General features: G+C 37.9%; 3 protein-coding genes across 9 annotated transcripts; 1 reads left to right on the forward strand and 2 right to left on the reverse strand.

The window, feature by feature from the left end:
* Positions 1-21,312: 21,312 nt before the first annotated feature.
* C14H11orf74 (chromosome 14 C11orf74 homolog) lies at positions 21,313-83,042 on the reverse strand. Of its 4 annotated transcripts, none has more exons than XM_025358181.1 (6): positions 82,882-83,042; positions 66,993-67,151; positions 45,703-45,857; positions 42,963-43,029; positions 30,273-30,412; positions 21,313-21,585 (listed from the first exon to the last, which is right to left on the reverse strand). In XM_025358181.1, exons 2-6 carry the CDS (start codon positions 67,096-67,098, stop codon positions 21,421-21,423), a joined length of 633 nt encoding a protein of 210 aa, XP_025213966.1. In that variant the 5' UTR covers positions 67,099-67,151; positions 82,882-83,042; the 3' UTR covers positions 21,313-21,420. The 4 variants fall into 4 exon arrangements, with proteins under 4 accessions (XP_025213966.1, XP_025213967.1, XP_025213969.1 ...); XM_025358182.1 differs by having other exon boundaries at positions 82,833-82,981; XM_025358184.1 differs by having other exon boundaries at positions 82,714-82,981.
* Positions 79,086-85,535, forward strand: RAG2 (recombination activating 2). Of its 4 annotated transcripts, XM_025358180.1 has the most exons (3): positions 79,086-79,263; positions 82,473-82,668; positions 83,279-85,535. In XM_025358180.1, the coding sequence occupies exon 3, from the start codon at positions 83,291-83,293 to the stop codon at positions 84,887-84,889; it is 1,599 nt and encodes a 532-aa protein (XP_025213965.1). In that variant the 5' UTR covers positions 79,086-79,263; positions 82,473-82,668; positions 83,279-83,290; the 3' UTR covers positions 84,890-85,535. The 4 variants fall into 4 exon arrangements, 3 of the variants coding, with proteins under 3 accessions (XP_025213965.1, XP_025213963.1, XP_025213964.1); XR_003115740.1 differs by lacking the exons at positions 82,473-82,668; positions 83,279-85,535 and adding an exon at positions 82,306-82,403; XM_025358178.1 differs by lacking the exon at positions 82,473-82,668.
* Positions 85,536-97,168: 11,633 nt separating this feature from the next.
* On the reverse strand, positions 97,169-108,871 carry RAG1 (recombination activating 1). The gene is made up of 2 exons (XM_025357173.1): positions 108,758-108,871; positions 97,169-103,637 (listed from the first exon to the last, which is right to left on the reverse strand). The coding sequence occupies exon 2, from the start codon at positions 103,621-103,623 to the stop codon at positions 100,492-100,494; it is 3,132 nt and encodes a 1,043-aa protein (XP_025212958.1). The 5' UTR covers positions 103,624-103,637; positions 108,758-108,871; the 3' UTR covers positions 97,169-100,491.
* Positions 108,872-136,440: the final 27,569 nt, after the last annotated feature.

Consider the following 136,440-nt stretch of genomic DNA (forward strand, 5'->3'; position numbering starts at 1 on the left):
GTTGCTGTTGCTTTTGGTGTTTTAGTCATGAAGCCTTTGCCCATGCCTATGTCCTGAATGATATTGCCTAAGTTTTCTTCTAGGGTTTTTATGGTTTTAGGTCTAATATTTAAGTCTTTAATCCATCTTGAATTAATTTTTGTATAAGGTGTAAGGAAGGGATCCAGTTTCAGCTTTCTACATATGACTAGCCAGTTTTCCCAGCACTATTTATTAAATAGGGAATCCTTTCCCCATTTCTTGTTTTTATCAGGTTTGTCAAAAACCTGGTGGTAGATGTGTGGTACCATTTCTGAGGGCTCTGTTCTGTTCCATTGGTCTATATCTCTATTTGGGTACCAGTATCATGCTGTTTTGGTTACTGTAGCCTTGTAGTATAGTTTGAAGTCAGGTAGCATGATGCCTCCAGGTTTGTTCTTTTGGCTTAGGATTGTCTTGGCAATGCGGGCTCTTTTTCAGTTCAATATGAACTTTAAAGTAGTTTTTTTCCAATTCTGTGAAGAAAGTCATTGGTAGCTTAATGGGGATGGCATAGGATCTATAAATTACCTTGGGCAGTGTGGCCATTTTCATATTGATTCTTCCTATCCATGTGCATGGTATGTTCTTCCATTTGTTTGTGTCCTCTTTTATTTCGTTGAGCAGTAGTTTGTAGTTCTCCTTAAAGAGGTCCTTCACATCCCTTGTAAGTTGGATTCCTAGGTATTTTATTCTCTTTGAAGCAATTGTGAATGGGAGTTCACTTGTGATTTGGCTCTCTGTCTGTTATTGGTGTATAGGAATGTTTGTAATTTTGCACATTGATTTTGTATCCCGAAACTTTGCTGAAGTTGCTTATCAGCTTAAAGAGATTTTGAGCTGAGATGATGGGGTTTTCTAAATATATAATCATGTCATCTGCAAACAGGGACAATTTGACTTCCTCTATTCCTAATTGAATACCCTTGAAAAGACATAAACTTAACTGCTGTTGGGGGTGTTGGATGACGATTCTTTCTGGCTACTTCCTGTTAAAAAGAGACATCTTGTTGGGGGACAGCATTTGGGCCTCCTCTTGAGGTCAATCTAAGTGTTCTCAGAAGAATGGTTTGTCCATGTATGGCTCTGTCTGCGGCACCATTTGGGGTTTGATTGCTTCTAGGTGGAAAGGGATAAATTTTACAAGAAGGTTTAAAATATAGCGTTAGAATATGAGTATTGAGATTACCTCTATTAATGGAGGTCCCATAGATCATAACTATGACAGTAGAGTTTGATACCTGTTAGTTACACCAATGGATTGTAATACCAGTTTGCCTCCACTAGACGTCGCTGTACATTATCAGAAACATTCATATAAAAGTAACATTCCTTTTAGGAAAAGTGGCATTGGATTGTGTGGCTAGAATAACTTTAGTGTTAACCTTGGCTACATTTTTCCTTCAATTATCAATCCTTTCATGACTTCCACAGAAAATCTCTCTCCTTTATAACCTTCTTTGCATAACCAGGATGTGACAGATTACCAAACCCAATAAGAAGTTCTAGCAAACTCAGTGAAAGTAAAACTTTCATGCTTCCCTTTTGTTGGTAGCTATCATCCCTGCTATAAGGATGATAATTAAGCAAAATATTACACCAGTGGAAACTCTCTGTCCAATATTTCAATTAAAAAGTGCTACTGGCCGGGTGCAGTGTCTCATGCCTGTAATCCCAGCACTGTGGGAGACTGAGGTGGGTGGATCACCTGAGATTGGGAGTTCAAGACCAGCCTGACCAACATAGAGAAGCCCCATCTCTACTAAAAATAAAAAATTAGCCAGGTGTGGTGAAGCATGCCTGTAATCCCAGCTACCAGGGAGGCTGTGGCAGGAGAATCGCTTCAACCCAGGAGATGGATGCTGTGGTGAGCTGAGATCGTGCCATTGCACTCCAGCCTGGGTAACAAAAGTGAAACTGCACCTCAAAAAAAAAAGTGCTACTGTGTATAGCTCTACTACAAATAGTAGAGTGAGTAGAGCAATTCCTGCAAGTGTGGTGTAAGTAGATCATTTCCATCTAAAATTTTACTTGCTAAGATATAGAAATTCCTTTTGGGGATCTATGAAGCTCCTTGGTTCTATTTTCCTAAACAAAGAAACCTCTGGGTTATGGGCACCCTATTCACTCTCATTACCTGGCAGAATTTACAGGATAATTGCCCAGAACTAGCATATTGATCTAGATTTTCACATTACCCATCCCTTTTTGTTTCTTCCAAACTGCAGGAGATCTCCACTTGATTCGCAGGAATAAGCAGGGTTAGTCAAAAATGTAGGCAAAAAGCTGAAAAACAATTAATGAAACTAGGATTTAATGACAAATGTATGATAAGCTTTGGAGCATAATGATAAGCTTTAGAGCATGGTTTCTCTCTGTAGTCCTCATTTTTGGTAAAAACAAATTATGATAGTATCGTGTTGTTTGTAGAATAACCTTTAATCTTATATTTGGCCTGATTATTTGCATAAAGTGCAGTAAGAATAATTATTTCTATATAAGCCTTTTGGATTGGCTTTGATGGCACTCTGTTTCAAAGGAAATCTCAGATAAAACATCTTAAAGTCAAGCCCAGCCATGAGTTTGTATCCTGTGAGTTGGGTGATCCTTTTCTCTTGAGGTCCCAAGATAAACTTGGAGCTCCTGGACCTGTTAGAAAGTGACATTCTTTACTGACCACAGGTTAGGAATCCTGTGCGGGGTCCATGTAGACAAGGGACAAGGTCAGTTCTCCCCAAGAGGCTTTTATTGACATTGCAAGTAAAGATTGGCTCTTTAAGGGAAGCATACCCTTCCAGTCAAAGTCTTGGTAAAATAACTAGCTTTTTGAATTGTGTCCTGTTGAAAAATAAAAATGGATTCTTATTGCACAGATGCAAACAACTATATTTCCACAAATTAAGAGTATTCACAGGCAGTTTTCAACTTCTTGAGGAACCAGGCAGACAGAAACAAACATGCTCCAAATTTTGTTTGCTGGAGTATACCTTACTCAATTATTAAAGGCCATAAATAGTTCAAAATAAGTTTACTTAACTCTGAAAAACAAAACAAGGATCAGCAATATTCCAAGTAAAAGTCAAAAAGATTGCTTTAACTTTCCCAGTGTAGTCCATTTAGTTAACTCTTGTATTGCTTGACATTCATGAACATTTCAGTTCTTCATGAGTCCCACACATTCTTTCTCTATTCCAATGTTACAATCTTCAAAGCTATTAAAAACTCACATTTGAGAACACCTGCTAAAGTTTTTTGGCTTGATTATAACCCACCCTTTAAAAAAGAAGGAACGAAGCAAAACAAAATGATCTTTGAATGGCAAATTTTCCAGGATAGTTACAGTTAAAAATATGACTGACAGGATGGGCGCGGTGGCTTACGCCTGTAATCCCAGCACTTTGGGAGGCCAAGGTGGGTGGGATCATGAGGTCAGGAGATTGAACCATCCTGGCTAACATGGTGAAACCCTGTCTCTACTAAAAATATAAAAAATTAGCCAGGCATGGTGGTGGGTGCCAGTAGTCCCAGCTACTCAGGAGGCTGAGGCAGGAGAATGGCATGAACATGGGAGGTGGAGTTTGCAGTGAGCCAGGATTGTGCCACTGCACTCCAGCCTGGGCAACAGTGCAAGACTCAGTCTCAAAAAAAAAAAAAAAAGACAAAGAAATTTAGTTATCTCCATGGCTTATGTCTTAAGATAACTTTACCCTTAATTATGATTGATAGCATATATTTAGACATTAAAATTTTAGAAATCCCATACAATTTTGGAACATATATTAGTATTATTTATCAAAATATAACTTAAAGAAGATTGGACATTGTTTTGGCAATCTCATGTGACAAAACATGTCAAATAATCCTGTTCACCTCTTTTCTGAATGTTTCAGGGGCCCTCTGAACCATCTAGAAAGCCAGACATCAGGAAAGACAATTTTAAAACTTAAAGTTTGATTTTGGGGTGCCTGTTAAATGTTAGAGGTTTAAAACACTTGATGTTATGAAATAGAATTCCAAATTGCCATAAATTATTTATTTTGCCAAAATGATGATTCAAAAAGCAAAAATTTTTATTAGTCTTTATTATTTTACATGAAAATCCTGTTTAAAGCCAAATTTTACCCTTGCATTAATTTATTAATATCAACCCCAATTTGTTTATATGAAAGTTTATAGACAATTCCACCTAATCTTAACCAATTTCACCATGAGGTGAAATGTTTATAAGCCCTTTATAACCTCTTTTACTAAAGGGCAGATTAGTGTCTTAAGAGACTTGTTGTGCTTTTATTTCAAGGCTCAATTTCTGAAAAGACTATGTAATATGCTTTTGAATTTAGTTATGTTTACACATTTTTGCAAGATTAATTTTTATAATTTTTCCACAACTTACTTAAACATTTAGCTTTATCTTATTAAATGTAAGATAATCCCTTATCCCTGGGCAAAATTTACATTTCCATGCTTTCTTATAATCTCTTACTAAAAAATACATTTCACTGTTTTTATATGCCTTGAATGTAAAACTGTTTAATGATCTCAAATACACGTTGTACTCTTAACTCTTAGCAACTTTTATTTTTGATGAAAAACCTGGTTAGTGTTTTTTGTTGTTGTTGTTGTTGTTTTTGTTTTTGAGACAAGGGTCTTGCTCTGTTGCCTAGGCTGGAGTTCAGTGGCACAATCTCAACTCGCTGCAACCTCCGCCTCCTAGGTTTAAGCAATTCTCCTGCCTCAGCCTCCCTAGTAGCTGGGATCACAAGCACCCACCACCATGCCCAGCTAATTTTTGTATTTTAGTAGAGATGGGGTTTCACCATGTTGGCCAGGCTGGTCTTGAACTCCTGACCTCAAGCAATCCACCCACCTAGGCCTCCCAAAGTGCTGGAATTACAGGAATGTGCCACCACACCCAGCCAGTAAATGATTTTAGTTATGTACCAGCTTAAATATTAAAGTCACATGAACTAAAAAATATTTAAGTGTTTATTTTTTCTTTAAGTCAATCTGAGCTCTTTTTATAGACATCACACACAACACATACACAGCAACACAGACAGAAGATTCAGCACTTGTAAGATTTTTTACACTTTCATAACTGGATTACTGGCTTCAGGGTGGAGCTCTTGGAGGAATAGGGCCAGGATGGCACACATTTTTAGGGCCTAATAAGCAAGCACAGCTAAAGGCAAAGACAGATCTGGAAAATTAAGGGTGCCTTTTTATGCCGGATTTTGGATCCCCAAAAGGAGGGAGAGCCATCTCTTAAAATGTATTTCTTACCTAATTATTACACACCAGAGTTCTCGCCTAATGTGAAGTAATTTGATACCCCCAAAACTCAAAATGGCCAGATAACACAATACGAAACAGAACAGAGCCTTTGATTTTGAGAGGGAACTATCTGCTTTTAATTCCTGGGGTTTCATGAGGAAAACAGGGGGGATTTTTTCCAAAACAATGTCTGTGGCACCTTATCTGTTTTCCCACGGAGTTCCATGCTACCAGAAGTTATCTTAGGGCCTCTCATGTGTGCTTTAAGAGTGGCAAGACAAAAAATGGAGAAAAATAATTCAGTAGACTGAGAATAAAAAAACCTTTTTCCAGAAAAACAAGATCCGAGAAAAACATAAAGGCCTTTTAAATATACATATAACTTGAATATCCACTTTTAATTAAGCTGAGTTCTCTTTAAGGAAATCCTTTTAAATCCCTTGTTACTCTACTTTAGCCATGCCAAGCAGTTAAGATTTTTCAGCTTTTGAACTTTGCAAAAAGTAACCTCACAGGTGAAACCTTAATTAGGTTATGATTAACCATAGGTGTACAAGATATTTTCAAAGTGGGTGATAGGCAATATTTGAAACCATCATTGCAAAATTGTCACTGAGACAGTGAGAGATTCAACCCAACCAACTCCATTTTGTTTCCAGCCCCTAAGCTATCCTTGCCCATCCCTGGGTGGAGGCCAAACCAACTGCAGGAGGAGCCTGATTTACAGTTTATACTCTAAAACAAAGATGATAACAGCCACTTCTTAAGATATACTTCCTTCCTGCCTGGGGACCAGACCAAGAAACTAGACACAAGATTAAAAACCAGGGCCCAGGAACCAAGCAGCTGGAGGCTACAAAACTCTGATCCTCCCTCAGCTGCTCTCAAGATCACTGCTTAAGGTATTTTGTAAGCCCTACCCTTGATGGATTAGCTGGCACCACCCAACTCGATAAACTGTCTTATCAGATTTTGTGGCCTTCACCCAGGAACTGACTTAGCACAAGAAGACAGCTACCATTTAAAATGGCAGAGGCTAAAACAAAGAATTCCCACGTGGTTACAGGTCATGTTCCTAAGGACTTGAAGCAAGATGGAGGCCTGTAGCCAAGTCTGTTACTATTTTGTTGAGCTGGCTTGAACAGCAGCCTTATGGGGTGCTGGCCCTGCGTCATAACCTACAATACCCTTTCTTTTGACAGAGCTATACAGAAAGACACACAAAGCACACCAGATTGGCTACAGCTTAAGACCAACTTCACAAATCCTTTTTCTTTATTTGTATGATCTTTTTTTACCAGTTTGCACAAGGAGAGGGAAGCCAAAAGCTTGACTGGTAATTTTTTTTTCTTTTTTTTTTGAGACAGAGTCTTGCTCTGTCACCAAGGCTGGAGTGCAATGGCACGATCTCGGCTCACTGCAACCTCCACCTCCCAAGTTCAAGCGATACTCCTGCCTCAGCCTCCTGAGCAGCTGGGATTACAAGAGCCTGCCACCATACCCAGCTAATTTTTGTATTTTTAGTAGAGGCAGGGTTTCACCATGTTAGTGAGGTTGGTCTCAAACTCCTGACCTCGTGATCCACCCGATTCAGCCTCCCAAAGTGCTAGATAATGGGCATGAGCCACCACACTCAGCCTCCACTGGTACATTTTTACTCTTTTTCCAGCATGTCAGGCTTCTGGAATCCCTTCCCGTCAGCTCAACTCTAAGTTGGAAGAACATTATAAAAGGTCCATTTTAAACCGTGAAAGAAGGAAAAACACCATAGACCTGAGTTAAATTGTGGAAAGTTTCTGTATACTTAACAGGGTCGTCAGTAAACTGGCCAAAGTTTCCTTTTATTTGCTTAAGATCCTGTAATGAGAAGGGAACTTGAAGGGGTCCCAAATAAGGGGGATCCTCAGATGGTTTCCCTGGAAGTTGCTTCTCTAATTTTGGGGAATTATTCTCTTTGGGTCTGCCTAATACAATTGCTTAAAGAGCTGGGTTGATTTTGCAACGCTTGCAAAGGTCTAGTAAAAAGGCCATGCCCTTGTGCAAAAGAAAATGAGCTGCTTTTTCTTTAAAGTCACAGGGTGAAAGGTGCCCCCAGCACTTCAGAATGCACTCCAGGGGAGTGCAGGCTGAAGATAGTACCCATCTAGAAAGAGAAGCAAGAATAAAAGCATCCTTTTAGTCCTCTTCCTTTCTTTGTGACCCAGGATGGAGGGGAAGACAGTGGAGCATCCCCACGACTGTTTTCTCTTTTTGATTCCCAAGTCCTGGCACCATGTTAAATGTGCTGCCCATGATTGTAGGTGTGACCCTCCAAGCCATGGCACCAGAGGAACTAAGCTTTCGGGCCTAGTTGCACTCCTCCAAACAGCTGTAGTTCTCTGCCTATGATTTCCCTTTGACTTCCTAGACCTGTGTGACCTGTGTGCCTCCCTAAAAAAAAATGAATATCAAGAAAAACTAAGTAATTGGGCAAGGCCCCTTTAATGGGGGAGTGGGCTAGACTGAACTGTATATTCTGCTATTATGGCCCATGCTAAAGCATTTACCCTTAGAAAAACGGTTCCCATTAACCCGTGAACCTAAAATCTTCTTATTAATTAAGTACTGTTCTAATTGGAAACAAACTAGGTTTCTCAAAAGAATGTAGGGACTGAATGGTTGTTTTCCTGCTGTTGGGACAGCATCAGAACTAAAATTTGGTGATAGAGGACATTTTAGTCATAACTACTGAAGGCAGAACTTTCCTGTTCACAGACGGGGCTTAGAGCCTGATTTCTAGAGGCGCAAAAGTAAGGTGCACTGTATGGCAAAGGAAGGACCGGCAACATGCCTCATGAAGAGGATTTCTATTTCCACTAGGTGACGCTTTTGACTTAGAAATACCATGTGCTCCATCTCCCCCTCCAAAGGAATGCAGCTTATCGCCAGCAACGTAACAAATCTGGACAGAGAATGACTTTGACAAGTTGAGAGAAGAAGGTTTCAGTCGATCAAACTTCTCAGAGCTAAAGGAGGAACTATGTACCCAGTGCAAAGAAACTAAAAACCTTGAAAAAAGAATGGAAGGATAGATAACTAAAATAACCAATGTAGAGAAGTCCATAAATGAACTGATAAAGATGAAAACCATGACACGAGCACTACGTGACAAATGCACAGCTTCAGTAACCGATTCGATCAACTGGAAGAAAGAGTGTCAGTGATTGAAGATCAAATGAATGAAATGAAGCAAGAAGAGAAGGTTAGAGAAAAAAGAGTAAAAAGAAATGGACAAAGCCTCTAAGAAATATGGGATTATGTGAAAAGACCAAATCTACATCTGATTGGTGTGCCTGAAAGTGATGGGAAGAATGGAATCAAGTTGGAAAACACTCTGCAAGATATTATCCAGGAGAACTTCCCCAACCTAGCAAAGCAGGCCAACATTCAAATTCCGGAAATACAGAGAATGCCACAAAGATACTCCTCGAGAAGAGCAACTCCAAGACACATAATGGTCAGATAAACCAACGTTGAAATGAAGGAAAAAATGTTAAGGGCAGCCAGAGAGAAAGCTCGGGTTACACACAAAGGGAAGCCCATCAGACTAACAGCAGATCTCTTGGCAGAAACTCTACAAGCAAGAAGAGAGAGGGAGCCAATATTCAACATTCTTAAAGAAAAGAATTTTAGACCCAGAATTTCATATCCAGCCAAACTAAGTTTCATAAGAGAAGGAGAAATTAAATCCTTTACAGACAAGGAAATGCTTACAGATTTTGTCACCACCAGGACTGCCCTACAAGAGATCCTGAAGGAAGTACTAAACATGGAAAGGAACAACCGGTACCAGCCAATGCAAAAACATGCCAAAATGTAAAGACTATTGATGCTAGGAAGAAACTGCATCAACTAATGAGCAAAATCACCAGCTAATAATGACAGGATTAAGTTCACACATAACAATATTAACCTTAAATGTAAATGGACTAAATGCCCCAATTAAAAGACACAGACTGGCAAAGTGGATAAAGAGTCAAGACCCATCAGTGTGCTGTATTCAGGAGACCCATCTCATGTGCAGGACACACACAGGCTCAAAATTAAGGGAGGGAGGAAGATCTACCAAGCAAATGGAAAAAAAAAAGGCAGGGGTTGCAATCCTAGTCTCTGATAAAACAGACTTTAAACCAACAAAGATCAATAGAGACAAAGAAGGCCATTACATAATGGTAAAGGCATCAGTTCAACAAGAAGAGCTAACTATCCTAAATATATATGCACCCAATACAGGAGCACCCAGATTCATAAAGCAAGTCCTTAGAGACTTACAAAGAGACTTAAACTGCCACACAATAATAATGGGAGACTTTAACACCCCCACTGTCAACATTAGATGGATAAATGAGAAAGTTAACAAGGATATCCGGGAATTGAACTCAACTCTGCACCAAACGAACCTAATAGACATCTACACAACTCTCCACCCCAAATCAACACAATATACATTCTTCTCAGCACCACATTGCACTTATTCCAAAACTGACCACATAGTTGGAAGTAAAGCACTCCTCAGCAAATGTAAAAGAACAGAAATTATAACAAACTGTCTCTCAGACCACAGTGCAATCAAACTAGAACTCAGGACTAAGAAACTCAATCAAAACCGCTCAACTACATGGAAACTGAACAACCTGCTCCTAAATGACTACTGGGTACATAACAAAATGAAGGCAGAAATAAAGACGTTCTTTGAAACCAATGAGAACAAAGATACAACATACCAGAATCTCTGGGACACATTGAAAGCAGTGTGTAGAGGGAAATTTATAGCACTAAATGCCCACAAGAGAAAGCAGGAAAGATCTAAAATTGACACCCTAACATCACAATTAAAAGAACTAGAGAAGCAAGAGCAAACACATTCAAAAGCTAGCAGAAGGCAAGAAATAACTAAGATCAGAGCAGAACTGAAGGAGAGAGACACACAAAAACACCCTCCAAAAAATCAGTGAATCCAGGAAGATCCACAAAATTGATAGATCGCTAGCAAGACTAATAAAGAAGAGAGAAGAGTCAAATAGATGCAATAAAAAATGATAAAGGGGATATCACCACAGATCCCACAGAAATACAAACTACCATCAGAGAATACTATAAACACCTCTATGCAAATAAACTCTAAAACCTAGAAGAAATAGATAAATTCCTGGACACATACACCCTCCCAAGACTAAACCAAGAAGAAGTTGAATCCCTGAATAGACCAATAACAGGCTCTAAAATTAAGGCAATAATTAATAGCCTATCAACCAAAAAAAGTCCAGGACCAGACAGATTCACAGCTGAATTCTACCAGAGATACAAAGAGGAGCTGGTACCATTCCTTCTGAAACTATTCCAACCAATAGAAAAAGAGGGAATCCTCCCTAACTCATTTTATGAGGCCAAAATCATCCTGATACCAAAGCCTTGCAAAGACACAAGAAAAAAAGACAATTTTAGACCAATATCTCTGATGAATATCGATGCAAAAATCCTCAATAAAATACTGGCAAACCGAATCCAGCAGCACATCAAAAAGCTTATCCACCATAATCAACTTGGCTTCATCCCTGGGATGCAAGGCTGGTTCAACATACGCAAATCAATAAATGTAATCCAGCATGTAAACCACATGATTATCTCAATAGATGCGGAAAAGGCCTTTGACAAAATTCAACAGCCCTTCATGCTAAAAACTCTCAATAAATTCGGTATTGATGGAACGTATCTCAAAATAATAAGAGCTATTTATGACAAACCCACAGCCAATATCACACTGAATAGGCAAAAACTGGAAGCATTCCCTTTGAAAACTGGCACAAGACAGGGATGCCCTCTCTCACCACTCCTCTTCAACATAGTGTTGAAAGTTCTGGCTAGTGCAATCAGGCAAGAGAACGAAATAAAGGTATTCAGTTAGGAAAAGAAGAAGTCAAATTGTCCCTGTTTGCAGATGACATGACTGTATATTTAGAAAACCCCATCGTCTCAGCCCAAAATACCTTGAGCTGATAAGCAACTTCAGCAAAGTTTCAGGATACAAAATCAATGTGCAAAAATCACAAGCATTCTTATACACCAATAACAGACAAACAGAGAGCCAAATCATGAGTGAACTCCCATTCACAATTGTTTCAAAGAGAATAAAATACCTAGGAATCCAACTTACAAGGGATGTGAAGGACCTCTTCCGGGAGAACTACAAACCACTGCTCAGTGAAATAAAAGAGGACACAAACAAATGGAAGAACATACCATGCTCATGGATAGGAAGAATCAATATTGTGAAAATGGCCATACTGCCCAAGGTCATTTATAGATCCTATGCCATCCCCATTAAGCTACCAATGACTTTCTTCACAGAATTGGAAAAAAACTGCTTTAAAGTTCATATGGAACCAAAAAAGAGCCCTCATTGCCAAGACAATCCTAAGCCAAAAGAACAAAGCTGGATGCATCACGCTACCTGACTTCAAACTATACTACAAGGCTACAGTAACCAAAACAGCATGGTACTGGTACCAAAACAGAGATATAGACCAACGGAACAGAACGGAGCCCTCAGAAATAATACCACACATATATAGCCATCTGATCTTTGACAAACCTGACAAAAACAAGAAATGGGGAAAGGATTCACTATTTAATAATGATGCTGGGAAAATTGGCTAGCCATAAGTAGAAAGTTGAAACTGGATCCTTTCTTTACTCTTTATACGAAAATTAATTCGAGATGGATTAGAGACCTAAATGTTAGACCTAAAAGCATAAAAACCCTAGAAGAAAACTTAGGCAATATCATTCAAGACATAGGCATGGGCAAGGACTTCATGACTAAAACACCAAAAGCAATAGCAACAAAAGCCAAAATTGACAAATGGGATCTAATTAAACTAAAGAGCTTCTGCACAGCAAAAGAAACTACCATCAGAGTGAACAGGCAACCTACAGAATGGGAGAAAATTTTTACAATCTACTTATCTGACAAAGGGCTAATATCCAGAACCTACAAAGAACTCAAACAAATGTACAAGAAAAAAACAAACAACCCCATCAAAAAGTGGGCAAAGGATATGAACAGACACTTCTCAAAAGAAGACATTTATACAGCCAACAGACACATGAAAAAATGCTCATCATCACTTGCCATCAGAGAAATGCAAATCAAAGTCACAATAAGATACCATCTCACACCAGTTAGAATGGCAATCATTAAAAAGTCAGGAAACAACAAGTGCTGGAGAGGATGTGGAGAAATAGGAACACTTTTACACTGTTGGTGGGACTGTAAACTAGTTCAACCATTGTAGAAAACAGTGTGGCGAATCCTCAAGGATCTAGAACTAGAAATATCATTTGACCCAGCCATCCCATTACTGGGTATATATCCAAAGGATTATAAATCATGCTTCTATAAAGACACATGCACACATATGTTTATTGTGGCACTATTCACAATAGCAAAGACTTGGAATCAACCTAAGTGTCCATCAGTGGCAGACTGGATTAAGAAAATGTGGCACATATACACCATGGAATACTATGCAGCCATAAAAAAGGATGAGTTCGTGTCATTTGTAGGGACATGGATGAAGCTGGAAACCATCATTCTCAGCAAACTATCGCAAGAACAGAAAACCAAACACCACATGTTCTCACTCATAGGTGGGAATTGAAAAATGAGATCCCTTGGACACAGGAAGGGGAACATCACACACAGGGGCCTATTGTGGGGAGCAGGGAGCGGGGAGGGATAGCATTAGGAGATATACCTAATTAAATGATGAGTTAATGGGTGCAGCACACCAACATGGCACATGTATACATATGTAACAAACCTGCACGTTGTGCACATGTACCCTAGAACTTAAAGTATAGTTAAAAAAGAAAAAAAAAAGTTTACATATGACCTTCCCATGCCACATTTTGGATGAATATAATTTATGCTGATTAAATGTTATGTAACTGATCCTTAGGGTGATTGTGATGGCACAACATTCATTTTCCCAAGTAAAAAAAAAAAAAAGAAAGAAAGAAAGACATATCATGGGCTCACCAGAGAAATGGAAGAGAGATGCTTATTGAGTTACTGCCTGCCACGTTTGCTCATCTTTTCTAACAGACCTGTTTCCCTGAACTGTAAAAATTTCCACACATCACATACACAGAGAATAGTTGTAGCAACTGTGGATAGAAAAGAAAGGAAAATTTAGCAACAGGATAGCTGGAAGAGAGCCGTGAGATTAAAGGACGGATTTGAGATTTGCTCCATACTCACCAGTCCAATGTGTCTATCTTCTGTTCTGATCCAGATCCTGGGCGAGAACCCAAAATGAAATGACTTCATTGTCTGGGGTATATATCCTGGCTCTTGGTCTCGGTCAAGAAAGAGTTCAGGACACAGACACACGTGAGGATCGGGTTCAGGAGCGGAAAGTTTAATAGAAGAAGAAAAGAGAGAGAAAATGCTTCCTCGTGTTGAGAAAGCAGGTAGAAGAGGGCCTTATTTGTGGCGGAACGCAATTGGTTCGTACAGAAGGTTGAGGGGGTGGTGACTGATTTACATAGGCCTCAGGGGATTGGGTTGACCAGGTGACATTTACATAGTCCCTGAAAACACTGGCCCTCCCACCCGAGTCTTTTGTTATGCAAATGTGGTCTCATTCTGGTGGCGGCCATGATGCTAGTACACATGGTTTTATCTGGAGGCTGCCATGAAACCTGGCACACATGGTGACAAGGAAAAGAGGGCAGAAGATGCCCTATTGGGTGGACCTGGCTTTTAGCTGCTGGCATTGGCATATCAATGCTTGTAGGTCTGGGTTTTCAAGCCACTTTTTGTTAGAAAAGAAATGTTTTGGGAGTAGCTTTTTATTAAAAAAAAATTCCACTGAGAACTTTCACCCTTTCTAGCTGCCTAAAAATAATTAATTGATAATGCCTGTATTAATATCAGTATTACATCACATGAATTGCTCCTGAATAGGATTTTCAATTTAAGACATCATAACAAGGTTTCAAAAGAGCAATTGAGGAGTGGGTAAAGTTCCCATGAGAACCAACTTTCTCTCAATTCTCTATGGGATTCTGATGAATAAAAGAAAGAAACTTGTTGAACATGGAACGGTTCTGTACAACAGGCCATGCTTTCCAAATTTGCGTTGGTCATCAGATTTTCATCAGTCTAGGAAGTGAAAAACTTATGTATGCCTTGAATACAAAAAATGCTTAATATACATCTAACCAAATTGAATTGATGAAATGGACCTCCAAATTCTTCAAGCTACTAAGCTTATATTTTTAGGTTTGATTCATTTAGTAAATATTTATTGAACCCCTACTTTACTGCAGGATCTTTTCAGGGGTTGGGTCAGCTGCAATGTAAAGGCAGACTGGGTTCATGCCTTCTTGTAGCTCTTGTTCTAAAGGGAGAGTCAAATAAACAAAATAAGAGTGCACAGTGATAGGGATGGAGGCTTGTGGGGAAAAGATTAAACAGGGCTGTCAGAGAGAGACTCTGGGAAGATATATTTCACCTACGGTCTGAATAATAACAAGGATCCAGCCAAATGAAGACCAGGGAAGACCAGGGAAGGAAAAACAAGAGTGAAAGCCCTAAGGTGGAAAGAAGGCAGAGTGTTTGAAAAACAAACAAAAATATACAGACTGGCCAGAACACAGTAAAAACTGAGGAAGATGGTGCTAGATGAGATTGGAGAGTCACGTAAGGGCCATATTACATAAAGCTGGGTAAGCCATGGTGAGGAGCATGGATTGCTTTTTTACATATGGAGCAATATTTTTTCTAGAAAATTCTCAGTAAGGTTGTCTCTGTCACATTATTTCACATGTTACTGTGTTCACTTACCATCAACTTCCAAGAAGCAAGTAAATGAAATGAAAATGTGTTTTTCCTTAACTTTTTCATATGTTTATTCAACCACAGTAACTTAACACATAGGGAAAAGTTCTTTTTTAAAAGAACTTTTAAAGAAAGAGGATACTGTCCAGGAGGAGTACCTCACACCTGTAATCCCAGTGCTCTGGGGGGCCAAGGTGGGAGGATCACTTGAGCCCAGGAGTTCAAGACCAGTCTGGGCAACATAGTGAGACCCCGTCTCTACAAAAAAATTAAAAATTAGCTCAATATGGTGGCATGCACCTGTGGTACCACCTACTCAGGAGCCTGAAGTGGGAGGATCGCTTGAGGCCAGAAGTTCGAGGCTGCAGTGAGTTATAATCATGCCACTGCACTCTAGTCTGGGTGACGGAGGGAGATTTGTGTCTAAATAAATAAATAAACAAAATGAGAATACAGCTGTATGTGTTTGGAGGAAAATAAAAGATAATTATTGACAAAGGAAATTGAGGAAATTCAATATTGGAGTAGAATTGTTCTTCTTCTTCTTGTGCTATGCCACACAAGATGGATCCTGAAAGTAGAAAGATCCCTCAGTGTGTCACCATGCTGAACAAGCCAGGACTAGTGCTATAGGCTTGAAGTGATATTTTCCACTTCTGTTTAGTTCGTGTTGCACTGGTCACATTATTTAAAGGTACTTTTAAAATTTTTGTGTTCTTCCCTCCCATTTTGGTGTATACACCCAGATGCTTCTCCTTATCTTCTACTCTTTATTAATCTTATTTTCGTTGCCACAACCTAATCCATGTGAGCATTTTCCATCCTTACAAGTGCAGGATTACTTGGTTAGGGTTTGCCAACCAGTGTAAAACAAACCATTTCCATCAATTTAAGGGATTGCTAAGACTGAAAGGCAGTCATGAAGAAGTATTTGCTAGTTAGGGCAAGGGTAATGGTACAATGGAGACAAAACAATTTCATTCAAATGCTTTAAGGGGCTCATTTTCCACTGTCACTTTTGCCATAATACACAATTTCCCCTCAAATAATTCAGGGATCAAAAATTGTCAAGAGGAATGAAGCCAAGACATAGTATACCAACCCTACAGATAGAAATGTTCCACCTGCCGTCTTCTCTGCCTAGTTAAGTAATTAACTACTTCACTGAAATGTAGTTCTTTGTAAACACTTAAAAAGGTGGTTTTGTTTCTTCGATTATAAAACTATTTAAGTCCATAAAATGGAGATGTTGTAAAAAATGTTGAAGTCTTGGCCAGGTGCAGTGGTTCACACTTGTAATCCCAGCACTTTGGGAGGCCAAAACAGGAGGATCACTTGAGGCCAGGAGTTAGAGACCAGCCTGGGAAACATAGGGAGACCCTGTCTCTATGATTTAAAAAAAAAAAAAAAACAGTTTTAAAAAATCACCAGACATGGCAGCTCACACCTGTAGTCCTAGCTATTCAGCAGGCTGAGGTGGGAAGATTGCTTGAGGTCAGGAGTTCGAGGCTGCTATGATTGTGCCACTGAACAACAGCCTGAGTGACAGAACTTTTGTCTCTTAAAAAAAAATAAAGTCTTTTTTATTGAAACTACCAAAATGCTATATATAGAGAACCAAAAGAGTATCCAATCCTGTTAACAATTATATAACAAGGTTATCTCAAGTCAGAGAGTACATAGATTGCACACTAAGATCTTGTCTTAACCTCACAATTCCTCTCTCATTTCCACATTGCACTAGTCAAAAATCCTCGCTACTTCTGCTCCCAGATCTCATCAAATCTATGCCCCCCGCTTTTACCCACACAAACTATCCTTTGAACTTGTCTCCCTATTGACCTATATTCATTTTACCTCTCACATTCACGCTGAAGTTATCTTTCTGAAATACATTTTTGATTGTGTTATTCCTCTCATGAAAACATTAAATAGCTCCATATCAACTAGAGAATAAAGTCCACAGTACACAAGGCTTGCAGAATCTGCCTCCAATCTACATTTCTAACTTCCTCTCCTGCAGTTATCCTGTTTATCCCATAAACTAGAAAACTATGGTTTTACTTTAACCAAGCAATAGTTTGTCACACTCCATTACACCTCTGTGCACTATTCCCTTGGACTGGAATGCTTTTCCCCCTCTACTGCCTCAAAAAATCCTACTAATTCTTTACAACCAAGCTTAAACATCAGCTTCTCTGTAAGGAGTCCCTAGTTCTCCAAAACATAATTTTAAAACTCCAACATGCTTTGTCCCAGTAGCTCTTGGTATACACCAGTCTCACAACAAAGATTACCCTCGACTACGGTGTTGTCAAATACAAATATGCATGCCACATGTGTAATTTCAGATTTCCTAGCGGTCTCATGATAAAGGAAAAAAGAAATTGGTGAATTTTAATAATATATTTTATTTAACTATTTAATCAAAAATTGTACCATTTCAACATATACTAATACAAAAAATATAACAAGAAATTCACAGTTTTTTCACTACTAATTCTTTGAAATCCAACACATATTTTGTACTTGCAGCATATTTTAAATTCAGACACTAAGCTGTGATAGTTAATACTGAGTGTCAACTTGATTGAAGGATGCAAAGTATCGTTCCTGGGTGTGTCCATGAGGGTGTTGCCAAAGGAGATTAACATTTGAGTCAGTGAACTGGGAGAGACAGACCCACCCTCAATCTAGATGGGCACCATCTAATCAGCTGCCAGCGTGGCTAGAATAAAGCAGGCAGGAGATGGAAGAGCAGACTTGCTGAGTCATCTGGCCTTCATCTTTCTCCTGTGCTGGATGCTTCCTGCCCTCAAACAATGGACTCCAAGTTCTTCTGCTTTTGGACTCCTGGACTTACACTAGTGATTTGCCAGGGGCTTTCAGGCCTTCGGCCACAGACTGAAGGGTGTACTGCCAGCTTCCCTACTTTTGAGATATCGGGACTCTGACTGGCTTCCTCGCTCCTCAGCTTGCAGATGGCCTATTGTGGGACTTCACCTTGTGATCGTATGAGTCAATTCTCCTAATAAGCTTCTATATTTATATATATATACATCTTATTAGTTCTGTCCCTCTAGAGGACCCTAATACACTAAGCTGTTTTCCAAAATAACTGATCTGCATTTACATTTCATAAAATTTATAATTGAAAAAGTAGATTCACATACCTAAATTGTTCTAAATGTACTTGAAAGTTTTCTAATAACTGAATCAAATATCATTTATTTTGAATTAAAATAAAAATTAAATAGCTGAAAATCAGTTTCTCAGTCATAATATTGCAAGTACTCTAGTGTACTAAAATGCAGCTAGTGGCTATTACATTGAACAACATAGCTCTATTATATTTGTGTATACATCTCTCTTCCCTACTTAATTGGACCATGTCTAACTTGCCTGTATCCTCCCCACTGCCTAAAGCTTGAACACACAAATGGAGCTTTATGAAAGCTTGTTGAATAAGTAAAAATAAATGTGGAAGTCACTTGACCCTAGGGCAACATGAAATCAAGAGCGTTCTTTTGTAAATAACATAAATGGAATTTTTATGAATACTTACACACATTGACACACACACACACACACACACACACACACATAAGCACAAGTACATGCATACAAGCACAGGCCTGCAGCATTATCCACAATAGCCAAGATATGGAAACAACCTAAATGTTCATTGATGGATGGATAAAGAAAATGTAGTATATACATAAAATGGAATACTACTCAGCCTAAAAAAAGGAAATCCTGCTATATGCGACAACATGGGCAAACCTGAAGGGCATTATGCTAAGTGAAATAAGCCAATCACAGAAGGACAAATGCTCCATGTCCACTTACATGAGTTATCTATAGAAGTCAAACTCATAGAAGCAGAAAGGAGGACGGAGGTTGCCATGGTTTAGGGGAAGGGGGAAATGAAGAGTTGCTGTTCAGTGGGTATAGTTTCAATTATACATGAATACATTCCAGAGATCTGCTGTACAATACTGTGCATATAGGTAACAAGATTATATTGTACACTTAAACATTTAAGAGAGCAGAGCTCATGTTAAATATTCTTACCACAAAAAAAAAAAAAGAAAAAGAAAACTAATAGTGAAAAACAAAACAAAAAAAATGACTCTGGTGTGGGATACTGATAGCAAGGGAGTCTACGTCAGGGAGACGCAGTGGGTGTATGAAAACAGTGCTGTCCTCCTCAATTTTTCTGTGAATATAAAACTGCTCTGAAAAACAAAGTGCACTTAAAGAAGAAAAGAAAATCAGTTAAGTTTAAGTACATTCAATTTGTTACTAATTCCTATAATAATAAAAATTACTTGAAACATATTACTCCCCCTTCCTCTGGGCCTTCATCTCTCTTTTCTCCTTCCCTTAATGCATTTATGGGTATGTTACATAATTAGCATTTCATAATGCATTTTTATATTCTCTAGTTGTTTTGCCTTCTCAAGTTGTATTTTAAGCTTCTGGAGATAGAGCTCATTCCTTGTATTGTGGGAAGTCAGGGACCCCGAACAGAGGGACCAGCTGGAGCCGTGGCAGAATAACAATTGTGAAGATTTCATGGACATTTATCATTTCCCTAATAATACTCTTATAATTTCTTATGCTGTCTTTACTTCAATCTCTGAACATAAATTGTGAAGATTTCATGGACATTTATCAGTTCCCAAATAATACTCTCATAATTTCTTATGCCTGTCTTACATCTCTTAATCCTGTTATCTTCGTAAGCTGAGGATGTACATCACCTCAGGACCACTATTGTACAAATTGATTGTAAAACATGTGTGTTTGAACAATATGAAATCAGTGCACCTTGAAAAAAAAACAGAATAACAGCGATTTTAGGGAACAAGGGAAGACAACCATAAGGTCTGACTGCCTGCGGGGTCGGGCAGAATAGAGCCATATTTTTCTGCTTGCAGAGAGCCTATAAACAAACATGCAAGTAGGGAAGATATAGCTGAATTATTTTCCTAGCAAGGAATATTAATAATTAAGATCTTGGGAAAGGAATGCATTCCTTGGGGGAGGTCTATAAACGGCAGCTCTGGGAGTGTCTGTCTTATGTGGTTAAGATAAGGACTGAAATATGCCCTGGTCTCCTGCAGTACCCTCACGCTTATTAGGGTGGAGAAAAAATCCCGCCCTGGTAAATTTGAGGTCAGACCGGTTCTCTGCTCTCGAACCCTGTTTTCTGTTGTTTAAGATGTTTATCAAGACAATATGTGCACAGCTGAACACAGACCCTTATCAGGAGTTTTTGACTTTGCCCTTTGCCTTGTGATCTTGCTTTGCCCTTTGCCTTGTGATCTTTATTGGCCTCAGAAGCATGTGATCTTTGTTCTCCTTTTGCCCTTTGAAGCATGTGATCTTCATGACCTACTCCCTGTTCGTACGCCCCCTCCCCTTTTGAAATCCTTAATAAAACTTGCTGGTTTTGCGGCTCAGGGGGGCATCATGGTCCTACCGACATGTGATGTCACCCCCAGAGGCCCAGCTGTAAAATTCCTCTCACTATACTCTTTCTCTTTGTTTCTCAGCTGACACTTAGGGAAAATACAAAGAACCTATGTTGAAATATTGGCAGCAGGTTCCCCCAATATCCTTGTACTTTGTAACTGTTGTCACACATGGTTTAATGGTAATAAAGAAATGCAATAATTTAATGTATGACATATCATCAATTCTCAATGCCTTTTTTCAGTAAAGCCTTTCCCAATCAATTCCAGAAGCCAAATCTCTCAACAACACTCACATTGATAGCACTATCTCTGGACCTAGCTAGGACCCAGACCTACTTCATATTAGCAATTTTTCTCTAATGTGCTACAATGTGTTTTCATGTGCAATTGTCCTTGACTCTCAAGGAAGTAGGATCATGTTTCTGACCTTTGGTACAGCACCTCACATCACCTAGTGCAATGCTTTCATCAAAATGGATCCCTCCATAGATGCTGCTTCCTGTTCCCATTTCCCACTCCCATCTCCTCCAACCAGCCACAAGATGCAGCAACAACATGGCAAGAGAGAATTCTGTAAGGGCTGCAATCTCCTTGGCCTTATTGCTCTATATCCCTAATAATAGGTAACTCTGATAAATGAGTGCACATATGTAAATTTCCACAAAGGGAATTATAGTAGGTTTATCTTTTATTCTAATGTTGCTTGAATAAGAACAAAATTAAAATAAGCACACACGCACAAAAAAATGCCTCTGTGAATCAGTCACAGGGTTCCTCTAAGTCTGGGCTGGTGTCCTTTCTCTTCTGCTTGCATAACTCTTTGATGGTCTCTATCTCTGCAGGACTAAACTTGGAGGTTAGTGTCACATTGTCATAGTCAAATTCTTCATCAAGTGAGAAGGGTTGAACTTCATCTCCAAGTATCTATAAAAGGTAACAAAGGAGGAAAAAACAAACACAATCATTGTAAATGAAGATAAAATTGAGAAAATTAACTCCCTAGTAATATTTAATTAAACCTTTTTTCAGACTTCAGCACTCTCAGCTGATTAAGCTGTTTTTAAGTAAAGGAATAAATTCAATTATTCAGTTTGACCTAATTTAAGCCTCTTAATATGCCCCATTTATACCATGCTGTATCTGAATGAATATCATTAACTAATGCTGCCCAAGGCAAGAATCAGAAAGTCTCCCTTGCATACACTCATTATACATTTTACCACTTGTAGTGTTAGGACTAGAGAAGCATACAGAAAAACCAACAGTTATATTAAAATGTGAGAAAAATATACACTAAGATTTTTTATCAACCTTAAATAGATTTTCACCATTTGCCAAAAAAGATCTATATTAATAAAACATATTTTTTTAAAGATAAAAGTACACTACATTGAATATACTTCTTCAGATAATACCTATAAATCTTGGCTAATAACAGTAAAACTTGAAACATAGTTTAAATTTAAAAGTCCAGGATCTCTTTTTTCCTGCCAAGAATTTAAAAATATCAGTTTATCTATAAGTAAAGTGTTACAAAGAAATGTAATAATTTTGAATCTATTCATAATTTGTGAGTTTTAAAGACTTCCTAAAGGAAGGCAGATAAAAAATCTTATTTTCCAACAAACCAAGAGTATGCCTTAAATCTCTTGTATCACACCCTAAAAAGCCTCTCCAAAAACAAATGGTGTGTGATACAATGAAATCATCCAGTGCTTCTATGTAGCTCTACAATATGTATAGTGATGCTGAAATAATTGAAAACTATGGTTTATGCAAGAATGAAAAAATGTCCCAAAGCTATAATCAGCTTTAAATATTCTTACATGGAAGATGATCTCATTGAGTGGCTTATGCAATGTTGGTAAAAATGTAGCATGTAGCTCAGAAACTATCTGCTGTTACTAAAGGTGAAAGAAAAAATAATAAGTAGTTATCTCCTACCTGTTCTCCAAGTTATGTTTTGAAGTTAGGTGTGCAGTGCTAATAGCAAACGCTCAGCCATTTATCATCCTTTCTTAGTAAAATCAGCAGGAGAACAACTTCTGGAGATGTGCTCATTTCCTCTTTATTAGAAAGGACCTTAGTGCTTTTCTGACAAAACTGCCACTGAGTTTCCATGGTGAGTTTCCACCATGTGCCAGCCCTGATACTAGGAACCACATGGCATCAGCAGTGATATTCAAACAACCCTACCGGTAGTCACTGTTACCCCTACTTTATAAAGCTCTGAAAGGTTAAGTAACTTGCCCAAAATACAGAGTTAGTAAGGGAGAGAAGCAATATTTGAATCCAGGGTAATCTGCTTCAAATAAAGCCTCACCTGCTCAACAGAAACATCAACAAGAATCAACCTTGAAGTTTTCACTAAGCCAAGTCATAGCTCTTTGGAGAGAAGACCTTTTCTAAATAAGATGATCAATTCTCACAGCCTACCATTAGAAAACTATACTCAAGGCTACGTGTAATACCAGGACTAGCTTTTAAAACCCAGCTGTATACAAAAAGCAAATCAGCCCGCAAGGCTGATGTTGATCACTTTCTGAGATCAAATTTATCATCAACACAGCCAAAGTGACAGTGGGACAGTCTTGCTTAGATGGCTCAAATGCAGAAACACACACACACAATGACACAAGATGTTCATTTCCTGAATGTTAAGTGTTCTTGCTGTCTCCAGCTCTACTCAGCAGTAAGTACTGAGGCCTGCAGGCTTGGTTGGCCACAACCCCTTCTGGAGCTGATTCTAGCTGATCCTGGCAAAGCATAAGGAGGAAAACCTGTTTCCACCAATATATTCAGTCTGATGGGAATTTTGCTGCCTTTTCATGCCTGGGTAAAGGCCTTTCATCACATGTCTATTAAGCTTCAAGCTGCCTATACCTGCATATGTCCCCTATACTAGGTCTTTAAATTCTACCTTGAAACCTCTAAAACTTGCCTACACCTTACTAGCCATCCCCACTAGATGCAGTCACTTTGTCTTCACCCACTTCTCACTTAGGGGTTAGGAATACAATTTCAAATTAGACAAATCCCTTTGCCATGTTAAAATCTCAGTGACACCATACCATGCCCCCAACTCCCTCTACAGAACACAAATAACCTCAATTCCCACCTCCCTCCCCTTACCTCTTCACTCAATAAACATTTATTATATAGCAGATTCTGAGAACATAAAGTGATTATAGCAAAATCTATGTCTACAAGGTTTCATAACTTCAAGGAGAAGACAGAAGTGTAGGAATGATTTCAGTATCACGTGCTGTGCTCTCCAATACAGGAATGCAAAAAAGGGAAACAGAAGCACAGAGAGGAAAGTGCAGAAGCTTCATTTACTCTTCTATTTTTCTTTTTTCTTTTCTTTTTTTTTTTTTTTTTTTGAGACAGAGACTCCCTCTGTCACCCAGGCTGGAGTGCAGTGGTGCAATCTCAGCTCACTGCAACCTCCGGCCCCCAGGTTCAAGCAATTCTCCTGCCTCAGCCTCCTGAGTTACTGGGACAACTGGCGCGTATCACCAGGCCTGGCTAATTTTTGTATTTTTAGTAGAGACAGGGTTTCACCATGTTGGCCAGGTTGGTTTCAAACTCCTGGCCTCAAGTAATCCACCCACTGCAGCCTCCCGCAGTGCTGGGATTACAGGCATGAGCACCGCACCTGGCCTCTTACTCTTGATTGAGTTTTGCCACTCTCCAGAAAATCTTACTAGCCTCCCCACACATCACTTCACTTATTATCTACCTCATCCTAGCAACCCAGCTAAAGTAAGTCCTGTATTTCAGACTTACTTCTAAACTTTGATCAGGGTTCCCACGGCCGAGTTAGTTCTAGATACGGCCCAACCCATTGCCTTCTTAAGATTCTCCCTTCCCTGAGGTCTCAAACTACCCTGTGGCTAAAATATCCAAACTTATGGGACTAGACATGTAGAAATGTATTCTTAAATGGAAATATCTTATTTTCCTTTAAGTTTTAATACATTTACATCTTCTCTGTTATGGATGATGATTTTCTTCATCAGTCACTTGGTACTAACCATAACAATAACACGAAATAAAGTTTTCAGCAAGTCAGTAAAGATAATGTCAACACAAAGATTATTCATTTATAATATCCTTCAATGTATAAAAATATACTTAAAATATAAATTTCTTCACTAAGAAATGAAGGATTATTAACAGCAGCTATTGTTAGATTTTCTAGGCGATCAGTTAGATACTGAGATATTAAAGCAAGAAATAAAGAATAGTAATAATGTCACATTTGCAATGCCAAAACATGACATTCAGGACACTCTAAACCATTTTGGGGATATACTGTAATGTGGCCAGTACATCCCTGAGTCAAAATGTCAGAGGAATAGCCTCCTGCAATCATTCAGATATTTTACATTCTTTCTACAAACTCTACATTCCTATTAAATTCTAGTCACTGTGTTAGGTGCTGGGGATACAAAGATGAAGACCTATGTGAAATCACAAACAAATCATTAGAGTAAAATGTGGTAAGAACAGGATGATAGGAACACAGAAGGAATACCTGACCCAGACTAAGTTGGAGGGGATTGGGAAGGAATCAGAGAAGGCTTCTTGGAAGAGGTGATATCTAAGCCGACTCTTAAAGGGTAAACATTAGTTTACAAGTTGACAGAGAAGAGCTTTGCTGACAGGGGGAGTTTCCGTGAGCAGTCCATGGAAATAAGATGCAGAATTTCGCATTTGTGAGTCTGAAAGTAGGTCAACATTGTCAGAGCACAAAGTGTAACTTGGAGAGTGGCAAGAGACAAATATGGTGCCAAATCATCCTAGAGATGATTAAAAGTCACTGAAGAATTTTTTGAAGGCAGGGAAGACACTTGGTCATCTATGCATTTCAGATAAATTCCTTCATCCATTTAATTTTTATTAAGCACCTACAATGAGACAGGTGCTGGAGTAAAAAAAAAAAAAAAAAAAAAAAAAAATTGCCCTGCCCTGTTGGAAATTATATGAGACAGATCACTATGAAGGTTAAACAGAAGGTAGATTTGAGCGGGATAAGCCTGGAGCCAGAAGAGTACTCAAGAACCTGCTAGAGCAGTTCAATAAGACATCATGAGAACAGGGGACTGGTAGCAGAGACTTGAAAAATCCATAGAAAGTGAAATTGGCAGCACTCAGTAAGTGACTGAATATGGAAATGTAAGAAAAGGAAGAATGCAGAAAGGGAAGCAGGTAAAGCACAGTTTAATTTGAATGTACCTGAAGGAATCTAGATGAATTGAATATACAAACTTGAAACTGAAAAAAAAAAAAAAAAAAAGGTCTGAAGCTAGAGATGTCAATTTGAAGATGAAGATGGATTCAAGTATGTAGGCTGTGAGGAACTGTATGTTAAGCACCGAACCCTAAGGCACACCAACTCATAAGTGATGGATGGAGAGAAAACCCAAAGGAGTCAGGGAAAACACAATTTGAGAAATACGTAAAGAATCACAGAAGAAAAGTGAAGTGAGAACCAATGAAGCAAGAGTGCCAGAGGAAGGTCAATAGTGTCAAACATGGTAGAGAGATCCATTAAAAGGAAGACTGGAAAGTGTCCCCTGGATTTGGCAATCATAAAGCAATTGGTGCCTTCATTCTGAAAACATCCAGGCAGGTGACTGGAGCCAAGGATATTTTACAGTATACTGAAGAGTCTAATAGCTTTTCAATTCTGGATTAAAAGAGAGACAAAAGAACAGACAGTAGCCAAAGAGGGGTCCAAGATGAAGGGAAGCTTGTTTTCCTTGTTTTGTTTAATTTTGTTAAGGATAGGAAAGACTTAAACCTGTTTACAGGTTGATGTGAATGAACAAATAGAAAAGAGAGAATGACCCCAACCATGTTATTACTGTATACCAGAAAATCACTCCCATTTAGTGGTGAGGTTTGTTTATTTATTTGTTCATTTAATAAATGTTTACTGTATGTCTACTATATGCATGGCACTGAGCTTGGCACTAGTTCTGACTTTGCATGTTAATTACGTAAGCTTATGATGACATGCATGAGTGAATTTAGTCTTCCAAGACCGGAGACACATAAGTGATTCAAAGTGAGCCTAGGTAGGTGCACACTGCAATTCACAAGATATCACTGTGATCTTCTAAATGACAGCTTTGTTTGTTTGTTTGTTTGTTTGTTTTCTTGAGATGGAGTCTCGCTCTGTCGCCCAGGCTGCAGTGCAGTGGCGCGATTTCGGCTCACTGCAAGCTCCGCCTCCCGGGTTCACGCCATTCTCCTGCCTCAGCCTCCTGAGTAGCTGGGACTACAGGCGCCCACCACCACGCCTGACTGATTTTTTTGTATTTTTTTTAGTAGAGACGGGGTTTCACTGTGTTAGCCAGGATGGGACAGCTTTTCAAATACAGAAAGGTTGCATTTCTATGTATATATTTCAGTTATTGGCTGTTGTGGCATACTTTGGAAATTCTCTTCTTTCCAATTCAGTTCGTGTTAGGGTTCAAAGCCAAGGTTTTTAGATTACAAACTGAAATTATGATTTACTTCAGTGAAGACTTTGTGCAATGGAACACCAAGTCCCCTGCTGCCAAACAAAAAACAACTATGAATTAAGTTATTAACTTGTTATTTTTGCCTAAGGAGCTGAAAGAAATATGTGGATTTCAGGTGTCTAATTTCAAATCTAATTGAAATCTTTTTGTAGCCTCTCAGGGAATAAAATTTGTGGAGTATTGGAAAACTTTCAGTCCCCTTAAAATTGCTCATGTGACTTATTCTAATAGAGGCACTATTGATGGAGAGATTGTTTTCATTCATAGTACCACATAGGCAAATTAAAGAAAATGAAACTAATGCTTAAATCAATAATGGCAGCATTTAGCTGTAGGCTACCATACAAAGTAATATGGTAAATAAACTGTCTTTATAGGAGAAAATTTTTAGAGTACCATTATGAATTGGACAAACAGGAGAGCTCCTATTAAAATACTACACAAGTTTCTTCTATGACCTCTTCTACAGTTTTCAGGGGGAGGGGGTGGGTATCACAATTTTTTATCCTCCTAATAACAACTCTATTTGTTCTGTAGAGCAGCTTCAAACTTCCAAAGTTCATCAAAATGGAGTAACTAAGGCAAGATAATTCCATACACATAATTCTATACATAATTATGCATGTGGTAAAATTAGGGAAAAAATCTGAACCAAAAAAATGTTAAATGTTTGAAGTGATGGATATGCTAATTACCCTGATTTGATCATACACATATATATGTACTAAAATATCACACTATACCCCATAAATATATACAATTATTATATGTTAATTTAAAAATAAAAAAACTAAATTAGGTAAAACATTGAGTTGGTCCAATTCATATCAGAAAGTTGATGGATTCTTAATAGGCGATTAAGAGAAAGGTAGGAAGGACATCCAGAATATATTTTCAGCTTTTCAGATTGAAATCACAGAAAGAAACTATCATCTCTAATCCCAAAATGGCCTTTCAGTAAGCCCTTCAGGACCCATTTGCTATAAACTAATGATTACATTCTTTTACTAGCTCTGGGTGCTTTAAAACAAGATGAATGCTATCAAACCAAAGCAGAGTTGGTACAGTACAGGTTGAGTATCTCTTATCCAAAATGCTTGGGATGAAGTATTTTGGGTTTCAGATTTTAGAATATTTGCAGAACATATACCAGTTGAGCATCCCTAATCCCAAAATCTGAAATCCAAAATGCTCCAATGAGCATTGCCTTTCAGCATCAGGTCAGCACTCAAAAAGTTTCAAATTTTGGAGCATTTCGGATTTTCCCATTTGGAATGTTCAACCTATACTGTGATTCTAGATGGCTGTGAAAAGTTACTCTAAAAAATAGGAATTAGAAATAAAAATTCCCAACCAAGATATTACTTCAGATATTCAAAAAACAGCAAAAGTTATTCATCTGTGGCTTGTATCATTTTGATTCCAACATTTTTAAATGTCCACATTTCTGGTAAGAAATTTATATTCCTCTTAAACACACCATCATATATGGGGTCTCAACTTGAATTATACTGCTATTTGACAGATTCTGTTTTCATTCATAGTACCACATAGGCAAATTAAAGAAAATAGAAGTAATGCTTAATCATTCAGTTTTTTTAACCCATTAACTAAAATCACTTTGTAACAATTTCTATAATGGTACTAGATTATATATATTCTCTAATTGTACTGAAATAAAATTGTATTTCTATAAAAGTACTAGGTGCCATGTCTACTGGCTGGTCCAATAACTTGTATGGCCACAAGTGAAGTCAACAGCATGAACAAATCTTAAAAAAAAAAAAAAAAAAAAAAAAACTTATTCCTTCTAGAAATAGCCTTATAATTTTAGCTTTTTACAACTCAGAGAGAGCAATCTATAATTCAAAAAGCATATTGAAAAGTGACTGTCCCTAACAGTTTAGCCGGTAATCAATTTGGGAGTTTATTATAAGCCTGCATGCATCCTGGATATACTTTCATGATGTCAGTGAACAAAAGTACTTATTAGAAAGTGGTAATTTAAAAGTGAAATGTGTGGATTATTTCTGACTGAATGGCTAATTCTATAACAGAATATCTTCTAGTAACAAGACTAGTACCTCCTGATTAAATAATCCAAAAAGACCCTAAGGATTTTATTAGAAAGCAATAATAAAGAGCCCTTAACAACTTCTTGTGCCTGATCCTGATTTTGTGTTCCAGTAAGGAGGGTGAGAAAGGTCACTACCAGCGCTAGCAATAGCCTCTATTGATGCAAGTTTATTAAGCATATGTAGAAGAGCTGCAAAATGATAGCAAAAGATGACTTTCAAGTTGCACATTTGCGAAAGATATGCCATAGATTCCATTTTCATAGCTAGGTGACATTTCTCAGCCTCCCCTGTGGCCAGTAGGAACATGTGACTAAGTGGTCACCAATGGAATGTGAGCAGAAGAAATTAAGGACCTTGAGTCCTAAGCCTTGGGGAAACATGCTGTCCTCATGCTCCTCTATTCTGCCCTCCAGGTATGATGATGACCTGACCTGGAATACGCAGGTGAGGATGATGTCCTAAAATATAATGGACATCCAGAAAGAAGGAACCTGGGTCCCTAATGACCCCCTAAAAAGGAGCCACCTGCTCATTTTAAGGGCTCTATATAGGCTGTTAAATAAGAGAAATAAAGATCTATCTCTTTTCAGCCATTGAATTATTATTGGGATTCTCTGTTACAGAAGCCTGGCCTTACCTTAACTAATTCAAAAGTTTATAGAACCTTATCCATAATAATAAAAACGGCCTGTTCAGACTAAAAAGGGCAAGAAAACTGTCCATCCTTTCTATGTGTAGTCCTTGGGTAGCACAGATCTGTAGCACAGCATACATTGTAAAACAAAAATGGTTTCCACGTAAAAACATAATTGTGCTATGTGTTTAAAAAGAAATGTATGCATTTGAGATAGATGGCTGTGAGAGGGACCAATTAAGCAACTTGAATTTTATATTTTCCCAAATCTTAGACAAATACAAAAGTATACAGCATTTCTTTGAAGGGATGAATTACAAAATCAAGGCAGTGTAGAGAATGACTGAATTCCCTGTAGAGTACCTCTTCCGTCTGTTTGTCCATTCTTTTCACAGCGGGCTTTGGCTTCACCTCACAGGTAGGAGGCTGGGCCACAGAAGGGATACAGGGAGGAATGCTGGTGCTTGCAGCCTGCTCCACTTCTCCTGGAAGTAGCAGCAAATCTGTTGGATACAAAATATTTCAATTGAGCCTTTCACCAAGTTCACAATTTACCTAGATCATTTAAATGCCCAGAAGTCAAAGAAAATGAAGCAAATATGCTCATGTAAAATAGGTCCATTTCACAATGCCTGTTCCCCTTTGGGAACTGGACTCAAGGGTTTGCCCTTTCCTCATAATAGAAGCCATTAGTGCATTTACTTTTATTTTATCGTTACAAACTTAAGAGTCCCCCAAAAATATCTGGAGGAGTACTGTTTTTGGAGTAACCTGACTGTCCCTTTTACTCTCAACTCAATTTCTACTTTTATAGGAAAATAAGGTGGTAAGATGTTACTTTTGCTTCATTTTCCCATATTTTCTTGAAGGGATAAACAGAAAGAAAATGGAGTGCTGATTTCATCCTGTAACAATATGGCAATATTTCAAAAATATATATTAAAAAACAGTAATGCCAGAAGGAAAATACTTTAACTTTCAGCAGAAAAATGAAATACTCTGTCATATTCAGAATGCATGGTCTAATTTTCAACACTTGCAAAGAACAACAGCAATGTGTTTCCTGCTTGTTAAGCACAATCTCAAGAATTCAATAACCAATCTTGGAGTTCTGATTGACCTATTATAAGCGGATATGTCTCCTGATTTTTGCATGTGTGACAGTACATGGATGCATCACAGACAACTGATGATCTTCCACAGCTTTCTTCAAGGAGGACAAAAAAACAAATAGAAGCACAACAGGTTTCCTCCTCAGTCTGTTTTCATAGGACCAGAAGGGCTTGCTAGAACTAGCCAATAACTTGGAGGCGACTCTGGATGATGCTGCCCACTTCTCAAGGATGATCCTAATTAAGGCACTAATTAAGTTCTCAATGGAAGTGATTAATTAATAACAGGCATGACTTGACTGCTGCAAATGGCAGCATGCATAGGGAGATAATTGAGCAGGTATTGCTGTTCAAAAACTGAAACTTATTTGAAATGAATCCCTCAACACTATAGATATCCCCTTCACACACACAAAAATATAATTACAAAATTCTTATGACTCCAGCAACAGAGAAAACAGACAGCCTGGAAATAGAATTGTGGAGGGGAAATGACAAAGAAGGTAATTCTGCTATGGCTAATTATTGAAATTTTAGACTATGATTTCATTAATTAGCAGAAATAAAAACAATAATAATAGCCAACACTTACATACTCATCATTTTGTATGCTTTAGCTCTGCTAATACTCCCAAAGCTCTATTATTTCCTGTTCTACAAGCAATGAGCTCTAAACACTGACAGTAGCCTCACTCAAGATCCCACAGCTAAAAAAGGCAGAGCTGGGCAGTCTATCTACAGAGCCCATGCTCTTATCCTACAATGCCACATTACGAACTTCTTTTAAACAAGCATTTTCATTACATATTTTATTTTACTGGATCAAATTAAACACTCAAACTCAGAACCAAGAAATGTCATTACTATAACACATTAGCATGGTTAGGCAACATTAAGTACATTTCCCAAACATTTCATACCCAGAGAAACAACATTTTAAAATTCAATGAGGTTGGTGGGAAGACTGGTTTTCTAATGCACCTATTTATGAGTTCAAAGCCAAATCCTCACTGAGCATCCTCGTGTAATAGCCCAGGACTGCTACAAATCTGGTGAGGGACCCACCAACAAGGAAAGCAACAAGAGAAAGGCTTGGGCCTCTCAACATGAAAACCATTATCTACCTGACCACTGGCTGACAGAGCAAACATCAGTTCAAATGTGAAATCAAAATCAATTCTGCTTTCAGGGCTATTTAAAATCATTGTTCTGGCTGACAGTATTGTGCAGCGAGGAGGATAACTCTGCAGTTTCTTTACTGAAACTTCACTTCTCTAACCTATTTGCCAAGAAAGTAGGATTTTCAACAAAAATGGTTTCTTTCATAATAATTCTACTGCCATGGGAACAATTCTTTCAAAATGACAAGACTCAGTATTCTCCATGGCTTAAATTCTTGTCATTTGTTTCTTCAGAGTAAAAGCGAAATGCACCAATGCATATCTATTAGTGCCTAACACAGCACCTCATACATAGCGAATTCTCAACAAATACTTGGAGATAGAAAATGAATTGTTTAAGAAAATGTGGCACATATACACCATGGAATACTATGCAGCCATAAAAAAGGATGAGTTTGCGTCCTTTGTAGGGACATGGATGCAGCTGGAAACCATCATTCTTAGCAAACTATCACAAGAACAGAAAACCAAACACCGCATGTTCTCACTCATAGGTGGGAACTGAACAATGAGATCACTTGGACTCAGGAAGGGGAACATCACACACCGGGGCCTATCATGGGGAGGGGGGAGGGGGGAGGGATTGCATTGGGAGTTATACCTGACGTAAATGACGAGTTGATGGGTGCAGCAGACCAACATGGCACAAGTATACATATGTAACAAACCTGCACGTTATGCACATGTACCCTACAACTTAAAGTATAATAATAATAAATAAATTAAAAAAAAAAAAAAGAAAATGAATTGTGTACACCTCAACTTTTAAACTGAACAGCAAGTATCAAGAGTCTGCCTGCCAATAAGATGTTGTGGATGATGTAAAATGAGTATAGCCCTTACCCTCAAAAACTAAACATTACAGTAATAAGACTTTCATATATAAAATCAATCAAAGAATAATCAAGAAAAAATTGAATGGCTCTAACTCTAAAGATGACAGATTTATAAAAGGGCAAAAACAATATGAATGAGAAGAGCTTGGCAAGGCATATGTTATAAAGAAAACTACTGCAATCATTTAGCCATTTTACAATCGTGGGTGGGTTATATATATACTCATATTCTCTCAGGAGAAAAAAATACTGTATTCACTCATGGTAGGAAATGAAATTTCTGAAGTTCTCTGTATAACCTTCTAAAACAGAAATGCTTTAAGAGACTTAATCTGATCATATTAGTTGTTTCTAAAACAACCAAAGGCTTTGTTTTCACCTTAATGAAATGCCACCATCTTGGCATTATAGAGTCAGGGACACTTTCAAAAATGAATCTTGAGGTTGGACGGCAAGACTGGTTGAAGTATTTTAATCTCTTCTTTCTCAACCATATGTTTAGAAATTCTACTATTTAAAAAGTAGCTATTCATGCCATTTGTCTCTGTATTTTGTCAATGATCAGAAAGTCAAAGACTATAGCCATGTAATCTAATACAGTGTTACAAAGTGAGCAATCTACTTGACATCTGAAATTTTATATACAATAATATTTAATCTGCCTGGCATATTTATAAAATTAACCAGTGTGTTCATTTGTTACCACATAAAACGGCCAAAATTTCCTGAAAGTTTGGGCATCCTAATACAAAAAGGATATAGATAAAAAATACTTTAGCCATCCAGGCCACTTCTAAATAGAGCTTCCAACTATGATAGTCTCGTTCAGTAGTTCTTATTCTTAAAAATGATTGAAGATCCCAAAGAGCTTTTGTTTATATGGGTTATGTCTATCAACACTCACCATATTAGAAATTAAAACTGACAAGTGTTCTAATATTTGTATATTAGAATCATTACAAATAATCAAGTTATATATTAAAATAAGTATTTTTATTAAAAGTCTATTTTCTAGAAACAGAAAATATTGAGAAGAGAAGCATTATTTTACATTTTTTCAAATCTGTTATAATATCTGGCTGAACAGAAGAAAGTTGGATTCCCTATTTGTTTCTGCATTCAAGTTTTGAAATATGCTGTTTTTTAGTTGAAGCAAAGAAAATCGAGACTCACACAGATAGGCAGTTGGAAAGGGGAGGAGTATTTTAATAGTCTTTTTATATAGTTGTGGATATTTTTCTTTGATACTACACCACCATCTGAAAAATGATAAAGTTTTTCAAAAGTTATTTTCAATGAGCATTCTGAAAACATGTCAGTGAACTTTTTGTGCTGCTACATTAAAATCCATTGGTCTATCTTGCACACTGAATGGATCTTTCTCCTATGTATAATTTTGTAAACATTATTAATTGGTCATTTGGAAAATACTGGTTCACTGTTATGTAGATCTTCCAAATTTTGACATATTTCATTATACAGTATAAAAATCACATTAGTTAATATCACCAATTTTGCCAGAGAAGCCTTTAAATATTGAGAAGCTGTCAAGCTCACAGTACTAGATACAAGTTCTCTAAAAATCTAATTTTCACTTGATGCATTGCCAATTTTATCATTGGCAACGAATACCATTAGTTATTAGCCTTGAAGAGACAGGTTCATTTTATTCATTTTTGAGAAATATAGTTTGTCAGTCATTCTTTCAAATAAAAATGGTGATTCATGAAAGAGAAAAATAAACTAGTTCAGCACACCACTCAATCACCCAAGTGTTTTTCCACAACCACTGTATTTCAGTATGTAACAGAAGTGCCATATGAACACTTACTATTTTGGCACAAAAATCATTAAAAAGAGGTACACTTAAGAATCAAGATTTAATAAAATTAATAATTTTTACATCAAGAAATTTTCAATGAAAACTGGCATTTGTTTTTTATTATAAATTTATGACAGTGAAGATGACAACTGCTAGTATAACTTGGTGCCACAAACTTGATTCAGACTAAGGTGCCAGCATCTTCACCCATCACTGCTTTTCCAACTTCAATGCAAACATCAACACATGACCTGCCAACCTCAGGGTTTCTGAGGGATTCCCAGACCACACCCTCAGGAGTCTGCTGGTCTAGCTAATGTCAGTCCAACCCTCCCACTATCAACAACTAGAAAAGCTAGATAAATTACAAAAATCAACTATTTAAAGGCATTGGAGAAGGATGAGGAACCAAGATTTCAGCCACAGTTCTTAAATATTTGTTGAATAAGAGTCCCTAGTCATTTGGGGGTAGCCTAAAGCTGCTTAAAGTTGCAAATTAAGAAATACCTCTTTTTTAAAAAAAAAAAAGAAAAAGAAAAAAAAGAGGTAACCAATGTCATCACTTGTATGCACTTGCTCATTAATGGCAATTAATCCCTTTAATGGACTAAAAATGACTGGACGTTGCTATGGTTAGGATATGGTTTGTTTGGCCTTAGCAAGTCTCATGTTGAAATTTGATCCCCAATGTTGGAGGGTAGGGACTGGAGGGAGGTGCTTGGTTTGAGAGTAGATCCCTCAGGAATGGCTTGGTGCCATTCTCTCCTGAGTGAGTGAGTTTTCGCTGAGTTCTCACTCTTAGTTCCCAAGAGAACTGACTGTTGAAAAGAGCCTGGCACCTCTTTCCCTCTCTCTCAGTTCCTCTCTCATCATGCAGTTTCTGCACATGTGACTACCCTTTGGCTTCCCCAGAAGCACATGCTGGCTCCATGCTTCTTGCACAGCCTGAAGAACCACGAGCCAAATAAATCTATTTTCTTTACCCAGCCTCAGGTATTCTTTTACAGCAACATAAATGGACTAAGGCAGAAGTACAATACTGGAGAACCTGAAAATAAAAATCAAACAAGGCTGCCAACCTTTGGGCAGGAATCAGTGCCCATTCTCAAACAATACAATCAGTCACAGCATAAGTACACCCACTGGCCAAGAGATGTGTGTAAGACAGCATGAATCTCAGAAGTAGATTAAAAAAAAAAAAAGTCTCTTGAGCTGCTTGGGCTGGGCCCACTGAAGAAGCATAAAAATAAAGATGAACAGAAAATCTTCCTATTCTAATGGTCTCAGCACAATAACTAATAACTGATCCAAACAATAATCGTGCTGGGTAAAAGTTTGGGCCAGTTTGTCTGAGGCCTGACAGTCACCAGGTTAACTACCTTATCTCAAATTCAAAAAAGGAAGAATAGGTTAACTTGATATCAAATAAACACAGTGCACAAAACTCTGTGGCAGACGCTAACCTCAGAAAACTGCTTAATACCATTGCTTAACAGAACTGGCTCCACTGAAAAACCGTCTCCAATCTTTCCACCTGGGCTGCCAAATGATAAAACAAATATCAGAAAAGAATCATGCTCCTAAATCTTGGAGAATATTTATGAGAGTGAATGGGGTGAACAAATAAAGTCAGTGGTAGAAAAACAATATGCAAACCACTTCCTTGTTGCCCCAGACAAATCTGTTGCTTAAACAATAACAACAGAATCTAATCAGTAAACCTCCCAGCTGCCAAAATTATACAAGCAACTTGACTATTTAAAATGTCACATTTCCCATCTGATATAAATATTTGCCTTCTGCTCACATTCCTGAAGTGTAATACAAATTAGGCCCAAAATAAAATTCACCTTGGCACAAACTATTTAATTTCTTTTTCCTTTAAATGACCCAGATTGTGCATTATGAAAATTGTAAAGCCCTGGTGGCCTTTTCAGTAATTAGAATAAATTGCTGAAGCCTAGTTTGATTTTCAGCATAGGCTTCGCACATCATTCTATGTGTGGGAAGGTCTTGACTAGTTCATTCAAGTCTTGGTTCAGCCTCAGTAATCTTTTATACACAAATATAAGAAGGCTTGTTATCTGATTTCTGGAAAAAACATACTAGTAAGATGTTTTTATCAATATTTTAAAATAAATCTGTTAATTGAAAAATGTAACTTGAAAAAACTAAAGAAAGCAATGTGAAAATACTGGAGAAGGTAAAAAGGCTAATTTAAAAGACTGACGGGCTGGGCACAGGGGCTCACGCCTGTAATCCTAGCACTCGGGGAGGCTGAGGTAGGTGGATTGCCTGAGACCGGCCTGGGCAACACAGTGAAATCTTGTCCCTACTAAAATACAAAAAAATTAGCCGGGTGTGGCAGCATGCACCTGTAATCCCAGCTACTTGGGAGGCTGAGGCAGGAGAATTGCTTGAACCTGAGAGGCAGAGGTTGCAGTGAGCTGAGATCCTGCCATTGCACTCCAGCCTGGGTGACAGAGTAAGACTCCATCTCAAAAAACAAAGATTGACATAAGAAAAATCAGATCTGTTGGCTATGTTGGTTTATGTCAATATACAGACTTCTCATATTGGCAAGAAGTGAAAAATTTAAACCATTCACAAAAGCACCCAAAACATGTACTTTTGTGCCCTCTTATGAAATTTATTTTATATTGCATATGTATTACATGCAGACTAGAACCATTTGTCTCCACGTGTTATCCTCAAATTAATTATATTAACATATATTTTACATATAATATAGATTATATGTTTTATATATGTTTATATATGTTAACATAATATATTAACACATTATATAATTATTACATTTTATTATTATGTATTATTATATTATTATATATAATATAGGAATTCAGGAATTGAACTCAGCTCTGCACCAAGCAGACCTAATAGACATCTACAGAACTCTCCACCTCAAATCAACAGAATATACATTCTTCTCAGCACCACATTGCACTTATTCCAAAACTGACCACATAGTTGGAAGTAAAGAACTCCTCAGCAAATGTAAAAGAATGGAAATTATAACAAACTTCTCTCAGACCACAGTGCAATCAAACTAGAACTCAGGACTAAGAAATTCAATCAAAACCGCTCAACTACATGGAAACTGAACAACCTGCTCCTGAATGACTACTGGGTACATAACAAAATGAAAGCAGAAATAAAGATGTTCTTTGAAACCAATGAGAACAAAGATACAACATACCAGAATCTCTGGGACACATTTAAAGCGGTGTGTAGAGGGAAATTTATAGCACTAAATGCCCACAAGAGAAAGCAGGAAAGATCTAAAATTGACACCCTAACATCACAATTAAAAGAACTAGAGAAGCAAGAGCAAACACATTCAAAAGCTAGCAGAAGGCAAGAAATAGCTAAGAGCAGAGCAGAACTGAAGGAGAGAGAGACACAAAACACCCTCCAAAAAACCAATGAATCCAGGAGCTGGTTTTTTGAAAAGATCAACAAAATTGATAGACCGCTAGCAAGACTAATAAAGAAGAAAAGAGAGAAGAATCAAACAGATGCAATAAAAAATGAAAAAGGGGATATCATCACTGACCCCACAGAAATACAAACTACCATCAGAGAATGCTATAAACACCTCTATGCAAATAAATTAGAAAACCTAGAAAATAGATAATTTCCTGGACACTTACACTCTCCCAAGACTAAACCAGGAAGAAGTTGAATCCCTGAAAGGACCAATAGCAGGCTCTGAAATTGAGGCAATAATTAATAGCCTACCAACCAAAAAAAGTCCAGGACCAGACAGATTCACAGCCGAATTCTACCAGAGGAACAAGGAGGAGTTGGTACCATTCCTTCTCAAACTATTCCAATCAATAGAAAAAGAGGGAATCCTCCCTAACTCATTTTACGAGGCCAACATCATCCTCATACCAAAGCCTGGCAGAGATACAACAAAAAAAGAGAATTTTAGACCAATATCTCTGATGAACATCGATGCAAAAATCCTCAATAAAATACTGGCAAACCGAATCCAGCAGCACATCAAAAAGCTTATCCACCATGAGCAAGTGGGCTTCATCCCTGGGATGCAAGGCTGGTTCAACATATGCAAATCAATAAACATAATCCAGCATATAAACAGAACCAAAGACAAAAACCACATGATTATCTCAATAGATGCAGAAAAGGCCTTTGACAAAATTCAACAGCCCTTCATGCTAAAAACTCTCAATAAATTCGGTATTGATGGGATGTATCTCAAAATAATAAGATCTGTTTATGACAAACCCACAGCCAATATCATACTGAATAGGCAAAAACTGGAAGGACGCCCATTGACAACTGGCACAAGACAGGGATGCCCTCTCTCACCACTCCTATTCAACATAGTGTTGGAAGTTCTGGCCAGGGCAATCAGGCAGGAGAAAGAAATAAAGGGTATTCAATCAGGAAAAGAGGAGGTCAAATTGTCCCTGTTTTGCAGATGACATGATTATATATTCAGAAAACCCCAACGTCTCAGCCCAAAATCTCCTTAAGCTGATAAGAAACTTCAGCAAAGTTTCAGGATACAAAATCAATGTGCAAAAATCACAAGCATTCTTATGCACCAATAACAGACAAACAGAGAGCCAAATCATGAGTGAACTCCCATTCACAATTGTTTCAAAGAGAATAAAATACCTAGGAATCCAACTTACAAGGGATGTGAAGGACCTCTTCAAGGAGAACTACAAACCACTGCTCAGTGAAATAAAAGAGAACACAAACAAATGGAAGAAGAATCCGTGCTCATGGATAGGAAGAATCAGTATCGTGAAAATGGCCATACTGCCCAAGGTAATTTATAGATTCAATGCCATCCCCATTAAGCTACCAATGACTTTCTTCACAGAATTGGAAAAAACTACTTTAAAGTTCATATAGAACGAAAAAGAGCCCACATTGCCAGGACAATCCTAAGCCAGAAGAACAAAGCTGGAGGCATCACGTTACCTGACTTCAAACTATACTACAAGGCTACAGTAACCAAAGCAGCATGGTACTGGTACCAAAACAGAGATACAGACCAATAGAACAGAACAGAGCTTTCAGAAATAGTGCCACACATCTACAAACTTCTGATGTTTGACAAACCTGACAAAAACAAGAAATGGGGAAAGGATTCCCTATTTAATAAATGGTGCTGGGAAAACTGGCTAGCCATATGTAGAAAGCTGAAACTGGATCCCTTCCTTACACTTTATACAAAAATTAATTCAAGATGGATTAGACTTAAATGTTAGACCTAAAACCATAAAAACCCTAGAAGAAAACCTACACAATACCATTCAGGACATAGGCATGGGCAAGGACTTCATGACTAAAACACCAAAAGCAATGGCAACAAAAGCCAAAATAGACAAATGAGGTCTAATTAAACTAAAGAGCTTCTGCACAGCAAAAGAAACTACCATCAGAGTGCACAGTCAACCTATAGAATGGGAGAAAATTTTTACAATTTATCCATCTGACAAAGGGCTAATATCCAGAAACTACAAAGAACTTAAACAAATTTACAAGAAAAAAACAAACAACCCTATCAAAAAGTGGGTGAAGGATATGAACAGACACTTCTCAAAAGAAGACATTTATGCAGCCAACAGACACATGTGGTGATTCCTCAGGGATCTAGAACTACAAATACCGTTTGACCCAACCATCCCATTACTGAGTATATACCCAAAGGATTATAAATCATGCTGCTATAAAGACACATGCACACGTATGTTTACTGCAGCACTATTCACAATAGCAAAGACTTGGAACCAACCCAAATGTCCATCAATGATAGACTGGATTAAGAAAATGTGGCACATATACACCATGGAATACTATGTAGCCATAAAAAAGGATGAGTTCATGTTCTTTGTAGGGACGTGGATGAAGCCAGAAACCATCATTCTGAGCAAACTATCACAAGGATAGAAAACCAAACACCACATGTTCTCACTCATAGGTGAGAATTGAACAATGAGATCACTTGGACACAGGAAGGGGAACATCACACACAGGGTCCTATTGTGGAGAGGGGGGAGGGGGGAGGGATAGCATTAGGAGATATACCTAATGTAAATGACGAGCTGATGGGTGCAGCACACCAACATGGCACATGTATACATATATAACAAACCTGCACGTTGTGCACATGTACCCTAGAACTTAAAGAATAATAATAAATAATATTATTTATTATTATGCATTATTATATATTAGTATATATTATTATATGCAACATATTAATATATCAAAATTAATATTAATATATTGATATTGATGTTGATTAATATTAATAGTGTATTAATATCAATATTAATTAATATAAATATAATATCAATATTGTGTATTATAATAATATTAATATTATTTATATATTATATAATATAATATTAATATTATTATATTAATTATATATACACTAGTATATATAGTATATAGATATACCAGTATATATATAATTATATTAATTAATATTATTATATTATAATATAAAATGTTAATTATATTAATAATATAGAATATTAACTGGCAATCTGGGGTGTTGGTTAAAATGCAGATCACCAGATGCCATCAAAGACCTTCTGAATTAGATTCTCTATTGGGAGGGAGATCCAGAAATCTGCATTTTTAACAAGGTTCCCTCTCCCAAATCACCCAAAACCCAAAACAGTGTGCTTCCTCTACAAATGTAGCTTCCTGACAAGTCCTTAGCTCTCCCTTCTAATCCAACTGGAGTCCCTATGCTGCTCTTATAGAAATTCAGAGCCACTCAGCATATTAAAGTTAGAGAACCTCTCCCTAGAGGATGTGATCCCTCTAGACCTCTGATTTCACTTAAACCAAGTAAGTAATTAAAGAATCTGCAACATCTACTGGTTAATAGTGTGCTTGAGAAGCAATCCCTTCACGGAGTAGTGTGATGTTTGAAAACAATAAAAATATTCATTGCTTCCAGTTACCAAAGCCTCTCAAATTCAAGCAGCTGAAGAAGCTAGAGTAGAGGTTTATACAACCAACGTATAGATAGTCACCATCCCCAAACCAACTTTACCCAGTCACTTTAACTTCTGTCTGATTATAAATAAGCCATCCCTCCAACACTAATGACCATAAATCATGTTTATGACTACCTAAAGACAGTAAACAATAGTTAAACATCGACAACCAAACCTCCATGGAAACTGCTCCTTCCGTAAAATTAGGCATTAATTTGATATATTCTTGTATATTAAATCAGGAATGAGTGTTTTCAAAAAAAAAAAAAAAAAACCTCCTGATTTTGAACATATTTCAAACGTCCTTTGAGAAACAAAGAATATCTATGCCTATCCAGAAATGTTAACTAGAAAGAAAAAAGTTTTCCTCTAAATAAACATCAACAGACTAGCATGAAGTCTTTTTCAATCCAGCCCATGTGGAAAAATGCCTCAGAAGAAACATTTACAATATATCTTTAGTATTAAGAGTTTAATTTACATAATAAATATTTTTAAAAGCAAAAAAATGGATTTTCTTTTATTTTCTTTCGACTAGCTCACTGAAGCATGTGTAGATTTTCTGTCTAGGCTTTGCATGTTATTCTACATGTGGGACGGTCTTGACATTAGTTCATTCAAGTCCACTGAAACTTGGTTCAACCTCAGTAACCTTTAATACCAGGCAAAACAGCCTTATTTTTGTGACCAATTCTGATATTTTTATGATTTTTATGATCAATAGGTATTTCATACGTCCCTCAAAAATAATCTGTTTACAAGACTGTACTTCTAAGAAATAAAGAGTTGACTTACAATGGCTCCACTTGAGACAATTACCTAAGAATCAATCCTGTGATGAATTGTTAGCGGGAGGGCACACCTTTATTTCATTTAAGACCAAAGGTTTCACAATCTTCAAAAAGCTTTGACCTTTCAGCTGAAATTTTTGTTATTGAAAAAAATAGCTCACAACTTTAGTTTTTCCTATCTTAGGAGAGGTGGAGGTAAGAATTGCCAAAAACAGGAAAGCTGTCTAAAGCCTTATTTGTAGTTTCTAGAAAGAGGTCAGGTAGTATAGAAAGGAAATAGAAAGCATACCCTCACTCATTTGGGGTTTAATCTCTTCATCCATGTCCAAATCTTCTAAATCTAGGAAATTGTTTACCTAGAAAAAAAAGAATTAACATCATTTTTAAGCAGAATAGACCTAAAGAAAAACTGCAATGAAAAGTCAATGAATTCACTTCCACAACACCTAACTGAGCAGCTGAATCCACTTTTCTCATTAACTCTTGAGTCCCAGCTCAAGGCTTTTGTGTTAACTGTGCTTGCCCAAGAGACATCTGAAAGAAGTAGTAAATTTGAAAGCTGACCTGGATTTTGGCAGGCCAAAATGGCACCATAGTCAGACCTCTGCATTGAAAGGGAAAAAAGTAGTCTGAGACTTTTTAAAAAGGGACTTTGTTCCAGATTCTATCCCAGAATATATACCACCACCATGACAATCAAAAACAGTGTTTCTGGGTTTTGTTTTCATTTTATTGCTTTTGCCTCTCAAGCAAATGGTGGTGATGGCTCTGGCTACTGTCATAACAGCAGGCTTTCTTACAGCACTCTGAAGAGCCAGAGAGAAGAAACTAAAGAAAATAGGAGAGAAAAGTTCATGCAAAACAAAATCACAAGAGAGGTGAGCAGGGCAAAAACTCAAGTGTTTTCTCTTTCGAGCAAATAAAACTGAAAATTACTTCAAAGGTAAAAAGCAGGGCAAATGACCTTTACAGACACAATAGCAGCATTTCAATGAAAAACTATTCCACATGGAATACTGCTTTCCACTGCAAGCTGACAATGAGACATTTTAGATTAACAAAATGGTAAGATTTAGACAGGAACTAATTCATCTCAAGTGAATATATCAAAGAGTGTAAATAAGAAAATGATCTCACCACTGGCACGAATGAGACCGAGTAAAGGAATAAGGTGGCAATGCCTTTTATGCTCATGACCTAAACATGTGCATAACAAAATACCATAAAATTACAAATTTACATTTCATAATTGTAATTCAAAAGACAGGCTGGGTCTTTCTTCCCTCAGCTCTACCTGTGAGACCAGAGCTATTACATAGGAATTTTAAATGGTACTTCCATTGCTTTTAAGTACATACCTGCAGTTATTATCTGGCATCCAAGAGAAGGCAAAAATTTATCTTCCATATAATGGTTTCACTACTAAATTTTGAAATTCTCTTATATTATATTGTTATTTACTTAGTGGTGTGTGCTAAGGGGGACTAGAGTCGTGTTGCTATATCAAAGCACCCCTTTCATTTATTAAGCTCTAAGGAAAAAAGATCCAGAACCCAGCTGACCAAGAATAGTTTAAGATATTCAAACACCAATGAATAAAAACAAACAAAAAAAAAACTTGCAGGGACAAAATCTGCTGAATTCTTCAACTTTGTATAAGGGACAGTAAATGAGTCCTGTGTTTTTAGTTTGTTTGTTATGTTTTTGGTTTTTGCCAAGAAAATTGAATCATGCCTTACCTTCACCTTTTCTGCCCAATTCAGATCACCTTGAAAAGAACTGCCAACTTTTTGGCCTTCATCCATCACTATCTGAAAAAATACTTTTTGGCCTTCATCTGTCACATTGATGGAAAAATGAAACAACTGAAAATAAAGAAGCTGATCTTGTAGCCCTTCAGATGACAAAATTCCCCTTCCTATTTTTGTTAATTAGCTAAGCATAACAGACCAAATTCAGTAAGCCATAGCAGAGGTCAGGGAATAGGTTTCAGGAGCTCTGATTCTACTTCTGTCCTATAGACTCATCCACAGTGTAACCTACAATAGACTACTTAACCTCAGTCTTCTCATGAGTAAAACAGGAATACTTCCCACTCCTATCCCATCCCAATGAACCTCTGATGAACAAATCGGAGAATGCTAACACAACATTTTCAAGTTATTAGAAAACAATGTCATTCAACCATTTTTTTTCTCACATGCTGGTTAAAGACTCTCTATATAATATAATCCCAATGGTCAGTCATTGCCAGTAAAGAGTGAAAAAAGTTCATATCCCACAATTATCTCTCTGGAAGCAAGTTCTGGAAATAAAGAATTATAGGCATCTGCTGTATAAAAACATATTTCTAGCACAGAGATTTTTGTTCCCTTGTAAAAAAAAAAAAAAAAAAAAAAAAAGAACACAATATACAATTCTGTCTACAATATTGCAAGGAAGCCATGACGAAGCAGATATTAGAAACTTAAATGGCTTAAAAAGCAGAACAGTTTCCACTATAATTCCTTGATAATTAAAAACTATAGCTGAGGAGAATGTGAAGAGTCTATAAAGTCTTCAAGATTAGAAAAAGAGTATCTAACATTTATTGACCAAATCTTAGAGAAAAACAAAATAACCGATTCCACCTTGAGTTTGAAAGAGATGAATCTAGGAGAGGTGAAAGAAAGCCCCATTTTACACAGGTAATTATAGAAAGGAACTCCTTTGTCTCAACTAGAAGAAGATAAGCTAAAAGAAATAATTTCAATAATTTATAGATGGCAGATCCTTAAGAACTTTTTAATAAAACTTGGGGATAACCGATTATCATCATAAACAATAGCTGTCAAAATCATGAAATACATGTAATGATGACCTTCAATAAAGTGCCCCAATGGTACTCCTTCTAGAATTAGGAGTTACAGATCTAACAACTATCTAGTGTTTAGTAGGGTCTCTCTCTTTTTTTTTTTTTTTTTTTTTTGATTCATGAAGAATTCTTTTCTTCTCAGATTGTTTCTATAAATGTACTATGTTGGCATTACCTGTTCTTCCAAACACTGTGATGAAGTACGAAGAAAGATGGTTTTATTTCTAAGATGGCAGTTATTTGCTTCATTTTTATGAGTAACTTTTGCTGAGGTAAAAATGTTTTCTGAAGAATCAGTTCCAAACACTCCCCTTTCGGACACAAGATCCTCTGAAATAAGAAGTTATGCACTATTAGAAAACATCCACAACACCCAGTCTGGTTTATTTTGTGTATATTGAGAAAGTTCCTTGCAACAAAAAAGAATACTTTTCAAAGAATTCTACAAACTGAACCCTTAAGGCATTAAGCACTCTGAACTGTTAAAACTGATTTCTAAAATTGGATAGAAAGATAACATTATGTCACTCAACATATATTTACTGAGTGCCTATTACATATCTAGCACTGTTCTTGGGCAATGTTAAAAAGTTAGTAAAATACAGTATTTGCAAGACTCTTAGACATGACCTATCCCATCTATTTCTAAATTTGAGGGATTTTTTCTTTATATGAAAGCAATTTATGGATGATTTTAGAAACCTTGTGAGGGAAAAAAGTAAAATATGAAAATCACTCATAATCCTACAAGCCAGAAAGGCCATAACAAAGTTTTTTCAGTGGCTATCTAAAATTTTTTATGTATCCATGCACTTCTAAAAATCCAAATTCAATCATACTGTACACAACTCAACTTGCCAGCAGTATCTCTTTTCAGGTTATTGAATATTCCATGTAATTTTAATAGTTATCAAGAACTCCTTTATATAAATGTAAGATAGTTTATTTAACCAATTCCTTATTCTTGACTGTTTAAAATTATAAACATGAATATATTTGTACTAAATCTATGTACATTCATGATTATCTACTTAGGCTGAGGAGAGCATCTAAGAGTAATCCTAAATTAAGAGACGAAGACAATTATATCATGATGCTATTAAAAGAAATGTGGGGGAAAATGAAATAATTTTGGTAAAAGATAATGAATCTAGCTTTGGCCATGTGGCATTTGAAGTGCCAGTTGAAACTGTAGTGGAAATGACCGAACAGCAGCTGCAAATGTAGGTTAAAATCTGGGAGAGATTTCACAGGAGGTAAATATCTGGTCATCAATTACACTGAGGTAATAGTTTAAGCCATAACATTATTTTTAATATTAATAGTAATATTAAAATTAATAATCAAGGTTAACATTCATTGAGTGTCTGGCACTCACCCTATTCTAATAAAAGGTGAAACAGTTTCTGTTTTCCCTGCTCAAAAGCATCTCATGAATCATTTCATTTAATCCTCAGAATACCACTAAAAGTAGACACTGTTACTATCCTCATTTTACAGATTAGAGAACTAAGGCCTGCAGAGAAAGAGTAACTCACTCAAGGCTATACAGATGGTTAAGCAGCAGAGTGGGGATCTGAACACTGCCTTCTGACTCTAGAATCTATCCTTCTAACCACTGTGCCTTGCTACCTGCGTTAGTGCAGCAAATGAAAAGAAAAGGTCTTTAGAGAATAGAAGAAAAAAGAAGCAGAAAGGGCAGGGGGTGGCGGGGAGCCAGAAAGGAGACAAAGAAAAATGGCTTACAATAGTCAAAGAAGAACTAAGGGTGCAGGGTACATTCCAAAACTGAAACTTGCTTCTTCTGACAATAGCAAGTATAGGAACCCACGTCAATGATCACTAAAAGAGTGATAAAGGAATTCAAAAGAAGTCAAGTGGCAGAAATCAAGCCATTGTTGGACTGGGCAATCCTACTCCATCCCCTTCCTAGCCTCTACTATAAAAATGTTCCAGAGACCCAGCAATTGTTTTATCTGTGAGTTCCTTAGGAACATCCCTAACTGAAGGGGTTACAGATAGCCTAACCCAGCACAATGCCCATGTTTGTTTCCCTTGACCTGTCAGTGCATGGCATCAAAATCAGTGAGATTCATGTTGTTGTAATGATCACAGCCTGGTACAAATCCAATTAACATCATTTGTTTGCTTCTGAATACCCTATCATTGGTAGAATTAAGACTTGTGAGGATATGTTTAGGACATAACACAGATATACTGATAGGAAGCAGAGATAAGGTGACCTAATCTATAATACATAATTAATAAGCCAGAGAGGGAAAACACAAATATGAAATGCATCACACTCTCTTTAAAAAGCTCATATCCATAAATAACACCAGCTCAGGCCAGCTCTCTACTACTGCCTACTGCACCAGCACCAGTGACTTTGAACTAGCTACTAGCAGGAGAGGTGGCCCCTGCCTTTTGCCTCAACAAATCCTTGGAAATTCTGGTGTGAAGCACCCAACCTTGGCTTCTGTGGGTGGAGGGCTGGGGGGTGCTGAGCAAAGTGTGGGGAGGGTTGCTAAGAATATGCTGGAGTAACCAGCCCTATACAAGATGAGATAAATGAGGAAGAAATGGTCTTAGGCCTTAGTCTCCCTGACTTCTTCCACTTTTACAGCCACAGAGATGTCCTGAATCAGTCCTAGGGAAAAAAGCATTGGTAGCATAGTAAAGCAAGATAGGCACATAGACACTTGGAAATAGGAGTTAACTGAGGGATGAAAGGGTTCCTCAAACTTCATCAATGTTGAAAGGAAAGCAGACTTCCTGTGGCTACTGCCATGCCTTAGTGCCCTATTCTAATAAAAGGTGAAACAGTTTTCATTTTCCCTGCTCATCCTTTAAGTCAAGTATAACCTAAATCTAGTAATTACTAAGAAAATACTATGTACCCAGCACAACACTATTGTAATAATCTATTGACTTAAATACTTGAAAAGCACAGCAATGTCTGAAAATCAAAGATGTTCTACAAGGACGAGTTCTATTTGTTCTCACAATCACTCAGTGTACTCTCTACTATTTCCAGTAAAACACCCAGGTTATGTGACAGGTAACCAGATGAAACTCCTCTGAAATAAAGAACAAAATATAATGAAGTCTCGGCTTCTGATCCTGATGTTGGACTATTATTGGGATCTCAGATCTAACAAAAGTTCTTTCACTCTTTTAAAAATTCTCCTTTTACAAACACAAAGTTTTCATTTTTAAAAGACTGGATGATGTAGAAAAGAACTTGTTCGCTCTCTGACAAAAGCTACAGTTTACGGCTCCTTTCTAAACTTCAAAATTGGTTTCACAAGAACATATGCTATATCCCTCCTAAGACCCAGACGTGCTCCTTCTAAAGGTTTTTATCGTTGTTTTTAAAATCCAGCAAATAATAAATATCTTGGCACAATAAGAAAGGGAAAAAAAGTTATTTTTCAATATGATAATGTCAAAATGGCAGATGCCGGCACAGCCCAGAATCCGAAGTGGCTGAAAGCCTGATTAGAGAGCCAGATGCCGCTTCCTATAGCCATCCTGGTGCAATCCAAAAGTGCCACCCAAGTGTTCGACTCATCTTCTTCTGTTTCTGTTTTTCATCAGGGTCCTCTTCCACCCTTTCATCTTATCCCTAATGTTTCTTGCTTTGAAATAAATGTCAGACATAATACGGTTTAGAAATCTAACAGCAATATTTCAGAGAACAAGTAGGTTATTGAGACCTGAAAAAGCGTTTCTTTGGGCATTTCTGAGTCAAAACTTCAATACAGATGAGACAAAAGTTTTTTTTCTAAAGGTTTTTCGAGGTTTCATTATTCTGAAGCAATGGAATTTCAATTTCCTTTTGATACCAAACAGACAAGCTTCCAACAGATCTCCCTTACAAGGCCCCCACTACACCTATAGGGTCTAATTTCAGACCAAAGAAAAAGGTTACACACCTTGAAAAGGTTGAAACTTTTGATGTCTTGATAAATTAAACACTAACCACATATTGATTATATATCTTCCAGATAAAAGTGATTTTTTAAACAACTTAATTTCAAAAGAAACTTTTTTAAAAATTCAAATTAATCTGTAAAAAAGCCAGACTAGTGCCCATGCAATGAGGAGCATTATCACACTTGCAGGAGAATTTTCACAGATCAGCACAACCAACATTAGAATTCACAACCAAATCTGCCAGCAAGCTCGGAGTGTCTGTTCTTCCACACTCTGGTCAATAGCAATATAAATCAAGAGCATGTTCTCAGTTGAGAGGAGATATTCAATATATTGCTAGAAGGAAAGAAAAATTCATGAGGGGACAATTCTGTGCAACACTAGGCAATTGCAAAAAGCCTTCTGCAAAGAGAATAGGGGATAAGCAATCATGCTGATAACAAGGTTGGGTACTCTGAAAGTCAGGGCGTGATTTTTGCATTATACTCCTTGCCTAGAGCAATGTTTCTCTGGACAATAATATTTGCTCTTGATTTGTCCAGCCAAGCTACTTCACTCCACTGCTTCTTGATCTCATGCTCCTTGGTATCTGGCCTCCCCTGGAGTGACAGTCGTTAGAACTAAATAAGCAATTTAAAAACCAATCAATCATAAATCAGAATAAATCCAAAGAAGCTAAATTCGGCTGACAAATGCTTTGTCTAAATTCCCTTTGCAGTGCTCTGAATTCCAACTGTTTTATGTTCCTCATTTGAAAGGGCACGGGGAGGAGAGGATTACCTCAGTCTGGCCAGTCAGGAATAACTGTGCTTTCCCCGAGGCTGGATGATAATTGACTCATTATTCACAGTCATAGCCATCAACCTGCCAAGGCACAAATGCACAACCCCGGCCTAGAAAAATGTGTGTGAAAAGCCCCAGATGAGCGACACAATAGCAGTAATTTGAAATTTTTGAAATGTCCAGTGTTAGGCACTTACAGAGAGAAAAATATGAAGAGAGTGTAATGTTTCTGAAAGCTTATTTTCAGACAGAAAAAAATTCTGTGTGGTGGCTGAGTTACGGAGCTCATTCAATCCAAAAGTTATATTCTGGTCATCAACTATGTGCAAGGTGACAAAGATGGTTAACACTCAGTCCTTGTTGTCCTTACAGAGTTTACAAACTAGGAAGGTAAGCCATATATGCAAACCACCAAAATAGAAGGCACCGATGGCAGATGATATAAGGGAGGTACAAAGACAAAGAATGGTAAAATCATAATTGGTTTGGGAGAATCACAAAAGGCTTCACATAGGACTAAGGCATCTGAGCTGGGCTTTGAAAGACAGCTAAAATTTCAACAGGTGAGCACTGTGAAGAGGTCATTTTACACAGGGAAAATTCCCTGAGCAAGGCCCTCAATGTGGGAACGCACAAGGCCTGAGGAAGAATCGCCAATTATTCCAGGAAGATTTGGGGACACATGGATGGGGTATATTTGGAGGGCCTGACAAAAACTGTGCTTGACCTACATCCTGGGGAGTCACAATTAGAGCTGTACTCTAAGAAGACAAACAGACAGAATGGATCAAAGTGGTTCAGGTACTAGAGACAAGAAAGTGGAGCTACCATAGTAACCCAGGTGAGAAAGGGAGCTTCAGCTATGGTGGCAGTGGTGGGAACAGAAGAGATTTAGAAAAAAAAAAAACAGAGTTCGCAAGTGAGTTCTCTTTTGTTTTTAGAACAAAAATGAAGGCACTATCTCCAACTGATTATGTGTCCTCTCTCCAGATATCACAGAATCATCACGTTATCTTTCCACTGCAATCTGTACTATACTTTTACATATAATTTGGCATGCCCTTGATAACTTTTTTTTAAACAATCTCTGTGATGGTGGGTGCAAATAACAGCATGACGGCAACCTGTCAAGTAGATAACAGTTTGGTGCTAAGAGGCCACACACACCCATCCCATAAAATGAGCTTACCTTCCCAACTGACTTAGTCAAGACCACAAAAGAGGTGGCCCACACTGGGAACAGATGCAGCATATTTGAGCATAGCCTCCCACAGCTCCAGAATTCCTAACAGAGCAACAGCTGCTGGTGACAATGTCAGCACAAAGGAGAATCTGTTACATCCAAGTTTGTTTCTTTTTGCACCACAACCCTTTTCTATGCTAAACTTACAAGTCTATGCATAATTGATTTATTTTCTTAATAGGTAATATTTACAAACAAGTAGGATCCTCCTACTTCTTGAGCTAAACCCAGAATCACAAGGACACATGCTTATCTGGTGAAGAACCCAGGAAGGATCTAAGTATCCACGAACAATACCCCCACTTCCCCACAGCTTTACTGGGTATAATTTACACACCACAAAACTCGCTCATTTTAAGTGTACAATTCAATGATTTTTAGGAAGTATACAAAGTTGTACCACCATCACCACGATTCCATTTTTAGGTCATTCCATCACCCCAAAAAGGTGCCTGGAGCCCATTTGCAGTCACTCCCCATTCCTACTCTCAACCACAGGCAACCACTAATCTACTCTGTGTTGCTATGTATTTGTCTCTTCTAGACATTCTGTATCAATGGAATCTTATGATATGTGGTCTTTTGTGCCAGGCTTCTTTCCCTTAGCGTAACATTACTGAAGTTGGTCTGTTGGAGTGTATTAGTACTTCCCTTATTGTCAAATAGTCCATTGTATAAATAGTACCAAGTCTTATTTTTCCACTCACTAGTTGATGAAAATTTGGAGTGTTTCCACATTTTATACCCCCTTAATGATGATACTGAGTTTGACCTAAGGACTGTCATCACTAATCCAATTCCATGCTGTCCCATATGACAAAATAAAACCACAGGGTAACTATGCAGTTTAACTTCCCTCCACACCCAATGGAAGAAATGCTGATGCTCATTGAGGCTATAATTCTTTAATCACCTTATCTCCACCGTACCATCAGAGTCATAGGATCAGGCCACTCTGTATCACATGGCCTGTTTTCTTCAAATTTATATGAAATAATCTGAAATTACCTTCCTAAATTGTTCATTGCCTGTTCCCACTAAAATGTATCCCTAAGAGGAGCAGGGATCTCACCATCAGGAACTTACTCACAGTTTCTGTAAAGTAAAATATTCATTCTCCACTCTAAAGGATGGGTAAGAATTAAGACTGAAACATAGATTGATATTCAGCCCTTCAACCAGGAAGTTCTACACTGAGAGTTCACCATGTGCTTAACACTCTGCTAGGCTGGAAGAGGAGTTAAGAAAATGATATGACATGGCCTCTGCCTATAAGAAACATATCATCTAGTCCCTTAAAATTTTTACTCATTCAAAGACACAACATTTTACATATCTTTCAGCTCACATTTCCATGTTTAAGAATGTATCAAAGGAAATGATTAAGTACGTGGGTGAAGATTTCACTGCAAAGCCAAAAATGTCTGATTTATTCCCTTGAACATTTTTATTTAATTGAGGACATATGTTTTTGCAGATCTTTGAACCAGCATTTCCATGGCTGAAAATGTATCTAAAGGCCATAAATAAGAAGGGTACAAAAATGCTGGTACCAAAATCAATCAATAAATAAAGGCCAGAACCCTTGCAAGGACCTACAAACCTATCCATGCCCCATCTTTCCCTACCTCCATGCCCTCTAACCTCAGCTTCCACTCCTTTCACCTTTGCTCATGCAACTCCAGTCGCACTGGCCTCCTTGCTGGTCCTCAGCTGGGAAGGTGCTGCTATGACCTGGCCTCTGCACTCGCTGTTCCCTGGGCCTCAAATATCTGCAGACTCACCTCATTCCAGCTTTATTCAAATTTTACCTTCCCAGATCATCCTATATAAAACTGCAACCCTACATCCTCCTGCCAGCACTCATGATTCCCTATACCATGCTCTGGTTGTTTTCCCCCTTTCTAGAACACAAATTTCAGTTTCCCCCTTCTAGAATACAATTTCTCTGAAGGCAATGATCTTTGTGTCTTTTGTTCACTTCTGTAAGTAACATTTAGCACATAGTAGATATTCAACAAACATTTACCAAATGAATGAGGGTGTGCAATGCAGCATCATTTGTAATAGACAAAAATTAGAAATAATTCAAATCTCCAACAAAAAGAGAATGGCTAAACAAATATCCATGCAACTGAATATCAGGAAGTCATCAAAACACTGGTAAATAATATTTATTGCTATGAGGTGTTCATAATATAATGTTACATTAAAAAGCAAGTTACTTCTTATCTGTAGAGTGGTGAGGGGAAAAAAGCAAGATACAAAAACTATGTGTAGTACAAGCCCACTTTTATAAAATAATTATAATAAATTTGCTGAATATATAAATGAATGAAAATATTAGGTTGAGCCCTTACAATAATTCAGGTACTATAAATATAAATAAATAAATATATTTATGTGCATTTTATATATTTTTATTTAATCCTAATAACAATGAGGTAAAAGTTATTATATCTATTTTACATATGATAAAACTGAAGCTCAGAAATGTTAAGTAAGTTTCCCAAGACCATCTAGTTAGAAAGTAAGAGTTTAGATTCAAATCTTGGTTGTCTCCAACTTCCATGTTCTTAACTAATAACTGAATACATATATACATATTAATAAACAGAAAAATTCAAAAAGGATGCATACAACCATGGTTTATCTATAGGACAATAGACTATGGCTTTATTAGTTAACTGCATATAAGTTTGCCTACATAAAAAAGACACCTAAAGTAACAACAGCTTAAACAAAATGGAAGTTTATTTCTCGCTCATGCAACAGTAAGAGATATAGACAATCCAAGGATAATATGATTGTTCTGCACAGTCATCTGACCCAGGCTTCTATCTTTCTACTCTGCCATGACTACAGCACCAACCTTCTCCACATGGTCCAGGATGACACACCCCCACACCCTTGTTCCAAGCAAGAGGATGAAGATAAGGAAGAATAAAGCACATACCTCACTCCTCTGTAATTAGCTAAGGCTGATTTCAGCTACCAGATCAAGGAAGCACAAAAAATAGAGCAGCTCAAACAAGAATTTTATTTCTCTCTCCTGTAACAGTTTAGGACAGGTGGGTACGCTTTGTTCCATGAAATGACCCAGGGATTCAGGCTGCTGGAGTTTTCTATCATCCTAAGCACATGGCCTCCATGTCTGGGTCTAAAGGAGTTGTTCTAATGATTCCCAATTTCCAGCCAGGAGGAAAACGATAAAAAGAATATAGTGCATGTGTCTTAAAGATCTGACCCAGAAGTTGCACATACCAATTCCCCTCACATCTCATTGGCACAAACTTAGTCAAATGACCATACCCAGCTTCAAGGAAGACTGGGATGTAATCTTTATTCTGGCTGGCCATAGAGTAGCTAAAAATTCTACGGCTATAAAAAGAGCATGTTTATTGTTTTGCTGTGTGTGTGGGTGTGAGTGTGTGCATGGGTGTGTGGGTGTTGGTGCCTCTGAGTATTTTCTAATTTTTCTACTGTGAACAAAAAAACTAAAAACTATACTTATATTTGTAGAGGCAAAAAAGCATTTCTTCTAACGAAGTTTCTAATCCTCAATCTAGGGAGAATACCTACATGCATCTTCTTCCTTCTTAAAAAGTTTTTCCTGGAAATAATGAAGAAGGAGGAAAAATATATATATACACATAGATATACACACATATATATAATTTTACATTTTTTTCTATTGTAGGTCAAGATTCTCTTAATATTTAACTTTGATGTCCCTCTTTTAAATCACAAATAATTACCCTAATCATAAAATTCTACTCTTGTGTAAGTCTTTAAAATTACCAAGTACCTTTGTGCATGAAATATACAACAGAAAAGTTACCAGAAACAGTGAAATGATTGGAGGGGCATTTCCTGAAAGTACAGGCAATGAGATGCCTCCACAGCCTGGGTGGTCTCCCTAGTCTCTTGTCTGTGCACTTGCTAATGGCAAAACACTCACAAAGAACACAGTTCTGGCAGCAACAGACAGAAGTAGCAAGGACATTTCCCTGTGATGGAGTAGCTTTGACCTATAGGCACATGCACTATAATCCTTCAGACTTGGAACAGAACGTGTGCTGAACTAAAGCCCACCCTAAAATTCTGTAAGCTATAATATCCTAGCCTCTGTATCAGCAATCAGCAAGATCACAGTAAAATTATTCCTACAACCCATTATACTTTTTAACTGTCAAAATGCTTTCTAAATAATATATAATGGTGATATTCAACAAAAATGTCATATTTAAAGTAAAATTATTGTTCTTATGCTTTAAGTGGGGTGGGGAGTGTCACAATTTCATGAAAGCTATAGACCTTATTCACAGAAAAAATATCATATATACAAAAATGGGCACAAAATGTTGAAAAATTCATTTATCTCCCTAAACTCCTCCCTGATTTCATTTAGAGTAAGAAACTATTTCTCAAAGCTGGTCTGAAAGTCCAAGTTCCTGATCTGCACACTAGTAGAACTACTGAATCTTGGGGCAAGATCCCTAGAAATCTGCTTTTTAATAAGTACCTTCCCGGTCATTTGTATATAAGGTAAAATTCCCAAGTAAAGATTCCATGAAGTAAAATCTAACAATGATAATTAAAAAGAAGAATCTGATACTTTATCTTTTGTCAACCCATGTAAATACATTTGCCTGATGATTATGTGTAGACATAGTATTGCGTCCATCCACCAGAGGCCAGTGTGGGATCATCCCCTGAATTGTACTCTTACACCATACAATATACCACGTACATGTATACAATACAATATGTACTACACATAGTTGGTTTTAACTACTTTAAGAAATGGGGTATAAACAACTAACACTGTAGACAATATTTTACATTTTTTATATTTACATTCAAGATTCCTTTCATATTTAACCTTGATGTTTTTCTCTTTCATATTAGAGAATTAGAACCCCTCATCATAAAACTTCACACATGAGTAAGTCTTTAAAATTTACCAAATATTTTCATGTGTATTTCATCCGATTCTCACCACAACCATTTGAGACATACCAAACAGGCAGAATCAGCCCTGATTTACAGATTGACAGAGTAAGTGACAGGCCTGTGATCTTAAGAAATTAGTACATGCCTGGGCTAGTACCCAGGTCTTCGGACTCCAAGGATAGAAGTGTCCCTTCCCATTACACTGGCCCTGCCCATAACAAAATGAGAACTATAAAAGCAATATAGTAAATTATTTATAAAACTAAATATCTGCAATCTAAAAGATTTTCCTTCACCCTAAGATCATGCCCTATCGCCTCCCTGCACAAAGTTGCATTTACTCAAGGCAACCTCTTTAACTCACCTACACTGGAGAAAGTTGAGAGTAATTTTCCTTCTTTTTAAAAAAGTAAATACTTCTTAGAAGTTTTCAAACTCTCTAAAGTAGAATAACATCTGCTGAATACATTTGTAATAATATAGGACTCAGACTTTGGCATGTTGCATTAGAGCAATTCAAGAGGAGACTTAAATTATACATGTCTTTCACATTCTCTCATTTTTTTTCAGGAAACTCCAGGACAGCCTTCCCCCCACACTCCCCCCCTCCAAAAAAAATAAAGCTTAAAGTAAAATAAGAAGGAAAAAGTCTGAAAATTCACTGTTCTAATCATTCTTATTGTTATTTTATTAACTCATAGAGTATTTATTCAATCTAAAACTGAGACCCCAAAACCAATGGCAATATTCTGGATATGATGTTAATCAACACTAGGCAAACAGTTAATACTGCCTTACCAAATCAACCTCTAACTATACAATCTATAAACATATAGATTGCTATTCTGCCTTCACACATTTAGAGCATTTGGGAATCACACCATCCTTTATAAGCAGATTGCAGCAGGAATCACATATCAGCTGATGAATTTTTCTAGGGTAGGGACCCTGTTTTGTTCATCTGAGTATTCCCAGATTCTAGCTCAATGCTTAAAACACAGAAGGAACCGTCAATACCAAAATGACCTCAACATTAGCAAGAAGACCTGGATTGACACTATAATTAGGGACTAAACTCAACACTCAGAATTAGATGACTCCCTACAACCTCAGTTTTCTAAATAGTAGTTAATATATAATAAAATCGAATGCAAAAGGCAAGTCTGGAAAACACATGAAAATGGTTTAATGATTCTTCTCTGTGCTAAGGATGCATGAACTGCAAGAAGAGTGAGCTGATGGGCGTCACTTAAATCTACCTCCTCTGGAACGAATCCAAATTAAGGGGAAAAAAAGACACTAAAAATCACAAACTAGACAGATTGTGGTTTGATTTTCATATAAAGATTTGGTTAAAATAAAGTTTCCTGTTTGTATCCCTTTGGGTTTAGCTGACCATTTCAAAGAAAATATTATTGTTTCACAGCTAAAGGAACATTTTGCTAAAACCATTCAGATCTGAAACATGCCCATTCAATTGAATCAAAGGACACAGTCTTATGATCACCTCAGTTTCAAGTGGAACAATTTACCCTTTCCCTTCAAGTAATGATACACTTAGCAACAAAGAATAAAAAATAATGTCTCAAGTTAAAGAGAAATGCATACAAAACAAATATGCACTCACTTAATACTGTTTAAGTTGGCTATTTAAAGATTGATAATGACCACCTTAAAAGTTTATTTAGCTATTAGTAGTTCTCTTCCATTCTGTAAAAGTTTAGAATCCCATTTGTCTACAAAAGTTCAACTCTCTAATTTATATGTACATATAAAATATATCAAATATATATAAATTGAAAAGATGTGTATCTTTCCAAGTAAATCAAACAATTTTATTCTTTTCAAAGAATTAAAGAAAATGATTATTTTATTTGTAGGAAAAATAAATATTTTTAATTCCTATGTCTTCACTGAGAAAGCATATTAGAAAAGATATTTATTGGAACAAAATACTATGCATTAAAAACACTGCCAAAAATAAATTTAATGATTATAATTCAAAATGCCATGCTCATTTAAATACATTTTCTTTCCTTATCCAATTACATGTAAACTACAGCAGTCACAAAAAACAAATGATTATCTATGGACCAAATATTCACGTTGAAATAAATGAATATGAATTATAACAACTTCAGCTGAAGGTTTATGCTAATATATCTAAAACAAAATGGCTTGATCAGCTCAAAATCTGTCATAATTTGAAAGGGGAAATTTCCTTCTGCAACTGAACCAGCAATTTTTTGTGTGTTTCATAATTTGTCAATTTGTTCCCTAAGTGTAGTGATTTAGTGATGACAAAAGAAATACAGGAACAAATGAAAATTGCTTAATTACAGCTTGCAGATGTTCCCCCAAAGAGAAAAAAACAGGTTAATGCTGCTGATGCTGTTTCTTCCACAAGACTCTGCTATAAATTAGTTCACTTCATTCAATATTTTTTTCCTTCAGTGTTCTATGTGATGTTTGATGTTATGTTGTGATAAAGAGATTACATACACATAGTTACTGAATTTATGATCAATATAAAACTATCAACATTTTTTCTTACCCTTTTATTCTTTTTGGTAATACTAAAAAACACATCAATAAAAAGCTTTAAAATAACACCGCTTCCTTACTTGCTCCCTTGGGATGCAAGATTAATTAATTTTTTTTTATTGCCTAGTTACTTTTATTAGCAAGTCCTTATGTCTTCTGCAAATTTCTCTCGAGGTGACATTATCCCCATGGCCTATGTCCCATGGCCTATGTCTTCAGTTAAAGTAAGTTTATTGCTATTTGCTGTGATATTTTCAATTATCTTCTCTTTACTGTTAAATTCACATTTGCAAAAGCGCTTCCCGAGTTGTCTTTTTTTTTCTTAATGTGGCTAACGTTAAAAAGGAAACAGAAAGGCACTGCAAATGGCCTGTGAACTAAAAACACCACTCAATATTCAGTAGGGAATTAAATGACTGATAACAACAGCACAGAAAATGTGGCTTCAGTGCCACCTGGAAGCATAAAGCTGGTCAGTTCGTTTCCAACTTCCTCTGACAGGCAATCTGCCAGTTGCAAGGGAATCAAAACAATGTTAAGACCTCTGGTCTCTATCTAATACATGACAAAAAAATAACTGCAAAAGGCTACACAGCAAGGATTATTTTTCTTGTTGTGTTTTCTTTTATGAGAGAAAGCTGTTTTTATGCTCTACTGAAATTCCTTTCCTGCTCTGAAATTGGTAAGAGGGCCAGCTGCTTTCTATATTTTTCTCTGTGGTATTTTTCTACAGCAGATTTTAAATTCATTCTTCAGATTGGGAAAAGCCTCTCTTTGTACCCTCATGGAAGTTTAAAGATGCATTGCTAATGTTCAAATTCAAAATAGCTTTGGGGACCAAGATGATATGTCAACTTCGGAAATGTGTTGTTTTATGTGCTGTCACCGGTTTCATTTTTAATTATATTTTTTAGAAGCTGTCAAGTATAACTAGTGATATTCTTTTGGCTGAAATGACAACTCAAAATTTATCAGTCCAGAAGTGTAAACCAAATCCCAACCCAAGATTCTAAGCTCTTGACAGAATGAGTACTCAATAAGGAAAAAAAAAAAAAATTAAAAGACTCCTGAAATGAGAACTGTGTAACTTTGAAGAAGTCACTTGGCCTCTGTGGGCCTCAGTATCTCCCAGGCACAATACTTGTGATTCTTCCTTGACTCTTTCTTCTCCCTAATCCTCTGCCAGTCACCTGTTACTAAGTGCTGTCAGTCATTCCTTCACTGGCAGCGTCTCCTAGGCCCTTTTGCTTTCCATTTTCTCCCCCACTACCCTAGTCCAGACCTCCAGCGATGTACTTCTGCTTAGCCCTCGGCTAGTCTCCCTGACTCCAGATGTTTTCTCTACTTCTTCTTTGCTCTACCTTTCAAAATCACAAGCAGCATGTATTACTGGGTTTTGATTGTTTGTTTTAAAATTCTACTATGGTTCCCAGTTACACAGTATATCAAAATCCAAACTTGAGCATCATTACATAGCCTCCTTTTCAGGCTCTCCTTTCGGTGCCATCCACTAAATGTGGGTGTTCCTCAGTGTTGTACTCTAAGGCCCTCCTGTCTGCCCGCCTGTCATTCTGTATTCTCTTTTCTTTTCATTGCATTTATTCAACCAATATTTAAGCATCTACTCATTCTGCCCCACCAGGCACTGCTTTAGATACAAGTGTAATAGTGGTGAAAACCCACAAGACACTAGCTGCATGGAGTTGATACTCTAGAGAAGACAGGGTAAGTGTATTTTGAGGTAGCACATCCATTCCTGTTGGCATATATTATCTACACAGCAGTGACCCCAGGTCTTGAGAAGAACTGCCCGATGCCCTAAGGAAGGCAGAGAACAAAGTGGTTCAGGGTGTGGGCTTTGAAATCACACTGACTAGGCCCATAGTCTAACTCCATCTCTTCTTATGAGGACAGCAGTCATATTGGGTTAGGGTCCACCCTTATGACCTCATTTAACCCTAATTATCTCTTTAAAGGCTTCATCTCCCAATACAGTCCACGTTGGGGGTTAGGGCTCCAACATGTAAATTTGGGAGGCACACAATTCAGTCCATAACAGCAAGTTACTTAACTTTATGCCTTGGTTTCCTCATCTGTAAGTTAAAAATAATAAAATGATAAAAATTAAAATGTAAGAAAAAACTCACTAGGTCATTATAATGATTAATGGAGATGATACATGTGAAGTGCTAAGCATTAATCCCTAGAACTTAATGCTATCAGTAGTAATATTAGACTTGTTTTGTAATAATCTCTCACTCACAGATGTTTCTGCGAGAGAGGTATAATTGTACAGAGGAGAGTCAGATGTCTGGAGTTTGAATCCTTGACCTGAACTCAGGCAAATTATTTAATCTACAATGACTTTCAGTTCCCTGAGCTATAAAAAGGAAGAATAATAGCTAATTCTTTGCATCATTGTGGCAATTAAATAAGTTACTGGAGACAAATACTTAGTAAATATATCCATAAGTGAATCTAAAATAAAGAGCACTAGACAGCCTCTGCCAACTCTATAATTTAAAAAGAAACATACTTTAAGCAATTATCTGGTATTTTAAAGCGGTACAGACAGTCCTGCTTTTTAACGGACTGCATTATCAGAATCTGTAGCCTAAATCAGTGTTTCTCAAAACTAGTGGTACATCAGAATCACCTAGAGAGCCTAGAGAATATAAAAATTTTAGACCCCTTGCTATAGTTTCATTTAATAAGCCAAAAGCCTGGAAATGTATACTTTTATAAAAGTCTGTCATCACAAAAGTCTTCCTGATATTCAGCCAAATTTGAGAACTACTTGTCTATAGTAGAGCTGCTTACATATGTGGTTTTATGTTTTCAAGTAGACATGGTAAAAAATAAATACGCAAATAAAATGTAAAGTTAATTTTAATAATTTATTTTATTTAAATTAATTTTCTAAAATATTATTCAAATATAGTCAGTATAAAAATATTAAGATATTTTACATTCTATTTTTATACAAGTCTCCAAAATCTAGTGTATGTTTATGCTTATGGCATGTCTCAATTCAGAGAGTAAATTTTCGTCAGAAATATTTGATCTGTATTTAGATTTCATAAAATTTACATTTAAAAAAATGGATTCACCTACCCAAGTTGTTCCAAACACCTTTTAAAGTTTTCTAATAAACGAATACCAGTTTTTTAATTTAAATTTACATTAATTTAAGGTAATTAAAATTTAAAATTCTGTTTCTGGATAGCACTAGCCATGTCTCCAATACTCAATAGTTGCATGTTGCTAGTAGCTACTGTGGTGGACAGTGCAGGCCTGTATGATCACGAATCATACGGTTACTACACCACTCATGAAATCTGTAATGCTGGAAAAGCACTGGCATCACTCCTTAAATAAGTCAATGTGAATTAAGTAAATATAGATTAATTTCTCTATGATTATACAATATTATTAAAATCTGAGAAAAACTGAACCCTATTCAGTGGTTTTGAAACCCTGAGAGTTTGGAACTATTAAAGGCCAGCCCTCCACCAATTTATAAAGCCACAGGCATAGCCATTTGTCCTGAACATTCAGACACACAATGTTCTACCTAATAGGAAAATCAATTCAAATATTAACAAGTATGAAGAGAAAAAGGGAGGTTGAGTTGACAGGAATTTTTTTCAAAGATATGTTAGAAGAACAATAAAATGCTAAAAGCACAAAGTATTGCAAGTGAAATGAGAATAGCATAAAGAAAAACGAGGAATGAAATTACACATCAAAATGTGAAATAAAATCTTTGATCTACACAGAAGAAAACAGGTTAAAGTAGACAAATATGGCAGTGAATAGAAAGCTGTTATTATGTGGCAATATAAAAACTCTAGAATCACTTGGAAAGCTGGATGCTAGGCACGTGAGAGAGAGAGAAAGAGAGATTTGGAAATAACTACTGTAACTCCTGACAGTTACCATATGTAATAAAATGGAGTTGAAAAGATTTAATGTCAATTTCTAAGTCATTGGCTTCTTAATTATACAATTTCTGTGTGACAGCAACATGAGCAGTAATTACCACTCTGAAAGGTGGGAGCAAATGCTTCCCAAATGGGATCATGTTGTAATCCTGGTGTGGAAGGAAATTAAAAGAAATTGCCTTTTTCTTTCAGCAGTTTAGAAGTAACTCTAAACTTTACTAAAGCAAGGCTACATATTCGTCTTGAAGATGTATTGTTTAAAGGATATAGAGATATATCAGTACTAAAATCAATGCAACCACGACCCAAAGAACCATCACTAGCGTAGGCATTTTAACATCTTTCAGTTTCAGCTCTTTTCTGTCAAACTTTTCTGGTTCTACTTAATGTCTTGAAGCCCAAGGCAAGTTTGGGTTCAGTAGTTATCCCAGACTCATCTCAAGCAGCCCCTCTGATGACTAGACTTTATTGCCCTCCCTCCAACCACAGGCTAGGTGGCCCTCCTATAAACTCTCAGTCTCCACTGTGATACTTCTCATGCATTAGTCTAATTTCCTGCTTGCTTATTTATCTCTACCACTGGATTATGAGTGTTTGAGAACACAAACTATATTTTATTTCCTTTTTAATCTTCAGCACCTAAAATGATATCTGGACCATAACAAGACACTCACAGATTTAATGAATTAATGAATTAATAAAAAATCAAATGTAAGTATTTATATCAGTGTTTCTATAACCTAGAAAACATGATAGCAATATGAAAGGCAAGAAGAAAGAATCCTTTTTTCCTTTTAAACAGATATTCTAGAAATTCCCATAAATTAGTTACATTCACAGAGAAACTGAGATACAAAAGACCACGGTGAAACCTCGTCTCTACTAAAAATACAAAAAATTAGCCGGGCGCGGTTGTGGGCGCCTGTAGTCCCAGCTACTCGGGAGGCTGAGGCAGGAGAATGGCGGGAACCCGGGAGGCGGAGCTTGCTGTGAGCTGAGATCCGGCCACTGCACTCCAGCCTGGGCGACAGAGCGAGACTCCGTCTCAAAAAAAAAAAAAAAAAAAAAAAGATTGAAACTTAGTTGCTTATCTTTCTCCACTATGTCAACAATATAACGATGTCTTTACCAACTATTAAAAAAAAACTGCATGCTAATTTTCTAATACATATCTTACAATTTGATTTACCCTCCTGAACGGAAGATACTACTGAGAATTCACTCATAATTGGCCGTTTAATAATTAATGTCTCTTTAAACATTTTGATAGAACATTGTCTTTACTATCAAACATGTACCACGGTTTAAAAACTTAGTTGCTCTAAAAGAGAAAAAACTACAAAACATGATCAACATAAATGTACTGTAGTGAGAATTATGCTATAATATTAACAGTTTCCAAATGTTTTCCAAGAGTCTGAGGCAGTAATGAGAATTTCTTTCAACAAGCCTATAATTTAATTTTTTCCAGAGAAATATTTTTAATAGGATTACTGACCCTTTTAACACTCTTGGAAAGAAAATGAATCCCATAAGCATTCTGGTGTATAACTATTATAAAAATAAACAGAACAGTCAATCAGTGGAAATGGTAATGAACTTGAGAAACTAAACTTACTAAAGAAATGTACATAAGTATGCATGGTGATAACCACTTTAACAGAGAAAAGGCTCAGTGTATATCAACAAAACGACTAAACACATTGAGACAAATGAAGGGCCTGGAAAGAAGCAGGGAAAATGGGAATTTTGGAAATACAGCTTTAATGTCTTTCTTAAACAAAACTAACCACATTTACCTTGATCAATTCTGCTGGCTATCACTCAACTCTTAGGCCTGTCCCTAAGTCCTGGTTTCTCAGAAGGTATTTAAATGTTTCAAGGGAAAAAAGGACACTTACTGATTTAAGAGACATTTTTACACTCACAACTCTTTGTGCTTTAAGAGGAATTTTTTCAGGTCATTAGTTTATAATGTGCACTGGTGCCTAGGGATATTTTGAAAGACAAAAAAAAAAAAAAAAAACTAGTATGCTTGAAGATGCAGTTTATGGGACCTGCATCATCATTTATTTCAGCTCAATTTGGGGCCCAAAACTGAACCCAAAATGGAAGTTATCACATCTACAACAGTTTCTTTCTCAGCATGCAATAATCATACTGGAATTTGAAAACAGAGTAAGACCCCTTTTCACAAAAGTAAATGTATTATAACCCCCTAAATATATCAAAGTCCTTGCAAAAAGTTTTTATTCTTCTAGGGTATAAAAATAAAGTCAGTCTTACAAATGATTTCCAAAATAATATGAATTATCAAAATGTCATTAGCATACCAAAATTCATTAATTCTGCCAATTTTACCCTTGTTTCCACCACCCCACCACAGCCATTCATACTGCTATGTTTAGGTCCAGAAAACGCAAACTAAATCATCGGTCTCGAACAAAGCAGGTATCTCCTAAACTCAGGTTCATAGACTAAAAGATAATTTAGTCATTCTCAAGATTCATTTGATCTACATATCACGTCCAAACAGATCATTCACAGTCAGTCCCAAAGTTAACTAGCTAGTTCCTACATTTTTCATCTCCACTAAGTATAAACAAAACCACCACATCTATGTTTTTTGTTTAAGTGTAAACGAAACAGATATCAATTATATTATATCTTGCCTGATAAAAGAAACAGGTTAGAATCACGTTTTCTTTTCATTATAACTACTACACTTCCTTTATATTTATACATTATAACTATAATTTCATTATAACTACTAATCTTCTTTTACATTTCTTTGGGACACATGAATCATTACTCAAATCATGAAGTCTGGTATTTTAACAGTGTCATGACCTCAGAGATTATGGAACTCCCTGTTCTCGCCCTTGGGTACACATTAGAAACACTAGAGGAGGATTTATAAAATACGAATCCCTTGATCCTAGCTGAGCTTCAGAGTGGGCTCTGATGTCGATACATTCTAAAAGCAAGTCAGGTGAGTCTAATGCGTAGCTAGGTAGAGAACCAATGGTCTCAAAAATGTGGATCAATGACCCAGAAAGGATCAAGGTTGAGAGCAAGCCGATGGCAATCTGAAGCAAAATCCAGAAGGAAGATAACAACTCAAATGCCTAGGGGCCCACTTGAATGAATGAAGCAGCCAATGTAAGCACACATTTTTATATTGTGTGAGTACCAGAGAGCACGACAAACTAAGCAGCTCACTGGGCAAGAGCTCCTGAGCTCTAACTGACATTGCCACGAGGAAGTAACAGATATTCTCACTGGATCCCACCCAAAAAAAAACACAAATCAAGATTTTCATGTAAAATTACCCAACTTTCAAATGTTGGCTCAATTACTAAAACAATAACGCTGGATGAGGGAAACAAATAATGAAAAACACAACATGGGTTTGGCCTCATCTCACCCAGTCTAAAGGGTTGTTTCCACTCTACAGAAAACAGGAGCAGCAGCAGCAGCATCACAACAGCAATACCAATACCTAACACTCAGTAAGTACTTATTATGTATTAGTCACTACACTAAGAGTTTCACATGGATTATCTCAATTAACCTTTCTCAACCTTTGAGAGAAGTACTATTATTATTCCCCTTTTACTCAAAAACTACCTCCGCCCATGATCACATGGCCAGTAAGTGTGATCCCAGTTTCCAGAAGTGTGCAATGTAATCCATAGTCTATACTATGCTATTTCTCTTTGAAATTTTTTAAAATAGGCTTTTAACAACCTCCACTCTTTGCATTTGGCTTTCTTAAAAAATAAAAGGATTATACTAAATGATTTCTCAAGTCATTTTTAGTTATCAAATTCTGTGGCTCTGACACCATCACACAACTCTTGGATGTATGAAGACTAGTATTTATATCATCAATAACATTAGGGCACTGGTCACGAGTGCCCTAGTAAGAATTACCTGATAAACGAATGGAATGAATGTTCACTAAATAGTCTTTCTTAAGAGGCAGCAAAAACATAAACTTATAATAAAATTATTTATCTCTATTGCTGCAGAAAGTTTACTTCTCCATTTTACCTTGTGAACGATGAGCAAAAGTGTTCAGAAATTCTTCATCATTTGTTTGCTTATGACAATTAAGGAATTTATCCAAGACTTCTTTGATTAACTGATCTTCATTCATTATTTCCAATCCTGACACATGGGCAGACACTTCTATTCACGAGGCCACAGTATCTGCAAGACAGAAAAATACCAGCTAGCGAGCAACAGGCAATACCAGCCCCTTTGAAAATATTCTGGATGGGTAGGTTGAAAAATCCCAAGGCTCCAAAAGAAAGATCAAGATAGTTACTAGAGCAACGACCTCTAGTTCAAGAGATCAGAATTTTATTCATATCTTTGCTGCTGAATTGTTAATTATCACAATTTTATTTTTTTGCTTCAGTCTTCTCATTACTATCTTCTTAATTCATAAGAATATTGTCACCCAATTACACAATTAGAAATTCAAAGTCTTTCAAGGTAGGAGGAACTTTAAAGAGTACTCAACTAACCACCCATCCAATGACAATAGCCATCCAATGACAATAGCTTAGTGACTTATTTAGCAGTTACTATGTACCAGGTGCTGTTCTGAGTAATTTGTTTTGTTAATTATCATAACAGTCCTAGATAAGGTCACAGAGTCAATATGGAGAAGTGCCAGCTCAAGAAGTCTGATCCTAGAAACCATGCCTTTAAACACGTCACTATCCATCACTCTACTCACTGGGTGACCTGCCCTCCCCCCGCCAGCCCCCGCCTTCCCTACTATCGCTGACAAAAGTTGACTTGCCCGTGCATCAACACATCCAGGGATTGGTAACTCTGAACATTCCAAAAAAGCCTTTGCACAGCTCTGTTGTTAAAAACTTTTTAAATTAAGCCTAAATCTGTCTCCCTGAACCCTACCCCAACTGGTTTCTGAGCCCCCAACGTTGTACTGAAAAATTTCAGTCTTTCTTATACATGACATCTTTTCAAATATTTGAACAAGGTTATACTGTCCTTTGTCAATCTTCTGATTTCATTCACTGAAACAAATTTATTTTTCAAAACCCAGCTCAGAATTCCGTTTCTCTCTGAAGACTTATCCTTCCATCTCCCACTACTGAGGGAAAAGTTAATCTTAATTTATCTGTGTTCATTCTGTACTAGGGTCTACTGTTAAATTTATCATGCCATATTGGAAACAGTTGTCTACATTTCTGTGTTCTCTACTAGACTCAGAGACATGAAAGAGTCCACATCTCTTCATCTTTGTATCCCAAATGCTTGATAGCTCGGGATGTGGCATAGAGCTGGCAGTCAATCAATATTGAGCTAACATTACTCATTTGAGCAGGTACAACAGTCAAGTATTGCTAGAAGCTGGCAAAACACTAAACTATACTTGCTCAATTATTTCACCTGTACCCTATATGACATGGTTTCAAGTCCTTAAATCCTCCTGGTCAATCTATCTGGAAAAAGTTTCACACTGACTGTACCTCTTTGTATATACCATCCACAACTGAACACAAGACTCCAGACACGATGAGATTAGACTAATTCACATTCTCAATATTCCACTCATGCTATACAGCTAGAGCTCACATTTACACTGGTAGTGGCCATTCCACATTGTCATTCATTTAGCACAGTGCTAACCAAACACCTGTCAGCTGAGACGCAATGCCTCAATCCAAGCACAGTTTGGACTTCGTTTTCACTTACGATATTTCACCTTGTTAAACTCCATTCATTCTGTATAAAGTATTCTTCTTACATAGCTTTGAGAAAATTATCTACAGAAAGCAGATATGTAATTACTGCCTAAGTAGCCACTATACTACATGGGGGACCATAAAAAGTAGGGGTTTCTCCAATACTGTAAGGAAGGGAGAGCACCAAGCTTCCTTCTATCTGAAACAAGAGTACACATCTGTTAATTTTTTCTCCCACTTTTCCTTTATACATTTATCATTTTAAAAATACGAATAGCATGTGTATGATATAGAAACCTTTAATTATCTCCTGACTCTGCCAATTCCCAACCATCAGAGGTAAATGCTGTCAAGAGTCTAAAGAATGTACTTCTACATCTCTCATATAGAGAATAATAGATTTTTTCTAAAAGTGGAACCATATTATATGTCATTCTTTACAGCTTTAATTTAATAAGTTATCATGGACATATCACCACTTTAGTATATGCAGATCTAGCCTATTCTGTCAAACAGCTGTATAGTCACAGCCCAGCTCTGCCACTCACTGTGTAGCACTGGGCAAGTTACTTGACCTCTCTGGGTCTCTGTTTCCCCGTATCTATAAAAAGGGATTATATCCCAGCACTTTGGGAGGCCGAGGCGGGTGGATCACCTGAGTTTGGAAGTTCGAGACCAGCCTGAACAACCTGGAGAAACCCCATCTCCACTAAAAACACAAAATTAGCCAGGCATGGTAGCACATGCCTGTAATCCCAGCTACTCAGGAGGCTGAGGCAGGAGAATCGCTTGAACCCGGGAGGCAGAGGTTGCGGTGAGCCCAGATCGCACCATTGCACTCCATCCTAGGCAACAAGAGCAAAACCCCGTCTCAAAAATAAATAAATAAATAAATAAATAAATAAATAAATAAATAAATAAAAGGGATTACAACTGTACAGGTCTGTATTTCCTTAACCTCAATTCCAAAATACCAAAAAGCTCAGGAAAAAAAAAATTTCATAAGACAATGCCCAAATGCATTTGGGGGCAAGACCTGATTGAATTAACATGAGAGTGCTTACAGCTTTTATTCTACTCAGCGTTACTATTCATATATTTCCCTGTAGAAATACCAGTGTGCTTGCATATAAGGTGCTTTCCCAGAACCAGCCTAGAGATTTTGTATAATATATGACACATGCACTGATTACCTTTCTAAACTCCAAAAAGTTCTGAATTCTGAAGCACATCTGACCCTGAGGGTTTAAATAAAGAATCGTGAAGCTACACATGCCTCACAAGATTACTATGAAAATTAAATGAGTACGCATGGCATCTCAAAAAATGTTAGCCAGGATGATGATGATGATGGATCAGTCTTAGGATTCTGTCCTTTGCCTACACAAAGACCTGTTATAACTGTGCCCACTCAACTCTGAAGGCAGTGATGTTATCTAAAGATAAATCAAGATAATTCCACATGTATTACAACCCCAGATAAAGCATGGAGTTGTAGAGGACTGAGTAAAAATTAAAAGTGTAGCTGGGTACCAACTTAAAACAAAAGAAACCGTTTCAAGCTATTTGTACCTAAAAAAGTTAGATATATGAAAAAGCATTGGTTATGGCTTATGCACATTTACTTGTAACACTGCCAAGGCTTTAGCCATGCAAAGCTGAATAAATTGTGTTTGCAGTAGCTAGACAGTAAATAATGATAAGTAAACTCAAAAGTGGCTATTATTTCACTACATTAGCATGTATACTTCATTACAAGAATTTCAATGTCAATCTGCTTTTCCAGAATTGGAGCCTAGAAAAATTTCAACAGTTTATCAATCTCTTCTTTAAAATCATCTTTGGTAAGTTACTTCAGCAAACAAATACCGAAGAGATGCAGCCAGGTTTGGTTTCCATTCCTGTAAATGTCTTCTCATAATGCTTTAGGAGTGTTAACAGAAATTCCTTTAAACTTCTTTTCCACTTCTCAGATTGGCATGTTTTGAGTATTATTCAACACATCTCAGTAGTACTAAAAGCAAACAATTAACAGATTGTGCCAGCACAAAGTCAAAATCCTTCTAGGCCTTTAATTTTATTTGTGTGGTTATCCGAATACAGAGATTACATGCTTTTATTGACTATTTTATTTATTTATTTATTTATTTATTTATTATTTATTTTTTATTTATTTATTTATTTTGAGACAAAGTCTCACTCTTGATGCCCTGGCTGAAGTGCAGTGGCACGATCTTGGCTCACTGCAACCTCTGCTTCCCAGGTTCAAGCAATTCTCCTGCCTCAGCCTCCCGAGTCACCAGGATTACCAGGCGCCCCCCCACTATGGCTGGCTAATTTTTTTTGTATTTTTAGTAGAGACAGGGTTTCGCCATGTTGGGCAAACTGGTCTCGAACTTCTGACCTCAGGTGATCCGCCTGCCTCGGCCTCCCAAAGTGCTGGGATTACAGGCGTGAGCCACCGTGCCCAGTCTTATTGACTTCTTAAAGGACTTCTGGAATATCCAGTTTCACAAACTGTCATTATTAGAAGAGTTTAACAATACCCATCTTCAAATTTAGAACTTGCCTTTTCTACAAAAATACAAACCTAGTATTAAAAGACCCCAGGGACTGACAGAACAGATAATCACTTATCAGACAGCCAAGTGGTTTATGCAAATCCTAGTGGTTTTCTAAAAGGAAGCAATGCATTTTCAATTACCATTCACATACTTTTGTGTTTTTATCATGAAGTATTTTTCTAAAAGAAAAAGCGGAGGGGAGAGAGATAGAGAGACACTTGCCTGGATAAGAGAATTCTTTGTTTTGGTTTGGTTTTTATGTTTTAAGGCTTTGAGCTCCACATGAAAGACTCAAAACGTCTTGAGATAAGTAAATGTGTATAAATATCTGCTGGTAAATCACAAGCAACACTTTCACAGTCACGGCCCCCAGAAGGAAATACAGGGAGCATGCACTGCTCCTTGGACTATTACACTTCACTTGAAAACCACAGGCCTGGTAAGGAATAGGGTTCACTTTTTACCAAGACACTGAGAGACAGAAAAATCATATAACCTCCCTAAAGTCTTGTTTTCTGCTATCAAATAATGAAGCTAACAACCACCTAAGCTAGTTAATGTTATGTGCTCTCTGAAAGAACATTATTATGAAATATGGTATATGAAATTGTCAGCACTGATTCAGCACATCTTTGATGTTCACCTTCAGATACTTGTTAATGAACTTACTCAAACAAAATGCAACTTTCAGACACAATAGTCGACCTAAAGAAGAAAATCACCACAAGCTTGCTTCTCTGAAAGTGCATACCATACTTTTTAACAGCACTAGGGTTATATGTCTGCAAAAAAAAAGTGTGGGGCAGTGGTTAAAAACTCTGAGAGTCATGCAGGTCTATGAAAGCCCACTTACTCAAAATTGTATTCTTCTGCTCAGTAACAATCTACTGCTATACCGAAAGGTAAGATGGGATATCATAAAAATATTATCACTTTGCCTAAGGAAATAAAATCATCAACATTTGTACTTCAACAATTGCACAAGGGGTGTGTCCTTTTATATTTGTGTAAATGGTCAAATCTCCAAAAGAGCAAACTGCACTCTAACTGCAGAGATTTAGTAAGACTGCACAGATGTGATTAGAACAGACCTGATATGAACTGATGTCTTCCTCCTTGACTGAACTACAACAATTTTGCATCCTCTAATTTTTTTGTCTTTCAGATAATATCAAGAAGAAACAAAAAACATCCAATGAGAAATTCAGATTCTCTGACTTGAGAGAAACCTGAAGGTTATCTAGTCCAATCATAGGAATAAATGAGTATGGGAAAGAAACTTCATGTGGGGTTTCTGTCAACTAATGACTCTATTGATGAGCAGTAATGGATGGTTCTCTCATCATAAATAGTAATGAGATCGTCATGATTATGAACTTTAAGGCATATCTGAAGCCTCAGGAAATTAAGCACAAAGCAGCAATCTTACCCTGGCAGGTATATTCATGCCTCCATTTATGCTCCATACCCTAATGACATTCAAAAGGCCAGAGGCTGAGCACAAATTATACCATTATATATTAGAGACCCACCAATACAAATGAGAAAACAAAAGAAGAAACAAAAGAAATAAAGGGAAAGCAGAATATAAAACAAAACATCTCTTACAAAATAGAAAAGAACCTACACTCCTTTATTGTTTTCATCAGGATGAAATAAAAAAACATACAATTAGTATACACTGCATTTCAAGTCATGAGCTTTTATCAAAAACACTTTAGAAAAAGTGTTTTTCTAACACGTAAAAGGCATCAAACTCTTCATTATCACCAAAAAAGTTGATAGTATAAGCATCTAGACTTCTATATATTATTAAATTACCCTAGGTATATAGCCCTTTTCAGTGAATATTAAAGGAAGTGTTTGGAAGGAGGTAGGAAAGGTTTGGGGATTATTGTTGACTACAAAGCTTTGAGAGAGAGATGAATTGCATTCCTCTCAGTAGTAGAGGAATAGTAATAGAAGCATGTCTTACTAGCTATACGTTTCTCCTTGATAAATTCTCACCAAAAGGAAAAGACAGCACATCCATCCTAAAAACTGCATATAATTTTTAAAATGTGGGTTCAGATTATAAACAAAGATACCACAAAGGATGCCTTAACAAAAATAGATCTAGGTTCTTCCCTAAAGAGATTTATAATTTACATATTTACATATTATTTTTTGTTTGTTTGTTTTTGAGACTGAGTTTTGCTCTTGTCACCCAGGCTGGAGTGCAGTGGCGCAATCTCGACTCACTGCAGCCTCCACCTCCTGGGTTCAAGCGATTCTCCTGCCTCAGCCTCGTGAGTAGTTGGGATTACAGGCACACACCACCACACCTGACTAATTTTTGTATTTTTAGTAGAGACAGGGTTTCACCATGTTGGCCAGGCTGGTCTCAAACATCTAACCTCAAGTGATCCGTCTACCTCGGCCTCCCAAAGTGCTGGGATTACAGGCGTTAGCCACTGTGCCTGACTGTAATTTACATGTTCTATACAACACTCCATTTTTGTAATAGCAATAACTCAGATTTTAATCTTATACTATACTTATGCAAGATGTTAACATTGCAGAAGGCCGGACCAAGGATGCATGAGACCTCCCTATATACCTCTTTGGAACCTCCTGTGAATTCATTTTGTGAATCTGTAATTATTTTTTTCGCTTAGAAAGGGGGGATGGAAACAGAGACGAATGATAAGTCAATTAAAACAAAAGATATTTAGGAAAAGTAAATTATCACTAAAAGTTTACCAAGAATGTGAGAACCAGGTGTGTTGTTTTCCCCCTACAGAAAACTCTGGGAGACAGACTAATACTGATCTATACAATTACATGCATAAACAGAAACTTTCCTCTTGAAAAATTTGCTTCCCTTTCCTGTTCATTCACCCAAGCTACTCTAATGAGGTTTCTTGAGGCCATCATTCATTAAGCCCTGCTGTTCATCATCCGCAGATTGTATAAGACCCATTTTATTTCCCCAAGTATACTCTTCCTCCTAGCTGTTTAAGTCAATCCAGAAATGTCTGCATTGACCCACTGAGGCAGGTCAAGTAAGTATTAGACTGTTTTCAGTTACACAGCTATTAATTCTATCAAACAAATAAAAATGCAAACCAGTGAAGCATTTGAACTCTCCCTACTTACTCCCTATCATTTTTTAAAAACAGATTAACTGTGTACACAGAATCTGTAGGATACACTTATAAGACAAATCTCAGGAAATCCATTGTTTTTAAAATCAGAAAGTTTGCCTTTTCACAACCATTTTTGCTTCTTTTTTTTTTTTTAAGAATTTACAGTTGTGTGGAATTACAAGTAAACACCATACCTTCACCCCCTAACAAAACTCCTATAAGCACACTAACTGACCTCTAGACATTTATCAAGAAAAATCTGCCATACACGTATTTCAACCATGTCCAAAACTGATCTCCTAGCCTCAGAAATGCTATCAACTATACCAATGAGTTATGGGCAGTAACAGCGAGTAATTCAGTGAACATTTTCTTCAAGACTCCTGATACAACTGTGAATCCATAAAGCAGTAGGGTTTCTGAGTCAACTTTATAGCCCTATAATCACACAATATTTCAATCATAAAAGATGAGTTCAAACATAATCCCACCCTCACATAAGATACAGTGTCCCACTAATGGTTACTTTATCTATACTGCATACTATGACACAAAGGCATTCACTCTTAATTAAAGTTGTCCCCTTCTCTCCAACTTCCTGAGCCTGTTAGCCACCTGCACAGCGCACAGGACTTTAAACAATACCAAGAAGTCTACTCTAAAGCAAAACCCACACAGCTGGTTAGGAGCAGGTGTAGACCAACTGAACTAAATCACCTAGGAGTTCATTTCAAAGTGTTTCAAAATGCCAGATCTCGCAAATAAAATCAAACTTTATTTCACTTGGCATTCTCTTAAAAGAAGTAAGATTTTAGATTTGTTTCCCAGCTATTTTGAATTATAAATTCCTAAGGTTGTGGAATAATAAATGGGCTGTAAGAGGTAATATAGTGCTTCCCCAGCTTCCAATTTCACTCAATACTTTATCTGCAATTTTGCCTCAATGTACAAAACATAACATACACATGCACATACATATATAAATAATTTCTTTTTGTCAATATGGTTTCTATACTCAAAGGTAGAAATTAAGAATCAGGTCAAGTGCAATAGCTCGTGCCTGTAACTCCAGCACTTGGGAAGGACAACTTGGGGGAACACTCTAGCCCAGTAGTTCAGGACCACCTGGGCAGTATAGTGAGACCTTATCTCTACAAAAAATTAAATAATTAGCTGAGCATGGTGGTGTCCATCTGTGGTCCCAGCTACTTGAGAGACTGAGGTGGGAGGATGACTTGAGCCCAGAAGGTGGAGGCTGAGTTGAGACAAGATTATGCCACTGCACTCCAGCCTGGGCAACACAGCGAGATCCTGTCTCCAAAAAAAAAAAAGAATCACAAACTCCTTCAAACTCCTTTCCTTCTCTAAAAATAAAATCTTTCAGTAAATTTTTTTCTAGCAAGAAAAATTTTCCAGCCAAACTCCTCTGAAATTTTTTTTCCATTTTGTTTTCAAGCAAAGAATCCACCTTAAATGAGAGAGCATGAAACTTTTATAGGAAGATACTACTCATTCTGGTCAGGTGGCCATATCTAATTAATTGCTTTAAATAAAAAATGTCAAGTCACTTGTCATGTTCTTCTCTTGATAATCCATCATACTAACTGTAAATTGCTTCCTTCTATATATTTCCTCTTCCTTCCTCTTTTCTTTGTCAGTTTCAGTTGTGGCCCTATTATGGAATTCATTCAACAGGCCAAACATCTCCCTTTCCAACACAATTTATCTTACTTCCTCAAAACTCTGCCACTTAGTAAAACAGTAATCATTGTCCATGCTTATCCTAATGCTATGAAAAGTTGCCACTGACATTATTTCAAACACTAATTAACTCACTGAGTGATAATGAAGTTTAAGCTGTTTCTCCATTTATAAAATGGTGATAGAAATGCTTGAGAGATGCACTACAGTTCTTGAAATGCACTGTCATGAATTCTGCCTCCCTCCAACCCACCATGTCCACAGATCCCTGCAGCTGTGTTACCCTTGTCAAGTTATGTAAACTTTTCCGACCCTGAGTAGTTTGAGTGTAAAAATAAAGGGATTGGGCTTGAGGTTGGCTTCCATCTTTTTTTTCCAATTACATTTCCTTTTTGGTCCAATTATTATGCCAGGATATCCCATTACTAAGTTTTTATCTTTCCCATAAAATAAAGGTTGTTTTACTCTGTAATTTCACCGACTTGTATTCTTTGATTGTGTACTGGTTTTTTGAAATTTACTGAAGGATAAATCAATATGTTCTTGTAGGAGTTTGAATTTGATTTTGCCTCAAGGCTTAAAAATGGGCTGAGAAACTTATAACTGTGATTTCTTAATGAACTTCTAAGAACTTTTAAGAAAAGATGAATGTGGCAAGAATATAAGGCATGTTCATCTGCAGCGAAAAGTTGCTTCATTCTACTATTATATATGTTCTTTAAGGCAGTGGTCCCCAGCCTTTTTGGCACCAGAGACTAGTTTCATGGAAGACAATTTTTCCATGGACCACAGTGAGGGGGCTGGCTTCAGAATGAAACTGTTCCACCTAAGATCATCAAGCATTAGATTCTCATAAGGAACACTCAACCTAGCTCCTTTGCATGCGCAGTTTACAATAGGGTTCACACTCCTATGATGATCTAATGCCACACAGCAGATCTGACAGGAGGCGGAGCTCAGGCAGTAAGGCTTGCCAACCTGCAGCTCACCTCCTGCTATGAAGCCCTGTTCCTAACAGACTGCTGACCATACCTGTCCTTGGCCCAGGGATTGGCAACCCCTGCTTTAAGGGCAAGACCTGTGTCTGATTTTTTTTCTAATTCTCCACATGGTTTTATACATAGTAGATGCTCAATAAATATAGTTTACTATTTTATATTTAGTTTCTGAGGAATTTGGGAGATCAGGGACCTTGTATGAGATCACTGTAAGTCTAATGCTCTCCTAACGGTATAGCAAGGACTTGGAGTCTTAAAACCCATTTTCAAATGTGCTACTAATTTCTAGTCTCCTCAGGAGACAACTACTCGTTCAGCAACTAATTATTATGCTAAAAATGGCCTGTTAGTAAAATCCAAAGGCTAAAACTAGACATGTCTAAACCTACCCATGGTTTCTATCTTTGCATTTCTTATTTTATATTTACAGTGGAGACATCCAATATATCAACTTTATGACAGTTGTCCTTATTGTTGCTCTAATTTCAAGTATCTTATACATAAAACACATAAATAGGTTAGAGAAATAACCCAACATCCTTTTGCAGATTAAAAAAATCATCATGGAAGGCACTAGAAGAGATGATGATGCTGTTTAAAGGATGGGTCGACATTTCAAATGATGAGAATCAACCAAGCAATTGAACTACACACATCTGTTTAAAAAAAAATCAACCCTGAAAATATACACACTAAAATTTTGCAAAAAAATTAAAGTAGTCACTATACAAATATATTTACAGCATCTTCATTAGGTAAGATTTACTGTATACATTCTATATACTAGACATTTTAATCCATTAAGCCTTAAAACAACGTAATTACTACTCCCATCTTAGAGATAAGAAAACTGACACTCAAAAAGGTCACAACATTGAAACTCAAACCCAGATTTGCCTACCTCTGTTCACTACATTTTATCACCTCAGCCATATGGAAACTGATCAAATGACCAACAACAGTGGAAGGTCAGGTAAATTATATTACATTTACTTAATGTAATGTTATGCTACTATTAGAAATTATAGGCTGGGCAAGGTGGCTCACACCTGTAATGCCAGCACTTTGGGAGGCCATGGCAGGCAGATCACCCAAGGTTAGGAGTTTGAGACTAGACTGGCCAACACAGTAAAACCCCATCTCTACTAAAAATACAAAAATTAGTTGGGTGTCATGGCATGTGCCTGTTATCCCAGCTATTTGGGAGGCTGAGGTAGGAGAATCGCTTGAACCTGGGAAGCAGAGGTTGCAGTGAGCCGAGATCATGCCACTGCACTCCAGCCTGGGAGACAGACGGGACTCCATCTCAAAAAAAAAAAAAAAAAAAAAAAAGGTAAAGAAAGGTAAGAAATTATAAAGGTAATTTTTTGCTATCCAGATCATTATGGAATATTAATCTCTTCCTTGGCTAAACACTTTACATACATTACCTCATTTAATCTTTTCTCAATAGCTTTTTGAAGTAAATATTTCTATTATCATCATTTCAGAGACAGAGAAACAAAGGCTTAAGTATTAAGATGACTTTACCTGAAAAAATAGCAGAGCTAGCAGAGAAAACCAGGTGAGCTTGACCCCAAAGCCCATTTTCTTAATCATTAAACTGTATTATTACACAGTAGCTGCCTGACATAAAGTTGGTAGAGGGCCTGGAATAATTATAACTCTTTCCTTCTGAGTCTTGCATTAAGAAAATGAGACCACAAAAGAGTACTTCAAAGTTAAAATGAATAGCCCTGGTATTAGTGGTCTCTGCTTTAGGACAAATAATTTCTCATTTGATTCAAATAGTATTTATTTAAACCACAGAAACTGTATGCATTTCTTCTGTGTTTTTCTAAAATGTTTTTAATTTTTAAAAATCAAGTTTTGAACAGATTTCTTTTTATCTTTACAAATAGTGAATTGTGTTGCCATTTTTGCTAGTAGTGAAATAGTTAAATCCTGAGGGTACACCCTGGTGGGTAACTCCCTCAACCATCTAAAGAGAGAGAGAGAGAGAGAAAAAAAAAGGTCATAGTCAGTTACTCCCATTAGATCAGTGTTCATGAGAACATCTGCAGGCACACATACACACTCTCTTTACACTCAGCCTTCTGCTTGCCACAGTCATAGTGCGCAGTCAGTGAATCTTCCCCAGGTGCTGACAATTAATACCTGGTTTAGCGGCAAAGATTCAGAGAGGCGTGAGCAGCCCCTCTGGCTTTCAGGTAGGTCTGATACCTTCATTTCTACCAAAGCTAAAAAATGGGAGCCTATGTTCATAAACTTTAAGGGAATGAAGATGCCACACTTTGACAGTGTGTTAGTTACAAATGGATTTGGTATCTAGATAGGGAAGGGATGAGTAGAATTTGGAAAATGTGGGGCTTTCTGTTCTCTGGCAGCTTCAGGGATTTAATTCTTAGGCCTTTAGAGCACTATTATTAATCTTAGTACATAAATCGTTCTCTGGCCTAAGTATAGGAAGGAAGATCTAATCCTGCTTTTACTGCCAGCAAAAATAAAATAATGTATGCCTCAAACCTGATTAACAGTGCAAGATAGTGTTATTCACACATTAAATGCCTGAAGTTACTTACATGAGGTTACCTGCTACTCTGGAGCAATCAGGAAAACATGGCCAGCACAGATCAGCAAGATTTAATGTTTCAGAGTACAGTATCTTTCTTTGGAAAAGAAAAAGTCGGTTCAGATGTGGGGAACTATAAACCCAGACCTCATATCATGAGTCCTTTTATTATACTCAACTATGCCCTAGCATCACAGTGAATAAATGAAAATCTCCCTGCTGAAGAATGTTAGCATGCGGTTGGGAAAATTGTATATATTTATTGGTCCTATATTTCTGTCCTTTACAAAGAATCTTTAATGTGTTGACCTTGAAACCTCCCTCAGCTGAAGAACACGGTCTCATTTTTTTAAATCTGTCTGTTTTATATAGCCTATTAAAAGGAAAATACTTCAGTAGGTTATTTTAGATATAGTATAATCATTCAAAAACTCTTTTTAAAAACCAAGATGTGACTAATACAGTCATATTGAAACCATGGAAGAGAAACAATAGTCTACTCCAGTGAAAAATATATTCAAGTCAATAAAGCAAAATTTCAAAAACTAAATGGGCAAAATAATGTGAAAACACTTTCCATATTCCTGTTTATTCTTTAAATGCATACATCATCTGGTTAAAGTGAGTAATCTAAAAATTACTCACACCTTAACTGTGTTACAAGAGGAGGTAATTCATCTTAGCAATAAGAAACTTTACCACTGTTTTTAGGGTCTTGAAATTATGAAATGAGCCAAAAGCAGGGCATCAAAGGGAAAACAGGTCAAAAGCCCTATTTCAAAAATCTTTAGGGCCTAGACTAAGTTACAAAAATGGACAATCCTCCTTACGTCTTGCCCAAGAAAATGTTTCTGTGTAATCTACAATAATCATGTTTTCACTTATGAGAAGCCAAAATTCCTACAGCAACCTTAAAGCGAAACCAAAGGGTGACAATGAAAACATAGTTTTAAAAGCAAGTGTTCTTGAAAAATCCCTTTGTGGGATTTTTCAAGTGGTAATGGAATCCATTACCACTGTATGGCTTGCCTTGTATCTCAGAAGCGGTCACCACAAGTGTTTGAAACCAGCTGGCCTTGGCTTCAGTGTTCCCCCTACCCAAATTGGAACAACTCTCTGATCATAATCACTCAGGCTGAGTGTAATCACCTACAGTTTTCTGAAGTGAGGGTCAATAAGGTCTCCTTTTACTTTCCATGAATAGCATTTTTCATAGTTGCTCAGATGCCTTCACTCATGTAGGCTTGAGTAGGCCATGATATAAATAAAACACTGCCCAGATTATTTTTAAGCAGGACAGGTTGCTGAATGTACAACTGAGGGAGCGAGGCTTGCTTTCATAACTTTGATAATAATGCTTCTCAGACACCATTTCCTCACCTGCTTTAATAACCCACCAGATAATTGTTAAAAGATCACCCCCTTAGGAGTCTCCCAAGTAGACTAAAAATAATAACTACAAGAGATTATTTAGCAGTAAATTACAGCTGATCTACAGAAGTTCTTAAAGCAAAAAAAAAAAAAAAAGAAACCCACCAACATCTCATTAGAGTGACCAGAGATTCTAAATAGTTCAAGGAATCTTTGCAGAAGGAATAAAGATAAATTAGATAAATTATAGTACCGACTAACATTTATTGAGTGTTTATGTGCCAGGCACTGTTCTATTTGACTTACACATGCTATCCCATTTATTTCTCAAAACAGCCCAGTGAATAGATACCAAGATTATCCCCATTTTACAGATAAAAATAACAGAGAGAAAAATAACTTGCCCAGGGTGGTTACACAGCAACTAAGTGTTAGAGCCTAATTTGGACTCAGAGAATTCAACTTTAGGGCCTGTATATTTAATGAAGGTTAGACAAAGGGTGACAAAAGGAATAAAATATTAACTATCTTCTGTTAATAAATTAACTACTACCAGCACCCTCATCATATATGTTTATCCAATTCTTTTTAGTTCAAATGTTTATCTATCTATACCCATTGACCCGATTCCCAGATCCTAAAGCCCCTTCTCATCCTCTCCAACCTTATCAACTGCCATTACTGGCAGGTGCGTATGCACTAGACCTTACTTTTTGGTAAATTTTTTAAAAATCATAATAATAACTATCATCTACTGTGTGCAAATCCCTGTTCTAAGTGCTTTACGTACATTCAACTATTAATCGTAACTGACATCAATATACGAGGTTGGTAAAATTATTATCTCAGTTTTCAGATGAGGAAACTGAGGCACACAGAAGTTAAAGAACTTGCCCAAAGTCATGTAGTTAGTGGCAGAGCCAGGATTTGAATCCAGCCAGTAAGCATTCAGAGTCCATACTCTTAGCCATTGTTTTATACCGCTTTTGAACCACATTAAGAATTAACTCTTAAAAGTCAAGTATTCTGTACTATTTTGTTTCCTTTAATATTTGGTGCACAGGACTTCACACTGCAAACAGGCAGTGTATTTCACGTCTCTCTAAGGTAAACAATAATAAAATAGAAATTTATCAAGCTTCCTTCATCTAGTAAATATTCTTTTTGTTGTAACACAAGTATGAAATCCTGAATAATTCAAACATTTCGCTTCTTAGTCCCTGCTTTCTTACTACAGAATTATTAAAGAATTACCTAAAAGTTTTTGGACTGGAAAGATGTGAAAAAGCCACTAACTCTATTTTCCTAGAATGAAGATGAAAAGGAGATGTGTTTAGGAACCTTCTCTGCTTCCCTAAAAGAACCCTAAAAACAGTAGTAAAAACAGTGAAGAAAACAAAGGGCCTTTTGTATTTCAATTACTAAATGTAGAAGTGGTAAAAATCATTAACAGGCAATGTCTCCCCTGCACTCGAGGGATTCAAAGACCCATCTTTCTGTTCTGTAAGACAGTCACGGCTTTTGTAACCTCGGTGACCCCTTCAACCTCCCGCCCCCAAGCACCTCCGAGGTCCTCAGGGGTGTAATTTTGAGTCGCGCTCCTAAGCATCCAGACAAGCAGGACACCGTAACGACATCTCTGCCGGGAGTCCCTTCAGACTGCGGTCTCCAGGCAACCGCACTCCAACAGAAGCAGTTGTGCTTCCTACCGGGTCACCTGTTCAAAAGTCCCCAGGAGAGGCTCCAACAATACCAGGATAGCGGTTTGCCCGACACCGCTCCGGGCGCTGCAGCCTTCCGGCAACCCGGATGTTGGGTCGGTGTAGCCACTCTCACCTCCCATTCCCTAGTTTTCCTCCTTGGCTCCCATCTAGTCACTTCGCACCTTCCGCTAGTCTTTATTCAGAGACACATTCCAGGAGTCCCCTCTCCCAGAGCAACAAAGACAGATTTCCAAAGCTACACATCCCAGAGAAAACGGATTCTTGGGAAATGTGGTTCTTTCAGCTGACGCGTGGTGACTCTTTAAGGAAAAGGACTACAATTCCCAGAAATCCTAGGGAGAATAGTTCGTGGCTAAAACATGTCCCAGCTCCTTGGATGGCATGGCAGTAAAGGTTCTGTGGCTCTTTACTGACCTAACTCCTTGGATTTTCCTCATTCAGTCCCACTGCAAGCGTGTGGGAGGACTTTTAAAAAATGCTATTTACATGTGAAGGAATCTAAATACGATTATTTATATGAAGCGATCTCTAAGTAATTTTATTTTATAATTCTTTCAGACAAAAATCTACATGCCATCAGAAAATATGTCTCTGCAGATGGTAACAGTCAGTAATAACATAGCCTTAATTCAACCAGGCTTCTCACTGATGAATTTTGATGGACAAGTTTTCTTCTTTGGCCAAAAAGGCTGGCCCAAAAGATCCTGCCCCACTGGCGTTTTCCACTTGGATGTAAAGCATAACCATGTCAAACTGAAGCCTACAATTTTCTCTAAGGATTCCTGCTACCTCCCTCCTCTTCGCTACCCAGCTACTTGCACATTCAAAGGCAACTTGGACTCTGAAAAGCATCAATACATCATCCATGGAGGGAAAACACCAAACAATGAGCTTTCAGATAAGATTTATGTCATGTCTATTGTTTGCAAGAACAACAAAAGAGTTACTTTTCGCTGCACAGAGAAAGACTTGGTCGGCGATGTTCCTGAAGCCAGATATGGTCATTCCATTAATGTGGTGTATAGCCGAGGGAGAAGTATGGGTGTTCTCTTTGGAGGACGCTCATACATGCCTTCTACCCACAGAACCACAGAAAAATGGAATAGTGTAGCTGACTGCCTGCCCCATGTTTTCCTGGTGGATTTTGAATTTGGGTGTGCTACATCATACATTCTTCCAGAACTTCAGGATGGGCTATCTTTTCATGTCTCTATTGCCAAAAATGATACCATCTATATTTTAGGAGGACATTCACTTGCCAATAATATCCGGCCTGCCAACCTGTACAGAATAAGGGTTGATCTTCCCTTGGGTAGCCCAGCTGTGAATTGCACAGTCTTGCCAGGAGGAATCTCTGTCTCCAGTGCAATCCTGACTCAAACTAACAAGGATGAATTTGTTATTGTTGGTGGATATCAGCTTGAAAACCAAAAAAGAATGATCTGCAACATAATCTCTTTAGAGGACAACAAGATAGAAATTCGTGAGATGGAGACCCCAGATTGGACCCCAGACATTAAGCACAGCAAGATATGGTTTGGAAGCAACATGGGAAATGGAACTGTTTTTCTTGGCATACCAGGAGACAATAAACAAGTTGTTTCAGAAGCATTCTATTTCTATACATTGAAATGTGCTGAAGATGATACGAATGAAGAGCAAACAACATTCACAAACAGCCAGACATCAACAGAAGATCCAGGGGATTCCACTCCCTTTGAAGACTCCGAAGAATTTTGTTTCAGTGCAGAAGCAAATAGTTTTTATGGTGATGATGAATTTGACACCTATAATGAAGATGATGAAGAAGATGAGTCTGAGACAGGCTACTGGATTACATGCTGCCCTACTTGTGATGTGGATATCAACACTTGGGTGCCATTCTATTCAACCGAGCTGAACAAACCCGCCATGATCTACTGTTCTCATGGGGATGGGCACTGGGTCCATGCTCAGTGCATGGATCTGGCAGAACGCACGCTCATCCATCTGTCAGCAGGAAGCAACAAGTATTACTGCAATGAGCATGTGGAGATAGCAAGAGCTCTACGCACTCCCCAAAGAGTCCTACCCTTAAAAAAGCCTCCAATGAAATCCCTCCGTAAAAAAGGTTCTGGAAAAATCTTGACTCCTGCCAAGAAATCCTTTCTTAGAAGGTTGTTTGATTAGTTTTGCAAAAGCCTTTCAGATTCAGGTATATGGAACTTCTGAACCTATTTTAAAAATCATAACATTGATTTTAAAAACATGTTTTTATTTTTGTTTATTTTAAATGCCTATGTTTTCTTTTAGTTACATGAATTAAGGGCCAGAAAAATGTGTTTATAATGCAATGATAAATAAAGTCACTCTAGAACCTATACATTTTGAAAATATTTTACCCGAATACTCAATTTACTAATTTATTCTTAACTGAGAATTTCTGATCTGACTTTTTTTAATTCACCAAAACTTAAACACCCAGAAGCAGTAATAATCATCAAGGTATGTTTATATTTCTTATATGAGTCTTGGTAACAAATAACCTATAGAGTGGTTATGACAAATTTAGCCAATAATGAAATTAACACACAAAAGAATTAATTATTTTGTGCAATATAACAATTCAGCAGTTGGCCAAAACTTAAAAGCAAGATCAACTACATCCCACATCAGTGTTCTTTATATACATTCGAGCAACCCCTTGGATTATGCTTATGAACAAGTTAGTTCCTCATAGATTTACAGATGTAGATATAAATATAAATATACATATACATATGGATAGATAATGTTCTCCACGACATGAACGAAGAAATAAAGAATTTACATCAAATTTGATATGTTTTCTTGAATTATTTGTGTGCATTTTCTTTAAGGATTTCCCCTCCCCATTATATGATGTATGAATGATGTGCCAAAGTCAGTCATTTTAACTAATTATTTGTGGGCATTTTCATGGAAAATTGAAGCCCATTGCTCTTAGTACTCTGGAAAAAGGAAATGAGTAAGAATACAATAAGAAAGGCCCACCAAATAAATCTCGTGGAGAATAATAATATTGATTATTTCCCAAAATAATATGTTAGAATTTCATCGCATTTACAGGCAGAAGATTTAAATAGAGGAAAAGAAATGTATTTGTGTGCGTGTGTGTGTAGTTAACATGTGGAGATTGCTGCCAGTGAATATTATAAAATCAGTGATCTTGCCAAGGTTTAATTAGACACTCGCTAGGATGAAACTAGTTGAAATGACTGTTAATTTTAAGGTTTCAAGACATCGGTTGATAGCTAGATTACCTTAAAAACAAATTTCTTTCCTCCTGGAATATTTTCCTGAAAAAAAAAAAAAAAAACATTTTTCTGGAAAAACCTTAACTTAAGAGCTTCAGCCACAGTTACAGTGAAGACTCTTACTCTTCACTGAAAGTCTACAGTGTGTAAGGTACAACTAGCAAATTTAGGGGAAACATGAATTATACAAGAGATGAAACGCTGAAGCACAAGTTCTTCTGCTGATAGTTCCATGTGCCAGATACTGAAGTTAATTTTTATAAACTGAATCATGTTTACTCTGTTTCAATAATGTTGCTCGCTGAATATTCCTGTTGAACAATTTTTGCATGTTGATTCGATCTTTTGTTGTTTCCATCACCTATGTAAAAATAATAAAATATAAAAATCTTCTGTTTATATTGATTTGCTCAAATTATTAAGATATGTTACCTGGCCGGGCGCGGTGGCTCAAGCCTGTAATCCCAGCACTTTGGGAGGCCGAGACGGGCGGATCATGAGGTCAGGAGATCGAGACCATCTTGGCTAACACAGTGAAACCCCGTCTCTACTAAAAAATACAAAAAACTAGCCGGGCGAGGTGGCGGGCACCTGTAGTCCCAGCTACTCGGGAGGCTGAGGCAGGAGAATGGCGCAAACCCGGGAGGCGGAGCTTGCAGTGAGCTGAGATCCGGCCACTGCACTCCAGCCCGGGCGACAGCGCGAGACTCCGTCTCAAAAAAAAAAAAAAAAAAAAAAAAAAAGATATGTTACCTAAATAAAGGCAAAATTAAACTAATTTTTTCAGGGTCAGTCCACTTTGATTTTTTTTCTATTTGTTAGTAGAAAATGGCACAAGTTGGAGCAAAAATATGCTTTACAGAGTCCAAAAGTGAAATTTCCCCAAGGAGTAGGTATATTCTGTCTTCTTGATTTGTCTGCAGTGATTCGGTGGCTAAAGAATTATTACCACATATTTATTTTGTAGCCAACGAATCCAGATATGGTAATCTAAGTGATTCAATTGTGAACTCACTGAGTTTCTTAGTCAAACTCAGATTTCACCAGCATAGCTGCTTTTGGGGGAGGGTGTGTGTGTGTGTGTGTGTGTGTGTGTGTGTCAACAGCATGCAAATTGGTTATACAGATTATATATTTGAGTAAAATTAAGTCTTTTTTATGTCATCTCAGCAATCAGTTTATTCGGTGTGACTTTAAGATAATGTCATTGCTTTTCTAATAAGCTAATGCAAACATTCAAATGAGCCACGTTAGAAAAGCAGACACCTATTTCAGCAATATTGCCTTTGCCAAAAATGTTTCAGGGACTCACATTTCAATCAATCACTTTCAGAATCCATGGTTCATTCCCTTGAAGATGTTCAACAGCTGTACCTCTTTCTTCATTAAAGATGGATTTAATTTCTGGAAACAGACAAGTGTCATTTGAAATCCAGCAGAGTGAGATTTTCACATTACACTACCACTTTAGGTCAAAAACAAAGTGTGAATACAAGCTAACAAAATGGATTTTCTGATATGGCTTATGAATGGGTTTTAAAGGAAAGTCCCAAAATTGTTTGCACAAGACTACAGGAGTAGTATCAAGAAATAAGTATATGGCTTCCCAAGGTAATCATTTCAGGTGACTATACAAGTCTGTAAGTACAGGTGAGTTCAATGTTTTAGGGGAAAGGGAAAGTATAAAGAAAAAGAAATTGTTATTCCAAAGGCTCTGGGGAGAGATGAAGCTTGTCACATTTGAAGAACTGAAAGGTCAGCCTGGTTAAAACACAGTAAACAAGTAGGGGTGGAATGGCATGAGCCCAGAGAGCCTGGCAGGGCCTAGGGATCCAATTTTTCATCAGTAAAATAAAATCACTAAGGGCCAAGCACATTATTATAAACTGAAAAATAATGTATACTCTTGTTATATGTGTATTCAAAAACATAGTTTCATTATTCTCTATCATTGTGAAATAAACGCAGACACTGAGTAAAAATTATTTAAGAGGGTATTTGCCAGAGATTTTACCATAATAAACATACATAATACACATTCCAACTGACAAATACAAAATCTAGACCACACATCATCAAGGACTACATAAAAATATTTTAGGTAGCCTAAGTTCTATTCACTCTTTATATCCTAGTTTAGATACATCCTCCCTCTAGAAGACTTCTCTGAACCCCACTATCTTTTACAGCTTAAATACTCAGGGTACAAGAAATAAACTTGGCTGTATTTTTCTCTAACTCAGCTTACATACTATTATGCATCTCTTTGACTGTATGCTGGAAATATAATTTCAACAATTTTAGAGTTCTACCTATCTTCACCCAACTTTTCATCCAAGTTCCAGGGAGAAATATAATGCTGAGTTGTCAGGAGAGGGGTGATGAAAGGTGAAGTATCTGGTGCTTAGGGTCATCTTTCCTCCTCATCAACTTCAGCTACAGCATCCATCGCCATTATCAGACTTGGAGGATGATCCTGAATTGCAGCTCAGTCTTCACTGCAGTTCGTCCTTATGTCTAGCCCTCTCTAAGCTGCTTTCTGGTCTCTAGTGAGCTAACATGATGACAAGGAGATCATTCTGCCTCTTCCTTTCCCAGCATGGCCACAGTTCTCTGTTTGGGACCATCTAGGAACTTGTTTATTTCTGTACCTTTCTTGGGCACATCCTACTACTGTTGCAGCTTTCTGGACCACAGATTCTCGTCCAAACTATCACTGGCTAAACACACATCACCAACATTTCACCTCTGGATGTTACTTGTTTCCTAAGCTCTATCACGGAAGATGCACATCCCCACTGCTCCCAACTCCCAGAAACTAATCTGGGATTCCTAGTGCTCTCTCCAACTCCACAGCTCAGCCCAAGGTATATGGTATGAAGAATTCTTTTCCCGGGGACCCACACTGTCTGCTCACTCCATCTTTGTCTCAAATTCACTTCTCAAAAATCTTTATCTAGGCATGGAAACAGTTTCTTGTCATGTTGCTTACCAAATACATATTGATTGCGTGAAAGAATGACTATTGAATGACTGAGGGTGTGACAGAATAGCTCTTACTCATCAGATACTCTTCAAAACATAATGCTAATATTTTCCATTTTTTTCCATTTCCCCATGAAGCATAGACTATTTTTCCTTTTTCTTTTTTCTTTTTCTTTCTTTTTTTAGATTTCTTTCTTTTTTTAAGATATGGAGTATCACTCTGTCACACAGGCTAGAGTTCACTGGCGCCATCATGACTCTCTGCAACCTCTAACTCCTAGGCTCAAGAAATCCTCCTACCTCAGCTCCCAAGTAGCTAGAGCTTCAGGTGCATACCACCATACCCAGCTAATTGTTTTATTTTTTGCAGAGATGGGGTCTCCATATCTTCCCCAGACTAATCTTGAACTCCTGGCCTCAAGCAATCCTCCTGTCTCAGCCTCCTAAAGCACTAGGGTTATAGGAATAAGCCACTGCACCAGCTTCCTAAGCATAGACTTTTCACACTCAAATCTTGGATAAAAGAAAGATCTAGGAGGAAAACTAGTCAAGTACTATCTAGCAGTATTATACAACACAGAGTCCATCACATCCTCCTTGGTGCTGCTTCAACGCCTTGTAATTATTTCTGTTGTTACACCTAAATGAGTTAAAAACTACTACTTGGTAAGTATTCTAAGTGTCTGGCTCTTCCAACCAACTATGAGTTTCATGAATACTAGAACAATGTTTTTATAATTTTTATGTCAAGTACTTAACATAATGCCTGGTATACCTTAGGTAACATGTTGTTAAGCTGAATTTAATTAAATACGTTACTGAGTTGTATCTGACTTTTATTGTGAGTAACCAAAGTGATGTATACTTTTTCTAGCATAACACTAATTGTACTTTGCTACATTTGTTATAACTACTTATAACTTATCTTTTCCTCCTTTTATCTCTTAGTTCCATCATGACAGAGATCTTAATTATTTATTATTGAATCTCCAACATCCAGCAGAGTGACTACTGCTAAACATACATGTGTTTATACAGATATGGCATATATATATATATACACACACATATATATATACACACACATACACACACACACAAAGAGAGAGAGACAGTAAAAACTTAAAGCAACTAAAGAAGCAAGGGATATGAGCTTAAAGGAAACCAACAAACTTCTGGCTGATGGCAAAGGTAAGAATAAGAAAATATGTATTAGGGTAATTAACACTAGCTGCAATAACGAAAACTCTCAAACACTTCAGTAAGTCATTTAAAGTTTATTTCTTGCTCACGGAAAATCCAATGCAGGTGTTCTTATCAGGTTATTCACCTGAGTGACTCTCCTCCAGGATTTGTCTCAGGGGTCCAGGCTTTTTCTCTTTGGCAACTCTAACATCTCTATCTCCATCGTGTGTCCTCAAGACTTCAGATACAAAAAGAATAAAAGAAAGAAAGAGAAAGAGAAAATGTGGGGAAGGCACATTCCCTTGTAAATATTTCAGCCTGCAAATGATACATCATTTTCTCTGACTTTCATTGGCAAAAGCTAGTCACATGGCCCCATCTAGATGCAAGAAGGCTGGGAAATGTAGTTTAACTATGTGTCTATAAAAGGGAATTATAAGTGTCAAGCATTTAGCCAGCATCTGACACAGTAGACATTTTAGACATTCCAGCTGCAATAGCCCCATTTGCCCTGAAATAGTAATGAAAGGTACTAGAATGGCTCTTGTAGGCTACAAACAAAAGTACGTGCTGTGTGATACGGTTTGGCTCTGTCCACACCCAAATCTCATCTTGAATCCCCATGTGTTATGGGAAGAACTGGTGGGAGGTAATTGAATCACGGAGCAGGTCTTTCCCTTGCTTTTCTCATGATAGTGAATAAGTCTCACAAGATTTGATGGTTCTATAAGGCGGAGTTTCCCTGCACAAGCTCTCTCTTTGCCTGCTGCCATCCATGTATAAGACATGACTTGCTCCTGATTTCCTTCTGCCATGATTGTGAGGCCTCCCCAGCCATGTGGAACTGTAAGTCCATTAAATGCTTTTTCCTGTATAAATTACCCAGTCTCAGGTTTGTCTTTATCAGCAGTGTGAAAATGGGCTAATATACAACCTGTGCATACTCATTGCCACTGCTTTTATTACCTTTTATTACCTTTTGCAACCTCCTAACTGGTCTCCCTGCCTTTGCCTTGTCTCCTTCCAGTCCTCTAACTGTGCTGAAATGACAGCAAACATTCAAAAATAAAAGTCTGATGTTTCATTGATGAAAACTCTTCAGTGGCTTCCCATCTTCCATGAGGAAAAAAAAAAAAAATCCAAATGCCTCATTATGGCAAGATATGACTCTGTAGGCCATCCTTCCCTTCTACGCACACCCCTGGTACTTACTATCAATGCTGGAAATCCTCCACCTGAAAAGTCCATCTTCCTGGTTAATAACTATCATCTTTCAAGATTTAGTTGTTCTCTGTAAAGCCTTTGGTTTAAAAAGTGTGGAATACTCAACCCTCTATCCAAACCATCACTTTTCATAGCACCTATCAACTTATAAACATTTATGTATATGCCTGATATTCAAATAGAGAAGCTATTTGAAAATAGGCTTCTTAAAAGAAAGTTTCTTTCTCAGTTGCATGTTCTTAACAGAAGGCATAGAGTCTCGTACATTATAGTTGCTCAATGAATGTTCATTGAATTAAATTAAGTTCCATCTATATGGACTGAAATTTATTCACTTCTGCAGCTATTGTCTTACTATCTTTCTGATTCTTTAATACATGAAAGAGGAGCTGTGGAAATAAATTATGTGTTCTAAATATCTTGATCAATTAAAATATCTCACAGAACTTGGAAATCAAAAGTACAGCAAAATTCACAGAAGATGATGAGCTCTTAGGTTATATTTATTCTCCTTTCTGGTGAAAAGAGTTCACACAGGATTAGAATAGATATCATGGTAAATTTTGATAGAGTAGACAGCCGTTGTAATACACAATGACAAGAATTCCACATTACTTATATGCCACAAAATTCCACTCTAGCATAGAATATTGCTTTTTGGCTTGGACTTCACCATAGATGATAACACATTTTCCAAACCTAATTCTGTCAAGAAACATCTAACATTGCACACTTACTTCTAAGAAAACCAATTCCTCACCCTGTCTCCAGATATCAATCCAAAAAAATGTGTGTATTCACTTAAATCACAATTTGTGAGAATAGAAAAGAAAAGTTATCAATACTACTCCTTTTAAGAGGATGGTTAAGAATAAAAATCTCCTGAATCCATGGCTCAATTCCTCTACCAGTAGGCTTATTCAGGGTATACATCAGTCAGCATTTATTGAAAATCCAGGATTGACATTAAATATTATGAGACCTGCAAAAGAAATATAAAACATAAGCCTCACCTTTAGTGAATTTATACTCCCACTATAGAATGGGGAAAAGTGGCAGGACAAGAGAGTTGTGGACAATAAAATAATAGACTCAAATTTGAAACTGTGTAGTCCAGGCTGTCCGTGCAATAACAGTTCATTGTTTTCTTTAATGTGGGATATACTGGGAAAATTAAGAAATTGGGCTAAAATATTTCCAAGTTTCCTTTGTTTTCTTTAGCCCTGCTGAAGAGATTTTGTGATCAAGATAACTGGAAATGTAGAAAAGACTATTTGAAATGCTATGCAAAATGTATAGTGATAACTTAAAAGAGGCAGGGTTTGTGTGTGTGCAAAAGATGGCTAAATCATCAATTTTCAATTATGAAAAAGTTTCAGTTTCTTGAGGAAAAGATGAAAAAATGTCTATGTGAGATTAGGTATTTATTTAGACCTGGATCAGACCTTAGTATAAAAATAATTTGCAGGTGTTGGCCTCCAAGTAAGTTGGTATGTATTTTGCGATGGTACAAATACGTTGTCATCATCAAAAAGAAGAAAAAGATGATATAAAGGCCAAAAGGGGGAAAAAAGAAAATTTCCAAAGAAAGAAGGAAAAAAGTCAGGGAAAGAAACACTGACTTCATGAAAGAAAAAAAAAAAATGATGCTACCAAGGACAGAGAACCTTCCTTCATCTCCTCCTGCCTAGAGTTGGGCACAGTCATTTAAAGGAGTGAGACATGTGAGTCAGTAGGCAGGTATCATTGAGGAGAAAAAAAATGCTTGAAATTGCTACCCCATCATTTAGCTTCATTTGCATAACCCTTCTCAAACTTGGATCAATTCCCTCATACTTTATAGCTTCCAAAAGTATTTCACTCGTGCCCCACTGCTGTTGTGGTGTGGATTGCCTCATTGGCCCGCCTCAAACTCTTCAGTGATTTTTTTCCTTTGCACTTCTGACAGCACTCAAGTCCATTGGGTCCTGCATTATAAGACCTCTGCCTGATTCTCCAGAGCAGCTCCTCCTTCAGGTGGCTCCTGAACACTTACCTTCCTTCAGTTCTTAAACACTGACAATTGCTCTCCCCTCACAGAGTCTTTCCACAGACTAACTTTACTCCAGGTCTCTCACTCCAGGTAACCTACCTGACCTCACCCACTCATTTTCCCAGTCTCCACTAAAAAGTTCCTTCTTCCTAGATGCTTTCTCTGATACCGCAGGTTAAATTCTATTGTCCTATTGTACTTCATACTGCACCTATTATGCTCTGATCACATTTAGTGTTTTTCCTTCATGACACCTACTAGAGTGTGTGGCAGTGCATTTAGAGTCCTATTGTTGATTTGAAGTCTATCTCTCCCCAGCTGTTTGTGAGCAGAAACTATGTTCTTCACCACTGTATCTCCTCTGCCAAGCCCACATTGCCCACAGAAGGCATCCTACAAATATATATTTAATATATAGGCTGAAGTAACTAGAAAGGGTGAGAAGGATGCAGACTTTACCTGGGTCTTAAAAGGTAAGAAGGTGCTACATTCTGAAAGGTAGAGGTAGCATCCAAATATTCAAATGTTTAAAAACCCAGGTCCAGAGGCCTCCAGCAGTGCTGCGAGTTACTTGCTGGATTGTGGAGCGATCCACAGTTCCTGAAAGATAGAGTAGGGCTGTGAGAGTAGCAAAAGGGCACTTGGGTCTTGGGCCACAGGCTATTTACCTACAAATACAAACATATTTCAATATTTTTAAAAAATGGTATAGCTGTAGAGAGACAGCCAGACTGAATCTCAGCCCTGACTGGAAGGGAGCTAGGAAACGTCCAGCTAAGGTGGGTCTATGGTACTTAAAAATGTGTGGATGTGGCTCTGCCATTTTCTAGCTGAGGTAAGCTTCAGTTATTTCAAGTGTAACATGGAGATAATAGGAGTATCCACTTCAAAAAGATCAAATAAGAAAATGTATGCAAAGTGGTTAGCACACAAAAAAGTTTGGTAAATGATAGCTATTATTACTATTATTTATTATTATTATTATTAAAAGCACTGACTAAAAGCACTCGGACTGTAGCCAGTTCTGCCATTTTCTGAGTGACCCTGGAAAAGTCAACAACTCTGACCAAAATTTTGAGTATATAAGTGATGCTGTTCGGATGTTTGTTCCTCCAAATCTCACCTTGAAATATAATCCCCAGTGTTGGAAGTAGAACCTGGTGAAAGGTGATTGGATCCCGGGAACAGATCCCTCACGAATGGCTTGGTGCTCTCCTCATGATAATGAGCAAGTTCTTGCTCTAAAAGTTCATGCAAGATCTGGTTGTTTAAAGTGTGGAGCACCTTACTCCCACCCCTTGCTCCCACTTTCAGTATGTGACACCAGTGTCATGCTTTCTGTACAACCTGTAGAACTGTGAGCCAAATAAACCTCTTTTCTTTATAAATTATCAAGTCTCAGATGTTTCTTTATAGCAATGCAAGAATGACCCCATACAGAAATTGGTAACAAGGAGTAGGACATTGCTATAAAGATACCTGAAAATGTGGAAGTGGCTTTGGAACCGGGTAACAGGCGGAGGTTAAAATTGGAAGAGCCTGGAGGGTTCAGAAGAAGACAGGAAAATGAGGGAAAGTTTGTAACTTATTAGAGACTGGTTAAATGGTTACGATCAAAATGCTGATAGAGATATGGATAGTGAAGGGTAGGCTAATGAGGTCTCAGAGGGAAATGAGGAAGCTACTGAGAACTGGAGTAAAGGTCACCTGTGTTATTCCTTAGCAAAGAGCTTGGCTGCATTGTGTTCACATCCTAGAGATCAGTGAAGGTTGAATTTAAGGGTGATGACTTAGGGTATCTAGTAGAAGAAATTTCTATGCACCAAAGTATTTAAGATGTAGCCTGGCTGCTTATAACAGCCTAAGATCAAATACAGGTGCAAAGGAATGACTTAAATTTGGAATTTATATTTAAAATGATAGCAGAATGTAAAAGTTTGGAAAATTTGCAGCTTGACTTTGTGATAAAGGAGGAATTCAAGCACCTACAGAGCAACCACTGGCTACAGAGATTAGCATGACTAAAAGAAAGCCAAGTGCTACTATCCCAGAAAAAGAGAAGGTCTTGAAGGCATTTCAGAGATCTTTGAGGCAACCACTCCCATCACAGGCCCAGGGCCTAGGAGGAAAGAATGGTTTTAGGGGCCAATCCCAGGGCCCTGCTACCTTGCACAGCCTTGGGACACTGCTCTCTGCATTCAGGCCACTCAGCTCCAGCTTTGGCTCAAAGGGCCCCAGATACAGTTCAGACTGCAGCTCCAGAGGGCACAACCATAAGCCTTGGCAGCTTCCACATGGTTTTAAGCCTACAGGTGCTCAGAATGCAGGAGAGAAGAAGGCTTGGCAGCTTCGCCCTAGATTTCAGAGGATGTATGAGAAAACCTAGGTTTTCTATGGGTGAGCACTTGCAGAGAGCCTCTACTAGGAAAATGCAGAGGGGAAATGTGGAGCTGGAGCCCCCATACAAAGTCCCTACCAGGTTATTGCCTAGTGGAGCTGTGGGATGGGACCACCACCCTCTAACCCCAAGAGTGGTATGGCTACCTGCAACTTGCAACCTCAGCAGGGAAAAGCTGCAGTCACTCAACTCCAACTCTTGAGAGCAGCGATGGCGGCTGCACCTTGCGCAGCCATAGGGCTGGAGCTGCCCAAGGCATTGGAAGCCCACCGCTTGCAGCAACATGCCTTGGATGTGGGACATGGTGTCAACAGACATTATTTTGGAGCTTTAAGGTTTAATGTCTGCCCTTCTCGGTTTTGTGTGGGGCCTATTACCCCTTTCTTTTGGCCAATTTCTACTTTTTGGAATGAGAATGTCAGTCCAATGCCTCTACCACCATTGTATCTTGGAAGTCAATAACTTGATTTTTATTTTACAGGATCAGGAAGAAATTCGCCTTGAGTCTCCAATGATGAGACTCTAGACTTAGGACTTTTGGACTTTTAAGTTGATACTTGGAATGAGTAAAGACTTTGGGGTAATGTTGGGAGGGGATGATTGTATTTTGCAAAGTGAGGAGAACATGAGATTTGGAAGGCCAGGGGCAGAATGCTATGTTTTGGATATTTGTCCCCTCCAATTCGCATGTTGAAATGTAACCCCAATGTTGGAGGTCAGGACTGATGGGAGGTGATTGGATTATGGAGGCAGATCCCTTACAGATGGCTTGGTGCTATTCTCACAATGATGAGCAAGTTCTTGCTCAGCAAGTTTACATGAGATCTGGTTGTGTAAAAGTGTGTGGCACCTCCCCACCCTTGTTCCCATTCTCGCTGTGTGACGCTCCTGCTCTCCTTTCCCTTTGTGCCATGATTGTAGCTTTCTGTGGCCTCACCAGAAGGTGAATTAGATGCTAGTGCCATACTTACTGCAAAACTGTGAACCAATGAAACCTCTTTTCTTTATAAATTACCCAGTCTCAGCTATTTATTTATAGTAATGCCAAGAGTGACCTAATATAATAAGTATGTGAATTTTCTGGAGAATAAGTCTGTATTTTCACTAGTCCCAAAAAAGTTAAAAAACAAATAAAAAGATTTACCATTTATCCTATGTATCTGGGGGGAAAAATTGTCTCATCTCCATTAGGATAAATTTTTCACATAATCATTATTCAATTGTCCTTTAATCCAAAGACCACCAAATTTATTCTGTATTTCTCTCAAAGTAAATGATGTTAATTTTTAAATGCTGCACTCAATATTATTATTAATATTTGAATAGAAATTACAAAACACACTATTTTCAAATCTTAAACTTTTATTTCAAATATTCAAATGTAAAATTGCTGACAATAACCATAATATTAATGAATGGAAATACTAAAATATAAAAATAAGTATTGAAACTCATATTTCTTTTTATTTGAAAACATTTGACACGGAAATACAGGTCCCCTGCATCAAGTAAATCCATTGCATCCCGGTACCTGAATTTTCTCTGAAATAGAAAAAATAAAAATAACAAAAGGCTCTTGGAAACCATTAAACAAAATGTAAGGTTATTTGTAAGAAAATAAACTGAAGTGCAATTCTACAAAACAAAAAATAGTGCCAAAAATGATCTCTGAGGTATATTTATGTAGATTACTAGTTAAAATAAGAAAATGTAAAATGGGTACAAAGTATCTACTCTTACTTAAAATCTTTTAACATGAAAAGAATACACCATCTGTCATACAATCACTGAAGACACACACATATCTGCAATCAAAAACCACCTGCATCCAAATGATGGTTTATTCGTCCCAACTACCACTGGTGCTTACATATCCTGCCTCTTATCTGTGTGGAATTTGAATTGTTTGATGTAATGCAAGACCCACACTCTCAACCGAAGCAATCTTTATCTTCATCTATATCTTGTGGGAAAAAAAATTTGAGGCAAAACTAAATTCCAGTTCACCTGGAAGAAAAGGACATCTTTTTCTCCTCCTCTTGCTTCTCAGTGCATGTTTATTAATCTGAAGGCTCCTTTTGACCTCACCGACCAATCATCAATTTTCATCAGCCATTATCACTGGTCCCTGCAATGCACCTGAGTGACTTGACATGAAAACTTGTAGAATCAGGTTTCACAGGAGAAAAATACATTGCACTTCCGAGGTCCCAGTATATACTTCACACACACACACACACAAATGCTCCATTCAGTGTGGTGAATTTCCCTGGAGTATGTAATTGCACTTGCAATAGGCATTGTTAAAAATAAAAGTCTAGTATAAAACTAGGGTCTAGCATATTGCAATCTCAACAATAAGGGCAAAAAAAACATAGGCAGCGTTTCTACATATTGAAATTCCTGCAGCCAGATGTTCCCAGGGTTTATCAAAATGTGATCTGATTAAGGGATTATTGGAAAGGTTGTGCTATAAATCATGCTCTTAGTCATATGCATTCAAAATAGCTCCTACGGTGTTAGAAAAGGATAATTTAATATGGGAAAGTATTTACAGTGCCACCAATAGAGTAAAAGAGTAGAAAAGGGTAAAAAAAAATCTATAAACCAGCACTACCATACTTCAGGGAATAGGGTAATTATGTGAATTTAGCCGTTTATTAGTGTAGAGACATGGTGGAAGGATTAAGCAGTATGAAGGGAAAGGGTGGCTTAGTAGCCCATTCATTTCCAAAAAAAACAAAACCAAGAGTTTTCAAAAATGTTAAAATATGCATATGTTTTTGACAACTAAAGTAGAAGTGACTTTGATATTCTGTATATAAAAAGCAAGGAAAACTGTTGTATTTGTTAATGAAAGATACTGAGTTGAATTCCTGCAGAAGCACCAAATGCATACCATTTAGGATAATGTCACTGATGCACTTTTGACAACTAAATTATCAAGCTCTTTGATATACTGTGTATGAAAAGTAGCAATTATGGCCAATAAAATCAAAGGAAGAAAAAAACTAATTAACACTAACATATCATTATGACTCACTAGCATATAAAATTCCATGCCTGCTCTACATTGCCAGCAACCGGCAAATCCCAAATTCCTAAGGATGCAGATAATAGTTGCCAAATAACTGGAGCCACAAGAGGATTAGGGGGCTCTTTGGAGCTTTTGCGTTGCTTTCTTCTATCAAAAGGGCCAGAGCACACAAATGACTTAAAAACTTGCTTACTCCTGCCCCATAAAAATGTAATCCCAAGGTCATGTGCTACAGTGATTAGTTGTGAATCCTAAACAATTCTGATATTACCTTATAAACATAATGATTAATTTGTGGTGGAAAGAAGAAGGGCTTTGGAGACAAAAGGGCTGTGTTCAATTTCCAAGCCAAGTATTTATTACCCCTAAATAACTTTCAGCAAATCATTTAAACCTCCATCAAACGGAGATAATAACAACACCTACTCCTCAGAATTGTTGTAAGGAAAAATGAGTGTGAAAACATTCCTCAAAAAAAGCACTGTGTAAATGTTAACTCTTCTGCTGTACTGCATTTGGACTCCATCTAAACTTAGCAGATGGAAAAATACAAGGTTATCCTGCTACACAATTCTGAATCCACTGAAAGTAAACTGATCATTATAGAAAGAATAATACATTGCAGAGGAGAGGACTCTATGAAACCTAGATTTAGAAAAATTGATTCAGGTTTCATTTGGAGAAAGTCTGGCAAAATGTTTCAGTAAGACATGAAATATATTTTTAGACATCAAGCTAACCTATATTCTTACAAGCCTCTGTGGCTTTAAGATTGTATGCAGAAGCTCTAAATTTGGAAACTCTAAATTACCTGAAATTAAAAAGCAAAAATAAAGAATCACACTCTGATAGCTAAGTAAATATATATTATCAAAAGATTTAATAACTAACTGTAGCTAGCAGGTGTATTCTAAATTCATTATTAAAAAATCTATGACAGCAGATGACCTCCTAAACTCTGAAGGTTACAATAGATACATAATCTAAACATAAAAAAGGACCGATTTTCTCAAAATTGTCCTGATGTAAAGTAATTCTGCATAAATATAACAAATGGTAAATGCATTGAGAGCACTTTGTAAAGGTCATTGTGCTGTACAAATATAAGATATTATTAGAAAAATTTAAAAAGCTCTTTTGAATCTTATAGAACAAGCCAAGATATGTAAAATTTTAAAAATGAAGAATTATTCAAAAATGAAATAGAAGGCACTTATCATATCTCAATACAAAATATAATAAATCAAGGGGGAAAAATGAAAACCACAGGACCAATTTCTTTCCTGGCCTCGCGGGCTGTTCTTTGATAACCTTGGCTTTGATTTTCACGACAGTTCCCCAACACACACAGATCTTTGTTTACTCTCGTCCCCTGCAGTTACTCCTGTTATGAGTTATTGAGCTTTCAGATAACTAATTTTTCCTGTTGCTTTTCGGAACTCACTAAAAGGCTCAAGCAACCAGCTCATCAGTTTCCATTCCTGACTTGAGAGCGTCTGTAGCATCTCACTCCAACCTACCACCTCTTGGGTGGTGAAGCCCCATACACAGCAGTAAAGGGTGCTAAGAGAAGCCCTCAATGCAACCCAGAGGGAAACTTAATTGCAAAAACCAACTCATAAGTGGTTGCCCTACTTAAAATTCCATTGAATCTTGGCTTTCCAGAGAGTCCTCTATGCCTAATGGGTCCCCTAAGCTTGCCTGAGAGTCCATGTTAAACCCAGAGGTTTTTAATGCATTATGAGCATTCATAAATTTCTGGAGGTATTTGGAGGTGTACAGCCAGTGGTGTTTCAGGACGTCTTCCATCTCATAGCATTTGGACTGCCTGGCATTCATTTTCCGGAAGCGCCTAAACAGTTTGTTACCAGACTCATTTCCCTCACTTGCCCATGCCCCAATGGAGCCATCCCTCTCAATAATTTCAGGAACATGTGCCAGGGTTTTGTGAAAATAATTGGTGATTTTTCCCTCATACCTATACTTGAACTTGGTAGAAAGGAGCTCAGCAAAACGCTGTGAATTGAAACTGTACTGGCAGAGGGATTCTGGGCACTCTTTAGCAGGGCATGATGACCGCCACACCGGTTTCATCTTCAGGTAAAGATCCATCAGCTCCCTCAGAGCCTCGTGCCTCTCCTCCGAAGGAATTAACTCACAAACTGCATCCACAGTCTCTTTGGTCATGAGCTTCCTGGCAAAGTTGCCATTCATCCTCATGATTGGTTTGAGGTTCATCTTCTTCCGGAGATGCTTGTCCAGTGTGGCCTGCCACCTTTTCCTTTCCTCTTTGGAAGCATTGGGATTCTTATACACCTCCCCTATCTCTAGCTGGAAGATCTTGTAGAACTCAGCTGCATTGCCAATGTCACAGTGGAGTGCGTCTATGGAAGGGACTGTCTCAATGAAAGGTTTGGCTGAGACCCCTTTCACCCGATCCCGCAGTTCTTCCACAGACTCATGGTAAGGATTGGAACGCCAGACCTCATAACGTTCCAGGTTCTCAGCATGGCTTCTGGTTATAGAGTGGAAGACAAGATTTTGAGAGGCTTCCAGACGGGTGGCATCACAAAGAGTACAAATGTAGACTGAGCCAGAAGCCTCAAGGCCTTCCACTTCCCGCACAAGTTTTTCATCATATCCGGTACCCCTGAAGATAAACTTGAAAGTCCGTAGAATGCCTCCCAGCTCAAGCATTAATTCACTGCTCTTCATGGCCTCCCTCTCAGCAATGAGAGGGCTCAGGATGGCAGTCAGTGTCTCGTGGTCAGACTCATCTGCCAGCATAAGGCACAATGGCTTGCAACACAGTTCAGAGTTAGGTTTGGCTTCCTCAAATACTTTCACATTCTGAGAACTGTGGGCGATAGTAATTTTCATGATTGTGAATGAAAAACGGACTGCCTTTTCTGGAACTACTGGCCCACTCCCGTGCTTCTCACTCACATCTCCCATTCCATCACAAGACTCCTTCACCACCACTGTGAAGGGGCCATTCAGGTAATCATCAAGGTCTTGGGATCTCATGCCTTCCAAGATGTCTTCTTCCATGTCCATCAAAGCAGACACCAAAGCTGAATCATAGCGGAACCTCTTGGCAATGGTGTCCACTGGGTAATCATCCACAGAGGATGATAGTCCAGACAGCCCATCAATAATGCCAACATCAGTGCTGGAAGACACATTCTTCAGAGGTGGCTGCCACTCAAAGTGGTGGTAGCCCGGCAGAAGTACCTTCTCAGCATTCCGAAGGGCATGCAAAGGCTGAAAAATCTGTCTCCCTGTGATGGCTTTCACAGTCCTGTACATCTTGTGGTACTGACTGCAGCTGAGGAAGGTGTTGACACGGATGGCCAAGCAAACAGCTGGCTGCAGGCCAGAGCCCTTTCCCTGCATGATGGCCTCCAGCTCATCGGCTTGCCTGTGCTCATTCCTCGCCCTCAGAGCCAGCAGGAACAAGGTCATGCACACCGACTTCACATCTCCACCTTCTTCTTTGTCAGCAAAGGCTTTGACTTGCAGCTTGAGTTCCCTCAGCCGGTGCTTCTGAGCTCTCCGAGTCAGCGACAGAAGATGTTGGCGGGGCCGGCCCCCTTTATTAATGTGCACAAAATTCTCTTTTGATTCCTTGTGACTTGAGATGTGGTGATTATATTTTTCCAAACTGACCTCCTGATTGCACTCTTTTGCTGGACATTTCACCATCAGGGAATTCAAGATGCTCAGAAAGGACTTCACTGGACTCTCCAGGTCAGTAGGGAAGCATGGATATCGGCAAGAGGGACAATAGCTGCCCATGACTTTGAGGCATCTGAGAATGCAGACCCGGCAATAGACATGCTTACAGTTGGTCTCCACAGGGTCGGCCAGAATGTGTTCACAGATCTGGCAGGAGATGGATTTCACGAAGTGCTCCGGGAAGTCCACTGCAAGGAGCTTGGTACTAAGATGTATCTTACTGCAGTTGGCGATCTTCTTCATGACATCCTTGCTGCTGGTCCTTGCCTGAGCTCTTCTCTTGCGCTGACGGGCTTGTCTTGCTTGGTCAAGCACAGTTTTGAGTTTTTTGCTGAGCTGCAAGTTTGGCTGAAGACTCTTCCTCTTGAGTCCCCGACGGGCAGTGTTGCAGATGACACAGGATGGTGTGTGGGGGTGCCACTCCATGGTCACATTCCTCGGGAAGTAAACCTCACAAGGGGCACTGCTAAACTTCCTGTGCATGATGCTCCAGCAGTTATGGCAGAACTCAGTGGGGTGGATCGAGTCAACATCTGCCTTCACATCAATCCGGAAAACCTTGGTAATGAGGTCTGGCCAGGAAGTAGCTCTCTTTTCCTTCTTTCGTAAAAGGCCTAGGGTTTTACCATCCACAGGACCATGAACTGGATATCTCCTGTTGTGCTCATCAGTTTTAAAAGAATTCCCACAGATGCGGCAGAGATGTCGAAGGTTGGCTTGATGGATGGCTTTAACTCTTGCTTTCCCACTGTCATGAAATTTCTTTGAAAACTTAGGATGGGCTTTTAACACTGGCTGATTTGGAACTGGCTTCTGACCATCAGCCTTGTCCAGGACTGCTGGAGATTGCTCCAGAGAGGGCTTCCCCTCAAAGGAATCCTTCTTTTCCCTTTGAGCTTCTTCAGGTGTCTTTTCAAAGGATCTCACCCGGAACAGCTTAAATTTCCATTCTGAAAATTTAATATATGGGTGCTGAATTTCATCTGGGGCAGAACTGAGTCCCAAGGTGGGTGGGAAAGAGGACGCCATGCTGGCTGAGGTACCTGAGAACAATGAAAACAAGTCATATTAAGACCAATATCAATATCCCACTGGTGTATCTTATAAGTAATAAAAATAAATACATTCAATTATTTATTCATGTATTCCAAAAGATATGTATTAAATCTTCTATCTTAATATATCATGTTAGGTGCTGATCATAGAGTTATTTCCTGTTCTGACAGTGTTTACGGTTACTTATACCTGTTACACACATATAAATGTTTAGATATATACATGTAAAGTTTTATTCCCTTCTACAAACACCTTAAGGTCTTTGAGGACAGAATCTTTGATTTATCTTTGTCTCCCCAAGGGTCCTAGTATACATTAGGTGCTTAATAGTTATTTGTTCAGTAAATGTAAAGATGAATTGGCTACTAACACTAAAGAAAAGTAATATTTTCCACATTGTATTAGCCTCATTGCACTAGCTGGACAATATTTTCCAGCTTTTTAAAGCAATCTTCCGGAAGGTTGGTTGTTTATTTCTTCCAAATGGGTCATAAAAGGATGATAAAGCTGCAAACCCAAAGAAACTAATTATTCACTACTTGAAAGGATGAAGTGAATTTTGAGCTTTATGAGTGCAAACTAATAATAAGTATCATGGATAGTAATTATGCTTACAATTTTAATTAGTGAATGCTGTTGTAAATTATAAGGCTGTGTCTACATTAGAAACAAAAACCACAGAACTCTAAACCTGCAACAAACCAGAGTGTACATAAACTGAGATTCTGAGGGACTTTTAAGATGAAAAATTCACATGGTTTCAGATAAAACTCACACAGGTCATCCTGAAAGTCATTGTCGGTGGATGGTCATTAGCACTATAGTTTGTAACATAATAAGAAGAGGTGGGAGTATTGTTTCTCTTCTGGTAAAAAAACATTTTGGCAATTGCATATGCTAGGAAACCCTACTGATTTCAGTTGTAGTGTACAGATCACTAGCGATGCAGAAAAAAGGTCTAACAATGCCATGTGAGGTGTACTCTTTAGACCCAATTAGACCAATCTTTCCCAAATTACTTAGTACATAATTGCAAAAAGAGTAACTATATTTTCAATCCATCATCCCATCCACCTATCTCAAATTTGCCTGGGTTAACTCTTTCGACCCACCAGTTATGTCAAGTAACATATGTTTTCCCCTCAATTGATCAACTAACAAAATCGATGAGAATTTTTATAGTCACATAGTTATGGAGACAAATTCTCAGATGAACACACTTTCAACAGGGGTGGGATTAGGGGGTACAGAGGGGCAAGGGCTAACTCTGACACCTGCTACCAAAGACTCTTTTCAAGTCCCTGCTTTACTGAAGTTTGTTCCATCTTACAAGCATTACGCATCAGAAATTGGTGTTTTGGGGCACAGGTGCAGTGGCTCATGCCTGGAATCCCAACACTTCGGGAGGTCAAGGCGGTCAGTGTGAGACCAGCCTGGCAAATGTGGTGAAACTTCATCTCTACTAAAAATACAAAAAACAATTAGCCGGGCATGGTGGCAGGCACCTGTAATTCCAGCTACTCAGGAGGCTGAGGCAGGAGAATCGCCTGAACCCAGGAGGCAGAGGTTGCAGTGAGCCAAGATCCCACTACTGCACCCCAGCCTGGACAACACAGCAAGACTCTGTCTCAAAAAAAAGAAATGGGTGTTTTTCATAAAAATTAAAAGCAAATTTCTAAGACTTGATTAACAGAGAAATCCTATTAGATTGTTACCTATGCAGGACTATGCAAGAGTTAAAACAATACACGGCCATTTCAAATGTCTCATTAACCTCAAAAAATATTTCAACTGCAGCCCAACGAACACCTCAAAATTGCTTATAGTTCCATTCTGCTTCCTAATTATCTTCTGTGGCAGGTGCTAGGTCTTTCCCTGTGGTTTCCCTACCTCTTAGGTTGAACTCAACCCCAAATACCTTCTCATTCCTTTAGCATTTTACTTCCCAGACTATTCTTAAATCACTTGCTCTCTGGTATTCCAAGATAATATTATGAGTAATTCTTTTAAAAATGCATGACCGTCTCTAGAGCTCATCAAGTTTAATACTGACTTTCAAATTCAGTAAGTCAATCATAAGGCATGGTGGTAGGATCCCTGGAAGTATCTCACTTCCCTACACATTTCCCCCTTGACTCCCACTGACGTGAATTACTATATCAAAATCTACCAAACTACATTTATTTAAATACTCCTGTGGAAGGCAACCAAAGCAAAAATGGACAAATGGGATTGCATCAAGTTAAAAGCTTTTGCACAGCAAAGTAAACAATCCACAAAATGAAGACAAAATCCACATGATGGGAGAAAATATTTGTAAGCTATGCATCTGACAAGAGATTAATAACCAGAATATATAAGGAGCTCAAACAACTCTACAGGAAACAAACTAATAATCCAATTTTTAAACGGGCAAAATATCTGAATAGACATTTCTCAAAGGAAGACATACAAATGGCAAACAGGTATATGAAAAGGTGCTCAACATCACTGATCATCAGAGAAATGCAAATCAAAACTACAATGAGGTGTCATCTCGCCCCAGTTAAAATAGATTTTATCCAAATGACAAGCAATAATAGGAATGTAAATTAGTACAGCCACTATGAAGAATAGTATGGAAGTCCTCAAAAAAACTAAAGATAGAATTATTACATGATCCAGCAGTCCTACCACTGGGTATTTATCCAAAGGAAATCAAATCAGTATGTTCAGAGACATCTACACTCTTGTGTTTATTACTGCACCATTTTTTATCCTTACTTGTGATTTTTACTCCCTAAAATAGACATGTATTACTTTTGGTAGAAAATAGAACTTTTAAGAACTAGGTTTCGATTAGATATTTTTTATCTATTCAATTAGCAAAGATTAAAACTACTTATATGGTTCAGCATTAATGAAGGCATGGAGAAATTAAGATATCTCCATACATTCTTGGGAGGAGTATAAATTGGTATCAAATGCCTACCAGACAATTTAGCAATGTCTTTAAAATTTTTAAATATATTATCTTTGGTGCAATAAATCTCCTTTTGGGATGTTATCCAATAGAAACATTTCCACAGGAATACAACAATATTTATATAAAGACAGAGAGATTTGTTTCAAAAACTGTTACTTTGAAAAAGCAGGAAACAATATAAATAATTACCCAAAGGGCATTATTAAATAAACTATGGTCCAGACATACAGTGGAAAACCATGCAGAAAATTTAATTTTCTGTATGCATTGATGCATATGTGCAATTTCTGTATGCATTAGTGACATGGAAAGATGCTCACATGAAAAAGCAGAGAATAGAATGACAATAGCAAGTATAGTAGGATTCTGTTTGTGTATAATGTTTGTATTTGTACATATATGAAATCACAGAAATTCTGAAAGGATATGCACTAAAATCTTAACAGTGTTTAATTTCTGAAAAAAATAGAATTGGCATTGATAAGAGGGCCTCTTGCACTTTTTATTTTATTCATTTTTGTATCATTTGAATTATTCAAAACAAGCAGTACTATTTTTATTAACTTTGTGATACATTTATTCTGGATAAAACTGTTTTAAAGACTAGATTTATATGTGCTTATAGTCACTTTTCCATATTTTCTTCTAAATTTCCCCCAGAAAAGCTTAAGATCTGGCTAATTTCAAATCTGACCACCACCCTTAGCTTCTCATTCTTTTCAGATAGACATGTAGAAAGCAGGCTAAAATATGGACCTGTAGACAGAATGAAGTTAGGATTATGAAGGAGTTATCTTGGACTCAGATTTTGACACTCAGAAACCTTGCAAATGCTTGATCTCCTCTCTTCTAACAAAAGATCTCAGCAGTAGACCAGCCTCAGGATCTCAAAGGCTGAGTGGTTGGTGCTGGCTCAGCCCTGTCCCCACCGTGCACTGCCATCTCAGCATTGCCATCTGACATCAGAGCTGCAGGGGTGCCTCCCTCCACACAGCACAGATTCATTTTGACAAACTAGTTTGGGGTGGCTTGGACAGTGCAGGAACAGTAGTTTCTGGTGAGTGATATCATTCGTTCAGGAGGCCAGGACACAGCAGCAGCAGCAGCCCCCATTTCCATCCCAGCTGCCCACCCTACACACACACATACACCCCATTACTTGGCCCACAATCTTCCCTCCTAACGTCTTCAACTTAGTCTGTACACAATTTTCAAGTAATAACTGTGTGCTCAAGTGTGACCTCTCATTATCACACCTGTTCCACTTATTCATTCACTCTGCAAATACCATCGTCTGTCTTTTGTCAAACATCACGCATCAAAAATGTGACAAAATACAACGGGTTTTTATAAGTCTCAAGTATCCACAAAATAGCACTATGATCCTTGCTCTTCCTTCAGACAACCTCTTGCATAAACCACTTCAGAAAGTGAAATTTATCATCACAATCCCTGGCCAGGAATCCTGACTCAAGAACAAAACCTCAAAGCAGGGTCTCTACCATGGCAATTCTCTAAATTAATACAAATCAGAATCATGAGTGAACTTGTTTTTAAAAAGAAACGCAGATCATCAGGTCCTAAAGAGTCTGGCTGTTAGGGAAGGAATCCAGGAATTGCATTTTTAAACATTCAGTGATTCTAAAATGAGCGGATATTTCGAGACACATTGGTCTCCTACTTAGGCCAATCTAGTTCAGGAAATGCCTGGTAATACTTGTTCATACCTGGGAAACCACACATTTCCTCCCATCCTAGAACTTGCGTTCCTGACTATTTTTCTTGCCTGAACTAACAGTATTTATTTCCAAGAGTCTCACACGTTACCTTCTGCTGATTTGTACACATTCATTCAAGAAGCATTCCTTAAACCCTTCTTCTGACAATAGCATTCATTTATGGTAATTCAGATATTTTGCATCTTTCTATGAACCTTCAGTGGCCCTAAACTGGGCCCTCAGTGGCCCTAAACTTGTCCTCTTATACCTTTTTTATTTTCATATGTTAAAAAAAAAATTGATGTAGCTTTGCTCATTCCATCCCCTCATCACCTGGAAGGAAAGAAAGCTCAAGCACTTCTAGTTAGAAACATAAAAATGTAATAAATATTTTGGCTCAAGGCATGAAAAGTATGAGTGTTACCTTGCTCAGCAGGCTGCCTGGCCAAAGTGTTGAGATGTCTGCAACTTGATTGATATTACTCAATACCAAAGAGAAGGCAAAGTGTGTTCTCTGCTCTCTCCTTGCTCTCGTTTCTCAGAACATGCTGCTGAGCTGTTTATCAGCTTCCACTGTCCTTCCCAGCCTCCCCCACCATGGAGGGCTAACCACAGCCAATCACAAGCCAGGAGACCCCAGCTCCAGCTGCCACCTGGCTCTTTAGGAAGCTTAGCTCAGAGGAGGCCTGAGTGTAGAATGATGTGCGAGTTTGCTGGGGCACTGGCTGCCAGTTCCCTCCCTGAGAATGTTTGGGTTGGAAATGGTCTTATCAGTCAGTATAAGCCCCAGCTTATGCCAGGGTTCTATATCTCTGTGCCTCAGTTCCACATCTGTAAAAAGGAAATGCTAGTAGTGTGTACCTCAAAGAGTCAATAATGTTATACGATGAGAGTTGTTACAGGAAAATACTTGAAACGATGTCTGCCTCTTTGTGAATGTTCATCAGATATTAACAACACTATGGGATTTTTTTTATTATTATCTTGAAATGGTATCCAAACAATCTCAGAACCTTTCAACCTGGTCAAATCTTGCTGAGGAAGGTTGATGCTCCTTGCAACTACTCTAAGTTTAAACATTACTCGAGTATGGAAGTCAACAGACCTGGATTTAAATCTTAACTTAGGCCTTTGATTCATTGCTTAGACTTTATGAACCTCAATCTCATCACCCGCAACCTAAGATTAATAATATTAGTCCCCATTATTGAGAGCAATGGGCCAGGCTTCTAAGTGTTTTATGTGTCATTTAATTTTCACAACAATCTTACGCATTTGATAGTATTATCTCTAAAAAGAAGTGACAAAAGTTCAGAGCGATGGAGTGACTTGCCCATAGTCACACAGCCACTACTTAGTGAAGGTGAGGTGGAATTCCAAAGCTCATGTTCTTAATCACTCCATTATGCCATGAAAGGAGAATAATGAAAGCCACTTTGTAGTAACAGCCTAAGGAAAACTCAAGAATGAATAGGTATATACACACCTCTGTCTGTTTCAAAACCCCTTTATAATTCTCAGACCAGCTTTATCCTCAAAGTCTTTCTGTGTTCAGCTAATAAGTGAGAGATTCCTTGCTTGTCTGATTCTCAGAAAAAAACTGTCAAGGAGGCAGGTGCAAGGATTTCACTGGTCTGTGCTGCCCTCATTAGACGCTCTTCTTACATCTCCCACTCTTTTGCATCTGGACCTGTCTAACCACACAACAGACCTGGGGCCACAGCTTCTGCTCACTAAAGACAAGGCAGCAGCCACTGCAGTAACATTGGGGGAGAGGGGAAACTGGTCTGTGGCTTCTAGGTGCTTCAGTGTGTTTTTCCCTAAGGATATGCAGCCTTACCTGAGGGTCGTATTTAAGGCAACATGGTGAGAAAAGGCAGCTGAGAGCTAAGAATTTCCTGAAGACAGTGTTCATGTTCAACAGAACCATCAAGAAGCAAGCTTTGTGGCCCTGGGCCCTCCTTATACAATGAGGTCAAGTAGAGAGGAGTCATAACATGACTTACATGCAAGAGGGTGTCCTTCCCACCCATCCTCCTGCTCCTTAAAATCTTGCATCTCCAATGGACTTAAAGAAAGAAAAAGAAAAGGTCAGATGTTCATGCTTTCCCTTGAAGGAAAGAGCAAAACAATAATATCTCACAGTATTAGAACAAAGCACCAAGTTCAAGGATCAGGCTTCAGTTCTGTAGGTTCACTTGGAAGTTACGTGAAACTAAGGTGACAAAATGCACCGGTTTGTTTTGGACTTTCCTTGGTTTAGAATCAAGAGTCTAAAGTGAACAGAGTTGGTAGGTTGCCCATAACCTCCAAACCAGAGTTAGAAAATTTCTCTGAGCTGAAAAATTTACAGATGGAATCCTTTTTGATTTTTCTTGAAAAAGTAAGCTGCTCAAATGGACTCATCAAAGAACAGTGGGGGTGTGAGGTTCAGACCAGATAATGGAGGAGCTTTCTCTCTCTCTCTTTCTCTCTTTTTTAAAATCATATTTAACATACTATATTGCTGAATTTTTCATCAGCTATATATACTTTTATAATTAGGAAAAATCACAATATTTACAAATAAAGTACTCAATGAATTTTAAATGAGACATAACAAAATATTAGGTGCATATGAAGATACAGTTTTCTAAATGCTTTGTTTGATAAAAGTCTGGATTTGTATACATCACCAGTATTTCCATGTTTCTCCCAATTTCTCCCATCCATGTTGAAATCAAGGCACTTGTCTCCTGCTGAGAAGTGAGACCTCCCTTGGATCACCTGGAAAAAACAAGTTAAATGATGCCCCATTGTCCCTCTGCCTGGACACTAACATTTTATTCACTGTGTTTATTTCAAATCTTTTCCACGTGACAAGAAAACCTTGACTTGCATCACAAAATAGCAAAGTCAGAGCTGCCTAGGATGCATGTTGTTCTAAGCAAATTAAAAATAAAACACAGCCGACATGTATTGGTCAATTGTTACAAGAGACAAAGAATGAAAAGGGTGAACTAGAGCCTGGACAATTTGGTGCCAAGTTCCAGCCTTGAGTACAGACCTCCCAGACTAGTGATTAGCTGTTGTTAGTCCTCGAAGTGCCGACAGGCCCTTCACTGGCCCTGCTCCTCCAGGCAATGTGCTCCCTGCATCCCTGCTTTCACCTGCCTCTCCATCCCAGCCCCAATCCCCCTTAGCAGGTTGCCTACACTTACTCCCCTTGGCTCCCAAAGGCCCTTTTAAGTAACCTTTTCAAATTCAATTTCTTTCCAGACAGCAATGAGTTCCAATTGCTGATAACAATCAAAATCTACTCCTGCAGCCATGGTCTGAGTGTGTGAACGCTGCATTTTGAGCTCTTATCATAATTCAGCAGATGCTGTTTATGGACATTGAGATTACATACATAAGCATGTATCTATACATCTCTAACCAGCAAAACTCTTGTCTTCTAACATCACCAATTTGAAAGCCAGAACTAGAAGGGAACTTAGAGGTTACTTGCCCCGAAGCATGTGTTTTATTTATTCCTGAAGGGCAAAGTGTTCCTGCTCAATGTCACAGAAGGAAATTAGTAGCAGAAATAGCATTACAAATCTGATCTCCCAGCTCCCAGGACAACGTTCTTTCCACTACACTGAAAAGGGAACATCCCTCCCTAACCTGCCCAAGATGCATCTTAGATGGTAAAGAAACTCAAGCTGGTAATGGAGCAGAACCTTAACAGGTCGTAGCTAGATCAGAGCCCTGGGTGAGCATGCAAACTCACCACCCTGCACTGGTGGTGGAGAGACAGCATCTCTACACACTCATTTCTCCCCCTTTCTCTGTCTTAAAATTGTTTTCTAAGTAACTCAGTGTGAATTACCCCTGTTAGTAAAATTTCTAATGAGTTATTAATTGCTCTAAACATCAACTGCAGCTCACTCTCCATGTTTTCAGGAGTGCTTCTGCGGGCTTTCTGAGTGTAGCTATGCTGTTTTCTAAGCAGCTATTGCCACCCTGTGGGCAAAGAAAAGACTATATTCTTGACTATCAGAAAAAGCCATGAGAAAAAGTCTCAGAAGTTGTTGAATCCATGAACAGGTTAAGAATGAATTATGTGTTTGTTTCTCTTCTCTTCCCTCTTCCCCTTATCCCAACCTCTATTCTCCCTACCCCCACTTTCACCATCACTTACCTTTGTAGAAATCCCCCACAATTCCTATAGACTGGGAAACAGAGCCAAAAGCTTAAAAGGTCAAAGTTACTTGCACAAGACCCCACACTTCATTAACTCCAGTCTTCCATAAAGGTCAAGAGACAACATAGAACTCCATTCTCATTGTCTTGCTAATCCTGACCAGTCCCAGAAAACATGTTATAAATACTTTCTCCTTATTCCTCAAACAAGAGAAGATGTGAGGACCATGTCTTATTTCATAAGTTGAACAGTTAGTGCTTATGAACAGTTAGTGCTTCTGGAGAGAGATAGAAAAGGAGCATCATTTTCTGATTATTTTTACACAAAATCTGCTTTTAAATTGACTATGTTTCTCAAAAAAAATAGTTTCTGATTTACCATGTGATTTAAATGTTTGTCTTGTTATACATTTTTCTTGGAACATTATTTTCACTCAAAGAATGCATTTCCAAAAAATCCCACTTTGCCATTATCATTATAGAAAAAAAGTCTTCCTTTCCACATGTGAGAATGGCTAACAGGAGTCGTTACATAAATTTAAAGACCCGTCTGAATTAAATATAAAATAATTTATATAAATTTTTGTTTGTTTGTTTGTTTGTTTTGAGACGGAGTCTTGCTCTGTCGCCCAGGCTGGAGTGCAGTGGCGCAATCTCGGCTCACTGCAAGCTCCGCCTCCCGGGTTCACGCCATTCTCCTGCCTCAGCCTCCGGAGTAGCTGGGACTACAGGCGCCCGCCACTGTGCCCGGCTAATTTTTTCTATTTTTAGTAGAGACAGGGTTTCACCATGGTCTCGATCTCCTGACCTTGTGATCCGCCCGCCTCGGCCTCCCAAAGTGCTGGGATTACAGGCGTGAGCCACCGCGCCCGGCTATATAAATTTTTGTAAAGACCCAGCTGAATTCTAGTGATTCTTGTCTATAAATCAGTTTCAAAAAGTAACTTTGCTATGTAGCAAATAAGAGGAGACTAGTTGACCTGTGCTGTGGTTGAGATTTGCAGTCCTTTATGCTGCTATCAAAAGGGATTTGCCTTTATTATTCTCAGGCCTCCCTCCACCTTTCCAATCTCTCCAGTGACCTCTCCAAAAAGTGATCCAATCACCAACATAAAAACCTATGATTGTCCTTCATTAGCATGTGTCATGTGTATTATCAGGAAAAAAAAAATGTTCTCAGCAACATGGCAAGACAATGTGAATAGTCCTCAGGCCTCTGAAGCCTCTTTGTAACTCCTCTGTTGCTCATGGGCCATACTGTCATGTAGAGACTGTGTGTAAGATACCAGGAGTCAATTCTAGGTGCAGTGACCTTTTGGCCATCTAGGTTCATAACCCCCTGTCTCCATAAAAGCTATCTATCTTGATAATAAGAATAATAATATGGTATATAGTTACAATAATTTGTGGTTGCTGTCTGTTGACCTGAAGGCAGGTGTTAGAGGTGGAACTGTTTCATCTCAAAACTTATATATTAAAGCCCTAACCCTTAGTACTTCAGCATGTGACTGTATCTGGAGATAGGGCCTTGTACTAGTTAGGATTCTCCAGAAAAACAGAACTATGAGAAAGAGAGAGAGAGAGAGATTTTTACAGGAATTGGCTTACACAATTTTGGAGTTCGAGAAGTCCTGCAATCTGCTGTCTTCAAGCTGGAGAACCAGGAAAACCAGTAATGCAATTCAGTCCAAGCCCAAGGTCCTGAGAGCCAGGAGCATGGATGTCTGAGGACAGGAGAAGATGGACGTCCCAGCTCAGACAGCGCAAATTAGTCCTTCCTCCACTTTTTTGTTCTATCTGGGCCTTAATCACATTAGGTGATGCCCATCCACATTGGTGACGGTGGATCTTCTTTACTCAGTCTACTGACTTAAATGCTAATCTCTTCCAGAAATATGAACACAGACATACCCAGAATCCTTTTAGTAGCTCTATGGGTATCCCTTCGCCCAGTCAAGTTTACACATAAGATTAACCATCACAAGCTTTAAAAGGGGTGATTAAGATGGGGTCTTACTGGTATCCTTATGAGAAAAGGAAATTTGGACATACACACAGAGACACCAGAAGTGTGTGTGTACAAAGGAATGACCAGGTGAAGACACAGTAAGAAGGCAGCTGTCTGCAAGTCAAGGACAGAAGCCTCCCAAGAAATCACACCTGCTTTATGGAAATTGGATCACACAGTTATGGAGATTGAGATGTCCCACAATCTGACACCTTCAAGCTGGAGAACCAGGAAAACCACTGGTATAAATCAATAGATCAAACTTTGATCTTCTACTTCAATCCTCCATACTGTGAAAATATACTTTTGTTGTTGTTTAAGCTACCCAGTCCATGGTATTGTGTTATGGTAGCCCAAGCCAACTAGCAGAGTGGGGATCAAGTCTCTCATCTTGGGCATTTCCTTCATCCACCCACCCAAGGAGGAAGAAGAAGAGGTCAAATTGGAAGATACTCATTGGGCTTCATTCTTAACGAGCAAGTATGATTATCATGACCATTATTATAAATCTAATGTTGAGCTGTGGTGTGGGGTACTGGTTAAAAACCCAGGCATTGGAGTGCCATAACATTGGTTTAAATTCTAGCCCCATCTCTTGCAACTTGTGTGATTTGGGGCACATTTCTTAACCTCTCTGACTCCATTTTCTCATTTGAAGATAAGGATAATAATATGAAGCTGGTAACGTTCTTGGCAGAATTAAGTAAGTTAAAATATTTGAGGTGCTTCGCACACTGTTGAATACAATGTTATCTTGAAAACTCACAATCCTCCTCAAAAACCCACTTCTCTTACAGTCTTTCCCAGCTTGCTTAATGGCAACTCTACATTTCAAGGCAAACTCTTAGAATTATCTTTCATTTATCTCTTCCTCTAAATCCTCATGCCCAATCAGTCAATAAATTCTAATCTTGTTAAAACTATAAGTCAAATCACTTTACTTCTCTAATCAAAACCCTCCTATGGTTCCCCATCATGGTTAGAATAAAAGTGAAAGGCCTCTCAAGGGTCAACAGGGAACATGACTTTCCCTTCCTTTTCCATCTCTTTTCCCACTTACCCGTAACCACAGTAGCCTCCTTGCTGATCCTCAAAATGTCCAGATATGCTGACATTGGCTATTCTCTCTGCTTAAAATATTACTTTAGACACATTAGGCACTGCTTTATAGTCGGAGTCTTCAGAAAAACAGAGCCAGTAAAATAGAGAGAGATGAGGAATTGGCTCACACAATTATGGAGGCTATCACACTCTGCCATCCACAAGCTAGAGGGGAAAGTCAGTGTTATAGTTTCAGTACCAATCCAAAAGTCTGAGGACCAGGAGCACCAATGGTTCAAGTCTTAGCCCAAGGCCAGGAAAATAATAATGTCCCAGATCCAGCAAGGTAGAAAGAGGAAAAAAATTTCCATCAGGTAGAAAGAGGAAAAGAATTCACTCTTCCTCCTCCTTTTTGTTCTATTTGGTTCTTCCATGAATTGCATGATGCCCACCTTATAGGGGAGAGCAATCTGCTTTACTCAGTCAACCAGTTCAAATGCTAATATCATTCAGAAAAACACTAACAGACACACTCAGGAATAATGTTTAGCCAAATATCTCTGCACTCTGTGATCCAGCCGTATTAACATACACACAAAAAATGAATAAACAAACCTGGAGTAATTGGTAGGGCAGAAAGAGCTAATGAGATTGTGAATCAAGAGTGATGAGATTGGAATCAAAGGCTGAAGAGTAGCTCATCCAAAGACCTCCCAGTTCATCCTCAGTTCCCTCTGTGGAATTCTGGGGAAAAGGAAGCTGTAGGAGACCATGCTCACCCATCTGCCTACAAGGCCTGGAGAACCAGGCACCTGGTACAGTGTGGTAAGGAAGGTGTAAAGAAGCCCCAAGAAAATCCATCTTTTCCTCCCTCAGCCCCACATTGTGCTCCAAGTAGATGAGCCATTTGGACTGCATCACCAGAAGGCCCTCAACCTCCAGCTTCCAGTTTAATCCAGCCATTGGGCAACACCATAAATACGTGAGTACGGCAGGAGGAAGACAGTATAATTGTGCCTCAGGAAGGCACATGGGAGATGTTGTCAACAAGATGGCTGCCTAGAAGTGTCAAAGCTCACCTCCTCCACAAAGAAGGACCAAAACAACAAACAAATAACTACACTTTGAGTGTCTAAGGCAGAACACTGGAATTCAGTAAGGAAGTGATGAAGCCCTCTGAATCATGGAGACTCAAGATGGCAGTATAAAGAAGGAAATGAAGCACCCAGCCAAGATCAGCTCAGCGCCAAGAGGGATTCCCTATAGTGGGCAAAAGGGGGAAAGGTAATCAGGAGATCCCTAGCAGTCCTCATTTCCACTGCAGATGCCTGAAATCCTAGCTACAAAAGACCCTCACAGTCCCTAAGCCCAGTATACAAAAGCTACCTGGAGTCTACACAGCTCCATTGCTCCACAGTAGGAAATCATGCTGGGTTCTCCACTCCTCAGGACCCAAGCTGCTATGGAACTGCATGATGCTGAGAACAGAGCCACCAATAAAGTGAATCCTGTTTTGGAAGCCAGTGTCCTGGCATCTCCACCTACCTGGAGCTCTGCCGTCATTCCACCACGATCAGGCAAAAGACTTCAAAGCCAGGGTTCAAGACTCTATCTTGATTCAGTGGTTCAGCTGTAAACCTTGCACCTAAGCCCACACAGTGACATGCACCCCAAGAAACAGGTGGTCTAGAATAGGAAATAAACCTCCCCCAAGACCAGGGGCACTGCCGTGCATACCCCCATTGCCCAAGGACTGATCACCCAATGCTTGCCACCACTGGCAATACTGTACTGAAGAACTGCAGAGCTGCTATGCCCAACACATGCCCTACCAAGGCCTGAGAACCAGTCCACCTGTCATTCCCCAACCCCAGCAAAGCCACATCACTGTCTCTACAAACACCACTGATATTGATTACAGTCAAAGAAATCACATGGATACTACACTACTGCAGCCACTCAGAACCAAATCCAAACCACTTTACCCAATCAACACTATAGGACAGACTCACAGGAAAAAGTCTTCCTCTACAAAAGCTAGTCCATAAAATTGGAAGAGGCAACTGCTCCAGCAGATTCACAGATGCTAACAAAGGAACAAAAGAAACATGAAAAAGCAGGGAAATATAACACCTCCAAAGGAGTTCTCCTATAACAGACCCTAAAGAAGCAAGTCTATGAAATGCCTGAAAAGGAATTCAAAATAATGAGTATAAGAAAACTCAGCAAGATTCAAGCAAATACAGATAGACAATACAGAAAAACAATTTATGATCTTAATGAGAAATTCAGCAAAAAGGCACCGAGAAAAGACTGATGACATCATTTAAACTCTTGGACAGAGCTACGCCTGAAATAAACTCCAACTTCACATGCTTCTCGTAATAAAAGCCAAGCAATTCCATTTCCTATTTAACCTAAGTTGTATTTGGGTCATCTAACCATCAAAACCTTAAGTCCTAACTAATATATATGAAGATCTTTTCTTCTGCCATTGTGAATGATCCCTTGAAACTATGCCTTTCTAAAAATGTGGGGTCATCTCATAAGGAAAAGTTCAGTTCAATCCATGGTATGTTTGGAATTTTAGAGCCTCTTTGATGTTCTAAATAAGTCTCTTTTTTTCTCTTAGGGTAGGTCAAATTTGGATTTCTGATTAAAGCAAGTATCTGACCATCTTTTGATTTGGTACACAATTCTTAACTGGAAAACCAAAAACTTTTTTTTATTATTATTATACTTTTAAGTTCTAGGATACATGTGCAGGACATGCAAGTTTGTTACATAGGTATACACTTGCCATGGTGGTTTGCTGCACCCATCAAGCCATCATCTACATTAGGTATTTCTCCTAATGCTATCCCTCCCCAGCTCCCCAACCCCCAGCAGGCCCCATGCATGATGTTCCCCTCCCTGTGTCCATGTGTTCTCATTGTTCAGCTCCCACTTATGAGTGAGAACATGCAGTGCTCGGTTTGCTGTTCCTCTGTTCATTGCTGAGGGTGATGGTTTCCAGCTTTGTCTCTGCAAATGACATGAACTCATCCTTTTTTATGGCTGCATAGTATTCCATGGTGTATATGTGCCACATTTTCTTTATCCAGTCTATCATTGATGGGCTTTTGGGTTCTTTCCAAGTCTTCGCTATTTTGAACAGTGCTGCAATAAACATGTGTGCATGTGTCTTTGTAGTAGCATGATTTATAAATCCTTTGGGCATATACTCAGTAATGAGACTGCTGGGTCAAATGGTATTTCTGGTTCTAGATCCTTGAGGAATCGCCACATTGTCTTCCACAATGGTTGAACCAATTTACACTCCCAAAACTGTGTAAAAGCATTCCTATTTCTCAACATCCTCTTCAGCATCTGTTGTTTCCTGACTTTTTAATGATTCCCATTCTAACTGGTGTGAGATGGTATCTAATTGTGGATTTGATTTGCATTTCTCTAATGACCAGTGATGATGCGCTTTTTTTTAATATGTCTGTTGGCTGCATAAATGTATTCTTTTAAGAAGTGTCTGTTCATATCCTTTGCCCACTTTTTGATAGATTGTTTGTATTTTTCTTGTAGATTTGTTTGAGTTCTTTGTAGATTCTGGATATTAGCCCTGTGTCAGATGGATAGGTTGCAAAAATTTTCTCCCATTCTGTAGGTTGCCTGTTCACTCTGATGATAGTTTCTTTTGCTGTGCAGAAGCTCTCTAGTTTAATTAGATCCTGTTTGTCAATTTTGGCTGTTGTTGCCATTGCTTTTGGGGTGTTAGTCTGAAGCCTTTGCTCATACCTATATCCTGAATGGTATTGCCTAGGTTTTCTTCTAGGGTTTTTATGGTTATAGGTCTTACCTTTAAGTCTTTAATCCATCTCGAGTTAATTTTTGTAAAAGATGTAAGGAAGGGGTCCAGTTTCAGTTTTCTGCATACCGCTAGCCAGTTTTTCCAACACCATTTATTAAATAGGGAATCCTTTCCCCATTTCTTGTTTCTGTCAGATTTATCAAAAACCTGGTTGTAGATGTGTGGTATCATTTCTGAGGGCTCTGTTCTGTTCCATTGGTCTATATCTCTATTTGGGTACCAGTACCATGCTGTTTTGGTTACTGTAGCCTTGTAGTATAGTTTCAAGTCAGGTAGCATAATGCCTCCAGCTTTGTTCTTTTGGCTTAGGATTGTCCTGGCAATGCGGGCTCTTTTTCAGTTCCGTATGAACTTTAAAGTAGTTTTTTCCAGTTCTGTGAAGAAAGTCATTGGTAGCTTAATGGGGATGGCTTTGAATCTATAAATTACCTTGGGCAGTATGGCCATTTTCACAATACTGATTCTTCCTATCCATGAGCATGGTATGTTCTTCCATTTGTTTGTGTCCTCTTTTATTTCGTTGAGCAGTGGTTTGCAGTTCTCCTTGAAAAGGTCCTTCACATCCCTTGTAAGTTGGATTCCTAGGTATTTTATTCTCTTTGAAGCAATTGTGAATGGGAGTTCATTCATGATTTGGCTCTCTGTCTGTTATTGGTATATAAGAGTGCTTGTGATTTTTGCACATTGATTTTGTATCCTGAGACTTTGCTGAAATCACTTATCAGCTTAAGGAGATTTTGAGCTGAGATGATGAGGTTTTCTAAATATACAATTATGTCATCTGCAAACAGGGAAAATTTGACCTCCTCTTTTCCTAATTGAATACCCTTTATTTCTTTCTCCTGCTTGATTGCCCTGGCCAGAACTTCCAACACTATGTTGAAGAGGAGTGGTGAGAGAGGGCATCCCTGTCTTGTGCCAGTTTTCAGTGGGAATGCTTCCAGTTTTTGCCCATTTATTATGATACTGGTTGTGGGTTTGTCATAAATAGATCTTATTATTTTGAGATACGTCCCATCAATACTGAACTTATTGAGAATTTTTAGCATGAAGGGCTGTTGAATTTTGTCAAAGGCCTTTTCTGCATCTATTGAGATAATCATGTGGTTTTTGTCGTTGGTTCTGTTTATATGGTGGATTACATTTATTGATTTGCGTATGTTGAACCAGCCTCGCATCCCAGGAATGAAGCCCACTTGATCATGGTGGATAAGCTTTTTGATGTGCTGCCGGATTCCGTTTGCCAGTATTTTATTGAGGATTTTTGCATTGATGTTCATCAGGGATATTGGTTGAAAATTCTCTTTTTTTGTTGTGTCTGTGCCAGGATTTGGTATCAGGATGATTCTTGCTTCATAAAATGAGTTAGAGAGGATTCCCTCTTTTTCTATTGATTGGAATAGTTTCAGAAGGAATGGTACCAGCTTCTCTATGTACCTCTGGTAGAATTCTGCTGTGAATCAGTCTGGTCCTGGACTTTTTCTGGTTGATAGGATATTAATTATTGCCTCAATTTCAGAACCTGTTGTTGGTCTATAAGAGATTCGACTTCTTCCTGGCTTAGTCTTGGGAGGGTGTATGTGTCCAGGAATTTATCCATTTCTTCTAGATTTTCTAGTTCACTTGCGTAGAGGTGGTTTTAATATTCTCTGATGGTAGTTTGTATTTCTGTGGGATCAGTGGTTATATCCCCTTTATCATTTTTTATTGTGTCTATTTGATTCTTCTCTCTTTTCTTCTTCATTAGTCTGGCTAGTGGTCTATGTATTTAGTTGATCTTTTCAAAAAAACAGCTCCTGGATTCATTGATTTTTTTGAAAAGTTTTGCATGTTTCTATCTCCTTCAGTTCTGCTCTGATCTTAGTTATTTCTTGTCTTCTAACTTTTGAATTTGTTTGTTCTTGCTTCTCTAGTTCTTTTTATTGTGATGCTAGGATGTTGATTTTAGATCTTTCCCGCTTTCTCCTGTAAGCATTTAGTGTTATAAATTTCCCTCTAAACACTGCTTTAGCTCCAAACTAGCACAACAGGCCAACATTCAAATTCAGGAACTACCGAGAACACCACAAAGATACTCCTCAAGAAGAGCAACCCCAAGACACATAATCATCAGATTCATCAAGGTTGAAATGAAGGAAAAAATGTTAAGGGCAGCCAGAGATAAAGGTTGGATTACCCACAAAGGGAAAGCCATCAGACTAAGAGCAGATATCTCTGCAGAAACCCTACAAGCCCAAAGAGAGTGGGGGCCAATATTCAACATTCTTAAAGAAAAGAATGTTCAAATCAGCCCAACTAAGCTTCATAAGCAAAGGAGAAATAAAATCCTTTACAGACAAGCAAATGCTGAGAGATTTTGTCACCACCAGGCCTGCCTTACAAGAGTTTCTGATTGAAGCACTATATATGGAAAGGAAAAACCAGTACCAGCCACTGCAAAAACATACCAAAGTCCATTGACACTATGAAGAAACTGCATCAACAAACGGGCAAAATAACAAGTTAGCATCATAATGACAGGATCAAATTCACACATAACAATATTAACCTTAAATATAAACAGGCTAAATACCCCAATTCAAAGACACAGACTGGCAAATTGGATAAAGAGTAAAGATCCATCCATGTGCTGTATTCTGGAGACCCATCTCATGTGCAAAAACACACATAGTCTTAAAATAAAGGAATGGAGGAAGATTTACCAAGCAAATGGAAAGCAAAAAGAAAGCAGGGGTTCCAATCCTAGTCTCTAATGAGACAGACTTTAAACCAACAATGATAAAAAAAAAAATACAAAGCAGAGCATTACACAATGGTAAAGAGATCAATGCAACAAGAAGAGCTAACTATCCAAAATATATATGCACCCAATACAGGAGCACCTAGATTCTTAAGCAAGTTCTTGGATACCTACAAAGAGGCTTAGACTCCCAGACAATAATAGTGGGAGACTTTAACACCCCACTGTCAGTATTAGACAGATCAACAAGACAGAAAATTAACAAGGATATTCACGATTTGAACTCAGCTCTGGACCTAATAGACATCTGGACCAAGTGGACCTAATAGACATCTACAGAACTCTCCACCCCAAAATTCACCACATAATTGGTAGTAAAACACTCCTCAGCGAATGCAAAAGAACAGAAATCATAACAAATAGTCTCTCAGACCGCAGTGCAATCAAATTAGAACTCAGGATTAAGAAACTCACTCAAAACTGCACAGCTACATGGAAACTGAACAACCTGCTCCTGAATGACTACTGGACAAATAATGAAATTAAGGCATACGTTCTTTGAAACCAATGAGAACAAAGACATAACGTACCAGAGTCTCTAAGACACAAAAAAAAACTTGTTTTTTTAAAGTTTATAATGTTAATTGCAGCATGGTTTGTTACAATCTGTTGAAAATAGCCTAAATGTCTGCCAATAGAAGAACAGAAGCTGGAAAAAGTACAAAGTGATCCAACTTGCATGGACAGCAATTTGGCAATAATTGTCAAAATTACATATGCACTATGTTTGTCTTCTAGGGCTTTTGTGACAAAATATCACAGTCTGGGTGGCTTAAATAACAGAAATTTATTTTCTCACAGTTCTGGAGGTCGAGGTGTCAGGAGAATTGGTTTCTGGTGAGACCTCTCTCCTTGGCTTGCTGATGACCATCTTGCTGTGCCCTCATATGGTCTTTTCTCTATGACTCACTTTTTGGTGTCTCTTTCTCTTCTTACAAAGACACCAGTCACATTGAATTCAACCCACCATTATGACCTCCCTTAATCTTACTTCCCTCTTCATAGATCCTATCTTTAAATACAGACACACTGGAGGTTAGAGTTTTAACATGGGAATTTTGAGGGGACACAATTCGATTCATGCGCTCACTGTTTGATCTACAAATTCGACATCTGTTTAATTTATCCCAAGAATATTCAGATATATTTTAATGCAAAAAAAGATATGTGTAAAAAAATATTTATTGAAGTTTTGTTTGTAATAAAAAAATATTGAGAACAGCTAAAGTTGTCACTGGATAAATTCTAATCTATCTTTTCAGCGGAATGTAATGCAACCATTGTATTAGTCCACTCTCACACTGCTATAAAGAACTACCTGAGACTGGGTAATTTCCAAAGACAAGATGTTTAATTGACTCACAGTTCCACATGTCTGAAGAGGCCTCAGGAAACTTACAATCATGGCAGAAGGCAAAGGGGAAGCATGGTTGCAGAAAAGAGAGAGCGAGGGGGGATCCACCACACACCTTTAAACCATCAGATCTCGTGAAAACTCATTCACAATCATGAGAACAGCATGGGGGAACCCCCGCCATGATTCAGTCACCTCCCACAGGGTCCCTCCCTCGACACATGAGGATTACAATTCTAGATAAGATTTGGGTAAGGACACAGAGCCAGACCATTTCAACCATTAAAAAGAAAAAGAAAACTACTTAAATGGAACGGTCTTCAAGAGCTGTTGTAGGAAAAAGCAGGATACAAAACAATGTACATGACAGCATTTGGGTGAAAAGAGAGAGAAAATATAAAAACATATTTTTGCTTATATATGCATCAGATATCTCTGGAAAGATGCAGAATGACCTATTAACACTGGCTGTCTTCAGAAAGGGTAATAGACTAGAGAGAAATTCTTAGATTCCTCTGGTACCCTTTCAATTTTAAAAGGTTCTATGGTGGAATTTGTTCCTTACCTCCAGCCCCCAGAGCTGCTTTCTTTGTGTTCTATCAGAGTGGCCACATCACTCCAGTCTCTGCCTCAGTGGTCTCCTAGTCGACCCTTCTATGTTAATAATCCCCCTTCTTCTCTGATAAGAACACTTAGGATTGTATTTGGGGTCCATCTGGATGATCCAGGACAACCTCCTTAACTTAAAATCTTTAACTTGATCACATCTGCAGTCTCTGCCACATTTATACGTCCCAGGAATTAGGCACTGATATCTCTGAGGGCCATCATTCAGCCAATTGTACCTACCCTAAAAAAATGGTTAAAGGAAGTTTACTGGTTCATGAATTCTGGAAAATGTTCCATGAGAATATAAATGTTAATAGAGGAAACCAGCTAGGGTCTATATGAGAATTCTCTATACTATCTTCTCAATTTCTCTGTACCTTTGAAACTCTTTTTTAATGTCTATTGAATTAGAAAACACCAAACATGCAACTAACATAAAACCAAGGAATTGCGCTTCTGGCCATTTATCCCAGAGAAATGAATACTATGTCCACATAAAAACTTGTCCACAAATCTTTATAGCATCTTCTAATTAGTCTGTTGGCACTCATTACACAGAAAAAAAGAAGTTCCCCCAAAAAAGGTTGATTTGCCTTAACCTGGGCCTTCTGAATTTAGTGTATTCCATAAATAATAAATTTAGACCAAGAGGTAAGTCATCTTATTCCCGCATGTGATCAATATTTCTTGAGCTAGAGAAGTAGGTTAGAAGGAGAGATGGAAGGGAGAGGCCAAGTAAGAGAAAGGCTGGTAAGAGCCTCCAAGAAGGGCCCCTGCGCCCAAGCTGCACTTCTATCTCAGTCAAGAGCAGGGTAAGTGCCACAACAGAACCACCTCCCAATAAGTTTTGGGATCTGAGGGTGGGGAGGATCTGACTTCCTGGGTAGAGCCTGGAAATGTGAGCAAATCCCACAGTTCTGCTATGGCATGCTGGCATGTGGCCTGGCAGCCACAGAGGCAGTAAAGCTGTGTGGGGTACAGGGCATCAGAGGGAAGAGGCAAGCATGCTGTGGGTTTTCTGATGCTGGACTGGTGAAAAAGACACAGAAGTAGTTGAGAGGCAACCTCACATTTCCAAAGAGGAGGAGGAGGCAGAGGTACAGTCAGATGACCAGGGTGATGTCCACAGAGACTGGGGTCTAATCAAGGCTATACCTAAGACCCTGAGAAGGTCAGCCAGGGTCTGAGACCCTGAGAGGATGTCAGCCAGTTCCCCATCTGCCATCCCTGAACCATAATGTCAGAAATGTAGGGGTCACCAAGGAAGAAGGAGATGGGGGAAGAAGAAAGATCCACTAGTGACTAGTTCAATCTGAAGTGACAGAGAAAACAAGGCATTGATTAGATTAATTTTTCCTGCCTTTGAGTTGATGGGGATTCCTAATGGAGATTCAGCTGGCTTAGGAAAATTAAAAAATGGACTTATTTGCACAACTGAGATCTGTAAATACTTTGCATGTGAATTTTACATATACGGGTTTTTTCTATTTTTTTACACTAGAGGTATACAACATATAGAGCAATAATTATGTGATTGATTAAAAGGAAAAAATTCAAAACATCGTTTATGGCCCCAAGCTCAACAATCATTGACACCAAGCTTTATTGCCTTCGTGTGGCACTGCTAGTTCATATGACTGAAAGTCCTGTTTTCTGTACCATTCAATGCCCCACAAGCTACACTCTCGATTCTCCTCCCACTGTTCTTCTCCCTGTCTTCTGGGAACAAGCAAAGGAGTGGCTGGTCAGAGACCTTTTCTGTGCAGCAGGCATGGTCCAGATCCATAGAGGTGCCAACCTCTGGTTACTTCTGGGGCAGCCCCTCTTCCTCTTGGGCATCTCGGTGATAACAGATGCCATTAGTTCACTGTCTATCCCAACTTTCCCAATTCAGCCTCTCAGCAAAACATTCCAAAAGAGGCCTCAGCTTCTGTGTAGAAGGAAAGGGGAGTGGATAGAGGTTGATAATAAACTATGCCAGCATCTCTGTGTTACCTTGTGTACCACCTTCACGATCATTCCCTTATCCAGATATCACCTGCAGCGTTATGTGTTCAATATTTGTCTTTAAAGAGACTCACTTTGTTCAGCTAAATTAATTTATATAAAGAAGGACTTTTATATGATATGTAATGGTAGTAACAGAAATACAATGTAGGAGAGAAAATGCTCTCTTTATTAGAGAGGGAAGATAGTGAATGTGAGAAACAAACTCACCCATCCAAACCCAAACAATGAACTCAGAGGCCTCAAGAACAATGAAAGTGAAACTTTTAATGACAGTCTTGCAAGATCAGGTGTCTGATAGGCAGGCACACCCAGCACAGTTTCAACAAGCAATTTATCCCCTAGTGCACAGGTCCCTCTTGCTGTTCCTTATAGGCTGAGTACTATGGGGTCACAATCTTCCCAGACGTTGCCTATTGATTGTTGGGTAGGGGCCATAGGTGGGTTTTTTTAGGGTTGTCTGGCTGCATTTTGTTGCAGCTGACAATGTATTGCAATCCTAGTTAGCTCAGAGGCTCTTCAAGTATTTGACTTATGACCTAAGTAGCTGGGCAGGCTGATAAGAACAGACAAAACAAGCTATTTTGCAGGCTAGTATGCTTTTTTATTAGACTAAACTTTTGGTTCGGGTGAGGGCAACTAAGAGTGGGGGCAAGAGGGAGAAGGGAGAGGCCAACAAGCAGGCATCGGCTATCCAAGCAGAGGCCTAGTATATCCTGTGTCTTCTGTAGTTTGCTGACCTAAGCCAATTCAAGGCACTTTGTCTTGGATATGGACCACTGTACACATTATTTCCTTTAGTGAATATAAACAGAAGTGTCAAAAGGCCTACCAGCACTAAACAGATACTTTATCCCCAAACCAAAAAGATGGAAAGAATATTGGAAATGCAATTCAGTGTTAATGTGCGTTCAACATTAACATGTGTCCATGTAAAATCATCTTGTGTGCCATCTGAAATCATACCATGTGCCGCAATAAGACTTTGTGAAGCACCAAAGAATATGACGTCTAAGAATCCTCCCAATGTGACCTGCGTATGTTACGAGTCATTTCACATCTGTCACTGATCAGCTGACAATGGAAAGTCAATTCCGGAGTACGCCCAGTGGGTGGCAGGACTGAACCGAAGGCTGCAGATGCAGGACTTTCTTAATATAGCTCCATTGTTTACAGCCCGCAGCTGTTGTTTACAGCTCAGCGCCACCCTTCCTCCTCACCTGCTATTTGTCTACATCTGCCTCTAGGTCCCTGAGGAAAACAACAGACCAGCATATCATGTCATGTGGAAACCAGAAATGGGGACTCCTAAATACTCACGTTTGCTGGGAGAAGGCCCCAGTCCCTCTTCCCTCACACCTGGTGGAGTTTGAAGTCACCTCTAAACCTAGGTGGGAAACAGAAAGGATCAAGATCACTGTGCCCCTGAGTCCAATTTGAGGATTTAAACCAATGAACTGTCCAAGTCAAAATAAAAAATGTAGAGACGAATCTCTGAAGTGTAACATTTTATTTGGGAAGAAAGAATTGCAGTTCAGACCATACACGGAGACTGGGCGGTCTTCGGTATGTCCAAAGAACAAAGAGAAGATTGGAGGTTTCATTTTAAAAAATGAAGAAAAGAGGCAGGGCGCGGTGGCTCACACCTGTAATCCCAGCACTTTGGGAGGCCGAGGCGGACAGATCACGAGGTCAGGAGATCTAGACCATCCTGGCTAACACGGTAAAACCCCGTCTCTACTACAAATACACAAAAATTAGCCAGACGTGGTGGCGGGCGCCGGTAGTCCCAGCTACTGGGGAGGCTGAGGCAGGAGAATGGCGTGAACCCGGGAGGCGGAGCTTGCAGTGAGCGGAGATTGCGCCACTGCACTCCAGCCTGGGGGACAGAGCAAGGCTCTGTCTCAAAAATAAATAAATAAATAAATAAATAAATAAATAAATAAATAAATAAATGTTAAGTATTGCTCTTTGAAAAGTTCACTGGCACTAGTAAGGCTCTAGGGGGCTGGCAAGCTTCAACTGGTGAGTGACATCAGTGAGTAAAATTAATCTTAGAGCTGTAGCAGGTTGTCTCAGAAACCATTAGACAAAACCGGTTGAAGATAACAGCAGGCAATTTCAGTAGGCAGGTTTGCAGAGAATTACATTCTTGGAGCAATGTTATATGTTCTGAGTACTTCTCCCCCCAGCTTCTCAACTCTATTTTAGTTAGGTATGTAACAAGAATGACTCAATTTGTAGGATCAATGTTCCCACCAGTCCTCCAGCACTTTTAAGCATAAACATTGTGCTAGACAGGAATTATAGAACATAATAACCTGCTGCTTGCAAGCTACAGGTTAATTGGGCAGATGATATTAAAGCTATTGCTGTTAATGGATGGAACAAAATAGAACATAACTGCTAAGTGACATGACAGAAACTAAAAGAAATGTAAAGTTTCAGAGGAGATTCATAGAAGACCAAATGAATCCTTCTTTCCCAAATGTCCCTTTAAAAATACCTGTGATTTACATTTAAAAGGAGAGAAAATTTCAGCAGTACTTGATATTAGTAATAAAAACGAACTGGGTGTGATGGCTTATGTCTATAACCCCAACATTTTGGGAGATTGAGGTGGGCAGATCACCTGAGGTTAGGAGTTCAAGGCCAGCCTGGCCAACATGGTGAAACCCTGTCTCTATTAAAAATATCAAAATTCGCAGGGTGTGGTGGCAGGTGCCTGTAGTCCCAGCTACTCGGGAGGCTGAGGCAGGAGAATCCCTTGAAACCAGGAGGTGGAGCTTTCGGTGAGCTGAGATAGCACCACTGCACTCCAGCCTGGGCAACAGAGCAAGACTCTGTCTCGAAAAAAATAAAAACAAACCAAAAAACCTGGACATATGGCAAGATCCCCAGAAGTCTCTTAACAATTAGCAGATGATGGGTAGACAGAGTCTATATTAGTCAGCTAGGGCTGCCATAACAAAACACCACGGACTGGGTGGCTTAAACAACAAGCATTTATTTCTGACACTTCCAGAGGCTGGAAGACAAAGACCAAAGTGTCAGCGGGCCTGGTTTCTCTTGAGGCCTCTCTCCTTGGGTTGCAGATGACTGCCTTCTCGCTGCATTCTTCCATAGCCCTTTTTTCTGTGCATGCATCCCTGGTGGTGTCTCTCTTTCCTTATAAGTCTTATTGGATTAAGACCCCACCCTTATGACCGCCTTTAATCTTAATTACCTCCTAAAAGCCTTATCTCTAAACACAATAACACTGGGGTTGGGCTTCAACATACAAATGTGAGGGGTACACAATTCAATCCACAAGAGTCTCAATCCATTCATCGATTTTTGCAGAGAAAATTGCGTGGAAGAAAAACAGAAGAAAAAGACTGAGAAGGAAGAGGAGGGAGGGAGAAAAGAGAAAGTGCATTAATGATTGAATTGAGGCCTCTTCCCGAGCCACAGGACAGCCCCATGGACAGCTTCCAACTTGGAGGTGGGTGGGAAGGGAGGTGACCCTGATGAACTGGGCAGCCCAGAGCAAAAGGGCTTTCGAGCATTAAGCTGAACTGAAAGTCTGCCTCAGATAAGAAGCTGTCACAAGTATTTGAGAAGCAGACTTCAAAGGCAAGAATAAAAATTTATTTCAGCCACACATCACTGCACTAACCAGGAAATCAGCCAGAGGAAAAAGGTTAAAGACCCCCTCAAAAAAACCACTCTAAAACTTCACTGTGCCTTTTTGTAACTTCAGCTTTAGAGCATGTAAGATTTATGCTGAGTTCAATGAACATGTATTTGTTTTACCATCTAAAAGAAAATGCATGAAACTAAAAGGAACCTGCAAAATATACAACAAACCAAAGAACCTACCCCATTAGCTCTTATTCTTCCAAATAAGAACCTATTGAATACAGCAAGAACAATTTCAATGCGAATTTGTTTGCTTTTGCATTGAAGAGCTTTGCATTTGGAAAGAAAGATAGCGTTGCCTTTCCTATATGTGGTAGTTTTACACCCAAGCAGGAGCTGAAGCTAGCATTTGGGACTGCAGCTGGACCCTGGACAGCACCCCGAATGGTGATGGAGAATTAGGCAGCATAACTGTTCTTTAACACTACTAGCTCTACATAGAATTCTCCTCTTTCTAGGATCAATAATAGAACAAAATTACGTGATATCTATGAAGAAATTCTACAGCACAAGGAAAAACATTTTTAATGACCAAATAATTTAGTAGAAAAGGCTTTTTCTAAAATGGAAGAAAAGTTGCAACATTTTTTCTTTTGTTCCTATAAGGACTTGCCTCAATTGAACAAGTAAGGGCCTTGGTAAGAAGATCAGTCAAGAAGAAAGTACAATGAAACTAACACCCAAGCAGAAGGGGTAAAATAAATATATGCTTTAAAAGACAATTTTACAGCTTGGTAATGCAGAAGATAAACTGGAGAAATAATCTAGGATCGTATAAGAAATGAATAAAGAGATGAAAATAATCAGAGAAAAAGATGGAGATAGATACTATAGGATAAGTGAAATGGTGAAAAGAAATCCAAGAAATGGTGGGTGTTCCCCCCAAAGATAACTGAATCAAATCAAAAGAAATGGAATGCAATCATTATTCAAGATATAATTAAAGTCAGTTTTCCAGAGCTAAAACAAAGCTTTAGCTTTTTAGGGTTTATCACCATACTTTCATAAACATAATGAACAGAGATCTCCTCAAGGCATAAGCTATTAAAATTTTAAAATTTAAAGAATAACAAAAGATCTTGAAAAAACCTTTTTCAAAGAAAAATAGTTAACTTTAAAGCACAAAGATAAGGAAGTATGATAATACAAAATGACGTTTTCTATGCTATTTAATATTTTATTTGATTTCTTCTGTTTAAGCTTTACTGATGTATAATTGATAGACAAAAAATATAAATTGATATACAAATTGATACTCAAAAATGTCTACATTTGATGAGTTTTGACATGTATATACACCCATGATACCATCACCACAATCAAGACCCTAAATATGTTTATCACCTCTGAAAATTTTCTTATGTTCTTTTACATTTTGTTTTGCTCTGCTTTTGTGTGAAGAACACTTAACATGAGACCTAAACATATTTATTTAAACATATTTTAAAGTGCACAATACCATATTGTAACTATAGATACTAGGTTGTACAACAGATATCTAGAACTTACCCATCTTACATAACTGAGGCTCAATAGGTATAAAGATTTTTTATTTCTACTAAAGTTAGGAAAATTATTTCTGCCTCTGAATTGTTTTATTGTTGTTGTTTTTTATTTAAAATAAATACATTTACTTTTTATATGTAGTATAACCATAATTTTTTATTTACTTTATAAAAATATAAATATTTTATTTACTTTATATATCCTCATCCTTTCACCTACCTATGCTATTTTTTCTTCTTATGTCTTTTTTAAAAACTTTGAAATATATTACACATACAAAATGTTTTTATGCACAGTATGATGAATGTTTATAAAGCAAATACCCATAGAACTACCACAAAAATCAAGAAATAGTACCTTAGATGCTCCTCTTCACTCACATCTTGGAGTAAATGTTTATTGGTTTTATTTTAGACTTTTAATATCTGGAAATACCTCCCTAAGAGCAAGATTTTTGAAGTTTGTGTAAATAAAAGAGCAATAAATGTTATTTTTTCTGGCTTCTTTCATTCAACATGATGTTTAAGATTCAGCCCATTTATTGTGCGTAGGTCTATTTTAGTCGATTTCATTGCCATATTCTATTGTATAATATATCAAAATTTACTTAAGCTTTTTACAGTGGGTAGCCATTTGAGTTGTTTCCAATTTTAACTAATAGTACTTCATTTCATTAGGTTTTTCGTAAGTTGTTTACAATTGGATTTGGTGTTTTAATCCTATCCTTCCCTTGTAATAGGTGACTTCCATCCATTTATATTTATTATTACAATTGATTCATTTGTTTCTATTTTTTATTACTTTAGCTTCCCTAACAAGTGAAAGACTCACGTAATTAACTCTGTAGGAGAGAAAGAACTTGATAGATATCCACCTGGTCTAGCAGATCTGAAAGAGATGAATGCATAATAAGGACCAGAAATTAAATTATACATAATCCACAATGATGAGCTAACAATATCTTTCATGGGTTAATGATATAGCATTGAAATATTTAAAACAAAAAGAGGCTGGGCGCGGTGGCTCACACCTGTAATTCCAGCACTTTGGGAGGCCCAGGCGGGCGGATCACGAGGTCAGGAGGTCAAGATCATCCTGGCTAACACGGTGAAACCCCATCTCTACTAAAAATACAAAAAATTAGCCGGACGTGCTGGTGGGCGCCTGTAGTCCCAGCTACTCAGGAGGCTGAGGCAGGAGAACGGTGTGAACCTGGGAGGCGGAGCTTGCAGTGAGCCAAGATCACGCCACTACACTCCAGCCTGGGCAACAGAGCAAGACTCTGTCTCAAAAAAAAAAAAAAAAAGAGAGACTATAAGTGGACAGAAATTCACTTGTAATAAAAAAAACACACTACTATGTAATAAATTATATGTGTGTATATATTTTATTTATTTATTTGAGAGGGAGTCTTGTTCTGTTGCCCAGGCTGGAGTGCAGTGGCTCTATCTTGGCTCACTGCAACCTCTGCCTCCCAGGTTCAAGTGAATTCTCCTGCCTCAGTCTCTCGAGAAGCTGGGATTACAGGCACGCACCACCATATCTGACTAATTTTTGTATTTTTAGTAAAAACAAGATTTCACCATGTTGGCCAGGCTAGTCTGGAACTCCTGAGCTCAGGTGATTTGCCCACCTCGTCCGCCCAAGTGCTGGGATTATGAAGCCTGGCCTATATGTGTGTATATATTTAAACATTGCATATATTATAATTAATGTGTTGAACTAGAAATAGACATATCTCAGACTTTACATCCTAATTTTAAAAAATGCTGACAACTTCTTTGAGGAATCCATGGAATTGTTGAACTTGAAATAGATATATCTCAGACTTTACATCCTTTACATTTTTCCTTAAGAAGTGAAAGACTCACCTAATTAACTCTGTAGGAGAGAAAGAACTTGATAGATATCCACCTGGTCTAACAGATCCGAAAGAGATGAATGGCTGATAAGGACCAGAAATTAAATTATACATAATCTGCAATGATTATGATTAGAGTGTACTTTTCATGAAAGCCAACAACTTCTCTCAGGAATCCATGGAATATTTACAAAAATTGATCACATGATAGACCGTGATGTGTTCCAAAACAACACAATTATATGGAATAATCCTCCAGTCAAAATGTAATATAACGTAGTCAAAGGTAAAGATAAAATTCTGATGATGTGAATGTTTTAAAACTTAAACCTAAATGGCTATTAGATCAAAGAAAGAAGTAAAATTACAATTTTAGTCTATTTGCAGGGCAATAACAAAGAAACTACCACATGCTAGAACTGCTAGGATATACCAAAAACCTTACTAAAATATAAATTGATAGACCTAAATGTATAAGTTTTGAAAATATAAATGAAATAGACATGCAACTGAAAATTTTTAAAGGCTTAAAAATTAAATGAATTTTAAAAAAGAAAGAACAATGAAAGGAGAAAATAATTGTGGTAGACAGATTGATTGCAAAACAGTCACAATTCTTCACCCTTCCCTACATCTTTTGCAATGTAACTTTGCATGTCCTCTCAACAAGAAGTAGAATCTATTTCCCCATTCCTTGATTCTAGATTGGCCTTCTGACATGCTTTGGTCAAGAAAATGTGGCAGAAGAGAGGATTGCCATGGCAGTGGAAAAGATCTGGTATGGCAAATTATACATCCTAAAGTGACACATGTGACTTCTGCGCACGTTTCACTGGGAAAACAAGTCATGTGACCATACCTAACTCCAAGGGGGCAGGACAGTATAGCCTTCCCATGGCCAGAAGGAAAACTAGAAACATTTGGTGAGCAAAACAGTGTTATTATTGTAATAATATTGAAATCATCTTTGTTTCCTGTTGCTTTTTTTTCCCTCTTTCTCCACTAGAGTGTACTTTTCACGAAAGCAAGGATCTTGCCTGTTCCTGCTGTATCATACAAAATTAATTGGTAATGAATCTGAAAATTTTACTACTGCAGAAAAATTTCTAAGACTATAATTTGAAACATAAATTGCTTAAGAAGTAGCCTATCTGAAGAGCGCGATTATGGAATAATTACAAATATGAAATAGATATAAATATTTAAAAATTACCTCCAAAAAGTCTTCAGGGATCAATATTTTTTTTACCAATGAGGTTTCAAAATTCTAAGGAAAAGCTAATTATAATGCTACATTCATTTGATTTAGGTTATTTTAAAAGTTAAAAATACCTTCAGGAATCAAGTGTAAGCCTTTACCAAAGCCTGAAAAAAGTAATATTACTTTAAAAAGTGGAAATTTTATCTGGAGGATTGGATGGATATTAGGACATCCGCTAGTAACTAATAAATAATTTAATATAATTAATATCATACATATGATCACCTTAATCAAAAGTGAAGGATGCTTATCTCAATGTCAATAATAAGCATTACTATCGCAAATCAAACCATCAGCCAGAATACTACTTAACAATGAAAGAATAGAGGCATCTCCATTTAAAAATCAGAGGAAGATAAAGGAAACAAAACACATTCACCATTATTCAACATTGTCTAAACATTTTAGCTGAGATCATGATACGAAACAGAACTAAAAAATAATCCATGAAAAGGAAGAAACAAAATTATCATTATTCTTCTTCCATATGGTTGCCTATTTAGACATTTTATGAATAAACTGAAAAGTCTTTGAATTCATAAAAATTTAGTAAAGTGTATATAAAATTAATGCCCCTGAATGTTAAGTAGGTGCACTGTGCACTGCTTACCAATATGCCTCAGTCCAATTCGACAGAACACACGCACACACCCGTTACGTGAATTGGGTTTATTACTTACAGACTGGCAACAACGGCAACATAAGCTGAGGATTCGTTGTAAGCTGATCTTGCAAGGCTCAGGAAAGTTGCCCAAGACAGATGGAATCTTATTTACAAGTACTCAACCAGCACAGCAGCTGAGGGACCCCAGAAAGTAGCGCCCTCTCCTCTGGCTTTATACTATGGGGTCACATCACATGCTGGGCCTAAGTGTTGAAAGACGTCCTGTTTCTATGGGGAATCAGAACAGAACCGAGGTTTTTCTGGCCAGTTCCTTCTTATCTCAGGATGTTGCATTCCTAGCACATTCTGCAGCTATTCTTGAGAACTGCAAGTGAAAAAAAAGGGAAGAATTAAGCTGTTCCAACCTCCCAGAAGACTGTCCTGCAACTATAATAGCTTTCTTGCATTTACAACAAAATATATACAGCAGTTTTCCCCTATACATTTATACCTATGATAAAGTTTAATTTATAAATTAGGCATAATAAGAGATTAACTAATAATAAAATAGAACTATAACAATGTACTGTAATAAAAGTTATGTAAATGTACTGTCTCTCTTTTTCTCTGTGTGTGTCTCTCTCTCCTTCTCTCTCAAAATATCTTATTGTACTGTACCTACTTTTCTTCTTCTTGAGATCTTTTAAATTCATAACACAGATGGCTGGCTAAGTGACTAAACGACAGGTAGCATATACAGCAGCAAATAAGCTGGGCAAAGGGACCAGGTGAGATTTCATCACACTTCTCAGAACAGTGTGCATTTTAAAATTTATAAAGTGTTTATTTCTGGAATTTTCTATTTAATATTTTTGGGCCATGGTTAATCATGGATAATTGAAACCACAGAAAGCAAAACCACAGATAAGGTGGATTTCTATACTAGAGACAAATTTCTGGAAAGCATCTGTCCTAGATGAAGTTATTAAAATTATGCTATTGAATAAAATAGAAAAGTGTTTATGATATATTGCTAGATGGAAAGAGTGTATCATATACTAATATGGTACCATTTTTGTAAAATATAAATATAGATATTTTAAAATGATCAACATAAAATTAACACATATAATACTTCACACAAAACACATAAAAATATTCCAGATCGACTAGAATGACAGACATAAAATATTAGCACATAGTATCTCTAGTTTAGAATATTAAAAATAGCTTTCAGTTTTTTCTCCGTATCTTTCCATTTTTTCCCAATATTTCTAGTGATTTTCTGTTCAAAATTATATATTTAAAGGAAATTCAAAAGGAGATGTATTTGGGGAATATATCTC

This window comes from Theropithecus gelada, chromosome 14 (genome assembly GCF_003255815.1).
Source record: "Theropithecus gelada isolate Dixy chromosome 14, Tgel_1.0, whole genome shotgun sequence".
Classification (NCBI taxonomy): Eukaryota; Metazoa; Chordata; class Mammalia; order Primates; family Cercopithecidae; genus Theropithecus; species Theropithecus gelada.

Coding starts and splice junctions, on each gene's coding strand:
- RAG2 (XM_025358180.1), top strand. CDS start 83,291: ATGCCATCAGAAAATATGTCTCTGCAGATGGTAACAGTCAGTAATAAC.
- C14H11orf74 (XM_025358181.1), bottom strand. CDS start 67,098: ATGAATGAAGATCAGTTAATCAAAGAAGTCTTGGATAAATTCCTTAAT. Junction 43,030..45,702: donor CACAGTGTTTGGAAGAACAG/GTAATGCCAACA, acceptor TTTTTTTTCTAG/GTAAACAATTTCCTAGATTT. Junction 21,586..30,272: donor TGGACAAACAGACGGAAGAG/GTACTCTACAGG, acceptor TACCTTTTATAG/ATACTTGGAGATGAAGTTCA.
- RAG1 (XM_025357173.1), bottom strand. CDS start 103,623: ATGGCGTCCTCTTTCCCACCCACCTTGGGACTCAGTTCTGCCCCAGAT.